Source organism: Chelonia mydas, chromosome 1 (genome assembly GCF_015237465.2).
Source record: "Chelonia mydas isolate rCheMyd1 chromosome 1, rCheMyd1.pri.v2, whole genome shotgun sequence".
Classification (NCBI taxonomy): domain Eukaryota; kingdom Metazoa; phylum Chordata; order Testudines; family Cheloniidae; genus Chelonia; species Chelonia mydas.
Genome location: NC_057849.1, coordinates 80,464,640 through 80,608,818, shown reverse-complemented (window position 1 = coordinate 80,608,818; position 144,179 = coordinate 80,464,640). Strand labels below are relative to the sequence as shown.

At 42.0% G+C, this 144,179-nt stretch overlaps 1 protein-coding gene and 4 long non-coding RNA genes across 8 annotated transcripts in view; 2 read left to right on the top strand and 3 right to left on the bottom strand.

Moving 5' to 3' along the window:
* LOC122462055 overlaps positions 1-7,507 on the bottom strand; it is a 21,126-nt gene extending 13,619 nt beyond the window's left edge. The window contains exons 1-2 of the long non-coding RNA XR_006284389.1: positions 7,492-7,507; positions 6,264-6,265 (exon numbers count right to left, since the gene is read on the bottom strand). This is a non-coding gene — a long non-coding RNA (uncharacterized LOC122462055). The remainder of the gene's footprint in view (positions 1-6,263; positions 6,266-7,491) is intronic.
* Positions 7,508-54,318: 46,811 nt separating this feature from the next.
* LOC122463604 lies at positions 54,319-58,254 on the top strand. Its single transcript, XR_006287116.1, has 3 exons — positions 54,319-54,559; positions 55,839-55,971; positions 57,166-58,254. It is a non-coding gene; the product is annotated as an uncharacterized LOC122463604 (long non-coding RNA).
* Positions 58,255-63,038: 4,784 nt separating this feature from the next.
* LOC122463603 lies at positions 63,039-109,875 on the bottom strand. Of its 2 annotated transcripts, XR_006287115.1 has the most exons (8): positions 109,734-109,875; positions 107,633-107,704; positions 106,263-106,344; positions 82,364-82,855; positions 78,387-78,478; positions 69,240-69,306; positions 64,388-64,493; positions 63,039-63,207 (listed from the first exon to the last, which is right to left on the bottom strand). It is a non-coding gene; the product is annotated as an uncharacterized LOC122463603 (long non-coding RNA). The 2 variants fall into 2 exon arrangements; XR_006287114.1 differs by lacking the exons at positions 63,039-63,207; positions 64,388-64,493; positions 69,240-69,306 and adding an exon at positions 75,340-77,754 and having other exon boundaries at positions 106,263-106,309.
* On the top strand, positions 109,483-132,677 carry EDNRB (endothelin receptor type B). Of its 3 annotated transcripts, none has more exons than XM_037895624.2 (8): positions 109,483-109,887; positions 110,620-111,116; positions 121,410-121,522; positions 121,712-121,916; positions 122,285-122,434; positions 124,164-124,297; positions 126,949-127,057; positions 128,732-132,677. In XM_037895624.2, the coding sequence occupies exons 2-8, from the start codon at positions 110,664-110,666 to the stop codon at positions 128,861-128,863; spliced, it is 1,296 nt and encodes a 431-aa protein (XP_037751552.1). In that variant the 5' UTR covers positions 109,483-109,887; positions 110,620-110,663; the 3' UTR covers positions 128,864-132,677. The 3 variants fall into 3 exon arrangements, with proteins under 3 accessions (XP_037751552.1, XP_043390300.1, XP_043390296.1); XM_043534365.1 differs by lacking the exon at positions 109,483-109,887 and adding an exon at positions 110,086-110,146; XM_043534361.1 differs by lacking the exon at positions 109,483-109,887 and adding an exon at positions 110,199-110,301.
* Positions 132,678-141,883: 9,206 nt separating this feature from the next.
* LOC122463602 overlaps positions 141,884-144,179 on the bottom strand; it is an 11,094-nt gene continuing 8,798 nt past the window's right edge. The window contains exon 3 of the long non-coding RNA XR_006287112.1: positions 141,884-141,903. This is a non-coding gene — a long non-coding RNA (uncharacterized LOC122463602). The remainder of the gene's footprint in view (positions 141,904-144,179) is intronic.

Here is a 144,179-nt window from a genome sequence, read left to right as displayed (position 1 = left end):
CATGATAACCTCGAGTGCAGTAGAACAATCAGCAAGAGATGATAGGTTTCAGAGTAGCAGCCCTGTTAGTCTGTATTCGCAAAAAGAAAAGGAGTACTTGTGGCACCTTAGAGACTAACCAATTTATTTGAGCATAAGCTTTCGTGAGCTATAGCTCACTTCATCGGATGCATACTGTGGAAAGTGTAGAAGATCTTTTTATATACACACAAAGCATGAAAAAATACCTCCTCCCACCCCACTCTCCTGCTGGTAATAGCTTATCTAAAGTGATCACTCTCACACACACACACAAACCCACTCTCCTGCTGGGGGGGGTGGGGGGGTGAGAAAACCTGGATTTGTGCTGGAAATGGCCCAACTTGATTATCATACACATTGTAAGGAGAGTGATCACTTTGGATAAGCTATTACCAGCAGGATAGTGGGGTGGGGGGAGGTATTTTTTCATGCTTTATGTGTATAAAAAGATCTTCTACACTTTCCACAGTATGCATCCAATGAAGTGAGCTGTAGCTCACGAAAGCTTATGCTCAAATAAATTGGTTAGTCTCTAAGGTGCCACAAGTAGTCCTTTTCTTTTAGTCAAGCATTGTAACTCTAAACTTATCCATAGACTATTTGGGACACAAAGCAGTATATGATAAACTGTGTCATTTCAGCATATTCAGGCTCCAAAAAATCTTAATTTAAAACATTGTTATTTTAGTAACCTTGATATTTTTAAAGCAATGAGAATTAAAATCCATTTTTGTTCTTCCAAAAAATGTATCCATGACTGCTGCTATTTGCTGCAATAATTAGCAATGATTTTCAGTACTACATAGATTTGATAAAGGGAGAGTCCAGCATGGATTATTTCTAAATTATAAATACAACTTCTGTTTCTGTGTGCTCATATACCACAAATTCTTTTGAAAGAAAACACATATGGCACGTGTAATATGTGCTGTTCCCTCACAAAGTAATCAGTAATAAGTTTCTGTTTTGGGCAACTCAGTAATTAGATATTAGCCACAGGCCAGCAAAGTTAAATTTAACCTAATAAAAGATAGATATTTAGAACATTCCTTTCTGGGGTCCTTTCAGAGGGTCTATAATTAAAACTCAGTAACAGGGTTTTTTTACCTAGTGCTAAATAAGATATATACTTAAATGGTAGCAGTTTAAAAGTTTACTCAAAAGTGGTTTGTTTTCACCTACACAGAAAGTTTTAGCTACTCTGCAGGTGCCAATGTAGTAAATAAAGCAGGATAAGCAATAATATAAAATGATCAGGCCTGATACAATAGTCATTAATCATGGAAGTAAGGACTGAAGGATAAGAACAAAAATTTAGAACATGGAGCCTTCTTTATTTTTTGAAAGACAATTATTAAAGGATGATTTAGTGGCTGTGTGACAGCCAGGCCAGAAATGCCCCCACACCCTACCTACAAACAGGCACAGTTAGCCATGCAAGCCGGTTATGTGGCTCTGACAAATTTGATTTGAAAGAAGCTTATGAAAGTAGAGGTGCCCTTTCTTTTTTCCTTTTGACCTTATCCAGTGCTCTTTGACCTGGGGAAATCCTGTAGCAAGTGGTCAGTCAAAGATCAGTTCAGGGAGGGCTTTAGGAACATACTTTATGAGCTGAAGCACCTCACCTGTGAAAAATAAATGCTAGTCTCTCTATCGTAGCTTAGGTTACAGGCTGAAAACATATAACTGTCAAACCCAGCAGACTTCAGTCCTTGCCTGATTATGAACAGCAGGGTCTGGCTCTAAATTTTTGCAAATTAACGTGTGTTTCATACAAATTAATTTTTGAAATTTTCACTGTTTAAGCAGAATTTTTTTTAAACGGGGGGTTAGTTGGTGCCATTGAGGCTTACTCCCAACTTGGGGTTAATACTGAGGTGCATTGATATACTAGAATGTGGGGTGATTATTATAAAATACTGTAATCGGGATAAAGGAAATTCACTGTGCATGCAAAAGCAGAGATCATGCACATCGGTATTCTATTGCCAGCAGTACCCCCACCACACACAAACAGCAGAAGCAGATTGTCTATATACCACAAACAAAGAAACTGTATAAGAGATAGATGCATAGAGACTTTACTGTGTCTGAGGATGGATGTGTACATTAATTGTGCACATGTGTCATAAATATAAAGGGAAGGGTAAACCCCTTTGAAATCCCTCCTGGCCAGGGGAAAGCTCCTCTCACCTGTAAAGGGTTAAGAAGCTAAAGGTAACCTCGCTGGCACCTGACCAAAATGACCAATGAGGAGACAAGATACTTTCAAAAGCTGGGAGGAGGGAGAGAAACAAAGGGTCTGTGTGTCTGTCTATATTCTGTCTTTGCCGGGGATAGACCAGGAATGGAGTCTTAGAACTTTTAGTAAGTAATCTAGCTAGGTACGTGTTAGATTATGATTTCTTTAAATGGCTGAGAAAAGAATTGTGCTGAATAGAATAACTATTTCTGTCTGTGTATCTTTTTTGTAACTTAAGGTTTTGCCTAGAGGGGTTCTCTATGTTTTGAATCTAATTACCCTGTAAGGTATCTACCATCCTGATTTTACAGGGGGGATTTCTTTATTTCTATTTACTTCTATTTTTATTAAAAGTCTTCTTGTAAGAAAACTGAATGCTTTTTCATTGTTCTCAGATCCAAGGGTTTGGGTCTGTGGTAACCTATGCAAATTGGTGAGGCTTTTTATCCAACATTTCCCAGGAAAGGGGCGGTGCAAGTGTTGGGAGGATTGTTCATTGTTCTTAAGATCCAAGGGTCTGGGTCTGTAGTCACCTAGGCAAATTGGTGAGGCTTTTTACCAAACCTTGTCCAGGAAGTGGGGTGCAAGGTTTTGGGAAGTATTTTGGGGGGAAAGACGTGTCCAAACAGCTCTTCCCCAGTAACCAGTATTAGTTTGGCGGTGGTAGCGGCCAATCCAAGGACAAAGGGTGGAATATTTTGTACCTTGGGGAAGTTTTGACCTAAGCTGGTAAAGATAAGCTTAGGAGGTTTTTCATGCAGGTCCCCACATCTGTACCCTAGAGTTCAGAGTGGGGGAGGAACCTTGACAACATGCATTTAAACATGTAAAATATGCAGAATATGTCCCTTGACCCAAGAAATACCTCTCTATTGCTCCAGTGTCAGAGGGCATACAGAACAATTTCTTTATAGGTTTTAGGAGGTTCCAGGACAGTGGTGGACGAATTCTGCTACTCACTCCGACTTTTCCAGCTGCTGACTAGACTCCCATTGACTTCAGTAGGCTTTGGATCAAACTCTATGCTCACTGGAAATTGCACCAATATTAATATTTTATAGCCCCCAAAGTAAAGAAATCACTTTTTAAAATAAAGCAAATCCATGCAATTATATACAAAGCTGGTAGCACCGCCTATTATTAAGTTTGCCTAACACCTCCCATCATAAGTCCCTGTTTTCAGTTCCTTATAATTTTGCCAAACTTTAACCATTAGGGCTTGCTTTGCAGATCCATCACCCTACCATTCTGATTTGGCAGTGTTTTTAACCCATTTCACAGATGTAAATGACTACAAAGCTTGTTGAAATCCTTTATTTGGACTCTGCCCAGCATTTGTTTGATTAATGCATTCACTAACATGCCACAGTTTAAAGTGATGGCTATAGCCATCTTCTTTGGGAAGCTCACAGGGCTGCAAAATTGAAATATTTTGTTTCACACAGTTTCACTTGCAATTATTTGTTTTTCATTTCTCACAGTTTTATACATCTTTTTCCATTTCATATTAAATATTTACAAAAATGTCCATCTGCCCACTGAAAACATGAAAAACAGAAATTACCGCATATCTCAAAATAATTGCATTTTCATTAGAATTATTAATATGCCATAGGGACATTTTTTCATAGACTTCTGGAGTTTCTAATGTAATACAAACCACAGTTTTCTGGTAGTTTCACTTTGCCATACAAATTTGAACACTTCTAGAAGCGTACTCTACTTTTCATTCTGCAGAATGAAATCCCTTTAGTATTAGCCTTCACTGACTCTCTAACATTGTGAAGGGGCTAGCTGTCTGTAATAACACTGGTTGGGCCAAACCATGCAGTCTTTATAGTAAACAGAAAAACTTAAATTAAAGGTCAATCGGAAATTTTCCTGAATAAAGATTTAATAACCGCTGCTGACTTCAGCCCACTGAAATGTGTGTACATACCACACCAATCTGGTAAAATTAAATCAACTCACATTTCACAAAAAATGTTGACATTTCAACCTTGTATTCATTTAAACGGGTTCAAAAGTACTTTTTTAAAATAAAATGGTTCTAGAATTTTTCACTTCCCCAAAATCCAGTCAATAAACATTCTGATAATAATTTAAAAAAAAAAATGAAAATGGCATGACATTTTTCCCAACAATTTCAACACAGCAAGACTTTTTCACAAAAAGTTTACTTAAAGTTTTTTTTTAATTTACAAAAAATTGTTCAGAAAACTTCAGCAGTTCTCATCATGGCACTGGAATGTAGAGTATTGGCCATGTCCTATAGCTTCCTTCTGTCTGGCAGTCTGCCCTGGCTCAGCAAGTAAGCTGAAGAATTTTATCTTCCTGTAGCCCACAATGTAGCCTGGAGTCTCAAATAACTTTCCTTAGCTGAACCTTTACATTCAGCATAAAGTTTCACCTTATCATGATACACTCTATGTTAATGTAAACACATCAGCAGTTTCTGGTTGACATTTAACTACTTTTTTTAAAACAAATCCCTGCAGACAAAAATGTTAAGAATAAAATGAGAAATGAAAAGAAAAACAAAACAAATCAAAACAGGAAGCCAAAAAATAATGACACAAATCAGAAAGTGACTTTTTTTACTAGTATTTTAGGAGTACGTGAAATGTGGGGAATGGATTTTCAAGTGATGAGAATAGGGAGCAAACTTCAGCTATCTTGGGAAGTAACTGTAAAAAATGTAAGTAGGCCACACCCATTGCTCAATTTTCTTATTAGCTGTACCTTAGTATATGTGGAAGCAAGTAGAATTAAGTATGCCATTTAGCTCACCTAGAGGAGATGAGGTCTGTGGCCTGCCAGAGTCCTGGTTCTGGTCTCAGTTGCACAAAATGCACATACACAGGGGGAGTCCAGCTACCTAATGAGAAACTTATATGGTTGTCTCATCTAGTGCCCAGCAAATAAACTGAATTTGTGTCTTCTCTGCAAGGCTTTCCTTAAGTTTGTTATATTTCTCATGCTTTTATGATGCCTGATTTATTCAGATGATCTGAAAAATCTCTGCTGAAGGGTTTATCAGTGTAGCAGAATCATCTTCCATAATTAAGCATGGATTTTTAACAATCATTATTCCAATATTTAACCAGTGTAACCAAGGAGCATGTTAATCACATTCCCAGAACTGACTTTTACTACCTATGATGACATTGCAGAAAAATCATTAGCTTTCTACAGCATGCCTCCATCAGGTCAATTCTTTTCATTTTATGCTACAATGTGTGCCATGGTACATAGTTTTCCTCTTTCATCATCCTGTTTTCAAAAGGTTACTTCAACTTCTAGTTTCTGCTGAAACCTTGGAGACTCTTGCTATTTCAGACATGACAATCTACCTCGTTTGAGAAGATCTAGGCATTTTGAAATGGCTGATGAAGTGGTGAGAAGAAAAGCATCCATGTCAGTTCCACTTCAAATGAGACAACGTTTGCATTTGCTCTGTTTGGATTTAGTCATTAAGAACCATAGTTTCAAACACAGGTGCTTAAGTTATGTCTGAAAGCTATATGCACTGGCACGCACAAACAAGTAATTACTCATTCCCACTGCACAGCTGTAGCTCACGAAAGCTTATGCTCAGATAAATTGGTTAGTCTCTAAGGTGCCACAAGTACTCCTTTTCTTTTTGCGAATACAGACTAACACGGCTGTTACTCTGAAACTTATTTTGTTGTGTCGTTACCTGCTAATGCATATGTAAGGATATTTTGCAGATACAACGTAGACACTTAGGCCCAGTCACGTAAGAAGTTACATGCAGGTAGACCTTTATACCTGTGTGGAGTCCCATGGATACAAGGGTTTCCCACACAGAGTTCATTACAAGACTGGGGTCTAGGTTTGAAAATGTAGCCCAAACTATAGATGTGTTTATTTGCTGCATGTGACATTACTCACGGTACAATCTGGACTGATGAACAGCTGTGTCCCCTCAGTTCTCCAACCTGGGGTGCCTTTTACACTGCTTTGCCATGAGAGCCACTACTCCTGGTCTGCTCACACAGCCTCCAGCACGTAAATTACTCCAAGGTATATTGTATGAATGCTATAGCCAGCCACTCTTGAATTACACTGCAGAGCAATACAAGCAAATTCCCAGTCCTGGACTTCCCCCTGAAATATATGTCTTGTACTGTCCAGCTCCCTCCTGGATAATACACGCTCATATAGAGTCCACCATTTTATTAATAGAAAATGATATGCACCAATCCTGTTATCCCAAATTGAGTTTCCCAAACACTTCAGTCCAAACACACGGGTTTAGATAAAACAATAAAACAAGTCTGTTAACTACAGAAAGATAGATTTTAAGTGACTCCAAGTAATGAGGCATAAAAGTCAGAATTGGTCACAAGAAAATAAAAGTAAAATGCAGCTAATTCCTAACTTAAGAAGCTAAGTGAATTCAAAGTAAAGTCTCTAAGTCTCTCTCACCATGTTTCAGCAGTCTTACCGGCTGAATCTCTCTCAGTCAGGATCCCTCCCCCAGCCTAATACTGTTTCCTTTGTTCTTCAAGCGTTGTGGATGCCATGGGTAGACAGAAAGGGAGGAATGACTTGGGACATCTGCTCTCCCTTCTTATAGCTCTCTCTCTTTTTGGAGAATCATCTCTAGCTGAGGTTCAGGAGACAGAAAATCTGTGTGGATGGGAACCCCCAGCTGTTTGTCTGTCAACAGGTACATTTTCCACCACATCCTCTTTCCTGCCAAAGAATGGTCACTTAACAGGTAATGGTCAATTTGATTTTGTTGACACCTGGCTGAGGTATTGGCTAGCCTTTTGTCTCTCAGGAACTGGTTTGTGGCTCCTCCCCCAGACATGGAACATGTCTTAGTAATACCATACAGAGGATTCTTATAACTTTACATACAATGTTGCCATACATATTTTAATAGGACAATAATGATCAGCAAATTATGAGAATTTTAACTGACACCTCGCAAGGCATACTTTGTACAAAAATTATCATAGTCTTGAAAAAGGGGTGAACATAAGGGTACAGACTGTCACAGATGCTTTAAAAGCTATTCTTCGTTCAAGTTGTTACTATTGTTTTTCTTTTTCTTTCCATATTTTCACTGAATTCTGTAGCTCAGACTAAGGAGGAAAATTTGAAAACTTTAGTTGACATCTGGTTAGCAGTGCTCTTTGAAAACTTATATAGCTTTAAAAATAATCAAGATAATTGTATAGGGCTTTTGTTTAAACTATATTTATTTATTTTGAATCAAGATGCTACAGTACATTTGTTCACCAGAGAGCATGTCTTTGGGGAAACAAAAGGGTAGTTTAAGGAATGTATCAAATAAAAAACAGTTGTCTTATTTTTTTTCCAAGAACTTACTGGCATACTATGTATTCCCTTTAAAAATAAAGTATTTCATCTAAAATAAATATCTAATCCCATAGCTGCCTTATTTAGATTTTTGCAGTCATATTCTGAACACTGATTAATATCAGGAATAAGTAAATGTATATGCCAAATAAAGTTTATCTAAACTATACTGTCATCATTGAACAGAAAGTCATAAAAGCTGCTTTTGACGCAATTTTTACAGTTTAAAATAGTGTGGCTGAATACTAGATTTACCAATTAACCATTTCAAGACAAATCTAATTGTACATTAGCAGTAGAACCCAAATATACACCAAACTGAAATCACTTCCTAAATTCTAGATGGAGACACAGTGGAAGTGCATAGACAACTTAGATGTGTAGGTGGGAAATCAGAGTCATAGAGTTTAAGGCCAGAAGGGTCCACCAGATCCTCTAGTCAGACCTCCTGTAGATCACAGGCCACTATCACCCCCAACGCCCATACACTAAGGGCTTGTCTACACTTACAGTGCTGCAGCAGTGCAGCTGTGCCTCTGGAGAGTTTCTCCTGTCACTGTAGTTGCTCCACCTATCCTAGAGGTGGTAGTTATATCAATGGGAGAACCCCTCCCACCAACATAGTGCTGAGGGTTAGGTTGGCATAACTACTTCACTCAGGGGTGTAGATTTTCCACACCCCTGAGCGACGTAGTTATACCGATATAAATTCATAGTATAAACCACGCCTAACCCCAATCATTAAAATGTGATCAAAGTATTACAACCCAAAGGAGACTAGGATAGACTAGACCCACAGGCAGAGAATAGGAGCATTTTATGGACTCTGATTCAAGCCCAAAATCTTAAAACAACTATAAATTAAAAGCACACACAAAACGGTATGAAAGGTCTGCCCATAAATGTAACCATCCCAAATTTCAGCCTCAATATCCTTAGAAAAAAGATAGGCTTTTTAGCACATGTGTGAGGTTAACAAATCTGGGCTGCAGCGGACCCAGGGCATGTCTACACTACAATCCAAGGTGTGATTGCAGCTCAGACAGACAGACCCACCCGAGCTTTACCCCATGCTAGTGTGGCTAAAAATTGCAGTGGTGGGAGCTTCAGTGTGTGCTAGCAACATGAGTAGGTCCCCAGGGTTTTTGGCGTGCTTGTACAGCTTGCACTGAAGCCTGCACCCCCACATCTACAGTGCTATATCTAACCATTCTAACATGGGTGAAGCTACTGCAGGCATGTTTCCTATACTCACACATTGGATTGCAGTATAGATGTACCCCTAGAGGAGAATGAAACCCTCAGTTAAGGAATACTCAGAGATCATTGTTCCAGCATCCCCTTTCTGTGCACTTCTGCTGATCTCCACTGTGACTGTGCAGCATAGGTGATAGCTCAGGGTAACCTGTTCCCAAAGCCTTCGTGCAACTCCACTGAAGAGCACCATTCTACACTAGCTTCAGCATCTGCATGGTCACAAAATGTATCCCCATGTAGAGTGCACTGCAGCCAACTAATCTTTAGGTCATAAAAGCAAGGATACTTGTGGTAAAACTCACACTGAAGAGAAAAGGTTGCACTCTTCTTGTCAGGTATAGATGTCCATTTTGTCACTGATGAGGAGGAGGAGGAGAAGGAAAAAAAGGGAGCTTGCACAGATACATCTATACAAGATGGGAATTTTACCTGAAAGCTGCTATGTAGACATACCCTTAGAGGGCTACCTCCTAAGAATGGTGCAGTGGGAGAATTATCTATAAGAGTACATCCCTAAGAGTTGGGAGGGACCAGAAAGTTGTGAAGGAAGGTGTTTCTGGAGGAAAAGGGCAGGCTGTGTACCACTACTACATCACAGTCAGCAATATTAGGCCATGTCTACACTCCCACTCATGTCAGCAAAATGTATGTTGCTCAGGTGTGTGAAAAAACACCCCCCCAAGGGGCATAAATTTTGCCGGCGTTAAGTGGTAGTGTGCACAGCGCTATGTTGGTGGGAGAGCTTCTCCCGCTGACATAGTTACCGCCACTTGGGGAGGTGGGTTTATTATGTTGACAGGAGAGCTCTCTCCCATCGGCATAGAGCAGCTACACAAGCAACCTTACAGTGGTGCAGCTGCGTTGGTACAGCTGTGCTGCTAAGCTTGCTAGTGTAGACATGGCCTAAGGAAATGCAGAGTACATTCTATTGACTTCCCATGCAGGCTTGTTCAAACATTGGTTCAGGTAATGGGTTTGTGGGATGTGGGTCACTTATTTCCTCACATCTGGAGGCCTCATTGTAACTGGTGTTTGTGTGGATATGCAGAGAGAGAGCCACAAGCCTCCACTACCCTTTCTTCACCCTCCACTGGTGACTGTGACTGTGGCCAGTCACAATCACAGTCTCTCCCTCTGAATCCCCTAAGATTCACCTTGCCCAAAAGGTTGCAGGGAGGGACGGGGTCTTTCTTGCTCTTCCTCTGCTCATGCTCCAGATTAGCCCATGAATGACCCAGGATAAGAGCAGGCTGCAGTTTATGTAGTCCCCTGTACACCTACCAATAGAATGTGATCAGTAGAATGTATATTTTAAGTGTTGGGACATGTGAAAAGATGCCTGCTTGTCTGGCAGGGAGGGAGAACAGCCAGGTGAAAAGCTGAGCCAGCAACCTCATCAGGTGAACAACTGGGTCAGCAGTTCAATCAGGTGAACAGCTTGGTCAGCAACCTGATCAGGTAAACAACTGGGTCAGCAGTTCAATCGGGTGAACAGCTTGGTCAGCAACCTGATCAGGTAAACAACTTGGTCAGCAAACCAATCAGGTAAACACCTGGATTAGCAAACTAATCTTAATGTTAGGCAGAAAAGTGTTTATACAATATATAATGAATAACTTTGTAACCATGTATTTAAGGTGAGCACCTGAATGTGGGTGTGCGCTTGCATTTAACCTTATGTTGTGCCCTGTTTCGGTGGACTGGTCACTCACTGAAGCAGGAAATAAACAATGTACATCTTCAGCTCAAGAGTGTGTCTGTGAACCTGTGTGTTCTGAGTAGCGGGGAAAAGAACCAATCAACATTTTCATTCAGCTCCTTTTGATTGGCATAGAGGGGCTCAGCAATAGCCATCACTCCAACTTGATTTAGATGTATGATGTAAAATTCCAGTTGTTCTTGGCCATTGAGACACATTGCCCTTGTGTAAGCTGTTCCACTACTGGTATTTTTATGAATTACAGAAATATCTGGTGGGGGGACAGGACTGTTTCATTTGTAGTCAAAAGCTTTCCCAAATAGCAAGAAGCATTTTAATTGGCTATGCATTGGTTCTGCATTGCATCATATAATGTAGGAATTAAACTTTGCTCTCCCTGCAGATATCATCTCCTCTGAAGTTTCCACATTAGCTTATGAAAAATACAAGATAAGCAGAGAGGATCTTTCCCTGAAATAAAGCATACCCTAATGGATGTTGAACTGTATCTTTCTTTCAATATTTTTTCAAGTACACTATGTTTCAAACAGAGGGTCACAGCTCTGAAGTAGAGCTCAAATTCTGTGGGCTTGTTTGTGCTTTATGATTGATGATTTAATACAAAACATTTTTGCCAAGAGGTTGTTTTGAAGCAGCTGGGTATCAGAAACTTGACCTTCAACCAAGATCATTAGGCTTGGCTTGTCTGATCAAACAACTATTTTTTTTATTTCCCTAATGATTTAGAATGCTTTCAGTAACTTGCATAGCATTCAGTTTGACATAGGCCATTAAAGCAGTTCATAGAATTTCTTATGGATTTAGAGTGTGTAAAGGGAGAATGCAATCATAATTTTATCCAAAAATGATTAATTATTGTATTAACACACAACCAGGAACAGTTAATAAATTGAAGCTTTCATCGACCACGAAGAGAGGTAGATTGATGAGAAAAAGATTAATACAAATCTGAACACTTTTTAATTATCTTGGAGTTGTTCATTATCTTTGAACTGAAACTGAAATTTTGGTTCAAAAGGGGGCCATGTGTATCTTTCTTCTGAACTTGTTTACCTGATTTGCACCCCACAAATTTTGCTTTAAGACTAATCAAAAAACTCAAAGTGAAACTCAGCCAGAATTGCCAAGCTTTGCTTGGCTTGGGGGCAGAACACAGGTTTTAATGGTTTCCTAAAACCATAAATTAGCCTAAATTCACTTGAAACTTGGCTCCCAGACTTGCTTGAATTTTGCCAAAAGGTTCAGAAGGCTTGGTCTAAAACCCTGTTCCCTAAAATGGTTATAGAATGGATTCTTCCATCCACTTTGGCAAGAAAAGATGTATTATGAGATAGAGCATTCCCTATGTCTGTCCTCAGTTACATGGATATTCACCGATAATAATAAAATAGTTTACTGTGCCGTTCACAGAAACAACTTTGCCGGCACATAATTAAAAAGTGTTGAACATTCCGTTCTGAAATACATCCTTTTGAATATAAATAGGAAGCTGATGGACTAATGGTTATTTTAAATCATTCTTATTCTCTTTTAAGAACTGTATTATGTTGATAAAAAGTATTCTCTTTTCGCTGGTTTCAGAGTAGTAGCCGTGTTAGTCTGTATCTGCAAAAAGAAAAGGAGGACTTGTGGCACCTTAGAGACTAACAGATTTATTTGAGCATAAGCTTTCGTGAGCTACAACCCATCAGCCAGATCTATAGACATTTGCAAGAGATATCTTCACTCTCATTCATTCTTCACTGCCTCCAGCTATAGCTCCTTTAGCCTTCCCCCACTCCAGCCCCCCACCCCGGCACCATATAATCTGCATGTGATTGCCTTGTCTCCTTCCTTTGTAGGTGTCTGATGTTCCCTTCATCCTCTGAATGGTCTGCTCCTCTAGGATCATTCCATGGAGAGAATGTATTCACTTCAGATTTTGGGGCATTGTTTTCCTGGTTCCCATGAGCTGTCGCATTCTAGACTGGAAGACTCCCTGGCTCCAAGCTTCCCATGCCATTAACTGCTGTTTATTTCCTTACCTCTTCTTCTTGCTATCGCAGTGGACTCTTCAGTGAAGAGCGACCCATTAAACTAATGACCCTTACCCAATCTGGCTGTGAATGAACACAAACAGTTGCAAAGCTTTCCACTGAGGCTATTCTGCATAACAACGCCCTACATCTCTGCTAAATTACAAATGTGTACATCTAGCATGAAGAGCTTTGATTATCCAAAGCTAGATGATAAATGGGCCCGCTAAGATCTGACACTGCAAAACAATAGTTCTTTATTTTGTATAGCGTTCTCAGTGTAAGCTGCATATCAAATACGTTACGGATATACCAGAGGGGGAGGAATATGAAGGGCTTGTCTTCTCTTCTCACTTAAGGAGAGCTGGTTGAAACATTTTCAGCTGAAGAGATTGCCCTTGGAAAATGCAGTTTCATTTAAATCATACTTTGGCAGTAACATGTAAATGTTGATGAAATCTTACAGAAGCATCAGCTAACTTGGGGGGTTGGGGGGGAAGAAGGGAGCTGGAGTTAGAAAGGGGAGAGGGTACTCTACCTTCAAGCTACAATCAATTCACAGGAAATAAGGTACATTAGGGCAAATACTAACTCTGTCTTTGGGCCTGTGAATGGGGCTGTGTTAGTAAACATTTGCCAAATCAGTATGACCTAAACCTGAGACAGCTTTTATTAGTTACAGTGGATGAGCTTTTCTTCACTACTGATGGATGACTGTTCCATAAATGAATAATATTAGCCTTTTGTTTCTATGTATTTTATCATTACTTATGAATACACAGAGCCAGGGTGCTTCCTGCTGTTTTAAAAAATTCAAAGGCATATAAACAGAAGCTCTGGCAATTAACAAGGCAATAGACTGGCTAATTGCTACAGTTTTTAACAGGTTTCAGAGTAGCAGCCCTGTTAGTCTGTATCCGCAAAAAGAAAAGGAGGACTCATGGCACCTTAGAGACTAACAAATTTATTAGAGCATAAGCTTTCGTGAGCTAGAGCTCACTTCATCGGATGCAGCAAATTATAAACTAGGATGATTTGGTCACATCATACATACCAAAACCTTTTTTTTTAATTTACAACTTCTTTAAAATGACAAAAGGATGTTATTTTAATGAGACCCTAACATTTGAACATGAAAGGTTATAGTTTAATTCTGCCATAACTTGCATTATCTTTTACAGGATGTCTTGCATTGGATCATCTCAATCTGTGAAATCTCAAAGCCTCCAGATTCCTGAATTCCAGAAGTGAGTTTACTGACCTAAATATTTGCAATTGGAATTTAAAAAAAAAAAAGTCTCCCAAAAAAGGAATAAATCTATCATAGGAGACACAGAAATGAAAATGAGCAATGGAATGAGCATGATTAGATTCATGTGAACTGGATCAGCCTTTACATGTAAAGTTACAGCATCGAGACATATTTTACTGTAAATTAGCTGGAAGTGAATTCACAGCATCACAAACTGCTACTGAATATTTTCAACTTCTTGCCACATAGCATTCCCCAGAATTACAAATCAAGAATTTTAAATATCATATGAGCCATACAAAGCGATATTTACATGGGACAGATAGATCAAATTATATAATCCCATACAGAAAGTACCCATGCTGCTGGGAGAGCTGCCGTATTATCAGCACTTGGAATATGTTGCCAGCATAGTGCAAGATATCACAGTAAGAACCAGCACAGCATACAGTGGAGCTCTTCTTAGGCTTTATCTACATCTACACTACAAAGTTTTGTCACCCCCCACCCTAGTCAGCAAAGTGCCTAGTGTAGACACAATTATACTGACAGAAGAGTGCTTCTAGCAATACTGTATAGCTAATGTCATTTGGGGAGCTAATGTAGCTATACAGAAGAATTCCCTCTGATGACATATACTGCTTCTCCACTAAGGGGCTTTACTGACATAGCTATACCAGCATAGCTATACCAGTAGATGCTCTGTAGTATAGACAAGCCCGAGAAAAGTGTAAATCTGCCTTAACTAATGCCACTAACAGTTGCTGCTGACTGCAGCATATCAACTAGCTAACTGCGAAGTTGGAAATAGCCCCACATACACAGACTGGCGATTTGGCTGGATCTACCATCTAGCACGCTCTGTTTCTTGCATGGAGGGAACCAGCTATCTATACTGTCTTTCTCTTCTTGCACGTCAGGACTGAGCCCATAGAATATTAACAACAATAATTGTTTTAGTACTAACTGGTGGTTGGACATTGAATTGCGAAGAGTTTACCATGGCCATGTAAATTGCAGTTAAATGCTTTGCAAATGGTGGTGAAACATGTTAAAAGTTCATAGAAAAAAAATAAGACAGGTTCACTTTGAGCATACAAACCTCCCCTGCTGCACAGTGAGGATATCATGGCTATATATCACATGAACAAGTGTATACTGATTCTATAATATGTTCATCCCACACACAAGTTTGATGACTGATTGTATTTCCTCTATATACTAACGTCCCTTGTTCTCTTATTATGTACTGTCATTGTAAATTAATGCATTATTTTTTTTAATGAGCATCATCAGCATGGAAGCATGTCCTCTGGAATGGTGGCTGAAGCATGAAGGGGCATACAAATGTTTAGCATATTTGGCATGTAAATACCTTGCAATGCTGGCTACAAAAATGCCATGCGAATGCCTGTTCTCACTTCTTTGTCTTAGCGATTCGCTGAGCTAGAAGTAGGACTGAGTGGATTTATATGCTGTCAAGTTTTACATAGGTTTTTTTTGTACATAATTCTATATTTGTAAGTTCAACTTTCATGATAAAGAGATTGCGCTACCGTACTTGTATTAGGTGAATTGAAAAATACTAGTTCTTTTGTTTCTTTTTTACAGTGCAAATATTTGTAATCAAAAATAAATGTAAAGCGAGCACTGTACACTTTGTATTCTGTGTTGTAATTGAAATCAATATATTTGAAAATGTGGAACCCCCCTCCCCCAAAATTTAAATAAATGGTATTCTATTATTGTTTAACAGAGCGATTAATCACACATTTAATTTTTTTAGTTGCTTGACAGCCCTAAAAATAGCAATTAAAGACACAAAAACCAGATGTTTGCATCCATTGCTCAGCAGTGTAACAAAAGCAACACACAATCTTGCTAAACAATAATCATTTTGATTTAATTTCTTCTAACAGTTTCTCACATCTTTGTACTTTGTTAATTTTATGGATAAAATGTTACCCAAACCAGACATTTACAAGGTTGTTTTATACTGCAGTAATCCCCAAATCATTCTCTTCTTATTTTTAATATTTTCCCCCGTTCAAGGTCTATGTAGCCATTCAAAGTGGCACATAGTTCACATATAAACCATAAAAAAGGCAATTATGAATTAAGAGGCTATAACCGGATCAAGGTGTTTCTGGTCACATCATAAATCATGAGATCAAAGCTTGAGTGGTTTGTGTAATCCTCTGAGATGGAAAGGCCCAGATACATCGGTATGCTCCAGGAATAGCCATAAACCTGCCATAACCAGCGGCTTTAGATGGTTTACATCTGCTTTGCATCTCTGGATCAGTGTGAAAGAGCTGGAGTGTGCCCGTGAATCTGGCCCCAATTATTCCCAATGTATCTTTTATTTATTTTGTTACACTGTTCCCAGTACAGCCTGCACAAATTCCCACCCCTTCCGATGCACAGTAGTGCTGCTCTGTGATTCAGAATCTCCATTGCTACGACCACCTTTTTCCATTCCCCTATTTCTATCCCTTTCCTTGGTCTTTGCTGCTGCTCATCTTTCCCCCCTTCCCCTTCTGTGACCATTTCCTCCTGCCCTCCCCTATTTCTGCTTCCCTCCTCCACGTGGTTCCTGCCAAAAGACCCATTTTACTTTGCTCACTGGCAGCCTGGCTTTCCTTCAGCTCTAGGTGTGCCTCTTCAACAACGTTCTGATCCACATACAATAAGTGAGGGCTCAATCCTGCCCCATTTAAATCAATGACAGTTTTGCCATAGACTTCAATGGGATCTGGATTAGACCCTGAGAGCCTTTCCATTGACTTCACCACCAGGTTTGCCTCAGGCCCAAGCAGAGCAGCTCTGTGAGGAGCCCCAACCAATCAAGGAAAGGTACTGTGGTGACAGCAGCCTTGCAGAAATAATTTAGCAGAGTAGGACTAAGAATAGATAAGGAAAAATGTATTTGAAGAACTACCTTTAAAAATCCTCTCTTGTGCTACTGTTCCAACGGTTAAATGATCCCCCCCCCCACCCCGCCCTTTGCATTGACTCTTCAGACAAATCTGAAATAGAACATCAGTTCTCTTCCTCTCTGCCTCCCCCTTCCAGGGCCCAAATTCATTAATTTTCTTCCCAACTCAATTATTTCAGCAAGGCTGCTGTCACCACAGCACATTTTCCTAGGTTGGTTGGGGGTCCTCACAAACTGTGATATGGGCTGTTCTGTTGGAGTGTGAGGCAAACCCAGTGAAGACAATGGAAAGGCTCTCAGGGTCTAATCCAGCTCTCACTGAAGTCTATGTGAAAACTGTAGACTCCAGTTCTAGAACAAGATCACTGAGCACAATAAAAATCATGGCCTAAATTTTCAAATGTGACCATTGATTCTGAGTGCTCAACCTGAGGCACCTTAAAGGGGCCTGATTTTCAGAGGGTAAGTGCTTCATGCTTTCTGAATAACAGACCCCTTTTGGACATTGCGAGTAGGGCACCCAAAAAACAGAGGCACTCAACATCACTAGTCACTTTTGGAAACTTGGACCCACATATTTAAGTACAGAAACCAAAAATGTGCCCAAAGGAAAAAACATTTTGTTCTGTAAACCACACAAGACACTTCTTGCGCCTTTCATTCTTTTTTTTCAGGAATTATAGTATGTTGCATCTTATTTGTGGTGTCTTGAAGGATTCTCCAAGGTGTCTTGGAGATGGCTGATTTTAATGCATCTGCTCAGCCATTTTACTCACTGGATTTCTTACTCCCCCCCAAAAAAATTGGTTTCCTAAATCAGTGGCTCTCAACCTTTCTAGACTACTGCACCCCTTCCAAGAGTCTGATTTGTCTTGCATACCCCCAAGTTTCACCTCACTTAAAAACTACTTGCTTACAAAATCAGACATAAAAATATAAGTGTCACAGCACACTATTACTGACAAATTGCTGACTTTCTCATTTTTACCATATAATTATAAAATAAATCAATTAGAATATAAATATAGTACTGTCATTTCAGTGTAGAGTATTTAGAGCAGTATAAACAAGTTATTGTCTGTGTGAAAAGTTTAGTGTATACGGACATTGCTAGTGCTTTTTATGTAGTCTGTTGCAAGATTAAGCAAATATCTAAATGAGATGATGTACCCCCTGGAAGACCTCTGCATACCCCCAGGGGTATGCAAACCCCTGGCTGAGAATCACTGTTCTAAAGTACTGTTGCATTGGGGTTGTGACAGTATAGAGGGAAAAAAGAAAACACACCACTAACCAAAACAATTATACAGTTACAAAATCAGTGTGTAGAAGAGGCCTAAGCTGGTTTTATTTACCTCCTGAAAAACTGGTATAAAGTGTAATTTAAACATATACTTTAATTTATCCATTCTTACACCCTATTATTTGCTTTCCTTGTTAACTGCTCTGTTTCGGTCCCTCAGCACGTGAGCTAGGCCATCTGAGACTCTCTTAGACTCAACGGGCCTGTAGACGACTTGACTCACCACAAGCATGCCCACTTGTAGCTGGCTGTGGCAGAGCAACTCTTTCCTCTATAGCACCCCTGCTGATGGTCAGTCTGGTCCCAGGGTAGCCTGCCTCTTCTCATGACTCAGCCCTGTAGCCAGGTCAGATTTTAGTCCCATCCCTTCTTGAGTAACAAAAAGCCCATCAAATAATAGTACCAATCCTTTCATCCAGTCTTTGGCTCCAGCTCTGGCTCCCATGATCCTCGGACCCCTTGGTTCAGAGTTTTCAGTCATCCTTATCTCCTCTTCGGGGATCTCATGCCATCTTCCCCAGGGGCTGGCAGGGGAACCCAGACCCTCCACACCAATCGGTTCCAGCCCGTAGGCGCTATACCCAACAACAGACTCCTTGCAGCTGCCTCCCTGGACTTCTTCCTACCATAGCCTGTCAGCTTGCCTCTCCCACAGTGTCTCTAGGTTCCCCTTCTTTCAGGGCCAGGACTCACAAAATCTGGCAATAAATTCCCAAACTTAAGACAACCTCTGCCCTCCTTGGGCTTGACCTTTCATCTTTCTTAAGTTTCCCTTATTCTGTTCCTCAACTGAATACCTCCCAGGACTCCCTCTCTGGAAGTCCAGATCCTGCCTTATTATCAGAGCTCACAACCAGAGCCTGCTACATGTCTCTCCTAGCTTCCTATCAAACTTTTATAGTCAAGAGAGAATCCCAAGACCAACGCGCCCTCTGGGTTACCTCCTTTACTCTGCCATTTTCTCCACTCTCTCGTGCCAAGAGGAGGCCTGCTGAGCTCTTCCCTCTCTCCTGGGAAAGCCCTTTTGCTCTAGACTTCCTCTCATTTTAGGAACCACACAGCTTCTCCCACAATTGGGCCTGGTCCACCCCCCAAGCGCAAGTAGTGCATTAATTGGTATGTCCTGCTCCAGCTAACTCTTTCAGAACTAGGATGGTGTATACATCCCATCAAAGGCTGATATTTAGAGATCATCATGTAAAGAGGGAGGCAGTATGAACTACATGTTAGTAAACTGATGTAAGTCTAAGGCCTTGATACTGCAATTGGATCCACCTAGATACGTCTCCACTGAAGTCAGTGGATCTCTGCACTGATCCGATTGTAGGATCAGGGCCTAATTAAATCTAGGGTGACTCAAAGTCAGTTTAACATAACATATGGGTGCATAAAGTGAAAGGAAGTATGTGTAAGTTACAGCAACTTAAACTCCATCCATACTCACCTCTGAATTTGATCCTATAAAACTAAATAAGTAATTTTAAGTGGAGATGGATGAAGGTGTAATTTACATCAATATAGACCTCTACACTCCTGTTGTGCTTGGCATGGGGGGACAGATTTAACTACTCATGAGCTCATTTGGACTCTTTCCATTGACTGGGCTGTTTTCTCCTGGAGGTCAACAAACAAAGCACTTTTCATTTCTTTTGCTTTTGTTAGTAATTTATTTTTACTATTTTAACATCATTAGATTGTGAGTTACCTGGACTTGATGTAATTTATTTGAAATCATATGCTATGACAAAACTTTTAAATTCTTGACTATAAAATTGAGGTCCATTACCAGTCATTATCATGTTGAAAATGCTGTGCTTGAAAAAACTGATTTAATTTCATTAATGACTGGTTTGGCACATGTGTTTTCTAGTATAGATATTTCAGGAAAATGCAAAAAATAATCAAGAACTATAACATATGCATGTCCTTTATATTAAAATATATCTAAAAACCTATGTTAGACCAAGGTCTTAAATTTTCTTGAATAAATGCCGTAAGTTGTTTAGTCTGAGCATTTCTATATTTTTGACATATGTCACATTATTTTATATAATCATCTATGTTTTGGTTCATTTGTGGCCAACACAGAAACTCTCTTACTCTACATTTACATGTATGTGTTTCAACATCTCTGCTGTTAATCCTAAACAAATTACTACTCTATTATCTTTAAACAGAATTCCTTCAATTACTGATAAATCTTGAATAAAGTGAAGATATGGCTTTGGTATCATTTTTTATTATATCCTTTTTCAATAATAGGCATCCTTTTAATAAAAAAGTGGCATCCTTTCAAAATTGGAAGTTAAATCCTACTGAGGAAAATAGAAAGGAGCATAAACTCTGGTAAGTCAAGCTTAAAAGTATAATTAGGCAAGCCAAAAAAGAATTTGAAGAGCAACTAGCCAAAAAATCAAAAACTAACAGAAAAAAAAAAAAGTTAAGTACATCAGAAGCAGGAAGCCTGACAATTAGTGGAGCCACTGGATCATCAAGGTACTAAAGGAGCACTCAGGGAAGACCATTGTGGAGAAGCTAAATGAATTATTTGCATCTGTCTTCACTGCAGAGGATGTGAGATTCCCACACCTGAGCCATTCTTTTTCGGTGACAAATATGAGGAACTGTCCCAGATTGAGATGTCAGTAGAGGAGGTTTCAGAACAAATTGATTAATTAAAGAGTAATAAGTCACCAGGACCAGATGTCATTCACCCAATATTGAACGCAGTTCTGGTCACCCTATCTCAAAAAGATATATTGGAATTGGAAACAGTACAGAGAAGGGCAACAAAAATGATTAAGGGTATAAAACAGCTTCCATCTGAGGAGAGATTAAAAAGTCTGGGACATTTCAGCTTGGAAAAGAGATGACTAAGGAGGGATATTGTAGAGTGCTATAAAATGGTGACTGGTGTGGAGAAAGTAAATAAGGAAGTGTTATTTACTCCATCACATAACAAAAGAACCAGGGGTCACCCAATGACATCAATAGGCAGCAGATTTAAAGCAAACAAAAGGAAGTCCTTCTTCACACAATGCATGGTCAACCTGTGGAACTCGTTGTCAGGGGATGTTGTGAAGGCCAAAACTATAACAGGGTTAAAAAAACCCAAAATAGGTTCATGGAGGATAGGTCCATCAATGGCTATTAGCCAAGGAGGTCAGGGATGCAACCCCATGCTCTGGGTGTCCTTAGCCTCTGATTCCCAGAAGCTGGAAGCAGGCAACAGGGAATGGATCACTCAATGATTGTCTATTCTGTTCATTTCTTCTGAAGTAGCTGGCATTGGCCACTGCCAGAAGGCAGTATACTGGGCTAGGCAGACTATTGGTCTGACCCAGTATGGCTGTTCTTATGATTTAATACACTTTAAAATGTATTGCCTTCAAGCCAAACGTGATTAGTCAGAGCAAATCGTAATAGTCTCTGTTGCGTAGTACTATGCAAAATGAAGTGAAAGCTTCTCTGAGAAGTTAACATATTAAATGAGACAATATGTTTGTTAATTAGAGCATTCTGAGCAGTGACATTAATATTTGCTGATCTTCTGCTTAGAAACTGCTAGACACCTCTGTGGTGTTACTAAGGTCTTTACTCCTTCCTATAGTTTAGTTATTTAACTTATCCTGTGGTAGTGAGTGCCAGAGGTTACTACTGAGGTATACAGGCTAGTACTTTTGCAAAAAGACAAGTTTCTTCTGCAGATAAGAAAAGCATCATGAGCTACATTTGATAATATAGGTTTCAGAGTAGCAGATATAAAAATTATAAAAAGCTAGTAATCCTCATTGCTTAGGGCCTAATATTATTATCTCTGTTGAGAAAGAATTTCCAAACTCCCTGTGCCCTCCATGGGAGAGCATTGGGAAATTAAGTGCATTATCGGGATTTTACACCTCTAAGGCATCCAATAATAGACCACTGTAAGTGATAGACTACCAGACTAGATGGATTGTTGCTCTGCTCTGGTACAGCCATCTACGATGACTATTATTCTTCTGTCCCTAAGTATTTGTTTGGAATGACTGACTGAATTTTAAATACAGGAAATAACTTTGCATCACCAATTACTTTGCTCTCCACAAGATTAACTGAGGCAAAAATCTGTGTGTGTCTTTGCTGGTCTCACAAGCCTGATCTTGCTGAAGGCTCAGTCATCAAGCTGCTCAGCATAACAGTTCAGACAAAAGGGTAGAAGGGAAAAGGAATGACAAGAAAAGGAGCCTGTGACTCTCAGGCTTTGGTACACTATGCAGCCTTTAGGGACACAGCTATGCCGCTACAGCCATGCTGCTACAAGGCACATTGTAGCTGCTGTTTGTTGGCAGGAGAAAGTTCTCCTGCCGACCAAAAACTTCCACCCCCCACGAGCGGCAGCGGCTTTGTCGGCAGGAGAGCACCCCTGCTCACAAAGCGTTGTTCACGTGGCACTTTTCATCGGTAAAACTTTTGTCGTTCAGGGAGGTGTTTTTTTAACACCCCTGAATGACAAAAGTTTTGCCGATGAAGTTCCAGTGTAGACGAAGTCTCAGAGAAAGTAGTGGCCTATGTCTTAGTGTTATAGGCTTCCAGTAACTGCTTTCATGTAGTGTTCAAACAGACAGGCAATGACTCTGAGCTGGCATTCATCCTCCATCCACTTTATTTCATTCACAGCTTTGCTCTGTTCATAATGCTTGTTCAATAAATTGTGATTCCTTTCCAGATTGTGGCAACCTCAAGTTACTCTTAGGGGGCCTGAGCCAATTCTCATTGATGTACCGACATGGGGAACAAATATTTGATACGGGGCTCTTCAATCTAGCAGAGAAAGTTACAAAATGATCCAATGGCTGGAAGTTTAGCTGGAAAGATTCAGACTGGAAATAAAGTGTACACTTCTCGCTGTGAGAGTGATTAACCTTTGGAACAATCTACCCAGGGTTGGGGTGGATGCTCCATCACTGGCAATTTTTAAATCAAGATTGGATGTTTCTCTAAAAGCTCTGCTGTAGGAATTATTTCGGATGAAATTCTACAGCCTGTGTCATACAGGAGATCAAACTAGGTGATCACAATGGTCCCTTTTGGTGTTAGAATCTATGTCAGCTGGAAGATTCCCATTTACTTCATTGAGATCTGGATTGGACTCAGGGAGCATGCTGGACAGGTAGAACGTGAATGCCCTTACTAGGTGCTGCAGTCTACCCTTGCTCACAAACCACTTTAAATTGAAAAATATTATTTTTTAAAATGGCAGAGCAATTTGCTTTTTCATGCCTGTACCACAGTCAGACAGAGGTGGCCAGCAGTTTCTAAGCAGAAGATCATGATATATTAACGTCACTGCTCAGTATACTCTGATTACCAAACATATTGTTTCATTTAAAGTTAACTTCTAAAAGTAGGTTTCACTTCATTTTGCAGAACACAATGCAACAGAGACTATTAAGACTTGCTCCGACTAATCATAATGTTTGTCTTGAAGGCAGTACCCTCTTTGCTCACTCTGAATCATCATGAGAATTAAGTGTATTTAATCCTCTTATTGTCAATGTCTATGGCTAAATAGTTTTTAAACAGAGCATTTCTGAACCTAGAAAGTGAGCAAGAGGGAGAGAAAAATATATTGTATGAGTCAAGAGAAACCAACGGGCTGGTTATAGCTATGCCACGAGTGACACTGAGGAGGCCAGCAGGACATATGAGCTTCAATTCAAGGGTCACTGAATCTGAGACCACATGAAAATAGTCTGTTCACTCACTTTCTTTCCCGCTCCCTCACTTTCTCTCGCACATACTTGTATACACAGGAATGTTCAGAATATGAATATTGTATTCATCTTGCATTTGGCCTGGTATATAAAATGGCAGTATAAATTTTGAAACTGAAATTATATGAGACCTCACACACCTAGACTCAAAATAATCTTCCATGAAGGTAGCAGGTATCCAGTTACTGATACATTTGTGCTTCCTTCCATTGATATTACAGTTTCAGCATATTAAATAAGCTGGTGAAGAATTTGTAGACTTGGGTATCTATACTGGACTCTAACCACATGAATAACTTCAGCTCATGTCATTGTGAGTTCAATGGGAGATCTGTCTGTGGCCTGGATTTCCTAATATCCCATAGTGTATATGACAAGAGGTATGAAATATATATGGATGAAGTGTTCAACTTTGTGCCTCCAGAACTGAAGCTGTGCCAATATCTCACAGCATACGCACATCCTGGAGTGCAAAATTATGCATGCAGACACATGGATGTGCAAAATTCTGAGCACAATGTTAGAAGACAGTTTAAAGTCTCTGAAAATTTTATTCCCATTCCACATACTTCACTGCAGCCAACAGGGGTATTTGAAAAGTCAACAGCTATTGTGTGCTAAAGAGCTGTTTGGGGGTGTGTGTGTGTATGTATATATACACACCCCCCAAAGCAAGTGTCAAATTTGAATTTGATGTCTATGAGATTATTTTGTTGTCCACAATTTTTTGAGCATGCATGCCTGCAACTATTTCTTTCTTAACATCACTTCTTTCTCAATGGTGCTGCATGGGTTAGTTATACATTCTTTATACACTCCTGCAATGAGGTAGCTTCATTATAGATGGTTGGCCCAGTTCCAGATATGCCAACAAGGCAGGTTTAATAACTATATTATACAACGGTTTGTGAAGGACACACGCATTTTAGACAATAGTTATATTTCAAGGAATCTCATTTTTGAATAGCATTATTTTAATTACAGAAGTGCTTAGAGGCCCCAAATGAGGTCAGGGTTCACTGAACAGACACCAAGTAAGAGACCAGTCAAGATTTTACAATCTAACTTTCCTTTAATTTTCAAGTCACTTTAGGAGTATTCTGCTAATCCCCACTCTGGAGCCAGAGAAGGCTTTGCCCTGAAATAAAGGAATAATAGTAATTTGAAAAATTAGGGCGATTAACTCCCCCATATTGTGTATCCTTAATAAGATTAGAAAGTCCTGTGTGTGAGAGTTAGCTTGCCATGAAAAGGCGTATTAAGCTCCTTCAGGACACGTGTCAGTATTGAGCTGTGAATATAGTTGATTTATAAGGTAATAGCCTTTATAATTGCTTCTAGCCTAGTCTCATCATATCACATTTAAAGGGGACCACTGCTCTCCTGGCTGTCTCTCAAGGTGAGCCTATCTTCCTACTGTCCTTCATTCCAAGGGATGTCCACTATTTGTGTCCCAAATGTAAGTATGTTCCCCTCATCTTTACTGTTGAAAATTATTCATATCAGAAGTAAAAAAAAATCATGACACTAAGTGTATGTCTACACTGCAATAAAAGGCCTGCAGCATGGTTGGCCTGGGTCAGTTGACATGGGCTTGCCGGGTTTGGGTTGTAGGGCTATACAACTGCTGTGTAGATGTTCAGGCTCCGAGACCCTGTGATGGGGGAGAGTCTCAAAAGCCAGGCTCCAGGCTGAACCCAAACATCTACACTGCAATTTTTAGCCCCACAGCCTGAGCCCCATGAACCCAAATCAGCTGACCCTGGCTCTGAGACTCAGTGCTGCGGGTTTGTTTTTTTTAAAACCACAGGGTAGATTTAGTGTGAGGTTATAGAAAGAATTATTTATACTAAATGAATGAATTCACTGCATTTTAACTTTCCTGACTGAATAATATGTTGTGTCCTTCATTTTGTGCCTTTGTCACATGCTGCATTCTACATTTGGGACATCTAGGAAACTAAAGTTAAATGCAAAGAGGGTGTTTAGTTATAAATGGCTATACAATTATTGTTTACGCTATCCTGCCTCTGTAGCACTATTCAGATATCCATTATGGCATCCACTGCCATCAAATTTGGTTCCATTTTTTTGGTAAAATGTAGCAGCTCTTAAGAAGTACAGTCAAAGTCCCAGATGCAATTGCATTTTAAATTGTTTATATTTGATAGTTTATGTCAGTGGTTCCCAAACATGTTCCGCCGCTTGTGCAGGGAAAGCCCCTGATGGGCCGGGCCGGTTTGTTTACCTGCCGCGTCCGCAGGTTCGGTCGATTGCGGCTCCCAGTGGCCGGGGTTCCCTGCTCCAGGCCAATGGGAGCTGCTGGAAGTGGCGCGGGCCGAGGGACGTACTGGCCACCAATTCCAGCAGCTCCCATTGGCCTGGAGCAGAAAACTGCGGCCACTGGGAACTGTAATTGGCCAAACCTGCAGACGCGGCAGGTAAACAAACCGGCCCAGCCCGCCAGGGGCTTTCCCTGCACAAGCGGCAGAACAAGTCTGGGAACCACTGGTCTACGTTATCTCTAAACTAGGTGAGTTAATCTAAGTTCATGATTCTGCTCCTTGTATCTGATGGCTAGTATGTCTAATCTGCTGCATGCAGTAATTTATATCAAGGATTTTTTGAACCCTATTAGTCAGTATTAAGCTCTAATAAGTTCCTGAAATATTTCTGCACTCAAAGTGCAGTTGATTTTCTACCTTTTTGCTTACATGGATTTGGATATATGTGAAAGTATTAGAATTGAAGTATATGTGAAATGTGCTAATTCACCTCCACCCCATCACGAGGTATTCCAGACTTGCCCAAAGAGGAAAAAAAAATAAAAATAAAAAACAAACATTGAGCTGGGTACACTTTAAGCACTACTTTACCAAAACTGCTGCTCCCAAATTATGATAGACCCTCCCCCCCTCTCCCGTTTTTTCAGACCACTTTAAGCACTGTCCCCAAGCCGCTTTCCAATACAATATAACTTGTTTCTTCTATTCAATAAATACGTTGCAAGATGTACAGAGAGAATTGCCAATTCTGAGATGCAGAAAACCCAGCCTAAGGCCACCCCACTGCCCAGCAACAAAAAAGAAGCCACTGGCCAGCACCCACCACCAACAAAAAGGGTCTTAGTGCCAACGATAGCAACCAATTACTTAATTGTGTCAGAGAACCATTTTACATACAAAAATTATGCAATTTGTGATTTTATCGTTTTTCGTACCTGCTCCTAAAATGCCACTGCAATCCGGACTCCCTGGTTGTGAACTGTAGATGGTCTAACATGTCCCAAGCTGCTCACTGACAGGAACACCCACCTTCCACTGCAGAACCTGTAGGTCTTTACAGGCAGACCAGACACCACCCAATCGGAATAGACTAAAATATTACAACTGTAACATAAGTGAGGCTCAAACTTCATGTCTAATTGTATAGTCACCTTACAGCCGTCACTTATGGCGGGATGCTAACACTTCCGTCTGCAAATATATGGCAGCGAACAAACCTGAGCAGGCTGTGGTTTCACCACTGTGCAACTGGTGCTCAGGGCTTGTATCACTGTGCCCTGAAGAGCAAGTGCCATAGGCACCATAATATTAGTGCTATTAGAATTTGGATCATGGTGCTGCCGTGATCAGAGTTACATTCTAATTGCAATTATATTGAAAAGGTTCCAGTGGGCTTTGCTTCACAGTTGCAATACACTAGGTAGGCACTCTGCAATTTAGCATGCTTTGAATGTTTCATTCTATTTTCAGATTTAGTAAGACTTGTTTTAGAGGAAATGAAGAAACACAGATATCTGTTGAATATTTAACCTTAGTTCCTTTTGGCACATCTCATTCTAAACTTCCTTGGGAAAAGATAATATCCTTACAGACAATTTCTTTGTTCACAAAAAGCATTATAATAAATTACATGACCTGATGCCCTCATGGCTTATTTGGGATAAACAGTAGACTTAGAGATAGCTTTTTATGGAAAACCAGTTTAATAAAAGTAAATAGGTCAAAATGTATAGATAACCTGTTACATAGAGCCAAAAATTCTTAAACAGAACTAAGTATTCAACAGGGTTTCTGCACGGGAAGTTAAGGTGTCCAATCCTGCTGCCACTGATGTCAATGGAAATTTAGTCATTGACAGCACTGGGGGAAGGACTGGGCTCACTGGGCCTGATTCTTCTCTTTCTTTGCCTTCACTTTGTCCCATTAGTCAGGGTCATTGGCTCTTGTCATTTGTCTCCAAGTGTTCCTTTCAAACTGACACCAACCCGCTTCATGTCCTCCTTCAGCATTTCAAACCACCTTTTTCTGGGTCTTTGTTGTGGTCTTTGTCCCACAATTATTAAATCTAGTACTCTGACCAACATATCCCACATATCTTCATCTCACATGACCCAACCATCTCAGTAGATACTACCTCAGTTTTCCCTTGGGGGGGGTGTCACTCTGAACTCTAGGGTACAGATGTGGGGACCAGCATGAAAGACCCCCTAAGCTTATTCTTACCAGCTTAGGTTAAAAAACTTCCCCAAAGTACAAACTTTGCCTTGGCCTTGAACAGTATGCTGCCACCACCAAGTGTTTTAAACAAAGAACAGGGAAAGAGACCACTTGGAGACATCTTTCCCCAAAATATCCCCCCAAGCCCTCCACCCCCTTTCCTGGGGAAGGCTTGATAACAATCCTCACCAATTTGTACAGGTGAACACAGACCCAAACCCTTGGATCTTAAGAACAATGAAAAAAATCAATCAGGTTCTTAAAAGAAGAATTTTAATTAAAGAAAAGGTAAAAGAATCACCTCTGTAAAATCAGGATGGAAAATACTTTACAGGGTATTCAGATCCAAAACACAGAGGATCCCCCTCTGGGCAAAACCTTAAAGTTACAGAAAACAGGAATAAACCTCCCTCTTAACACAGGGAAAATTCACATAAAACAAAAGATAAACTAATCCGCCTTGCCTGGCTTACCGATACTGGTTGCAGTATTGGAGACTTGGATTAGGATGGGTCGGAGAAGATGGATTTCTGTCTGGCCTCTCTCAGTCCCAAGAGAGAACACACACATAAACAAAGAGCACAAACAAAAGCCTTCCCCCCCGACCCCCGCCCCAAGATTTGAAAGTATCTTGTCCCCTTATTGGTCCTTTGGGTCAGCTGCCAGCCAAGTTAGCTGAGCTTCTTAACCCTTTACAGGTGAAAGGGTTTTGCCTCTGGCCAGGAGGGATTTTATAGCACTGTATACAGAAAGGTGGTTACCCTTCCCTTTATATTTATGACAGGGGGCTACTTGTGTCATGGTTTGTGCCATTTCATTGCATAGTCTATCAGCTCTCATCTTCACAGCATCCACCTGAGCATTCACATTTTGGCAGTAGTTATTCTTCTCTTCCTCACTGGCAGGCATTCCTCCCCTCTACATCTAATCATGCTTTTTTTTTTTTTTTTTTAAACTTTGCTCTTTGGTTTACTTGGCATATTCTTATTGCAGACAATTCCCATCCTGTGAATCCTAACATTGGGGGGGCATGGATCAGCATTCACGTCGCACTCCCCGTCAGTACCTGGGCTGGGCCAGGGAAGCAAATGACCCAACCAGTGCACCAAATTAGGTGATGAATCCTGGTCATGTGCCACCTGAAGCACTTTGCATATATGCTAAGAAAAAGACTCCTAACATCCATATCCACATTCCAATCATAGCTCAGCACTGAACCCAGGCATTTGAATTGTTGCAGAGACTTTTACTCTTTACCATCTAGTAGTATTGGCTTCTTTCTGTCCCTCTCAATGCCACACTGCATGATTTCCATCTTTTGTTCGCTGAGTCGTAAACCATTTTCTTCTAATGCAGCCCTCCGTCGTTCTAGATTCCTTTCTGCTTCATATTTAACTTTGCAATATAATATAACATCACCAGTGCAAAGTATGCTCCATGGTCCCCTCTCCCATAATGTCCTGCATCAAGGTGTTCATTACATCACAAATAGGAATGGGCTTACCAATGATCCTCTTTGTCGACCTATCCTCACAGTGAATGGCTCACTGCAGCTGTAGCTGCTTCTCACTACTGTTGTGGTACTCTTGTCACGCCCATGATAGTCTGTACATATTTCTCTGGCAGACTGTGAGCCCACCGGCACCGCCATATCAGTTCTCTAGGGAGTCCGTCATAAGCCTTCTCTAAGGCTACGTCCACACTACGGCGCTTACAGCAGCACACCTGTGCCACTAGAGCTGTGCTGCTCTAAGGTCTCCAGTGTAGCTGCTCTTTGCCATCAGGAGAGAGCTCTCCTGCCGGCATCATTAAAACACCCCTGACAAGCGGCATTAGCTCTGTCAGCAGGAGAGCCTCTCCTTCCGACATAGCGCTGTCCCCACCAGCACTTTTGTTGGTGAAACCTATGTTCGTCAGGGGTGTGGGTTTTTTTACAGCCCGATTGACAAAAGTGGTAGTGTAGACAAAGCCTAAATCTGCATTAAATTCCTTGCACATCTCCCTGTACTTCTCTTGCAATATTTGGGCTGCAAACACTGTGCTCTTCTTCCACTCATCTGGCATTTTTCCAGTTTAGAGAATTAAGTGGAAGAAGCTCATCATCACCACCACTCCCTCTTCTAAACATTCATTTTACACCAGTGTAACTGCACTGACTTCTATATTAACACCAGGGGAAGTGAGAACTGAATCAAGCCCAGTATGTCAACTTTTACTAAAATTGCCATGTTTCCATCCTATTCAGTTATAATGAAACTTACCATGCCTATTGCATAAAACCTAACGGGCTTTGTGCAGAATGAACTAAATGGAGGCGGTGCTGGGCACATAATCTACTACTATCCCAGTGCTAGCCCAAAGCCTCTCCAACTACTACTCCCCAGCCCATGAAATATTGGCCAGGTCCCCTATGCACTCCCTCCCTCTTATTATATTTAGGGTGTCTAACACTTTCTATTATAAAGGACTCTTGCAACCTTTTCTTTCAGAATTATACAGGGAGCTGGTATGAATTTGATTCAGCCCCTTGTGCATATGCACTATGATCTTTAGTTATATGATCACAGCTGTTTTTTCCCCACAAGACCCCTGCCTTTTTCAGTGTACAAGATGGGCATGCAAAAGGGCTGAATTGAGGTTGTACAAGAAATCACAAATCTGACATTTCCTGACTTTTGCGTGCCTGATTTTGCAAACTAAATCACACTCTTAATGTAGGTTTTTGTATGTAATGTAATGTTTATATGGAATGGCAAACAATGACTCCAAACAGAATCAGGAGCAAATTGTGCTAGATGCTGTACAAACACAGGAGGACATAGTCGCTATTCCAAAGGCCTAACAGTTTAGAAAACCAGAAACAGAGAAAGGTCAGGGACAACATACAGGCAAAGTGTCCAGGGTGATAATGGGCTCATATGTTGGGGTAGGAGGGCAGGGATAAATAGAAAATGGTGTGGAAAGCAGGGAGCAGAAAAGGGGCATGGGAGAGGGGGTGTATCTGGGAAATTTGGATGATAAAGGCAGGATGAGGAAAGGGGCGTAGCAGGAAGATTGTGTGTGATTGCAGAAGTGTCCAAGTGTAGGTACTCCAATGTGTTCTCAGAAGATGGAGGGTCTGAAGACTGCTCCTATTGCTGCTGTTGGGATTGGCATCCCAAGGCTGCATCCTTTTATAGGATGCTACAGAAGCTACCTGATCTGGTGCTGGCCATGTGGGTGGGAAGGAGAGAAAGGTTGGGTGCTGCTGGTGCCTCCCAGAGGCTGCTGCTTGTGAATCTAATGTAATGTTCAAAGTCACCCTGGGAGAGATTTTTCACACTGGACCTTGGTTCAAGGATGGTCTTAACATTTTTAAGTGAGTCTGTGAAACACTATTTTTGCCCTACTCTGAAAGAAATAGACTCCTGTGTACTGTGCCCATTCTGCACAGGAGTAGCCCAAGGATTTGCTTGGCAATGTTTAAAGGTGTTACAAGCGAGGTGAGGAGGGGGGGAGAAAGGGGTCTGTCAGGCCTTAACCAGACACTTGATTTTCACGCTTCCAGTGAACATTAGCACTTATTTAACACTTTACAAACAGTAACTGATTACTTGTCACAATGAGAATGCTGGAAGGGAAAAATTACAGATAGGAAAAATCAAGGCACAGAGAGGTTGCATGACATGACTAAGGATTCAGTGATAGTCAGTCGCAGAGCCAGGATTAGAACACATGAGTTCTTTACTTGCCACCTAGTGCTTGGTGAGTACACCAGGGTGGCTCTCACACTATATAACTAGTTTCATGTTGTGGCCAGAAGGCACACTGGTGCTCAACAGCCAGCTAGGAGGAGCTAAAAGTGGCTGCAGCATCATTAACAGCAGTCGTGGGGACACCCTTCCTTTTCTTAGCTACAAATTGGTCTAGACTCTAGGATCTAGACCCTAGAGTCAGAGGACTTGTACCTCTAGGTTTCATGTAGCCCAGAGATCAGCTCTGGGCAGCCATAGGATGGTCTATGAATCACCCATGATCTTGGGGATATCAGTGACAAACTTTCAACCCTCGTGGTAGCCTTTAAAAGGTAAAGCAAGCTCCATAACGAATGCAATTAGAGACTTAACTTTCTTTATAGATAGACAAAGGTAAGATTATCTATCAGTCTCCAAAATATGTGCAACTCCACAAAACTGGGGCTTCCTGTCAGAGTCACCACTGTACCAAAGGAGCAAAATGATCATTTCAAAGCAAGCTGCTAAAGGATAAGCAGCTAATGCAAAATTTATTTTCTGACACAAAATAGCTAATGTTCAACTTCTTTTGTGAGACAATTTAATGAACAGAGCTCATGAACTGTGGGTATTGGACAAAATGATTATCACAAAAAGTTTTAAAATGCATTTTCATGTCAAAAAGGACAAATTATATAGAAATAAAAATTAGAATATTATTGTGATTTATGCAGCTAATTTTGGCAGCTGAAGTGTGGGAACTGTACTTCAGGCAGATGTTCAGCAGAGATTTCTAGCAGCTAGCAGGAATGATGTCAGAACATTGCATAATTTGCCTTGTTTGTAACTGGTTGGAATAAACAGTCACATCTTTAGGTCATTTATTAGTATACAAATTCCATCCAAAGCTGCTGTGTTAGGAGCTGAGCAGTGCTGTATATATTATAGCTCATCTCTGTGACCTTATAAGCATGCAGATTTGGGACATCTGATTTATTTGCATAGACAGTGAAGTGTCTTCACAGTATGTAGGAGACATATGCAGGTAGCAAAGTAATCCATTATCCACATCTGTCTGTGAGGTACCGAACATTACCCACCTACACCCTGACCCTGCAGTCCTTACCGAGGCAGAAGCCCAAACTGCAGCATCAGGCCCAAAGATTTAGTTTCCGACAAAGCTGCACTATTTGGTACCTTGCTATATAGGAGCTATTTCTAGAGCTTACTGGCTACCCTGTTTAATGATGGTACATTCTCACATAACTACTCATTTCTAAATGACAAAAGCACTTAAAAGCTAATGAAAAATGAGAAGGTTTCTATAAAGGCAAACCCCATGCGCTTTTAACAGGGTCCTTAATCCCTCCCCTCCACCTAACACCTCTATCTCCAGCCTCAATGCACTCCATTCCACCTTTGTTGCACAAACCCACAGAGAGCCATGGGTAGTGGTGGAGTAGAAAGGTGGTGTTATCCCTTCTACAAAACATCTGTGTGGCCTAGCAGACCCCAGGGCAAAGGGAGCCTCTAGAGAGAGGAGCTAGTGAACACACACATTATAGAGCATAATCCCCTTATTAAAATTGTGTATGTTATACAGTAAAGGTTGTAGAAAGCTGAAGTTAACACTCAGACAGCAGCTGTGGGATAGCCAGTAAATGACATCTAGCATGACGATGTTATGTTGCCATGAGCCCATGCAATAAAGTAGAGAAGGAGGGGGAGAGAACCAGTCAGATGAGAGCTCATTGGTCACAGCTAGAATTTGCATACTGTAAAAAGGACCACACAACTTCCTGCTGATTGTGAAGTTACTGAGTGTGCATATGCAATCAGAACATTTAGCTCTCTTAAGAAACACAAAGAACTTTTTTTGTTATACTGTCACACCCTCATCTTGTTACACCAATAAAATAAAAGCCAGCAGGATCTTATTAAAGGGGAAAAGGCAAAATGCCACATTGATTGTGACTATAGAAAGAATCATAATAAGCAGTTAGTTGTAGCTATAACATTCCATTCAATTTCATATTTATTCACACATTCATACACACACACACACACAGGTTCTGCAAGGTTGTTATCATATTTACCAGCCTTAGAGTTGCTCATGCCAAGCCACTGGCCAGGTGGCCTGGACATGAGGAGGGAGCAGGACCTTGTCAGATGCTCATCTGATGCTCCTGGAAGTCTGGTTCATACTTTCTGAGTCCATTTTTATAGGAATTTCTTCCTACGCCAGTCTATGGGAATTGCTTCATCATGCTGTTGCTGAATCAATCAGCAGATGGCACATTCCTGACGGCTCCATGCTGCCAGATGTTATCTTGTTCTTTGGTTCTCTCATTCTTGAGGCTGTTGGGTGGATTCCAGTCTGCCCTCCGGGGGTCCTCTGGTTATTTCCACTTGACGCCTTCTTCAGCTGATGGACACTGGATTCTTAGGCTGGCACCTCCCTGATCATTCAGTTATTATCCACACCAAGCATCCATCCACATACATCCTCTATCTCTATTTTAATCACAATTGTTAACAAAGCGAGATGAATACAACAAAAGGGCGGGGAGTTTCTGGGTGCTGTTTCTGTTGTTACAGAGTATTGCTTTGAGTCTCTCTCTGTGTGAGTAGTAGTTGTTACAAAGAATTGCTTTGAGAACAGACTCTGTCTTAGAATGTACTAACATAATTAGCAGCTTGCAAGTTTCACACATAGAGGGAGAGAAACAGTACCAAAAACCAAAAGTCCTCTTAATTAGTAATACCCTGGAATTTAAACTATGGGGAATCAAATTCATTTGTGATTTTAATACAGAACTTCTTTAATATGCTCCAACAATCTTCCCACACAGAAATATGCTGGACAAAGCGGGATTGCTAGGCAAAGACCTGGGGGGGCTGTCTCCAGTCATGTGCTCAATAGGTTGTAAATAAATCATTCTTGTTTCAGTTCTTAAGAAAACCTACTGTTTATTTTAATAACCATCTTCTTATTATGCACGTCTCTACTGTCTTGTCAGCTAATATGCAGAATATGGGCTTGAAGAAACTAAATATGAAATGTGTTGTAGTGACAATGTCCACTCCAAAATTATGCTTGAGGAGCACTTTTGTTAGGCCATTTTTGGATTCCAATACTTTCCCCTTTGCTCTTTGGGCTGAAATTCCTCCTACTTGTTTTCAGCTCAAATTATTCAAGGAGGGTGAAATTCATTCCGGTGCAGAGGTCCAGCACAAGCACTTGGCACCACTTAAGGCCTATTCTGAAGGCTTGAGTGGGATTTAAGTGATGCATGGGCCACGTGCTGAACATCTGCACAGAGAATGATTTCACCCAGCAGGGCTGTGAAGTCTACTACAGTCTGGAAGATGCAGTAACAGCTACAAAGTGGCTCTGCGGCCTGGGAAGGGGAAGATGCTCACCTCCTGTACAGTTACCCAGTAACTGGACTGCATTCTAGACAGGGGTTGCATATGCAAAGTATGCATTGCATGCCCCAGGACCAGCTATGCCATGGGATCATTCCACCTGGTCCCCAAACATGCATGGAGGATGCCATTTTCTAGAACAAAATGGTGTCCTCTGCACAGTGCAACCTCGCACCCAGCATATGTGCAAGGTCACACCTCCTAGAACAAAACAGCATCCACATGTTAGCATTCACACATTCCTGGAATACTGGACATTCTGGTACTTGTGGGCCCATGCCCGCCAGCATGACCCAGCTTCCCTCGGCATGAGGTGCATGTGAAGTCACGCTGCATGGAGGTCTGGCACCATTTTGAGGTGCACACTGCCCTGACCAGTCAGCATGACCTCACACACACAGTGTGTACGAGGTCACGCCAGCAAGGGCAAAGCAGTCCGCTCTTCAATATGTCATCCACCATCCGATACCTGACAAAACCACATCCAGTTTTGTCTTAGTACCAGATGGGGAACAAGCCACGCAAAGAGAGGATTCTCCACTTTATAACAAGATGAATGGCCTCGCTATGCAGTGTACATGCAAGGTTATGCTACATGGAGGACACCATTTTGCATGCAAGTATGGAATTGCATGCCTGACTAAATATGCTATGGTATGCAATTGATGCTAGAAAGAAGGATTTGGGCCTGCATGTTAGATATGTCTCATTGTGTGGGCCTCTTTGTGTGTGAGATACATACATTAAAAATACATGCATATAAATATGTATTTGGTCTCATCAGTCAGAGTGAAACACACACACACACGTCAGCATGCCTGACCACTCTTGCATGGTTTTATCCTTCCTTGAGGTTTTTGTTATTGGTGGTGGTTTGTTTGTTTTTAAATATTGCATTTTGGGTGTTTATTTCAGTGCACAGTCGTTTCAGTCTCACCACCTAGGCATACATCACTTTTGCAGATTAGCATATGTTTCAGTTTTGTTTTTTAATTTAATTGCTTTATTCTTTCGTGCTGCCTAAGTTGTAATTTTATGTAAGATATATAATTCAGCACCGTAAGGGCTTGATCAGAGGCAATTGACATCAATGGAAAGATGTCCATTTACTTCAATGAGCCTTGGATAAGGCCTTTCAACAATAGGTTGTATCAAAGAAACAAATAGTAAGTAATGGACAATGTTATTTATGCTCAAGAGTCCAGAGTTACAGTATCTTCTATTTCCTGACTTTGGGGATTTGCTTCTTCAGAATTACTGAGCATATGCATTGGCCCTTGGCATCAGTTGGAGCTGCAGGGTGCTCAGCACTTCTGAAAATCCTGGCCCTGGGTATAATAGATCAACCATAACATTACACTCAGACACAGTTTTGCCTGTAGTAATGCTTGCTTGGAAGGATCAAATTTTTATCAGTAAATGTCAATTTCACCATACACATGCCAACCAGCAGTTATTTCCATTGACAACCATTGAAATTTGCGGATAGGCAAAGAAAGAAAAATGCTGCTTGATAACTTAGAATTTGATTTAAGGCTATTTAGTTTATATATTTTGACATCTGATATTGACAAATTGTCCTTTTAACAGTTATAAATTTTTAACTTTTTGAATATCAACAACTACTGCCATTAAATAAATTATCTGACCCCCATAATTTTACACAACTGTGAAAATTTTAATCACTCAAAATAAAAAAAAATGCTAAAAAATAAAGGCTATTGTCTGCTGAAATCAAATAAATAAATTCTGCCAAGCCTATTAGTATGCAAGCATAGAAATCCTTTGTATTTCTGTGAATTCATTAGCATTGGTCCAGATCTCTCCTTCCTGCAGCAAAACCTGTGGCCGAAGGAAGAAGAAATGCCACAGCGTTCCCTATTCTGCAGTTTTCCCTACATCATTCTACTGGGAAGACAACAGTTTCCCCCATCGTTCTGTCATGGGACGGCATCCCTCCTTCATCTACATGACAAGCCTACAACAAGCCACAGTTCTGACCCTAAACACTGCAAATCCCCAAGAATTAGCAGGAAGCCAAGACCATTATGCTGGAAAACCAGTATCTCTGTGCTGGCTCTAAAGTCCCAGCTCCAACTCCACTGACTGTGGCTTGCTCAAAAGATCCCCTGCATGGAAGAGGCCCTTGGAAAAGAAAATGTTTGCAAGGTCAGTGAGAGAGGGACAGTGTGCATATCTGTGATCCACCCCCAACCACCACTGACCCACCTGTAATGGGGTGCAACTCACCATGCTAGCGCCTCTTGCAGAACAGCTCCACAGGTCGGTATGCCAACTCTCGGCAGTGTCTCGCCCACCGTCACTTCTGTTCCTGGACCCATGTCGCTCCAAGGACCATGGCATCCTCTTCATGACATAGCTCTCTGGCTGGGCCGCTATCTGTGCTCTCCCCTTCCAGGGGACAGTACCTCAGTCCAATGGTCCAGCCGCTTCCTCAGTAGCAAGTGGGGGTGAGGGGAGACCTGGGCCCACCCACTACTCCAGGTCCCAACCCAGGGATCCTTGCAGCCCCTCTTCTATTGCCTGCTTTCTGCACAGCTTTCCCAGGGCTCCATTAACTCCTTACCAGCCACTGTGGGGCAGATGCCCCATCACACCAGCCATTGCCAGCCACAGGCCTACTAAGCCTCTGTCCTCTCCTACACAGATCATGACCCTATGGAAAGCTCTTCACAGGGTCCCAGAGCAGGGGAGATTGAGGTGGATTCCTTCCCTCCCACCCCCAGTCTCTGCAGAAGAGATGTAATCCACAGGGGACTGAAGGGGGCACAATTTGGCCCATTACTTTTAGTTATTACTGTTACAAGCCCCAAACCTGTGCTAGGACCTCTATTGGACAAATATAATGACATAGGCACCTCTTAATAACTAGCTTGGGCAGGTGCCAACAGAGTGTCAAGGAGCCAACTGCAGCAGGGTCAGCTCCTAGCAACACACTGGACACAACCGATCCTGACAGAGGCTGCCTGCTTCACTGCACTTCCTGACTGGTGGCAGGACCAAGGTAGCTACTATTTCACCCAGCAGTAGCCAAAGCATGTTGGCTGCTCAATGTGTTCCACACCCACAGCTGTGCTTCATCCTGCTGCTGCTCACCTTGCTGTTGTGCCTGCTTCACCTCCTGCCCTTCTCCATCCCTGACACCCCTGTCTGTGATCCCTAGCCCTGCTTCCTGAACACGTCTCCAGCTCAGCCACTGGCTCTGGCATTTGGCTTCTTATCCCTGGCTCTGACCCTCACCTCTGCTCTCAGCTATGCCCTGGGGTGGCCTGTGATCCTTATTCTTCACTTTAGCTCAGCTCCATTCTAACCTTCAGGCCTGGCCACCCCCAGGGCTTTGACCATTAGGCCCCACCACCCATGTCCTAGTCATAGTCCTGACACAGAGAAACAAAAAGCAGGGACGGGATGGGATGAGGACGGTAAAGACAACAGCAACAAGACCATCCGGTTACACAGTGACTATTCTTGGGGACAGCATGCAGTGATTGCATCACCTGAGAGATGAGAGGCTAGGGTATTATTGTTTTTAATCACTTATGCCACTAAATACGTCAATATTTTACCTAGCAATTAGTTCTTGGTTAATCAATGTTCCAAACAAAGTTTAAAAGTTCATTTGTTATATAATACCATTTACAAACAGAACACTTGACATATTGTTCGAACATAAGATCTTGATTTGTGTGAGCCCTTCTTTTGTATAATTCATAATCCCAAGAGCTCCTCAGACCCTCCCACCCTAACAGTAATTCTGAAAGTCATTAGTTCCTGTGATATTTTTATCTGTGGTCTGTCCATGAACTGACTTTTCTTGCAACAAACAGAAAATGGTTTAAGTGATAACCTTTGATCATTCTTCCTGGTTATGACAGTGGGGCAGAGACTTCTTCTGAGCCTTGTAGTCACCAGATTAGTTTGCTAAAATCAATCATTCTCTGAAGACAATAAGAGAGCTTTCCCAAGAAACCACAAACCCCAAGCAAGGTCCGTGGGTAGATCATGGGAAACAGGTAGTGAAGTTATATTTAACCATAACTACACTTCATCTATAATTCCTCTGTTGACAAGTTTAAAACCTGTACAATATACATTGATAAGCTACAGGTCAAGTGTTAGATTTTAAAGGAAAACTGGAAAACAAAAAGGCTACTAATATCCTTTTATTATAAGGACATAACATTTTGGGACAAGCTATTTTGGTGCTTGAAAAGAAATGTCAGGAAAGTGATGTCTTGAGGGGGAAATTTAATTTTAAACTAAAAGTTCACAGTATGTATAGCCATCTTGCTGAACCACTGAAATATCCATCTTCGGCTGCAGCTCTCGTACTTTCAGATGCATTATCTAAATTATAGTTCAGATATGCCAGATGCTGGGACTGGCCAATAGGGGATGGATCACTTGAAAATTGCCCTGTTCTGTTCATTCCCTTTGAAGCATCTGGCATTGGCCACTGTCGGAAGACAGGAGACTGGGCTAGATGGACGATTAGTCTGATCCAGTATAGCCATTCTTATGTTCTTATAGTTGCCACTATAAAATGACCTAAACCTGATGCAATCTGTTTTATAGAGAAGACAATAAAATAAGTAATTCCCCCCCCCCCCCCCCAATCAGAAACAATTAGAACATTTTCATTATTAGATATACCACTCAGAAGAGCATTACTAAGGTTTTAGTCTTTTTTTTACTTGAGGTAAGTATCTATCCCAGTGTCTAAAATCATCTGTATATCAATATACTGGTGAAGCTGTGGTTTAAGGCCTGCGTCTGCCCCTATTCAAGTCAATAACAAAAGTTGCAATGAGTTAAGTGGTGCAGCACCAGGATCTTATTAAGGAATAGCAAGGAACTGGATACTAGAGTCAGCAAGTTGTTTGAAGATGTGGGTTCTGTGGTTGTGCGTTTTTGTGTCAAATTTTCTGCTGGTGTAAACAAGTGTGCAGCTCCACTGTGAAGGTCTCCTTTGCAGTCCCCGTTCCTGCAGGCCTGGAGTGCAGGGCTGGTCACCCAGGCCAGTATAAGTCAGAGAAAGCTGAAAAATGGGGCAGATATGGCAGTCAGGGATTGGTGAAGGAAAGCCCTGGCCACATTCCCTATCATAGAACCTTCTAACTCCATCTCTGTGCCACTAGTGGATCGCACCACACTTGTTATGCCAGTAGTGTGGTGCAGAATGACTGTATGTCTCATGGGACACTAGCCATATAACTCTTTGCCGCTCCTTATATTTCCCCTTTTTTAAATGGCTGCTGTACAATCTCATATTAAATCCCAGGCATGCTACAATAGACAGACTTCCCCCCTTCTTTTAAATGTGCTTACTATAAATACATGAAATAGATGGTTCAACAATTTCTAGTATAAATATTTGGTCTGCAATTTGTCGACGTACAAGCATAACATTAACTAGCATACTTTTTGTGGGTGAATGTATTTACATTAGACACGAGATAATGCCCTTTTTCCATCTCAGTTCCATCGATAGACACATACAAATGGGAAATGACTGCCTAGGAAGGAGTACTGTGGAACGGCATCTGGGGGTCATAATGGACCACAAGCAAAATATGAGTCAACAGTGTAACACTGTTGCAAAAAAAACAAATGTCATTCTGGGATTTATTAGCAGGAGTGTTGTAAGCAAGACATGAGAAGTAATTCTTCCGCTCTACTCCACAATGATTAGGCCTCAACTGGAGTATTGTGTCCAGTTCTGAGCGCCACATTTCAGGAAAGAGGAAGAAATTGGAGAAAGTCCAGAGAAGAGCAACAAAAATGATTAAAGGTCTAAAAAACATGACCTATGACTGAAGATTGAAAAAATTGCGTTTGTTTAGACTGGAAACAAGAAGACTGAGAGGGGACATGAAAACAGTTTTCAAATACATAACAGATTGTTACAAGAAGGTGGGAGAAGAATTGTCCTTGTTAACCTCTGAAGATAGGACAAGAAGCAATGGACTTAAATTGCAGCAAGGAAGATTTAGGTTGGACATTAGGAAAAACTTCCTAACTGTCAGGGTGATTAAGCACTGGAATAAATTGCCTAGGGAGGTTGTGGAATCTCCATCACTGGAGAGTTTTAAGAGCAGGTTAGACAAACACCTATCAGGGATGGTCTAGATAATACTTAGTCCTGCCATGAATGCAGGGGACTGGACTAGATGACCTCTCGAGGTCCCTTCCAGTCCTATGATTCTATAGTAGAGGAGGTTTGGTGAATGTCAAACTAGAATAAATTAAAAGGGACATACATTCCAAACTTCCTCTGAATAAATGCATTGAATACTCCTCAACTGGCCAAAGAGCGGTGTTTAAATCATTCTATATAGCTAATGTATCATCATTATGAGATCACAGACCATATCAAAGAAAACTCAGGTGACCAGCCGCTCATCTAGCACTATCTATTTATTGTGCTCCAATCACCTTGATATCTAGGCGTTAGTACCTTGGGAGGTTAAGGTTAAGCAGTTAAGGTGCTAGTCTGGGAGTCAGAAGACCTTTGTTTAATTTCCTGTTCCATCATAGACTTTGTTTATTTGCTTGGGCAAATCACATAGGGCTCGATCCAAATAGGTACTTAGGCACCCTGCCACTTAGTGGCATTCTCAACCCCAAGATACGCCCAGGCTCCCCAGTCATTGTATGGGGCAAGTTAGGCACCTAAGGAAGGGATCTTCAGAGGCCAGCAAGCTAAGCAGAGAGCTGACTAAGGTAGCAAGGAGTGAAATGTATAAGAAAGGAGGATATTTAGGTCCAGGTCATCAAAGATATTTAGCTGCCTAACTCCCATTGATCTGGGCCTTAGATGTCTGACTGAGGTGCCAGATATAGGCTCCTCCCTCCACACAGGATTCGCAGCTGTGAATCCTTCTCAGGAGTTAGGCACTTAAGCCAGGTCAACCACTTAAGTAGCCCATGCCCTAGCAGCCAAAACCTTCCTTGCAAAATAACCCCCCAAACAACCAGCCCTCCTCTTCTTCCCCCTCCCCCCCCAAAAAACAAACAGAGAGAGAGAGACACCTCCAGGCAAGAGTAACTAGTAGCCCACCACTTAGGTCATTCACCTAGGATGCAAGAAATTTGACTTCAACCCACATCCCAGGCTAATGATCTAACCACTAGGAGACACATACACACAGAAAAATTCCCAATCTGCTTGCCCCTAACTGTCTTTTGCAACAGATGTCAGGTCTGAGGCATACTCAGAGTACACCTACAGGGTCAGGTTCCACTAGAAAGACACACAGGGAATGTTCACTTGGAGAATCACACTTCAGGGAACCGGAGGCTACAGCTTGGGCAGCTCGTTAGATGTGGGGGAGTGTCTGCACTTAGGCAGCTTTGCGAATGCCGTCTAATGGAAACTTAAGCCTCAGGTGACTTAGGCATCTATGAGGCTAGCTGGCAGCTGAGCAGCAGTTCTGAGACTGTCAGTGGCAGCTAAAAAGTGAATTTAGTTGCCCAAGAGGCAGTTAGATATCTAAATACTTTGGGGATCTGTCTCTTAGCCTCTCTCTGCATAGTTCCCCATCCGTAAAATGGGGCTAATAGCATTTCCCTAGCTTGAGGGTGAGGGGTTGTGTTGTGAGGATAAATACACTAAAGAATGTGAGGGGCTTTGGCAATGAGAGCCATAGGAGTATATACCACAGCTAACCACCACATCCTAAAAAATTTTGATGTCCTGGCTCTATCCCTTTTGCACTGCTCAGGTAGTATAAAGAGATGGAAAGCCGCCTTAACAGGTAACTGCTAACAGGAAAACTGTCCTATCAGCTATTCTGCATAAGGCAAGCACTAGGCAGCATAAAGCTGGCATAGTGGGCAGAGCAGGGGTAGGAAAGCATTGTGCTCAAGAAATACTGACTAAAACCAGACCCAGCTGACCCCCTCAGTCAGAGGAAGGGGAAAGTGTGACACAGCAACTCCTTGGCAAAGGATCCACTGTTCTTTGCAAACAACGTTCATCTCAGCCCTGACAAACTCACTACACCAAATACATGTCTTACAGGATATTTTCCATAAATAATAACATGTAAGGTATCTATAGAAAGCTGATCATTTTTCAAGAGTCATAATCATTGTGAGATGTATGCATGTGTAATATTTAAGGAATAATGCAATTATATTGAAAGCATGCTTTACAGATTTAGAGTAAAAATAAATCACAAGGGAATACAATGTCTCAGTGATGGCCCATTCAAGCAGGAGGGAGTTGTCACCTCACCCTGGTTAGCTGCTGATGAAGTGCAAGGCTCAATTATCTAGCCTTGCTCCAAACCAAGACTTTCAGTGGTGACCCATAAAGGATAACTACAAACAATCAAAACCACTTGGAGGTAAAAAAAAGAACATTATAACAGATAGCGATGGCCCTGTCTATGAATAGGGACACATAACTGTTTCAGTAGAACAGAGTTGGGGAAAGGAACTTTGGATCTTTTCACTGAGCAGACATCTTGGGGAACAGGGGTGTTCTCGTGAAAAATTGGATTCTAGTTCCTGTGAAGCCAGCCAGCTCTGCACCATACTGACCTTTTTTTTTTTTTTTTTTTTGGGGTGCGGGGGGATCTGCTTTATTGGATAGGAATGATAACTGTTAAGTTTTGACCCAGGTTCACATTGTATGATTTTGTTTTGTATTGTAGCCACTTGTTTCCACCACTCTCCCTTGTTTCTAGTAGAATCTCTACCCTTTCTTAAATAAACTTTCTTTTATTTTGTTAAAGTGGTGTGAGTTGTACTGGAGTATGAGTTTACAGTAAAACTGGTAAACTGGAGTGTGCATCTCCTTGAGGGGACAGAGGAACTGAAATTTCTGTGAGTAGCCAGTGTCAGGGGCTAGCACAGGGGTGGGCAAACTATGGCCTGCGGAGTGGATCTGGCTCCTCGGGGCTTTGGATCCGGCCCACGGGATTGCCACCGCCGTGGCGCCACGGGCCCTGCACCACTCCAGGAAGCGGCCGGCACCACGTCCCTGTGGCTCCTGGGGCACGGGGCTCCGCACGCTGCTCTTGCCTGCGGGTACCTCCTCCGAAGCTCCCATTGGCTGGGAACGGTGAACCGCAGCCAATGGGAGCTTCGGGGGAGGTTCCCACAGGTAAGAGCAGCATGCAGAGCCCTCTGCCGTCCCCTCCCAGGGGCCACAGGGAAGTGGTGCCGGCTGCTTCCCGGAGCGGTGCAGGGCCGGAGACAAGGCAGGCAGGCAGGCAGGCAGGCAGGGAGCCTGCCCTGGCCCCGGTGCATACTGCTGCCATCCCGGAGCTGCTCCAGATAAGCAGCACCGGCCCGGAACCCGCACCCTGAACCCCTCCTGCACCCCACACCTCAACTCCCTGACCTGAGCCCCCTGCCTGCACCCCAACCCTCTGCCCTGAGCCCCCTGCCGCACTCGCACCCCTCCCTGCACCACTGCCCTGAGCTCCCTCCTGCACTGTGCACCCCCTCCTGCACCCCAACCCCTTGCCCTGAGCCCCTTTCTGCACACTGCACCCCCTCCCACACCCTGCACTCCCTCCCGCACCCCAACCCCCTGCCCCAGCCTTACATTCATGGCCCTGCATGCAATTTCCCCACCCAGATGTGGCCCTCGGGCCAAAAAGTTTGCCCACCCCTGGGCTAGCACCTCTTGTTAACTTGCAAGATAAAGACAGGAGTGCTATAATGCAAAGTACAGTGCTTGAGTGACCGGAAGGTTGGTGCTGTGAGGGAGCTAACACCCAGTTACCATAAGCAAGGCTGAAGGCAGGTGGTAATAAGGTGACTCCTAGTCCTGGATGTATTGAGAACTGTCACACAGGAAAGTGGCAGAAAGCCATCTATCTGCCCTCCCCACCCCTCAGGTGCACAGAATGTTGTTCAAACACACCTAAGAATCTGGCCCATATCTCCTTTTTTGGGGAAAAAAGTCTTTACCAGGGTAACATTTTCTAAAGCACCTAAGTGCCTACATCACTTTTGACACTGGGATTTCGGCTTCTCAGTCATTTATGATCTTTTGAATATGTTCCTCTTCATCTATAAAATGTGGCAAATTTAATTTTCAAAAAAGTTAAATTGCATGGGAAATACTAGATCATTGGGGTTTTAATGATTTTTCCACATCAACTGTGTTCTGATAGGTGAAGTGGTTTTAAAATATGTGATTATTTTTTAATCCATTAAGAAACAATGGGTGCAAGCAGCCTAGTGACATCAGGATAAACACCTCAGGACAAAAAGTTTATGAAAATATCTACCCATATTCCACCTCTGATAAGCAACCCTTTACTAAAGCAGACACAGCAGTATCAATTTTTCCACGATTAAGGGCTGATGAAGTTTGCAGATCATGCAGAATACTTCAAAATAGCAAAAACTAATGAATGTGAGAGATGCAAGGATGCATTGGAAAGCACAAGGGCAAATAGAAATAGAAGCTGGATGAGCGTAAAGTATTACACGTTGGCTAAATAATTTGAACTTCTTACCCGCGCTGCTGAGTTCGAACTTGCAGGTTCCTCTGATGAAAACAAATATAGGGATTAATTTTGGGCAGCTCAGAGCACACAGCAAAAGCTAATGCAGATGGGATGCTTAAAACAGAAAATCTTACAACAATGTTCTGGAAATAATGATACATCCTAACTCTGGAACTGCATGTCCAAATTTGGTCATCTCATCTCAAGACAGATATATTGCATAAAAAAAATTGAAAAGTTCCAGAGAAGACAGTTGAAAATGTGTAACTACTGGTTGGATTTATTATAATGAGCAATGGCAAAAATGGTATTATTTAGCCTGGAAAAGGAGAGGCTTAGAGGAGATTTGACTGAGGTATTCAATGTTCATAAAGGGATAGTTACTACTGTTTCATCTCTCCTTTTTTTCTTGTCACAGTATGAGACCGATGAGATACTTTATAAAATTCGAGTTGGATCCAACTTCCATTGAAATCAACTGAAAGGAGTTGGATCAGAACCGTAAAGATCTAGCACATTAAGAATCAATACAAAGAAATACTTACCCAGGCAGCCCACAGGCCACCTATGAAATTCATTGCCACCGGTATTCATCTGAATACTGTGGATGGATTTTAGAAGTATAGGATCATTTCAGAAGTTTATTATTGCAAGAAAGGATAGTATACAAAGAAAATCTAATCCAGTTAACACAGAGAAACTTTTCAAAAGTATTAAAGTCCACAAGACCTCTTTGAGAAGAACAGTCACAATTCAAACACCTTCTTAAAACCTCTTCCCGCCCCGCAAAAGAAAAACTATCCGAAACAGAGTTCTGACCCCACAAAGGGAAGAGAGCCAGAAACTCAATGAAGTTCACTAGGGATTCCGCTGTTGCTGTTGATTTTACTTGGGAGGCACCAGATTCGATGGTGATGGGCAACCATATAAAACTCTAAGATAGATAACTGGAAACAAGACAATACAAAAATATCAATTATGTAAAGTGATTTTTTTCACAAGATTTTTTTCTCAAGTATGATTGTATATAGTTAGAAAAAGTTAGCTACCTTACCCTTATCAATAAAGGTAGTCAAACAAATGCTGAAAATGAATTCCTTAGATTTCAGACAAAGATTCCTCAGTGTTTTTAAGAGAAGTCATGAATGCTTTTGCATTGTCATAATCAAAATATATACCAGTTGCAGTCTTTAACAAAATAAGTTTCATGGGAGTACAAAAACAGGATAGCTTATAGCAACAAACTCAGATTTAGGAAGTAAACATTTATTCTTATAAGACTGAGTGGGTTTTGGCAGATCAGAAAAAATATATGCTGTAGTGTAGGGTGCTGAGAAGGTATCTTTCCTGAGGTTTCCCCAGAGATTTTTCACATAATAATTGCTCCAACAATTGATGAAGCACATACAGCAGTTAAAAAAAGAAGGAAGAAACATCAGAATACATTTCACAAGGACAGCATTGGGTAATCTAAATATTGTGGATATCTGGAGTAAAGGGCTCAAGGGCCATGTACAGAGGTGAATTCTACCCATGACAAATTTCAAAACAGACATTCATTTACAATTTTTTCCAGGCCTCCACAACACCGGTGTTATCTTTACAGGGCGGCGAGTTATATGGGCCTGTGGTGCCCAGGCTCCAGCAATATTCAGGGCCCATGGGCCCAGCTCCACCAATGTTTGGGACCGGGTCTCTCCCCAGCCCTGCCTGCCACCCCCATGCACCTCCTCTGAGTGGCTCCTGGCCCCCGCTTGCTGCCCCTGTGCGCCTCCCCCAGGTCCAGAAGCATCCCTGCCTCTCCCGTGCAGCTCCATGCTGCCTCTGCTCTGCTGGCTCCCGGCATCAACTGCCGCCAGAGGGTCCTAGCGCCACCCAATCACTAGTGCTGCTGGTGGGGGTGAGGGCTGGGGAGACGGGGAGTCCTCTCTGGCCTGCCTGCACCCAAAACTCCTCATCCCCAACCCCACCCCACCCCAGAGCCTGCACCCACAGTAAAAGCCCTCACCCCTCTGACCCCAACCCTCTGCCCTAGTCCTGAGGCCCTCCCACACCCCAAACCCCTCATCACCAGCCCCACCCCAGAGCCCTCACATTTTTACATTATTTTAAAAAATATATACTGGCTTACAAGGCAGCGGGAGGGGGAGGCAGGACTTGGACCTGTTCTGGACACCACCAAAAATTATACAAACCTGCCGCCCCTGCTTTTGTATAGTTTTCAGCCATCTTTTTTGTTTGATGAAGAAAGATATTGACTTTAATAATGATATATATTTGTAGTAGCAGTTTTAGGAGAGCTATTGTCTTGTCCACAATAACAATTTTCCAAAATTCTCCTCCCATTGCTAGCACCAGCAGAAACACTAGGGTTGACTGACTGCTGCAGTTTTTAATCACTGTCATCTAGCGCTGGGTTAGACAACACAATGGTGGCCCAGGTTTGGGTGCAGATAGATAATACTTTTAAAACCTTTAAAACAATGGGATAGGGATGTTATTTTTATTCTATTTAAATTGGACTATCATGTGTGTTATGGATTTTTATTTTGTGATATTAGATGCTGGAGTGCTTGACCTGTCCATGTATCTAATTATGTTAAATAGCGCATTATATTTTGATTTCTAATAAAGCCATGACCTTGAAATGCAGCTGGGTGTTTCTCCTTAGCTGTAAACTTGGAACAATATTGCAGACTACGAAACTACAGAAGTGTGGGTGTTCAAGGATCAAACAGGTGTTTCCTGTTGGTAGTCCAAGTTCCCATGTGAGACTCCAAAACCCATCTGAGAACAAAACTCATCAGATCTTATTTACTTATAACCAGGGTGCTACAAAAAATTCACATCCCTTCCCTCTCCAAAAAAAAAGTTTAAATAAAGCTCAGGTTGTGATATAAACCAGAAAAAAGCCAGGAAATTCAAAGATCAAGCTGATCTCTATTCTTGAATTGCCTTATTGTATCCAAGCATTGCTAGGGTCAGAGATGAGTAAGAGATAGTTGAGTGCCATGTAAGATAAAAAAACATATGAGCTAATAAGTGAAGTTTCAATTTATACGAATGAAAGTGTGTATGAGCTGCTATAATATTTGAGAATTGCCATCATAACCACAACAGGATGGCCTTTAGGGATGCTAGGGGTGTCACTGAGCTGGAATAGTCTGGAGTGGAGATTGGGTCCTGTTTTCTGGTAGATGGATTAGGGACAGAGGGAGAAACCCCTTCACAGTTTCAGTACTGAACTGATACCAATTCATTCTTCCCCCTACTGCCTCTGTCTTCATATACTTCCCATAACACCTGTTCTGAATTTAGTGCTCTCGTTAATATAGTAATACAGTACCAAGATGAGGGTTCTCAAGAAAGAGGACCTCCAGATAACAGGAACAGCATGGGCAGGGGCCTTACACATTATCCCACATTTCCTCACCAATGTGGCCAAATCTTGAAATGGAAAAACAAATGGAGTTAGAGGGTAGTTAAATCTGCAGTTTAACCCTTATCTTCTCTGCTGAGACTGCCATTAAGGAGTCTGTTTCATGACTGAGGGCTGGTCTGCTCTCGAAGTGCTAGAGCGGTGCAGCTGAACCAACGCAGCCGCGCCACGGTAGCGTGTCTGGTGAAGACGCTGTATGCCAACAGAAGAGAGCTCTCTCATTAGCATAACAAAACCACCCCCGCAAGAGGCAGTAGCTATGTCAGCAGGAGGAGCTCTCCCACAGACATAGCACTGGCCACACTAGCGCTTAGGTTGATGTAACTTATGTCGCTCAGGGGGTGGTTTAGGCCTGGTCTACGCTAGTGGGGGGGGATCGATCTAAGTTACGCAACTTCAGCTATGTGAATAAGTGGCGTATTAATGCCTAGGCCAACAAGGCCTAGGTCTAGGGTGGCAAATTTGCAGGGGCGGCAAATGTATAATAGCAGCCAGAGGCTGCTTCCCCTGGCGCCGGTTCCCGCCCTCTGCCCCCATCCCCGCCCCGACTCCACCCCTTCCCCGCCCCCTCCCTGCCCTTATTGGTCCCCTTCCCCAAATCCCCACCCCAGCCCCATCTCCTCTCCTGAGCGCACCGTGTTCCCCTCTCTTCCCCCCTCCTTCACAAAGCTGTTTCGTGCACAAGCACTGGCAGGGAGCGGGGAGAAGCAGGACCAGGCGGCGCTCAGGGGAAGAAGTGAAGGCAGAGGCGGAGCGGAGGTGAGCTGGGGCGGTGGCGGGGGGAGGGGAAGGAGGTGGCAATTATTTCAGGGCCTAGGGGCGGCAAAATCTTTAATCCGCCACTGCTTACCGCGGTGTCGACGGGAGAGCACGCGGCAGTTTACTTATTGTGTTTAGACTAGATGCAATAAATCGACCCCCGCTGAATCAATCACTGCCCGTCGATCCAGCGGGTAATGTAGACTAGTTTCAGAGTAACAGCCGTGTTAGTCTGTATTCGCAAAAAGAAAAGGAGGACTTGTGGCACCTTAGAGACTAACCAATTTATTTGAGCATGAGCTTTCGTGAGCTACAGCTCACTTCATCGGATGCATACTGTGGAAATTGCAGAAGACATTATATACACAGACACCATGAAACAATACCTCCTCCCACCCCACTCTCCTGCTGGTAATAGCTTATCTAAAGCGATCATCAAGTTGGGCCATTTCCAGCACAAATCCAGGTTTTCTCACCCTCCGCCCCCCCACAGACAAACTCACTCTCTTGTTGGTAATAGCCCATCCAAAGTGACTACTGTCTTCACAATGTGTATGATAATCAAGGTGGGCCATTTCCTGCAGAAATCCAGGTTCTCTCACCCCCTCACCCCCCTCCAAAAACCACACACACAAACTCACTTTCCTGCTGGTAATAGCCTATCCAAAGTGACCACTCTCCTTACAACCTGCATGAAAATCAAAGTGGGCCATTTCCATCCCACCATCAACCTCAGCCTGGTCCAGTCCACACAAGAGATCCACTTCCTGGACACTACCGTGCTAATAAACAATGGTCACATAAACACCACCCTATACCGGAAACCTACTGACCGCTATTCCTACCTACATGCCTCCAGCTTTCACCCTGACCACACCACACGATCCATCGTCTACAGCCAAGCTCTGTGATACAACCGCATTTGCTCCAACCCCTCAGACAGAGACAAACACCTACAAGATCTCTATCAAGCATTCTTACAACTACAATACCCACCTGCGGAAGTGAAGAAACAGATTGATAGAGCCAGAAGAGTTCCCAGAAGTCACCTACTACAGGACAGGCCTAACAAAGAAAATAACAGAACGCCACTAGCCATCACCTTCAGCCCCCAACTAAAACCCCTCCAACGCATTATTAAGGATCTACAACCTATCCTGAAGGATGACCCAACACTCTCACAAATCTTGGGAGACAGGCCAGTCCTTGCCTACAGACAGCCCCCCAACCTGAAGCAAATACTCACCAGCAACCACATACCACACAACAGAACCACTAACCCAGGAACCTATCCTTGCAACAAAGCCCGTTGCCAACTGTGCCCACATATATTCAGGGGACACATCACAGGGCCTAATAACATCAGCCACACTATCAGAGGCTCATTCACCTGCACATCCACCAATGTGATATATGCCATCATGTGCCAGCAATGCCCCTCTGCCATGTACATTGGTCAAACTGGACAGTCTCTACGTAAAAGAATAAATGGACACAAATCAGATGTCAAGAATTATAACATTCATAAACCAGTCGGAGAACACTTCAATCTCTCTGGTCACGCAATCAGAGACATGAAGGTCGCTATCTTACAACAAAAAACTTCAAATCCAGAGTCCAGCGAGAAACTGCTGAATTGGAATTCATTTGCAAATTGGATACTATTAATTTAGGGTTAAATAGAGACTGGGAGTGGCTAAGTCATTATGCAAGGTAGCCTATTTCCCCTTGTTCCCCCCCCCCCCCCCAGACGTTCTGGTTAAACTTGGATTTATGCTGGAAGTGGCCCACCTTGATTGTCATGCACAGTGTGGGGAGAGTGGTCAGTTTGGATGAGCTATTGCCAGCAGGAGAGTGAGTTTGTGTGTGTGTGGTGGGGGGGGGGGGTGAGAAAACCTGGATTTGTGCTGGAAATGGCCCACCTTGATTATCATGCTCATTGTAGGGAGAGTGGTCACTTCAGATGAGCTATTACCAGCAGGAGAGTGAGTTTGTGTGTGTATGGGGGTGGGGGAGTGAGAAAACCTGGATTTGTGCTGGAAATGGCCCACTTTGATTTTCATGCAGGTTGTAAGGAGAGTGGTCACTTTGGATAGGCTATTACCAGCAGGAGAGTGAGTTTGTGTGTGTGGTTTTTGGAGGGGGGTGAGGGGGTGAGAGAACCTGGATTTCTGCAGGAAATGGCCCACCTTGATTATCATACACATTGTGAAGACAGTAGTCACTTTGGATGGGCTATTACCAACAAGAGAGTGAGTTTGTCTGTGGGGGGGCGGAGGGTGAGAAAACCTGGATTTGTGCTGGAAATGGCCCAACTTGATGATCACTTTAGATAAGCTATTACCAGCAGGAGAGTGGGGTGGGAGGAGGTATTGTTTCATGGTGTCTGTGTATATAATGTCTTCTGCAATTTCCACAGTATGCATCCGATGAAGTGAGCTGTAGCTCACGAAAGCTCATGCTCAAATAAATTGGTTAGTCTCTAAGGTGCCACAAATCCTCCTTTTCTTAATGTAGACTAGTTATTCACAGCCCTGAGCGACATAAGTTATACTGACATAAGTAGTAGTATGTAAAAGCCCTAAAATGTCAGGATTTACAGACTCCAAATTTGACTCCCTAAAACGCATTTCTTTAATAAATATTTCCCTGCTTGCACCAAAAAATAAAAAAGCTTCAGTTTGTAATAGTGCTAAAGACTCAGGGTGAATGGTTGCTTGTAGTGATGGTGAGAGTATGATGCGGGCATATATGTGTACATTGCATAATTGATGACCTCTTCCGGAGGCCTGCCACTTCCAACATTCACACGTAACTATTAGGAATAACAAACGTGTGACTCCTATTCCAGACATGTAAGAGGAGCTCCTACACATTCCCATATTCCCACCACCGTCAATGTCACAGTCACCATCATTGCATCACCTCTGAATTTGCCTTAAAATTAACTAAAAATTTAATAGCCATGATGAAGAGACTGGTATCCATGCTGAAAGTGTAAACATCCCACGTATCTGTTCAGAAGGAGTGTGAATTACTTGGTTATCCTTTTATGGTATAGTTTTATTTAGTTCTCAGAATTGTTTGGAATTTCTTCCTAATTGTTTCCACTCTTTTTCCTCAAAGTGTTCATAAAATGATATTTGATACCCTATATTGACTCTCGCTTTACTTTGTTATGTTCTCTCAGCATAAAGAAAACCCTGCTGAATGTTTGTTTACCTTCTCTCAAGAGAGGTTTAGGAGAAGTTTTAAAAGGAAACAGCTGTACAAGCTTACATAATAGTGTAAATTTGCCCATCTTTTCATACAAGGTGCTTTAATCCTCTATATTTACACTTGAAGGAAAACAATATTCTGAACCGTGAGCCTTAATCCCTTATATTGACACTACAAAGAGGGAAAGATCTAGCACAAATGTAGAATGTTTCCTTTGTTATCAGCTACAGTACATTGCACTTTATTTTCTTCTAAATTCCTGGGAAAGAATGCAATAGCCATTCATCCTGAGAATCTGGAAGAACTTTACTCCAGTATCTTTCCATGCTTTATAAGCACTAATTAAGCCTTTTAACTCCCCTGAGAAGCAGATAAGCCATAGTATCTCCACTGTACAATTGGGGAAATCAAGGCACAGAAGGCTTGGTGATTTGCTTAAGATCACACAGCAAGCCCCTGATCATGTAATTTAACAGGAGCAGTCCCTGGGGCTATCCATGTGACTTGTGATTACAGACATGAGTAAGCATGGCAGGATCCAGGGTTGAGTCTGTAACAAACCCAGGATCTCTAGTGATACCTTGATTCAAACTGCTTTGCTGTAATCATTAGCACAAACTCCCATTCTGAAGGCCAATGGTCGGCTGGTTTATTTTTGTATGAGTGGAGACAAAATGAGAGAAAGTCTGCCTTCACGTTAAACACCATTATAAAATATACTTATTTAATTTAACAGGTATTTTCTGAAGTTTTTAAATACATGAGATTGTGATGGGGCAAAGGCCTCAGACAGGCAAATAAAGGGTTAACAGGCAGTCTGAGGCTTCAGTTAGCCCATTCTGAGGCAACTGGAGGGGAGACAGGTAAGTAAGGATTAGACCCAGCTGGGAGGAACCAGACTGGGTGGTTCCTATAGAGGAAGTTCTGCAGTGTCACGAAAGGAGGAGAGCTGAAGCACAGAGCTTATACCATGGGATGGAGCCCTGAAGGGAGAGGGCAGCAAAGGTGAAAGGGTTCTAGGCAGAGAAGCTAAGGAATGCCTAGAGGAAGCTCCTTAGCAACAGACTGGGAAAAGCTATATGAGGAGATGAAACTCCACAGACAGGGGACCAGAGAGCACAGCCCCACAACAGATGCTGCAAGCAGGTAAAGGTAGGAAGCAGTCCCAGGAGCTAGTGAGGGAATCGTAAGAAAGAGACCCTAGCCGCTCATCACAAGGGCCCAGGGCTGGGAACTCAAGGAGAGGATAGGCCTGGATTCCCCTAACACTCCCTCACAAGAGGCGCAGCGTAAGTCTCAGGAAAGGAGCAAGAGCTACTGAGCCCACACCAGGGCTGAAGGCCTTCTTCATGGTCTCTAGGACTTTAGATTTTTGTTTGTATTTCTTTGCTTACCCTGGAAAGGGATTGAACTGAAAGGTGACCTGGCTACAGGGCTAGGACATGGAAGAAAGTGACTGCAGCAGAATGAGAATGGTGGGAATATGAGGCACCAGAGGCAAAGAATCCCTGCAATGCCATTTACAAGATGCTAGGAGCCACAACAGCTGTGGGGACAACAACTGCTTACACAAATCAATACTCAAATACCTCCCTTTATTTTTGGGCACAACACTTGGCCTCTACGGTAGAACTTAAAAGACATTTACCTCTAAAGTTCTCAAAAGATAACTTCTCTGTGCTTTTTAAGTTAAGCTTTTAATACCACATTTAATTTCAATGGAAAGCCTCTAACAAAACCAAACTTATATTACCGTGTGTTGCATATTGAGACAAAGTAGGAATACCATTAGCACACAGAAGTTTTACCTACAGTTTGAACTGTTGAAATCTCTCTCTCCATGTATGGTAAAGATTCAGCAATGCCTTTTCTGTTAATCTCTTCCAAAATGCATAAGTATTCTACGAAGTACAATTGCCTGAACCTGATGACCTTTCAAAAGAGACAAAAGCATGAGGCATAAATGAGAAGATTACCATTTCCCATACAGTTTTACTAAGGTACACTGCAGATGCTTCCTCACTTCAGATGCTGATGAAGTGAGCTGTAGCTCACGAAAGCTTATGCTCAAATAAATTTGTTAGTCTTTAAGGTGCCACAAGTACTTCTTTTCTTTTTGCGAATACAGACTAACACGGCTGCTACTCTGAAACCTGTCGTTTACCACTGTTACTCAAAAAATAGGAGTAAAAAAAATTAACCCTTGACCTGTTGCCATGGTCTTCGCTCATAGAGTGTACTGTCTTGCCTATTGGTTAGGGCTTAGGCCCTTCAACCTGCAGAGAGAATTTGGCCTGCACAGGCCCTCCCACTCCACCAGGCTCTGTCCCAGGGTCCTGTGAGAGCTACCAAAGGTCTGAAAGTCAGGGGCATCTTCAGGCTGCCCTCCCTGGGTCACTTCCTACCACCTGATGATTATCCAAAGCTTGCCACCTGTGACAAGGAGATGTGCATGGAGTCAGCTCACAGCTTGGCACCTCTTCATGGCTGTGCATGGCACGGAACCTACCTCTTTCAGGATGGCAGCTGCATCCCCCTGTGTCTTGGCCCTCAGCCAGGTCAGTTCCAAGTCTCTCCCCTTCAGGGGTAGTCCATGAACAAACTAAGGGGAATTAACACAAATAAACTGAGTCCATATGGGGGGGGGGGGCGGGGGAATGCCTCTCTCTCAGGGTGTACCAGAAGCAGGTCCTCCCTTCCTTCAAAGAGGGACCTTTGAGCAATTGTAGGGAGAGTTCCTTCCTGCAGGTCTTCTCCCAGGAGCTGTGAGTTGCAGATCTATTGAGTTGCAAAACTCTTCCCTGGTCTGCCCCCAAGTGAGCTGCCCTGCTCTCTTTTACCTCCTCCTCCTCCAGCCTGTGCATCTCTTGCAGGCTGGGCCCAGAGCAGCTCCTTAACCCCTTGTTGCCCAGTGTGAGGTTTGTATACCCCATCACACATGGACTGTGACACAAAACATCTTTCATACTGAACATATTAGTACTTCTGATTAGGTTCCCCTCTAATCAGCAAATAATGTGCTCAAATGCTTTGCTGAGTTGAGGGCCACAGTCCCCCCCTAAAAGTGAAATTTTAAAATCCAATCATTCGATTTTAAATGACTCTTAATATAGAGCTTTACAAATTCCAAATGAAAGCATCTTTTGAACATTCTTCATCTCCTTGTAGTCATTCTACACACAGACATTGAACACAGTGAATAGAGTGGAAAATGTTTGACCTTACATTGGCTAGTGAATTAGAGACTCATTGTGTAGCCTACTACCTACTCACACAGAAGTCCACATTCTGAGTAAAATTATTAGAAGATTGCTTGGGGGAAAATTCTCCATCCAATGACATATAGCCACCCCTTTGCTTCAACAAAGAGAATAATTCTCCTCTTCTGTCTCCATTAGTACAAGACTTGATCATGAATAATAGCTTTATGGTTCTCATAAATAGTATTCAGTAAAAGAGGTACAGCTTCTGTTTTCCTTTGCATGAGATCCAGTTCCAACTGGGGGATTGTATGCACAGTGAGTTGATGAGCATGCTAGAAAAATTAAAACGTGTTGTAAAAATTCCTCTTCTCTGACTACAGAATTTTAAATGGAATGAACATATTCGTATCTAGCTCCCCACAAAATCAATGTTGGCACCTTTGTTTAGTAAAAAAAACAAACCCTGGGCAATAGTTGAACAAGGGTATAATGGAGCCTACAGATGCATTATATACTAACAAACATTGTTATTGCTTACATTTTATACAGAATCTTTCAGCTTAAAGGATCTCAGAGTCCTTTAGAAACACATCACAGCAGTGAAATGCAACAGCTCTGGGGAGGAGATAAAAGGAAGATGGACAACTACTGATCTTGTGCAGTCTGGTTTGTCCAAGGAGAGGCAATTTTGGTCAAGCATACTGTGGTAGTTTATAAACAACTCTATCAAGAGTGTTCTGGGATCTTTGGAGCCTGATATTCAAAAATGTGTGCCAAATTACATGTGCAATCTAAGTAATTCTATGTGCAAACTAGGCAAGCAATTCCATAGGGGTTTTTTAAAAAAATCAGACCTTTTTTAATGTACAAGCTGAGCTGACAGAACCAGTTTATGAGGCCTCACCCAAAATAGCCATGCACAATACACTGTCTGGGACTCAACTTATCTACCTCAAAAAGAATAAGGACAGCAAATCTTCAGTTTCAAGAACTATTGCTCCTGATGCTTACACCAGGAAGTCAGCCCATCTCGCAGCGCCAGCCTTTAAAGCCCCAATTTCCTCTTCCTTTAGGTCTTTTTTATATACCAGAAGCAAAGAGAGCAGAGATGCAACTTTTTTCCCACGGTATATCATTTAAACAGGCGCACACACACACGATTTTTCCCTTCTAGTGAATTCAAATCACGTCAATACTTCAGTTTATCCAAAATGTAAAAATCTCTGTGTGTGTGTGTGTGCGCACCTGCGTGCATGTACACGCATTTACTTGGCACTACATCCTATAATATCAGCTGTTCTAATCAGACCAGAAGGAAAGAAGGAAAAGTTAGTTTACAAAATCTTTGCTGATGTTAGCATTAGTATTTTAGCAGTCCGGAGGGGATAAGAAGGAAAGCGTGGAATAGAAAATGTATTTTAGTTATTAGCATTTGTTAAACCTCAGTAGGATCAGTTGACACCTATAATAATGTGACACTGTATTATCAACGTAGTTAAATATGAGGACTTCTACTTCCATTGAAATCAGTGGCAGAACCCACATTGACTTCAGCAGGAGCAATACTGGGCCCATGAGCATGAAACTGATTAATACAGTTAAATCAATCTTGGACAGTGCTAATTTTTAAAATTTCAATGTTGATCCATAATTTATTGATGCGTTTGTAAATAAATAAAGTGACCATCCATAACTTGACCAGTGCCTTAGTACCCTTACTTTGGATAGTAGTTTACTCTTCAGATACCCACACTGATTTACCTACATAAATTTAACTCAGTATTTGAAATATTCAATGAATTTTCAATAGTAAGTACATGAAAGTTCAAGAAAAACTAGACACTAAAGGTTTCAGAGTGTGTGGTGTTTAGATATTGCTTGTAATTATTAGATTTGGGAGCACTAGCTGTTGGGAGTCTGAAAGGACAGGAAACAGGAAGGATGGGGGAGGAGTTGAGAGGCTGGGAGAAAGCTACCGAGGGTGCAGCAGCAGCTTGGTAAAGAGGTTTCCACTTTGAAAATAAAGTCCTGTTGAAGCTTGTTAGTACCTTGCCTGGTTGATACAACAGAGTGGTAGCCATGTTAGTCTGTATCAGCAAAAACAACGAGGAGTCCTTGAAGGTTCAAGTCCTAGAAGGACTCCTAGATATTAAAGGTATCTAAGGTAAAACTGACAATATTTTAAAGAGTGATCACTGTTGGGTCATACATTTAGTATTGTTTCTGACATGTGGATAAAAGAAGATAGAGACTAAACTTGGGCTCTCGAACAGTGGTCAGAAGGGACTGGGAGTGTTGTGGAAGTAAGGATGTGACAGCCATTCTCAGCCTCAGGTTACAGAGTTCATGCTCACAAGCACTCCGTGGAAATGGATTCAGAGCTTCATGACAGTCTAGACTTGTAGGAGACTATCAGCGTCCTCTACATGAGTCAGATGCTTCAAAGCAGTTGCTCTCAGCCTTTCCAGACTACTGCACCCATTTCAGGAGTCTGATTTGTCTTGCGTACCCCAAGTTTCACCTCTCTTAAAAACTGCTTGCTTACAAAATCAGACATAAAAATACTAAAGTGTCACAACACACTATTACTGACAAATTGCTTACTGCCTCATTTTTACCACATCATTATAAAATAAATCAGTTGGAATATAAATATTGTGCTTACATTTCAGTGCATAGTATATAGAGCAGTATAAACAAGTCATTGTCTGTATGAAATTTTAGTTTATACTTACTTCGCTAGTGCTTTTTATGTTGCCTGTTGTAAAACTAGGCAAATATCTAAATGAGCTGATGTACCCCCTGGAACACCTCTGCATACCCCCACCAGTACGCGTACCCCTGGTTGAGAACTACTGCTTCAAAGCAACTGTGGCATCTGCACAGAGGAGCTCAGAATGCATGGGTGGATGAAAGCCTCACAACTCAACCTGCTCAAAGTTATCTTCATTCAGAAATCCCCAGGATGTAATTGCTCAATCATTAGGCATCAACAGGCAATGCCACATTTGAAAGGGGTAAGCCCGGGTTTGATCCTTTGTAGCAAACACAAGAACACAAGCAAATAAACAGTGCAATGTTTTCTGGCATCCTAGTTTTCTTTCTGATCAATAGTCAGTGAAACTGTTACTACCCAAGAGCCCAAAAGAGAAAGAACGGTGAAATCTCATATTGTTTAATATTAATTTTAAACAGTTAAATTAGACTGACTATCTGGAATGAGATTTGGAATAGTGTCTCAAGGGAAGTGGTTCAAGTTTCATTAGTTGAGATATTAATATTTGACTGGATAAAGTATTAAGCAATATACTGTATGAAATAATCCTTCACCATCCCCCCTAGTGATGACCTAATAGCTTTTTTCCATCTCTGTGAATCCTTTATTTACGGAATATATAAGAATCAAGGTTTCTCACTGTGGGTGACTGAGAGAATTTATAATAACTGACCCACTGGGTGCTTGCACACCCAGACTGTATTGAGATTATATTTTAATGCCATGAAAAATTCTGACTGATCAATTTAATATTTGCATTTAAGTGATTTTTTTCAAACCCTATTTAACATGCATGTATTTTAACCAGGGCAGTACTTTTCTTACATAGGAGGATTTAGTTACATCTCTTTTTATTTGGTTGCCCTAACTGTATACACAAAAGCTAAATTGTTTACCACTGACATTTTACATTAATCTAATTAAAGCAAAAATGTATGCTGCCATGCCTTTGAATAACAGAGCAGGAAATCAAACTGTATGGTATCTGGGCTTTGCATTTTCACCAGAAGACTTATATCTGGAGAGACACATCAACAGCTGCAGATTCTGTCCTGTTTCTCAGAAGAGCCTTCAACAGAATAAATTATGAAGCTGCAGCCTGCTCTCTATAGGGTAATGGTTGATCTTTGACCATGCTGACAGCCAGACTTCTTGTCATCCTGCTGAGCAGCAAGTCAAATTGGGCTTTAATTACTGTTCAGAGAACAGTGTGCAATTAAACATGCATGTCACAGAATCTGGTATGGGGGAAAGAAGGGACAAGGGATGTCAAGGAGTCACAAGACAAACCTCTTTTTGATGCTTTTCATTAAAGACAATGTGAGCTCTATATATGAAGTAAAAAAAATAACCTCATAAAGGTTCACAACATTTCATATAATGCCTGGAAAGTGTAATGATTACTAACTGTCTTCCAATAATAAGTAGCTTAAACCATATTTTGATAAAAACTATACTAAATGCTAAGTTAAAGTGGATGATATAGCCCTGACCCAGTCCACCCAATTAAAATCTGTTGTTATTAGCACTCAGTCTACAAAGCACAATTACACTGAAAATTACCCTCTCTCCTAACCTCAGTTTCTGAAAAAAAATTGAAATGAAATGATTTTGTAGATCCTGTTGGCTAAATTTTCAAATATCTTTTTCTCAGTTGTCCCACAATAAATGTTCACACATGAACTATCCTGGGAGAAAACCTATTGGCACATGCAAGCTGGTATTTGTATTTTTGTCTATGCTAATATATAATTTCCACATGCAAATTGTAGGCATAAACAAGGCATCAACCTTGAATAATGTGGACCTGTTATAGAAATGAAGAGTTTTCCAGGAACTCCTAGTATGCACTGTGATTATGTAACCAAACTGTAAAAAGCTGGAAAACTGGAAAATCACAAAATGCCAATCAGCTGTAATTAAGGGACAAAGCAGGCAAATTAATAGTAAGCACAAGGTCAAAGCAAGGTGCCCATTTGTAAACAAGATGCCAAATCCATCTCTGGTGTAACTCCATTGTGAGTAATTGAAGTGGAAAGGAAAGTGCTGCTTCACCAGAAATGGGAGAAACTCAAATTCAGAGATGGTGAAGTCACCTTTCTGTGGGAGAGAGGGCTTAAAATCTGAATAATTCCTAAGTAATCAGCAACTCTCAACCATTCAACAAGTGGCACGCCAATCTCATGATATTCAGGGGGCTACTATTGACTCCCAATACTGCTTCTCCATTCTGAGCCCTGACTGCTGCTAATTTCCTAAAAGAAAAGCCTCTGAAACCCACCGTCCCCACTTTAGCCACTACAGTAGCCGTGAGGTATACCCAGTCACCATGGCCTCCAGGACCTGATATGATATGAGCAACTGGAGGAACTGATCACAGAATGATACACCATGGCCTGACTTGTTAGTCCCCCAAAGGCACATGCATACTTAGAGAAGAGCTGGCTGAAGCTTCTAGTTTCTCAGACATTGTAAGCTATATTTCACCATCATACATTCGTGGTGAGACAATATAAGAGACAGATCTCTTCTGCAGAAGAAAATACTCAAAGTCAAAACAATCATACCTGATACTTCTATAGCGCTTTTCATCCAAAGAAATCAAATAACTTTGCAAGCATTAATTGAGCTTTACAACACTTCCGGGAGGGACAGGGAAGTATTGCTATCCCCATTTCACAGATGGGGAAGTGGAGACAGAGAGAGAAGCAACTTGCCTGAGACACAGCAAGTCAGTGACAGACTGGAACCCAGGACTCCGGACTACTGCTCTTATAGTCTAAGAATGGTCCCTCTTGGAGCATTTCTGAACAGGGGTGTGGCCAGGCCTCGGACTATCCTGCACACTGAGGTCCCAGTGCACAAGCAGTAAGTCTACTCACAGGTGCAAAGATAAGAGCTTGCTGAAGTGCTTTGCTGGATCAGAGCCTGGAAAAGCTGCGCTGGATGGGTCACTGGCTACATCTCCTGTGGTGGTGAAACAAATCCTGCAGTCCACTTTCCTTGCCTCAGCACCCAGCAGTAAGACATAGTGCATCTCTTCCCCTTCTCCAACATCTCATAAAAGACATAAACTGAGCTCTAATTTGGAAGGGATCAGTGGGATGCTCAATGATATTAAACATAGCTTTAAAATTCAACAATAAAAAGAATTAAAAGACAGCCAAGAAGTCAGTTTGATTAGAAAGACACCACCTGAAGTTAAAATGTAGCTGATAAAAAACAGGTTCTGATATCAGAATGCATTAAGGAAAAGTAACTCTCTTTTCAATTAATTAACTTTATAGCCTAAAATTTAGAATATTTACTAAAATGCAATAAAAATTAGACTGATAAATAAGGCTCTGGTAAAACTTGAAGTCAAACATATACATTAATTTTCTGTTCTAAGTCACCACTCAGGCTATGAACATTTGTTTTTATAATGAAGAAAATAAAGTGTTTGTTAATTAAATGCACCACTTAAACTTATTAATGTCTTATAATGCCTTTGAAGATAAAAAATGCTATGTAAGAATTATTTTTACTACTAAAAGATTATATCTCACATTAAGAATTTGATCCCACAAATTCTTACTCCTGGGAGTAGCACTTTTGCAAGCCCAATCAAACACAATGGGATTATTGGCTTAACTAAGGACTATTCATGTACGGATTTGTAAGTTTAAGACTTTATACACTTACTATTTCCTGATCATTTAACAATGAAGCACAACATTTCTAGAATGTTTTTATTTACCTGACTTTTGCCTTGGAGTTTTCAGAGTAATAATACACAAAGTTGATATATGTCAGCCCTATATTTTCCCTCTCCCCTACGGGAAAGATTGAGAGAACAAGACATTAATGCAAATCCTGTGAGGGACCATAATACACCATAGAAAAAATAAATAAATAAAACTGGGTCTGCAAGTCAAACCATTAGAGTGTAGAACAAGTATCCCTTTCAGTCTGATCAAATGCCATCTAAGACTCAAGACAGAGAACAGAGTCACATGATAAAGTGGCTTTTTAGATGAATGCATGAGACATGAAGAAAACTGAATGGATGATGATTAATATTCTCTAAACAATTTGCCAACTTCACAGACATTTGATATTACAGACTAATAATTTTGACCTAAAGGAGAATTCTTAAAAGATCTCTCTAAAGGAATTTTAAAGCTTATGCACACATATAAGATAAAAGTCCGTCTATATAAAAGATTTCATCGACAAATCAATAACTTCCAGAGGTTCTTTTAAAAAAAATGGCACACTAATAATATTAAAATAAATAAAAAACATTATTTAGGCCATTTGCATCATGGATGTCTAATGTTCAATGTTTTAATCAAATGTCAAGTGTTCTCAGGAACTTTGCAAAATCTCTAACTAGTGTAAAGAGATTATAGATTTGGTGAAAAATACATCAATGCAATAGATCCCAGTCTATGCCATAACTCTTTTGCCTCATCAAATTCTGGATATTGCCTCAGAGTCATGTGTTTACCTTATTTAGACTAGAACACACACACAGGAGCCCATTCAATCACAGTGATTCCAGATTCATTGAATATGGTCTTTGTATCTTCACAAGTACAGAATAAGTATGAGTCTATGGGATATAACAGCTGTAGAGGAACAAAATATCACAGCACTAAAGATTGCTTTTGGTGCTAAGCATGTAATAGTCATAACACTTTCCTCCCTTGAAATAAAAACCAAATATCTTTTAAAGGCATATTCTCTGTAATACTTTATTATCATAACCTGAAATACTGCAAAGACAGGGTAAGTTATATGAACGCTGGGACTTAATTTAAAGTATTATTTTGCTTTGTCTCTGCATAAGACCATAATGAATTTAATCCAATTTAATGTTTTTTAATTGTAATTAAAATTGAATTAATTTTAATTGTAATTGAATTTAAATGTAATTTAATGTTATGTACTATCTTGTGGTTCTTGTGGCATTCCCTTTAAATCACCCTCTTAGATTTCCTTTGTGTTTACCTCAGGAGGTGGTCCATTTTCTTTTTTGTTACATGTATGCAGGAGGAAATTAACATCTTCAGAAGAGAGGAGTTTAACAGGTTCTTCATAATGATTCTCTTAAGATCTGAAAAAGGAAGGAAGGGAGGAAGGAGAAAGGAACCAGGGAAGAAAGCTAATCTTCTAGTTAAGACACAGAACTAAGAGTCAGGAAAGCTGGGGACAAATTCATTGATGGACTCAATGATGCTACCATAGGTATGAAATCAACTTCCAGCTTCTATTCTTGGTTCTGACCTCGACTTCCTGAGAGATATTGGACAAGTCACTTAATCTCACTATGCCTCAATTTTCCCAATTGGAAGTGATATTTACCTTACAGGGGTATTGCAAAGCTAATTCCATTGATTAATGCTCATGAGGCACTTTAACAAAAACCCTTGCATGAAGGTACTCTCTAAAGGGAGGAAAAGCAGCTAACCATCTTCCTCCTGGATGTATGATAAAGTAGGCAGGAAGTATCTACCTTATCTTCCACTGTCTTGTCAGCTTTTTCCTTCCATCTTTTCTGCTTGTAAATTACACTCATTTTGCCCACCCACTGAATGCAAAATGAGTGCAAGGTGCTCTACTTTATCACTTCAACACCTGTTTTCTGACCAATTTACAGCTGGGGTGAAATCCTGGCCTTATTCAAGTCAGCGAGACTTTTGCTACTGGTATCACTAGGGTAAGGCTTTCACCCTGGATGCATAATTTATACAAACGTTTACATCACTGCTGAATTTGCCCAAGACATTTCCATGAGAGTTCCATCTGCTTAATCCAGGGTGAATTTACCCCTGTAAATTTCTTTCCCCTTCATATAGTCACAAATTAGTACAGAGTCTTCATCCCTTATTTTCTTCCCAGGAGGTGAAAATTATTTTTTATAGTTACTCAAAACAGGTCTTGTGGCTTCCAGGCTCATAAGTAAACATCTTACCATCAACAGTTCAGCAGACGTACATTTTGTATAACTAAGTATATTTTGTCATTTGATAAGATAGCAGGAAAGAAGCTATTTTCTGTATAACCTTCTATTTTGCCACACGCTGTCTTTTTTCAGTTGTGAAAAGTACAAAACAAACTAGCTGTTTTGTTTTGTCCCTTTTCAGCTGCATTGCAAATATTCAGCCACACTGTTTTATTGAATTATTTTTTCAGAGAAAATAGAAATCAGCCCCTTATTAACTCCTGACTTCACACAAGCTCTGTATATCTATATTAAAGGTTTCAGAATATTAAGCTGTACAAAAGGCATCACAATCCTGATGGATTAGGCTTACACAATGCAATAGAGAATGGCATCTTTTCTATAGAATTTTTATACTAGCCTACAAACTTGGAAGTCCCACTGAAGTTATTAATCTAATAGGAGAAGGGAGAAGTAGTCACTTGTAAAAGTCTATATAAAACAACAAAATAATAATGACAGGGGAACAGGAAACCCTGTAGTTGGATATTGAGTGATGCCTTTATGAGCTTAAAACAGAAGCGCTAGATAAAATTGCCAAATAAATGTAACGAGTAGCAAGAGGAAAACAAAGTCACTATGCTGATCAGATGGGTAGCCGATCACATCAGACTAGATTCTTCAGTGGGTGTTCACTGAAAATCTCAAGACTGTTGGACAGCTTGAAGAATCAGGTCAAAGGGATTCATTCAGCTGTTATAAACTTGTCTTAATTAGGATTAAAAAGTGTGTTGTTAGAACATGTTGAGTTGAAGTCTAATCTCCCCCTCCAGCCTTCAGCCTGACCTTCAACTTGACCAACTTAAAAGTAAACACTGCCTTCTTTACACTAGAGCTTTAGAACATGTGTGTTAGAAACAGCTAGTTAATATATTCCAACACTTTTAAAACCTAGTCAAGACAAAGCTAGTACCCTTAAGCACCAAATAAAGACCAGTTTATGAGAGGGTTATAAAGAAACTGCGACTGTGGAATTTGTAAATCAGGGCCAAGAACCCAGGACTGAAATTGTATAGCAGTTTAGAGGGAAAACACATGCTCAGCCTTATCCTTCTGCTACAGATTTTGAAGACACATTATGCAGGAAATGGTACCACTGTTTTAGATCAGCATTTTACCATAGCAGTTCAGAAACCCAGAGAATCTGGTTTTAAATGTTTTAGTTCCCCTGATGGATCTGAGGCAACATATTATCTCTGTATCAGGCTGAGTCATATCAGGACTGAAATATCATGTAAAACTGGTCCAGAGCTTATTTTTACAGGCAATAAAGGCAAGTCTATGGAGATATTTGGAATAACCCCAAAGTTAATGACAGCGTGTTATTCCTTTTGTTACAATGGTGGAGACCCACGCTTTGGGGCTGAGGGTTCTATCCCTGCTGAGGTCCAAAAAGTCCAACCTTAATCAAGTTCCTTTACCATACTAGTATTTGTATGATGTATGATGAGAAAATGCTCATATAAACTAATGCAGACTATATAAGGTCAATGTGAGAGGTACCGCATATTAAAACACAGCAGACTACAGGTATGCTCATTTTGAACAGGAAGTGCCAAAGGAACTACATGACCCAGCTGCATTGTTCCAACTATCTCTGAAGCCTTCCACTTGGTGCAAGCTGGAGCTTGAAACAACTAACTGACCACATGGTAGAATCTCCACAGTAAAGATGAGGGGGCTAGTTCTCCACTTTGTTACATCAGTATTATGTTGGTGTGACACCTGAAGGCTCAAAGATGGGTTTCAGATATACTGTAGAATTCTACTTTAAATATACTCACAATACTGTATATTAACTTAATAATGAAATCATCTTTGTATTATACTCCATATTCTTGCAATTGTGCTTAATATTTCTTGTCATATTTAGAAATCTACAAAAAAAAACATACTAAAAGATCTCAAGACTCTGCTGCTCAGACAAGGTATAAATGCTAAGATTTTCCTCATAGAATAATGAAAGGTTCAAATGCACATTGCATGAAAAATATAAGCATACATGTTTGCAAGAAATTTTAGAGCTACTCTCCACACATCACAAATCAAAAGGAGAAACCATTTGAAAACTCAGATGTTAGTCAAGACAACATGTATTTAGCAGGCATAATATGTATAGAAAACATCCTCCCTTGAGTAATAAAGGCTTTGGACAAAGACTATATTAGAAGGAAACTTGATATTTATTTGGTTAAGAGAAACGTCAAAGATAGAAATTTCTTTGAAAGTTGACAGCCCTTAAAGTTTACAAATTCTTAATTATAAGAAATTAATCCCATACTATGAACTGTCGAATAGAATAAAGAAAATCTCAAATTAACTACAGTATTGGCTCCAGCAGATACAGGAACAAATAAGAGAAATGTGATTTACTATTCTGCTAATCTGACAGACTATGAAATTGAACCAGACAAGAAAACAAGATTTTTTTTTTCTGTTCATATTTCATTAAAAAGGAGAAGGTAGCTAGCACACACAGCCTATTTACAGGGCCCACAATGGAGATGAGCGAGGAGGTCACTGGATATTGAGAATTTATAGTTTACTCCCAATGCACATTCTTCCTTCTCTGAAACAATTGCAAATCACAATAGGCTAAATTCACTATGCTTTGGGGAAAGTCAGAAAATTCACAAAGAACGTTTACCATGTTCCAATCCTCCAGTTACTTACTTTAGATGCCAACTGAAACACTGTTTGAAACAGTTTTTCATCTTTAATGAAGATTCTCTGTACAGAATGTTAGTAACAGTCTTAGCTCATACACTGTGAAGAACTGATTTCATAACCAAATAGGGGTTTTTCTATGCCTGCTTTTAGTCTGGGAGGCAAACTGTATTATCTGGTTTTTGCTTTACATTACTCTGTTTATATTAATTCATTATCATGGAAGAGTTTAGGAAAATATATTTGTGGACTTCTAAATTATGCTCCGAGAGGATCCCTTCCACGGTGATAAAAATCAAACAGAACGATCACAAATCAGGTGCAAAACAGAACTAAAAGGAGAGGCCAAAGTTGATGGTGCTGATCAGATAGAGCCAAATTGCCATGACTGTTGTTAAAAGCAAAGGGGCCACAATTGGCCTTAGGAGATGCACCTACAGCTCCCAGTGTCTTTCTTTGGAGCTGCACATGTATATCAGAGAACAGAATTTGGCTCAAGATTTGCGGTGACTTAAGATTAAATAAAAACTTGTTCTTCAGCCTTACGCAGCAGTGTCACAAACCACATTATGTAAATATGTAAATCTTTTTTCTCCTTCTCTAGAACACCTCAGAGTGAGCAGTGCTTCCTGTTATACAATTTGTCGAATCCTCAAGCATGTTTCTGGCTGACAATCAGATCAAAACAGAAAAGAAACTCCAGTTTTAAAGAAAGATGAGAGATTAATCAAGTCCAATATATTTATCCTGGAATGGACCTTAATATAGTTGTGTAACATGCATCTCTAGGAGAATTACTTTTAAAACAGGATGATCAGGATCAGTTTCCATGCCAGTCCTAGAAAAGGGACATCCCTGCTCAAAGGTAAATGCAAATGCATCCAGGGCCAGATCCTCAGCAGGCATAAATCAGTGTATATCCATTGAAGTTACCAGCAGAGAATGTGAGGATTGGTCCAGCAAGGTGCTCATCCCATTCTGGAAAAGTGCTTATGTTACTAGCAGGATATTCAGTGACTATTCAGACACTTACAGTTAAGCACTTTACTGGATCGGGGTGAGAGCATTCAGCACTCTTCTGGATTGAGCACCTAGCCACCCACTCTTATTAAGAAGCTGTTTCTCCTTCACCAAACTTCAGAGAAGGGCTGTATCATCTGGCTACAAAAAGGTACAAGAGAAACTCCTTACCTTTGTCCACAACTCAGTGGAATGCTTTGAAATGCCCTCATCCTCCAACTGAAGCAAGTGCACTTTTCTGAGAAAAGCAAACTCAAATAGAATTTAAATAATCATCATCTTTCATTTAAATGAGCCCCAGGTACAGTATGTCATGCTTTAGACTGTGGCCATTATTTCCTGGAAAATACCCACTGACTGGCACAAGGGCTTGTTCTGAGAACATAAGAATGGTCATACTGGCTCAGCCCAATGGTCCAACTAGCCCAGTATCCTGTCTTCTGACAGCGGCCAGTGCCAAATGATTCAAAGGGAATGAACAAAACAGGCAATTATTGCGTAATCCATCCCCTGTTATCCAGTCCCAGCATCTCACAGTCAGAGACCAAGATCATGGGTTTGCATCTCAGACTATCATGGCCAATAGCCACTGATAGACCTTTCATCCTTGAGGCATTGCTTGAAAAGGGAAGATTGTACATGAATAGAAAATACTCCAATTTAATGCATGAGCCAAACAGTCGTAAGTTTGTAGACAGTTTACTTCACAGGATGTTCTGTGTTTTTTATCCTTACAGATATAACTGTTCTGGTCTCTAGCAGGTGAATGACCTAGCCGAAAAATGTCTGGGTCAGTAAATGCCCTTTGATGTTGTTAATTATTAAAAACTGCCAGAACAAATCATCAAAAATTTCTGATAATGCACAACGTACATCTCGTCCAGATAATGTTCTGTCTGCGCACAGTAGTTTAGAATGCGGGAACACTGCCCCTCCTAGTCTCTGCCTGTGGCACATAGTAGTCTGCTTTCCTGTGCGCTGCAGTATTTTAGCTTCATTTCAGTTGTTGGGTTTAGTGAGCGGGTACTGGGCTGTGTTGGTGACCCATGATACACAAGAGGTCAGATTAGATGATTTGGTGGCCTCTTCTGGCTTTAAACGTGGGCTCTTGAGCTCTCTGTATAATTTCCTAATGAGCATGGGTCAGATCAATCTCTTTTGTTGAAAGCCCACAGCAAAGGACAAGGAAGGGCAGGCGGTGTACCTCCTGCTTTCCCTCATGGGAAGACAGTTTTAAAATCTCCTGGGGAATCCCATTTAGTGAAAGATGCTACAAAGCTGCTATGAGTCAGCATGTCCCCCACATACTCCAGCCATGTCCCCTCACCAGCCAGGTTTCTCACTTGTGGCGCAACGAGCCCCAGCAGGGGTTTCTCCTACCAGAGGCCCAGCTCCTATAGTGCAGGCCACATTAACCAAAGACGAATTTAGCCCATTATCTTTTTTACCAGGAGTGAGAGACCTACTAGGAGAAACAGGCTTTCTAGCTGTGAGGTTTGGGTATAATCATGTGGTTCTCTGTACTCTAGTAGAGACTGTACAGAGTAGCTTCCCCTTGCTGGTGGTCTGCAGGGAGCTGGCTGTTCATAAAGTGCTAGCTCCTCCTCCTTGTTTCCAGCAATTCCAGCATTACAAGACAGCAAAAAGCCCACTAAATACTTGCCTAAAATCATATAATAGCCACAGGGACGTTATATAGTTAAAATGGGAGGAGAGCTGGTCTCTGCAATTGTGAGTGAGAGGGCAGACGGACAACCCCCCCCCCCCCCAAAAACGATAGAGGTTTATATCCCAGCAACATGATGAATAGTGGGAAGACAATGAATAATTGTTAGTCTCTTCAGGTTGCCTCACAACTCAGAGCTACCATGCAGATAAACGACCACAAGGTCAGGCGGAGGTATCTAACTGGATAGGGCCAGTAATTGGAACATTATTGTACAGAGCCTGCCTGCACTGTGTCAGTCCTGTAGAAAAATAAAGGTTTCCTGTGTTGTCTTTCTCTGTGGGCTCAATTGTGCCCTGCATGGGGGTAGTGTGGAGCTGTACTGCCCCAGGCAAAGCACTGGGAAGTTCAGAGAAGCAAAAAGACCCCCAGAGTGACCTGGTGTCCACTAAAAGAGCTCCCACTGCTACATACTGCAAAATAATGTGTGCCAGTTCCACTCCTGCTCCCTATCCTAATGCAACGGGGACTAGGGCAATGATCTTGCCCACTCCTCTTCTCTTTGGAAGCATTGGGTGCCCCTGGAGCATCCCCACCTCACTGCACACCCAAGTAAGGACCATGTTTTGTGAGCCTAAACAAAACACACACTATTCAGGATTGTGTTCCACCGTCAAATTCTTGTGCATATGTTGCAAAACAGTTACTGCACCTTCGCATGTAAGTACAGTACTTAGCCAGGGAAATCCACAGAGCTGCAGGCAAGATTAAGCCCAACAGCCAAATTCTGCTCTCAGCTGAGATCAGTGGAATTGTGCACATGTACCCAAATGCATAATTTGCCCCGCACTGTTAGAATGCGAGGGTTATTTACTGTGGGGACTGAGTCTGCTGCCACAGAGACAGAGTTGCACTAATTTAATTAAGGTATGATATTAATCCAATTAAATTAAACCAATTGGGTCAGGCTGCACCAATATATATAGGGTCTAAACCAATGTAAGACTGTCCACACACAAAGAGGCACTGGTTTAAAGTGTTGCCAACAAGCGCAGTTTTGTCAGGAGTCTCACAAAATGTGGAAATTTTCTTAAAGCCCCACCTAGTAGAGTCAAGTGATTTTCTGGGGAATGTCAGTTTTTATTCCAAAAATATGGTAAGTTTCTAGACCTCATGATTGAAGAGCAAAGCTTGAAAATGTGACCCCAGTGTAACCCTAAAGATTCAAACACCTAAAGAAAATTAAAAAGAACCACATTTTACTATTTTGAAAATCATGAGATTTTAAAGTCAAGTCTCATGTTGGGGGAGGGGGTGGCTCATCATTTTTTGAATGCTTGGGGTTGGCAATGCTGGGTTTGGCCCCCGTAAACAGTGTCTTGCAGCATACCTGGCAAGCACAGAAACCTCGTTCTGCCCACCATCTCTCCTGGGACTTGCACTATTCTTGGGGCTTGATCCGATTAACCTTTACTCATCTGAATAATCCTCACACACACAAGCAGTTGCACTGATATCCATGGGATTATCCATGCAAATAGAGATTTGTGGGACTGGTCCTTTACTGTGCAAATTCTGAAGCCCATTTTGGATTTACACCTGGGAAAATCATTGTTCTGTGTGTTTAATGTTCACCTTTTTGCACATCCATCTCTGGATTTGACCCAATGGCTACATAATAAGCTCACGGCAGCAATAATTACAAATCCTGTTTACACTTACTTCACTTGTACTCAACACTGCTCCACCCAGCTTTCTTGGGAACAAAGATTAACCATTTTTCATAACCTACTTGACTCTCAGTAGTTCAGCTGGCAGAGCTCTTTCTACGACAGGCTAGACAGCAATTTACCCTCTGCCTCCCTGTTACAAATTAAATATTTTATTCCCACCAGAAAACCGAAAGAGAGACATTTATAGAAAAATAATTATCTCCTGTTGTCACCAAAAGGCAGAACAGATCTGAGCTGGCTGTAATTGAAGGTGGCTCTACGTTCCCTTATAAAGCTCCATCTTAAAAACAGTTCAGCCATTCACTTCCACTACTCCTGTTGGGATTATATGACAGGGTTGCCTGTGATAGCAGTGGGCTGGACACAGTGTGCCAGGATGTCCCATCCAGTTCTGTGTTTCTATGTTCCCCGTTTTGTTTATAGCTGGTTGACACATTTGGCCTAACTACAAAGTCTTCTAAGGAATGAGACATCTCTCACATGAAAGCACAGAAATCAACAAATACCACAGACAGAGCTGGTCAGGGGGATATGCAGAGAGTACTGTCACATACGTCACTCCTTGATCTGGGTTTCAGCTGCATGTGGAGCCAAAGTACTGGGATTGGGGATGGTGGTAATAAAGTGACTCTTTATCTGTTACACAGGAAGTAGGTGGATGGTGTAAGGGTGATAGAAACTTTATCAATGGATGGGAGGTGAAGGCAGGAGGCAGGAAGGGGTGGGGGAGCTGAAGAAATTGTCCCCATGAGCAGATGTCACACTGCCTTTAAAAATTGTGCAAGAGCAGCATTCCCTGTAGGAGATCTGATCCTGAAAGTTTCTCATACATACAAAGAGAAGGATTAGGAATTTATTGCATTTCATTTCATTTCAGCTGTTTTTCAGCAGAGCATTCTCGAGAGCAGCCATGCTTGGTTGGTGGTCAGTCTGAGCTGGGTGGCCATTTATTTTCACATCTGGATCTGGGCTATGTAAGTTTTATCTCTGAATGGCTTTCTAGCAGAATGACGTTTCATGTATCGGTTACAGGAATCAGTTCTGATTAAGCCCACTGCTACACCACTCTGAAATATTCTAAAGGGTCAGTGAAGATATTTGCTTATTTCCAGAGATCTAGGAATACAGGGTAAAAAAGCACTGGGAGGTTGTATATTTCAAACAATGTTACTATTTAACAAGGAATCTGGTTTTGGACAGTTGCTTCGGTATTCTTTATAGGAAGTGAAGAGAGAAAAACAACATACATTTTTCCTTACAAGTAGAGCTGGTTGAATATTTGTCAAATACAAATTTCAAGTACTTTTGCCTGTTTTTATGAAATAGTCTGACAATTAACTTTTTCAGTATTTAATCATATCTACTTATAAAGTGTCACACAAAGTGAAAGCAAACAAATAAAGTATTTCATTAAATACCATAGTTCGGCGCCAAGATTTAGGATCAAGAGGTGACATCAAGCAAAAGAACTGTAACTTAGTCTGGGCCTGATGCTGCAAGACTGACTCATACAAGTAGTCCTTACTCAAGTAAGGAGTCTTGCTGAATTCCAGGGGAGTGCAAAGGTCCCATTAAGCCTTGTGGATGCTTTCTTACGTCTCTGTGGCCTCAGCTTTCAGCGTTCAGCCATTTTCTCTGGCTCACCTTGAGCCTTACTATTGTTCCACATAGGGCAGCAAAGGAGAAAATACTGGCCAAAGTAAATAGAACAAAGCAAATATTACTAATAATGTATGGACCAGTACCAATGCAAGCCATAAATATATGTGTTTGGCAGCACATGAATGGAACTGCATGATCCAGGTGAACAGAAATGAGCATGTAATCAGGAGGTATTCCCACCCTATTCCTATCACAGTTCACATAGACTAGATATGGTACAATCTTACCCCTTCCTGGGGTTTCCTGTGTTGTTAATGCAGGAAACAAAACAAATTTCAACTTGAGCCTGGCTCCCTGCAGGACCAATCTGTCCCTGCCCCTGATATTCCTTCAAGTAGTAGAAATAAGCTATATTTCAAAACATTCTACAGAGCATAAAGATGCTTTTGATATATGGAGCTATGATACTCAGTTAGCAGTGGCATTTCTGTAACACATTATACTCAAAATGCTTGAAGGATTATCTTAATGGGGGGAGGGGGTTGACAGCATCTGTTGATGTGCGTGCGCATGCACATACACACACATACACACACAATCTAGCAATTAGAAACTCATTGGATCACACATACATACTTCATTTTCTAAAATAATTGGCGTTGGGTAAAAGATTTGTGCACACATATCTTCTCAAAGATGTCAAAGCCACATGAATATTGAAGGCATTATCAAACTGAGATGACAATGACCCCACATCATCCAATTCCCAATGCTGTGGCTCAGTGAAACCTTTTATATCATATGTCAGATATACTTAAGTAATCTGTGGAGCATGATATTGATGACATTCTTTCCTTCTAACACCAGAGCTCCGTTGAGGTAGTGTTGGATTTACTAAGGCTATGCGAGCGGGTAGCTGAGAACGTGGTGCTCAGTGGATTTCACTGTGCCATATCTAGCCTCTGTTTATAAAAGCTTTCATATATTTGTTGCACCCCGGCTATCATTCAAGACGAATGTACATTTAGTATAGCAGATGATAGCAAACAACCATGTGTTGCCAGTGTCCCCAGTATCAATGCAAAATTAGTAGAGGAACTTGTTTTTTAATCAGTGCCAGATGACCACTAGAGAACTAAAATTTGGGATTGCCGTTTAATTTCATAGCCATAGGAATTCTATTAGCAGGCAGCAGTATTTGTTCACTTCCTGTGGCCCCACCAGAATTGCCAAAACAGCAATTAGTAAACAAGAAGAAAAGGGGGGCACATGCACCAGTATACTCTGACTGTTTGGACCATTCAAGATATGCAAAGCAGCCATACATTTCATTTAGTTAGTCAGCCAGTTTACTGCTCTTTCACATCACCAGAGCAGCATCAAGCGGCCAGACGTACCAGGGAATCTAGTCCCAAATAGCATTTGAAATTTTAAGGTGACCATTTCCTTACACAACCAAGCAATAACACTCCAAGACACATGGGGAAGATTTTACATAGCTTTTATTGCTTTTTCAGTATATAGAGGGCCAGATCCACCAGTGCTTTCTAGCTGTTTTGCACTGTTCCAACAAGGCAAAGCGGCATAAACTGAGCTCAGCTGACCGGTTAAACTGGATTGCTGTTTTGAATTGCCAAAGCAGTGCGTACAAGCGGGAATATACTGGTGAATATGGTCAAATGTATCTATTGTTTTTAAAGTTACTTCTGAAACAACTTCCTCTGGAAAATACTGCTTCTAGAATGAAATTCAGCACCTGTAACTCTGGTTTTATTAATGGCACTTACAGGAATTACATCAAATCATGCTTGCAATAGGGTATAATTGGTCAAATGTCTTGGGTCCTTTGTAATAGGGTCATATTTTCTTTTTCATTGTGCATTACAGTGTATCTTTATTCTACTGTTTTACAGGAAAAGCAGAGCAGAAATACACAAGGAATAGCCAAGAAGATAAGGCATAGCATTTTCATGGTGCTAATTAAAATGATAAGTTAAAAGTTAAGAGCAGAGCAGGAAAACAGATGTGCGTAAGATGTGAATATTGGCTAATGAAATACACATCTTTAGCAACAGTCCCATGCAAACAGGGGAACATAGCAGTACTTGTTTATATAATGTCACTTTGAGAGCACATTCCTGGGTGATTATGCTTTGCCTCTGCAGCCAAACTTAAATGAAGTGGCAGTTGCTCATTAATTGTATTTGATAAGAATGTTGCTGTTGTAAGAAGCTTGTTTTCTTTCGTGTTTCAATGTGTTCCCAAAGGAAATCATGACAGTGCGCTACTTGACAAAATTTCTTGAGACACTTGATAAGAACTAGAATTGTTCTGTGTAGAGGTCCATCTTTCTCTAGCGGTGACTGACCCTGAGGATGCAAGGTTTCACTTTTGTTCTTTTTCTTGGCTAGTAAAGCTTAAGACTACACAGAGAGTAGCCACTGTCTAATGCTTTAGCATGTATTCTGTTGCTGTTATTTCTTAGGAATTGTATTAATTGCATCATCATAGTGTTAACTTAATGGCATGAGACTTTTCCACAGACAAGTATGAGGGGGAAAACAATAACATCAGTGGTGAAGGTGGGAGTGGGCGGGATTACAATTTAAGGCCCTGATCTTGCAAAGACCTAAGAACATGTTTAATTTTATGCTAGTAAAGTAGTTTCATTGATTGATTTTAATAAGACTGGGAAGGTATAAGGGATAGTATTCCTCTGGGGTGAGAGGCCTGCAGCTGGCTGGCTAATTAGCCCCACCCACTGCACCTGGGAAAATACCAGCAACTTAACTGGCTGATCCTCAGAAAAAGAGGAGCAGGGTGTCTGCACTATCTGCCAGAGGCTGGAGCAACTGCTGTGAAGAGCAGCTCCAAGAAACAGATGGACAAAAGGGAGACTGGGGAAAGTCCTGTAATATCACAAAAAAGGCTCTGACGTATAAGCCTGGAACTTTTGGGGTGGTGAATTTGTGAGGTGAGGGACAGACTTGAGGGAAATGGACTTAACCTGTACAGACTTTATGGGGAGAGGCTGTGAAGCACTGGTCCTTGTTTACATTAAGAAGGCTTGAAATAAAATACACAGCAATTAATCTGACTGGAATCTACTCTCCCTGGATTCTGTGAGAAGGGCCCAGACAGGATTTTCCCAGGGCGGGAACTGGCTCCACAGGCACAAGCCTGGGTCCAGCCAGAAGAGGGTGATGTAACTTAGGCCCCAATCCTTTACAAGGACTATTTGCATACATAAAGTTAAGCACAGGCATAAATCTTTGCAGTTTCAGGGTCTGAGTCTATAACACCATATAAGTGTCCCTTGATCAGACAAGCAGTCTGTCCTATAAGAATTCCTAAACATTATGAGTCTGATCCTGGATCTTAAGCATTCATATGGCTCAGGCAGTGCTCATGATCAGGCCCATGAGGACAAAGATAGATGATGGATTCCAGTTTAAAACATAGTCTGGTAGTAATTCAGAGGCAATTTCACATCCCTTGAAGGGGTTTTGGCCGACAGAAAGTGGACAACTACTGTGCAGCAAATTTCCTCTGGTACTGCTCTTCCTCATGTCTTCCAAAGTTTTCTTTTTTTAACAGAAAGTATAACTTGGAACAGGCACAACAGTGTCTCAGTTGCTACTTAAAGTTGATGTGTCCCTGACAGGAGGCTTGAAAATAAACCTGCCTGAAAAATAAGACATGTAGAGGAAATATTTTATCCAATATCTGAATTTTCATTGTAGCTCAATAAATCACCATGTTATTTGCAAAGTTTTTTTTTTTTTTAAATGTGCACCTACAGGCATATTACCCATGCAATTACATGTTTATCATTACGTAGTGCAAACTTCGTGCACGACTACCCAATCTGTTTGCACAGCAGAGAACAGAAGTTGGTCCAGGGTGCTCTTTTTCTAAAAAGTTCAATATGTCTATTTTAAATAAAACTACGTAGGGTTCACCATTGCAGGGTGAAGGACTCCCTCTACCACTTCTTCTGGCCAACATGCGGAAGGGTTTGCAGCAAGAGCTTTGGTACCTTTGACAAGGAAGGGTTGGCAAAAGAGTTAAATTATTAGCCACATCTCTCTTCAGAGCTTACCACCATGATTGCACTTGTCTCACATGGCAACCCATATGGCACGTCATTATCCTCCCTCCCTGCAGTTCTCACCTCTCTCCTTCTAGTTATTCCCCTTGCTACATGGGCCAGCTCACTTCATGAAGACAAAACATCCACATGATTTTTGTACAGTAAAGAATATTTTAAAACAGAGATAGTAAAGTTGCAACATGTTGCAAGGAAAAGCCACTTACCTCTGGCCCTGTCGGCATTCTGTGGTGGCTCTAAGGTCATCAGGATAATATATGGCATGACATGTCCTGGAGCAGGAACTGGCAATATGTGACTGGAGATTTAAAATGAAAAAAAAAAGTCACAATCAATTGTGATAGGTACCAAATACCTTTCCCCTTGTTATTTAGGATCTCCCTAACTTGTTAGTTACCTTAAAAAAACTTCTAATCACCTTAAGTTAATTCTTTTGATAGACTTATTACAATTTCTTATCAATACTTAAAATTCACTCCTATACTTCACAAGCTTCAAACCAAGTTATGTTTATTAAAAACAATGTTGTTATGAACTTGACAAGACAGTGGTGTTTAAAACCCACATGTTATTACAGAGTGATACTGTACTCTGGGGGTGTGCACTATTTGGCAGCTGGGTACACTCTGCTTTGTCTACTGTGTTCTCTCTTGCCCTTAGCCTCTGAAAGCACATGCTGGGAGCTTGCCTGCAGATTCCACTTTTGTTCATTTATAGGGTGCACTCCAAGATACACAACAGAATGCAGCTGGAGGCAACCGCCTGGAACAAACTGGAAGTAAAAACACTAATCCTTGGTGCATGTTGTGTCAGCTTAACTGCATCCAAGTAAAACAGTACTCTGAATGGGCAAATCCACTCATCTGCTATGTGGATGCACTAGTGGAGAAGAATATGTAAAGGACTGATGCCTGCCCTTGCTCCTGCCCATCCTAGGCAACAGAATGATAGATTGCAACTTAGGGTTTGTCTACACTGCAATTAGACACCCGCAGCTGGCCTGTGTCGGCTGACTTGGGCTCACAGGGCTCGGGCTGCCAGGCTGTTTAACTGCAGTGTAGACTTATCGGTTCAGGCTGCATCTCACAGAATCCTAGACCCCAGGCTCCAGCCCGAGTCCAGAAGTCTACACTGCAGTTAAACAGCTCACTAGCCCAAGTTCTGCAAGCCTGAGTCAGCTGGCACAGACCAGCCACGGATGTGTAACTGCAGTGTAAGACATCCCTTCGTGTTCCCAGATAGCTAGGCAAGGGAACCAGATGTTGGAAAGCCCTCTGTGCTGGGAGTATTTTCCAGGTAGGCCACATGGATGCTTTGTGCCCACTTTGCACCAACATAGCTGGCATAAAGTGTCCCAGTACCCATGGCAATCATGAACTGGCCACTTAAATACCACATTGGGCCTGATTCACCACTGCTTTGCATCTTTGCTAGTCATTCATACCTGTGTAAAGTCACATACAAGTGTGTGTGTGCGTGTAAATAGTCACCAAATCAGTATGTAATTGACCTTTTACAAGGCTGTGGAGAATCAGGCCCATTGCATCATCTATAGTCTCAAATGTAATAGTTTCAAGGGAGCTCCCACTCTGATTGCAAGACAACTGCAGATGGATTGAGACTAGCTAAGCAAGATAAAAGACATGGACTCACTTGTGCTACATGTAGAAACACATGTTCAGGATGATGAGAGGATAATGATTTCTGAGTGACATGCCAAGTCTGTGTACTTACAACAGGACTGTACTGTTTTGGGAGTGGGATTACAACACAAACTTGTCAGTTGGATGCAGTCTCTGGGAAAAGGAACAGCTAGAAGAGCACTTTGTATGCTGTTTAACAAAAAATGCTCTCTTTTGCTCCGACTTTAGAAGTGAGTGGATATTTGGTGAACTTTGTTGCTGCTTGCACTGTTAATCCATCTTTATTCAGAAGGGTAATGAGCGATACGTGCACTAGGCTAAAACATGAAAATCTTAACACAGTTTTTCCTCAATCCTTACGCAGAACAATTCCATCAACTTTTCCTAGGATCTTTGTTTGAGTTTTGTGTAAAAACTGAGTAAAGGCCTCATGATTTGTACTATTCTTAATAAAAATGGACTAAGAAAGAATACACTGTATCTGAGTCCTTATTTGTCTCCTGTCAGTGAAATAGCCCATGCCAGAAATCCAAGTCCTTCTTGACCGCTTGGAAACCAGGACAATATCTACATAGAAAGAAAACAATAATCTAGCCTCTTAAAGGGAATAACCCTTGAAACAAAGAAATCAAACTGAAATACAATAAGTATAAAAATATATCTGTTACACCATTGCTTGCCTAACACAATACAACTGGCTCAAGCTGAGTTATGTAATCTAAAATAGTTTTGCTTTATTTCCTGTCCTAGGTCTTGAGTTTTGAAGTGCCCTTAATTCCCACTAAAACCAATCGGAGCTGAGGGTGCTCAGGACATGATCAGACCATTAGTTGGCCAATAGTTCTTTTGTTTGTCTGTCCACCCATTGGCTGAGACAGGATAACATGACTATGTGTCCACAAATGTGGCAAGCATCAGCACAAGTTATAACCAAGGATTCGAACCTGCAAGGCGCCTAGCACTTTGACCCCAACCCAGCAAAACACTCATGCGCTCCAACTGAAGTACAGGCTTAAAAATGTGATAAGGGCCAAAGAGCTCAGCACAGGCAAGATAAGCCCTAAAAATGCAGTACAGTTCCAGAGGGAAAACTTTATGTGGCACATGTAAACCTACTCCAGGCTTACTGATGTATCTGGGGCATATCTTGCTCTTCCACTGCTTTCAGGATTCTCAGCCATGCTGTCAGCAAAACAAAAATTGAGGGAAAAGTAGAATGAAAATGAAAGCGCAGTAAAATAAAATACTTTTAAACATTCCCAGAAACAGAAGGTGCCATGGCCAAACAAGGTTAGGCGTAATTACTTTTTTGCCTATGTTGTTGTGTAAATAATCTGGAGGGTGAGCATTAGCTATAAAAAAAAATTTTTTAAAAAAAGTCCTTTAGATAACTGTACGTATCCTGTATCGATCTGTCTAGGCATTTATACTATGTTTTTTGGCATGATATCATAGCACTGTATCTGATGGCTGCTAAAATTATTGGTAGAACTGTGCTCTTAGCAGAAAGGGATGCATGATCCATTAGCTAAAATGGAGGTCTCAGCAGATATGGAAAAAAACCTAGTAGGTCATCTAAATTAATCCCTTGCCATTGTAAGATTTTCTCCCTACATCACATTTATTAGTACTACATACTTTTTTGTGGATTGGTCAACATCCCTTTGGTGCATTATTTCTGCAACTATGAAATAAACTGAGAACTATTAAACTGATTGTAATGTAGATGTGTGGCCTTCTCACCTGCACTCTGCCCACACATCTAAACTTGCTGAGAAGCTAATTCTAACTCCAGTCCTGGCAGCAGATTTCAGATCACCATCATAAAAAAAAAAAATCTTTGAGAGTTGTTTTCCATCTCCTTTCTCTGTTGCAGCCTGGATTCAAGAAGATCCATTTATAGCCAGGACGCAGGAGAATTGTGACGCCAAGGAGGATGTGGGTTGCTTCAGCCCAACCTAGGCCTCTCCTGAGCTTCCTTCAAACTAGCTGGAGAGAGAGCTAAACTCATGCTATTCCCTGAATCTCTTAAGCCAAGAGATGAAACAGGGCCTGTTGAGATAATGAACTTGGAAGGAAAGGTGATGAGGAACTGGGGGAGAGAGGAGAGAGAATGGTTGGGATGAAAAGTAGGTGATTTTGGTGGGTTCCTCATTTCATACTTTAAAGAAAAGACATAACATTTTATAGATCTTTTTAAGTTGTCCAATTCACCCTCTGTTATGCCAGAAGACTCCAAGAAAATTGAGTTACTAGCCTCTCTCCCTGTTCCTGACCATTTTGAATATGGAAGGAGAGAGAAGACAACCCAGCTGGTCTTTCCTTCGGTCAGAGAAGAAGAATCTGGTTCGTATACAGCAAATGTAGGTGAGGGAAAGAGAATGACTTCCTGCCTCAGTTCATTGGTGAGAGGCTGAAGAGATGGACCCAAGGGAGGAGAAAAGAATCCAGACCATTAGTGCTCATATAGTTCCAAATTAAAAACCAAATGCAACCCAAACTCAAGTGTGAAAGAGTGATCACACTTATAAAATATCTACCTGTCAAAGATGTCAGTGGTATTGCCTATTGGATGTACTGGAAATCTCCCTCAAATCAGTGAAAACTTTCAAATCAAAAGATTTCAAGTGTGACCACTTTAGGTCCCTGTAGTGGTGTGATTCACCTCTCACTGTCAGGTACAGCTGCTGTCTCAGTTTCCCTCTTCTTGCGAGGGTAGCTTAGGCTTCTGCCTAAATCAAAGTTACTCCTTCCCCTTCCCAGGTAAATAAAGTTTCAAAAAAGAGTTCAACAAAAATATAAAGCCTTCCTCTCAGTGAAGGGCTCACTCTTTTGGTCCAGGACCAACAAGAAGTTTTTATTGCTGGGCTTCTTTCATGGTCCTTTGGAGGAGATGTATGAGCAGCTCCTGTTCTCTCCAGATTTTCTCCCAAGTCTCTGTCTTTCTTGCCCAAAACACCATTCTTGTGGTACTTTCTTCAGCCCTTTGGCTGTTCTTCTGGGCCTCTTCCTAAGCTCTTCCAAACCCCTTCCTGTGGAGAAGAAGAGAAATTCAACAACACATCAGATTTCTCACTGTTCTGAGGCAAGGCTACCTTTTATATCCCCTTGGCAACCTTCCCATAATTCCTTGCTGTATCTACCATGCCCAGGGTCCCTCTGGACTACAGCCACTAGAATCCCTCTAATCTGGGAACAGTCCAGTAACAGGAATGTGCTGCTGGATTTGGGACGGGCCTTAAAGCATCAACACACTCTGACAGAGTCCCAAATCCAAATTTATTTGACCAAATGACAACTGTTGCAACACAGACACATTGCTAGAAATTGGTTTATTGTTAGTTGGTTAGAATCATGTTACAATGACCTGCAATAGACTTGCCAGTCACATTAAACACTCTAACCTCAAACATGGGAGTCAACCCTGCTGAATATTTAGAGAAGTGTTTTCATAGCAAGTACTTGGCAAACCTCAAAAAGTTCAGCCAAACTACCAGAAGTTTGAATGATTATCCAAGGCTGAACTTGTCCAAAGCTCTTTGTGCTTGACAACTTTGTGACATTAGTCTCTTTCAAGAACTTCCTGGGTTTGGCCAGTGCAAAAATATTGTAAGAATAGCAATTTCTAGTCCCAGCTGAAAGCAATGGCCTGTAACCAATTTTTAAAACAAATAAGCAGATTTGTTTGCTTAACCTTAGAAAAGGTTTGAACTCACTTCCATCTGAGTTTTAAGTGAAGATTCTGGTTGGTTCTCATATGATCCCATCACTTAGTTATATAATAAAGAAGACTATAAGGAGGTGAATCTAAAGAGCAGTTGGGAGCCAAGAATACAGGTGCTTCATGCAAGGGTATGTGTTCAAAAGAATTTATACTATTGTTACATTGAACTTACATCTTTCTGCATATCATAGATAAACATATCAAGAAAAAAAGAGGTAGAATGGGGATGAAGAGAAAGGAATGAGAAAAGACAAAGACACACAAAGAGGGCAGAAAAGAGAGGTCTGAACACTAGGTTCAGTAGTTTGAGCTGTAATCTCCACTCTTTAAGTTATTAACATCTCTGCCTCAGTATCCATCCTTAAAAAGAGGAAGAGATGATCATACCAACTTTCACCACCGGCGCAATGTTAGAGTTAAGTAGCAATTTGTAAGATGGAAAGTAATATTGAGCACTTTATATCTTTGAAAGACTATGCAAATATTGACTAGTTTGTCTAAACTAATTTCAAAGTACTAAGTAGTATGATGATTATTTTAGTAGACCACAAGCTGCCAATAAAAACGTTTCCCCCCATGTGTAGAACATGTCATTTGTATAAAACAGAAACTGCCTGCTATGCTCTTTATGAAAACAACAGCAGTGCTTCAGACAATGCAGCTGAGGGTGGGACTATTAACAGTTATAAATACAACGTTAACAACGTCACTGTATTTCCCTTGACTTCCACACTAGAATCTCTGGGGAAATAAAGGCCCTGTTACTTACTAACTTGAATTCCTGTCATTGTACTTTGGGCATCAATTGCTCTAGACTAAAACCTGCTACATATGCCTGAGGTTATCATCTTTGGGGTCATTCACAAACACTGATGTATAGCTGAAATAAGTGGATTTTTTCCCCAAGAGTTTTGTCATAGATCAGGGTGAACAGCACACTGAGTGGTGGCAGAATGGGAGAGAATTCCCATAGGAATTTGTATTAAATATAACAATTTCACTGCCCTTGGATAATTGTAATTGTTTTCTTAAGTTTCTCAACTAATCCAAAGTGACGACATGTCAAGCTTTACAAAAGTTCCAGCGCTATCATTTCCTTCCCTCTTCCCCACTCACCTATTTTTTTTTTAAAAAAAAAAAGCTGATGAGAGCAAAACCAACAAACTTATACACTAAACTTCCAGTCTAGCTAAGACCAGTGGGTGTTTAAGTCTTAGCATTTGCTAAAAAGTGTCTCTTTATAGACACAGATATATTATTGGGATCATTCTGATATTTTTCCTTCTAGCTTGCCCCTTATTCTGCAAATACCTATTTTTGTTAAGAGAAGGCGACAGATTTGTTTTGGTTGGGTGGATTTTTGTTGCTCATGAAAGTCTATGATTGAAAGCACTAACAACACTTAGACACTCTGTGAGTAAACAAGGGATGGGCAAATCAGTTCAGACAAAATAACGTCACAACACAGCCAAACAATCTTTATGAATCCTTTCTGGAATTCCAAAGTTGTCTCAAGCAGGGACTGTTTCTTCCTCATGATTGTCATTCAAAACATTCTAGCAAACATGCACAAACAAGCTGTGATGCTGGCAGACCAGGTGCCAGCTTATGCCAAGGGCCCTAGGCCTCACTAAACACTTACAACCGCACAGCTGGAAACCAGTCTTGCTTACCTGCATGGTAGTATTATCAGAATAGATATTAGAGTTATAACAATGTGTTTAGACTTTATGGAATGCTTGTAGGGTGTACATGTATTAGTCCTACTTATAATATAGGTAATTTTCATTTCATGCATCTGAAGAAGTGGGGTTTTTACCCACGAAAGCTTATGCTCAAATAAATCTGTTAGTCTTTAAGATGCTCCTTGTTGTTTTTGTGGATACAGACTAATACGGCTACCCTCTGATACTTGACTTATAATATCTGTATCCCATGGTATAAGGTAATGTTAAAATTTTTGCTCCATAGGTATAAAAATGTTTAAGGCTAAATTCCCCCCACTCAGAGGAGAAACATTACCAAGCATGAAATATTAGTTTACCCCATGAGGTGTTATCTCCTGCTCATCAGGAAGGACTATTGAATCCAAATGCGCCAAGCAAAGACTTTGTCGCTAGCTCCCCTACCCACAGAGGAAGAGGTTACATGCAGGAGTTCTCGTCCCATCAGCTGTGATTTTGGGATGAGGGGGATAAAAATCCCTGACAAGGAGAACTGTATCTTTTATGCTGTCAGGCCTCTGAGGGGCAAAGATACCTAAACATAAGCAGGAGAACCCCATCCAGGTCAGGCCTAAACATAAACGGGTAGTGATCAATGGCTCCATGTCTAGTTGGCAGCCGGTGTCAAGTGGAGTGCCCCAGGGGTCGGTCCTGGGGCCGGTTTTGTTCAATATCTTCATAAATGATCTGGAGGATGGTGTGGATTGCACTCTCAGCAAATTTGCGGATGATACTAAACTGGGAGGAGTGGTAGATACGCTGGAGGGGAGGGATAGGATACAGAAGGACCTAGACAAATTGGAGGATTGGGCCAAAAGAAATCTGATGAGGTTCAATAAGGATAAGTGCAGGGTCCTGCACTTAGGACGGAAGAACCCAATGCACCGCTACAGACTAGGGACCGAATGGCTAGGCAGCAGTTCTGCGGAAAAGGACCTAGGGGTGACAGTGGACGAGAAGCTGGATATGAGTCAGCAGTGTGCCCTTGTTGCCAAGAAGGCCAATGGCATTTTGGGATGTATAAGTAGGGGCATAGCGAGCAGATCGAGGGACGTGATCGTTCCCCTCTATTCGACATTGGTGAGGCCTCATCTGGAGTACTGTGTCCAGTTTTGGGCCCCACACTACAAGAAGGATGTGGATAAATTGGAAAGAGTCCAGCGAAGGGCAACAAAAATGATTAGGGGTCTAGAGCACATGACTTATGAGGAGAGGCTGAGGGAGCTGGGATTGTTTAGTCTGCAGAAGAGAAGAATGAGGGGGGATTTGATAGCTGCTTTCAACTACCTGAAAGGGGGTTCCAAAGAGGATGGCTCTAGACTGTTCTCAATGGTAGCAGATGACAGAACGAGGAGTAATGGTCTCAAGTTGCAATGGGGGAGGTTTAGATTGGATATTAGGAAAAACTTTTTCACTAAGAGGGTGGTGAAACACTGGAATGCGTTACCTAGGGAGGTGGTAGAATCTCCTTCCTTAGAGGTTTTTAAGGTCAGGCTTGACAAAGCCCTGGCTGGGATGATTTAACTGGGACTTGGTCCTGCTTTGAGCAGGGGGTTGGACTAGATGACCTTCTGGGGTCCCTTCCAACCCTGATATTCTATGATATAGAGCTGCTTATTATAGAAGCACCAGGGAGTGGGGAAAAGGCTGCCTAATTTACAGAGACTGACTGTGTAGAAGAGTTCCTGTCCACCTTTGAGAGGCTCTGTGGGATCCACAAGGTCCCAGAGGATAAGTGGGCTGCCCATCATCTTGACCAGATTAACTAAGAAGGCAAGACAAGTTTTAAATGATATGGAAGAGGGTGATGCTATGGTATATAAGAAACTTAAAGAAAGTGTACTGAAAGGGTTTAAGGTCACCTCTTAGTCCTATCAATTGAAGTTTAGAAATCTTAAAATGTTTGACAGTATCACTCATCTTGAATATGTGTCTAAAATGTGTAATTTTATGAGAAGATGGATAATGGGGGCAGGGGCTGAAGATGATTATGAAAAACTATTTGATCTGATGGCCCAAGGAGAAATTGTCATAGGTAGTTACAGATGAGGTGACCGTAAGGCAGCCATCTGTGACAAAAAAACCTTCCAAAGTTTTTGAGGCAGAAATTGCTGATGAATATGTTAAGTCAAGGGCTCGTGGTGGGCGTAAATCCCAGGGAAAGAGAAATCCCTCTGGCCCGCAGGGTAAGTGGGAGGAGGGGTCTGGCAATAAACCTACCCCCAACTTTAATAAAAACACCCAAGGAAGCCCAGGTTTTAAAATCCAATTCCCAAGGTAAGGCAGGTAATCTGCCATCACTGTGAGCCTCCCAGCTATATAAAACCAAATTGTCCAAAACTTAAGGTCACATCATAATCCACACACACAACCCTCAATGGGAATGCTGCTACCCTGGACCCTGAGATAGCAGAAGGGGATGTGAAGGACCCAGTGAGCTATTATAGGACTGAGTCTTAGGAAAGAAGTGAAGAATTTATTAAGGATGCTAAGGCTACGTGGCATAGATTGTAAGGGCTAGAGGGACACAGCATCCCAAGTCACTTTGGTCAAGGAAAGTTTGGTAAGGGAAGAAGACAAACTCCCTGGTAAGAGTTTAAATATATTACCTTTGGCTGAATTCTCTGTAACTGTACCTCTGGCTAAGGTCCATCTCCAACTGTAGGATTTTAAGGGAGATGCCATTGTGGGCATCAGAAACCTGCTCCCTGTTGATATTTTAATAGGTAATAATATTTTAACCATGTCTAAGCAGGTTAATGGCATTACCCACAGCCAGAAAGAATATGGCTCTAACTCACCTGCTTTGTCTGTGGAGACCCGGGAGGGCTGCAGGATGGGGAGAATGACTGCAGTCCTTTCTAAGCTGAGAGTAGCAGTTTCTGCTTAGAGGAGGAATATGAATATTCCACTGATTTGCAAGAGCCTGCTTTCAACTTAAGTGGGACTCAGAAGGAGTTTGTTGAGGGTCAACAGGCTGATCTTTCCCTGGGCCAAGAGAGGGTTGCAGCTCAGAATAATACCCCAGCTGGGGAAGGGAAGGGTTGATTTTTTTTTTAAATTTTGTATTTTTTTTTGTAGAAGGAAGTCTGTTGTACAGAGAGGCTCGGGAAAAAGAGATGTCTTGGTGAGGTTTGATGCAAGTGATTGTGCCTGGTAAGTACAAAACAGAATTGCTGCAGCTAGCCAATGATCGCCCATTTGCTGGACACTTAGGAGTGGAGAGAATGTGTGACAGGTTTAAACAGAATTTCTATTGGCCTCATGTTTGAGACAGTAAAAAATTACTATCAGAGGTGTGTCTTATGTCACAAGAGTAAGAGATTAAAGGGACCTTGAAAGGCACCTTTGCAGTCATTGTCCATCATCAAAGAGGTGTTTGCCAAATTGCCTATAGGTATGTAGAACCCCTCACTGGACCTTCCAGGAATGGAAAGAAATATATACTTATGGTGGATTCTGCTAGCAGGTACCCTGAAGCCAAAGCTCTATCTCATATAGAAGCTGAGACTGTGGCTACTGCCCTATTCACCATTTTTAGCAGAGTAGGTTTTTCCCAGGGAAATCTTGTTGGACCATGGTGCAAATTTCATGCCTGTAGTCTTCAAAAAGTTATGGGAGTTGTGTGGAGTGAGGCATGTAAAGGCTGCCCCTATCATCCAGAAACTAATGATGTGGTGGGAAGATTAAATGGTACATTGAAAGCTATGCTGAAGATATATGTTACCAGGTGAGAGAATGACTGGGATGTGTTGCTCCCTTATTTGTTATTCACAAATAGCAGGGTTCCCCAAGAATCTACTGGCTTTGATCCCCCTTTGATCTTCTTTACGGGAGACATGTGAGGGGACCCCTACATTTGACTGGAGGCTCATGGAAGGGTAATACAGAGGAGACAGGACAGCCTCTAGGCAAGTATGAAACTCATTTAAAAGAGAATTTAAAGGCTTTGATGGATTTAGTACCACAAAACAATGAAAGGAGTGAGGTGATCCAAAAGGTTTGGTATGACAGGTATACTGAAGAAAGATCTTTTGACATAGGTGATTTGATGTTAGAGTTTATTCCAGTGCGAAAGAACAAAATGCAAGATTGGTGGGAAGGACCTTTAGAGATGATAGAAAGAGCGAATGAGGTCACATATGATGTAAGGAAGCCCCATGGTTGGGGAGCTATGCAAACGGCACATGTCAACTGATTGAAAGCTTACCATGAAAGAGAGATGGGAGTGAATATGATTTGTTGTGCTGATGAGGGAACTTGTACTGTCCCCTTAACTGATTTGGTCAGCGAGAGTAAGGAAGAAATTTCTCTGGAGAGCATTGAGACGTGAGAGGGTTTAAACCCCACCCAAAAGCAGATGTTAGCCCTTTTGCAGAATCACGGGCAGGTTTTCCAACCAACCAAATTTAACTGACAAGACTGTACATTCCACTGAAACTACAGAGCCCCTCCCTACTCCTAGCAAAGCATATCATACTATCGGAGAAATGCAGAAACAAATTCACAAGGAAGTAGAAAGCATGCTGGATATGGGGGTAATTACTAAATCAAAAAGCCCCCGGGCATCTCCTATTATGATGGTATCTAAAAGGGATAAAACCATGAGGTTTTGTGTAGACTTTAGGAAGTTAAATGCTATCAATCAACCTGACTCATACCCCACACCCTAAATCGATGACTTGCTGAATATATTGGGGGGTACAAAATTCATAAGCACCCTGGATTTGACTCAAGTGTGTTGGCAAATTCCCTTATATACTGATGTCCAGGAAAAATCAGCATTTGTAGTGGAATCTGGCCCATACAAGGTTAAGAATATGCCTTTTCGGATTAATTAATTCAGGGGCTACTTTTCAGAGGCCTGTCAATGAAGTGTTGCAGGGATTACATACCTTTGCCAGGGCTTATGTAGATGACTTGCCTACCTTTTTGACCCCTGGCAAGACCACTTAAACCACATGGGAATTGTGTTACAGAGGCTTAGAGAAGCCAAGCTCACTGTCAGGTGTCCATGTGCAAGATGGGGGCCGCAGACGCATCTTATCTAGGACATAGCATGGGCAGTGGATTTGCTCGCCCTCACCCTTTAAAAGTAGAAGCTACTCAGGGTTGGGTTGCCCCACAAACCAAGAAGCAGGTCTGGCCAATTATTGGTCTGGCCAATTATTACCAAAGGTTTAGTGATATTGTGGCATTCCAGTCTATCTTGCCACCAGTCAAGCTGGACTATTTCATAGATGGTCACTTTACACCAAAAATCACAAGAATATTCAGGTTACTCCCAGTCCCAAAGGAGTCAGGCAAAAGACCAGTCACTTACCCCAGGTCAATTGTACTCAGATCTCAAACCAAAGACAATCCTGCAATAAATTACCGAAGGTTTTATTAACTAAGCAAAGAAATTTATTTACAAGGTTAAAACAGGAAACATACATACACAAATGAGTTACAGTCTTAGATTTAAAAAGGTAATATAAGCTGCTATAATAAGCAGCTCTATATTCCCTTTTGGACGGACCCATGCAAAGGAGCAATTATTCTTGGCCCTGGGGCTCCCTATCCTGTGCCCCTCACCGTATGCCTAAAAAGAGGACAGGCTTCTCTACCGTCACTCCTCAGGCCCCTCCAGACCACAATAGCCCTCAACCTCTTCTGGCTCATAGTCAAGAGGAAGTGGAAAGCACATATGGGTGCCTGCCCGGGTCATTCTGCCAACAGTAACCCCACATGGTTTACTCTCTGGGCGCATGTGTAGGAGCCAGTGGGCATATGGAGTGCACATCTGGTGGAGGAGGAATGTCCGACTGTAGAAGGGAAATAAATACTGGGTAGGCGTAGCAACAAGCACAAGGCAAACAAAGGACTCCATCCTATGGAAGCCTATTCCAGAACTCAACTACCCTAATAGATAGAAAGATTTTTCTAATATCCAACCTGCAGATTAAGCTGATTACTTCTTGGCCCATTTTCAATGGACTTGGAGAACAATTGATCACCATCCTCTTTATAACAGCCCTTAACATATTTGAAAACTGTTATCAGGTCCCCCCTCAGTCTTTTTTTCCTCAAGACTAAACATATCCAGGGTTTTTTTTTAAAAAAATCTTTCCTCACAGGTCAGGCTTTTAAAACCTTTTATCACTTGTGTTGTTGTCCATACTGTCTCCAATTTGTCCACATCTATCCTAAATTGGAGAGTCCAGAGGAAAGCAACAAAATAATGGCCCTGCTGCACCATCTTTTTTCTGGACCCTGTAAACTTAGCTGGGACCCCATATTTTCTTGCCCAACCAGATCCAGGAAATGGAAATTTCACCACAGAATATGTTCATATACCAGATTTGTAATTTAAATTGTAGCCCAAGAGAGGTACAGATGCTACCCCAAATCAAATCCTGGAAATTTGTTCATCAGTAGAAGAGCAATTAGTTCTCACTTGTGTTTACGCATCTCAATCCTGTCCTACAAACACCCTTATTATTTCGCACTGCACTTCTAAACCAAGAATGCCCCTTAAGCTAAATTCATCCAAACTGTAATGTGGATTTGTTATCTTGACAAATGTCCAGTACACTCTAAATCGGTACCAACAATGAATTTCATTTGGGACCTAATCCAGGTCACAGCTTAGCTTTCCAGAACTTATCAGATGTACCCATTTCACTAGCTAGCCCCCAAACATTTATCCAGAAAAATTCTACCACAACCGCCTAACCCATATTTAGGCACCAGAATAAAAGCGAGCTGAGTTTTACAGGTGTTGAGCCCTCACAGCTCCTTCTACAATCAAAGGGAATTGAGAACACTAACTCTGAAAAATCAGAACACTTATTTAAGAAACAATGGCCTTGATTTGCCGATCTCTCTTGTGGGTGAGAAGGTAGGAAGCTGGTTGCAGCTAAATAATTCAGGACCACCTAGCCCCTATATAATTTAGGGCATGTCTATCCTTGCCATTTAAAGTGGAAAAAAGTCCCCTTTTTGCGCAAAAACCATGGGAGCGTCTACAATCGCCAATGACTTTTTCCAGTGAAACAAAAAGAAAACCACCTCCATGAGAGACATACAGCTCTTACCAGTGATGCTTTTGCGTTGATGCGCAAGTGAAGACACGTTCTTCCTGTTTACCCAGCTTTTAGCCTCCGGAGGATATCCCACAGTGCCTAGGTGATCACTCTATCCGGCAGCTTTGCTGCTCTGTTGCCGGGTAAACAGACATCCACCCCTCCCCCTGTAAAGCCCCGGGAACTTTGAAACTCCCCTTCCTGTTTTCTTGACAAGTGCTCACTTATCTGACCAGGTGACAATGCCTGCTCCATGGAGTAAACGATCCCCTGCTTGGAGCAATGCTGAGCTACTGGAGCTGATCAGTGTTTGGGGAGAGGAGGCTGTGCAGGGACCCAGGATGCCCCGCGATCACGCCTCCTCCACTTCCCACAAGACCCATTGTAAAACTGGAGAGAGCTGCACTGTGGAATAGCTGCCCTAGAGCACTGCTGTCATCCGCAATGGAAGTGCTGCTAATGTAAAGAGTCTCTGATGCCTGAGGAGTTAAGTGAGTACACAAACCAGCGCTCTACTTTCACCAGTTCCCGATTACCGGTGAAACTTACAGCGAAAAACCTGTGCAAGTGTAGACATCGCCATTACTTGACATAGCCATTCCTGGGTAACTGCAGTGAAGCCAATGGGGTTAAGCGAAGTAAGGATTTGGCCCACCACATCTAATTTGTGGCCGAGAGAACAACTCAACCACAGGCGTAAGTTGAAGCCAATGGGAATTGCATATACGTACACAAGGGTTGAATTTTGGCCAGTATTACAATTAGCCTGGATAAGAGAAAAAGCAAATACAAATGAAACTGAAACAAGTTCCAACACTGACACTGAAATGAAAATCAATGAGAAGTTCATGAACCAGATCTGAAACTTCATTCAACACCGGCAATGGCACTGTTTATATTTCCAATTCACTATGTCAGCAAGTTTGAGTCAAAACTTGCATTCTTTGATCACAGGGCCAGCAGAGACTATAGATAATTCCTCAGGGAGTAAAGTCTGCTCCCTGTGCTGGGATTACTCTCCCTGGCATACCAGAGTCACAACAGTGAACAAACCTATACAGACTATTAAATACCTGCCTTAAAAAAGGAAAAAGAAAGAAAGAAGTTACTGAACAGCTGCTCTCAAGAGGGAGATCAATGCAAATGAAGATGGATTTTGTGGCTGAAGGGAGCTCAGCACCTTTCCTCTATGAATCTGTCCTGCATAAAATAATAAACTTCACCTCATTCAGAATGAGCTAGATTTCTCTCAGCAGCCTGATTGGCCCAAATTTTTCACTTTTTTACACCGGTGTAACCCCAGTGCTTTCAAAGGGATTTCACCAGTGCATCTGAGAGCAGAATTTGGCCAATTGCCCCCAAAACTGATGTAAATTGTCATGTCTTATATCGTTAACTATGGGCCAAACTGTGACTAGCCACTCTAAGGCAGCTGTGCAAGGGAATAGGAAGTAGTAAGGATTCCCCTCCCTGCCTCACACCATGTTAGACCCACAGTTTAGCTCTATGTGTGGAATGCAGTGCTCCAAATGCTCCTTCTAGGGAGCACTTGGGTGGGGAGTGGTCAAAAGTAGGCTACACAATGGCTCCATCCCACTCCCGACAAGCTGACCAGCAGAACTAGTTGGCCATGCAGCGGAAGACCAAGCTACATACTGAAAACATACTGGTTGCAAAATACACTCTTCCAGTGCAACAAGGGAACAGGCGACACTAGGTGTAGCAGGGTAGCTCTGAATGACACTGCCTCCTGTTGATCCACCCAGGATAGCATGCCTACGCACTGCCCCATACTCAGGGCTGAGCCTATAGGTTCAATCTAGCCTTACTCACATGAATTTAAAAGTTCTTAGGTCAAATCCTGCCCTCAATGCCATTTGTGCATTCCCAGTGAAGGCAGTTTAATAAAGGTCATCAAATTCATTCCACTTCCCTTCAGTGCCAGAGCCAGAACTTGTCTGGATTTAGTGATGGTGGTAGGGTAGCACAGGTGAAACTGTGGGTGGAACTTTCCCCCATGTGTATAATTGTAAATACATCATACATTTGTTACTCGACACAAGCCTATCCAGCAAACATTGGGCCCAAATGTTTCCAGCCTTTGGAAAAGTCCAAATCTGGATCCAAATTTGTGTCTTAGGCCCATCTCTAATTATATATTGTCCCATAATTGTACCAAATAGCTAGAATTATATTTTGGATTTTTGACGTATTATAAAGAAACACGGCTATTAAAACACAAGGGCAAGTGCTACACATATGAAAACAAAAGAAGGGAAAAACTTCCCCAAAGTCCCATTCAAGTCAATCAAGCTTCCTTTGGGTCAAAGTGCATTTTTAAATTTGTAACTGCTTTGCAAACAAACAAAAATATCAGATGTTCGACTTAGTTTCAATATTTTTACATTTCTCAATCTTTGGGGGCGGGGGGTTATTTTTTTGTGGGTGTTCAAAATGCAACTGATGTCTTCAGCATTACTTAAACAACCACAGTCTAGCAAAAGATAACATTACAATTTTTTTTAAGTATTAATGTCTGGCAAAACATCAAAGTTTGTTTCCTTAATCTAGAGAATCCTTTACTTATGAGTTATTTATTATATCTGGCTTTTCTCCAGAAGTTATGTGTCCTACACTGATTTACTTCTTTTAGCGTCACTGTTTTTAACTGTAAGAGAATGGAACTTGGCAAAGCCATTTCATGATTAAGGACCCTATTCCATTCGTCAGGAAGTCAATGTGATGTTCCCATTGACTTCCGGGGGAGCAGAATTGGGCCCTAAATAACCTGAAATCGAAGCCAAGAAAGAGTCGGTTGTTACCACACACATACACAAAATGGAGATCAGAGAAGTGTTTCCTCTTGGTCATGAACTGGGAATATTAACCCATTTGAATAAAAATATCTGTTATATTCTACATCTGATTCAGGAGATGGAACCAGAATTTGGATGTTGAAGGCAGACAAGCAGCCATGGTCTGGAGTCAGTGATCTGAATTCACTGGTGGCTTGAATAGTGGTGCAAGATACACACTGAGTGTTGATTAGATGACAGATGTAGGTGGATGAAAGTGATAAAATAGTGTAACTTGGATGTATCTGGCATCCCATGGGTATGCAAGATTAGTGCAACTTACACACCCAGGGGACAGAAGAAGGTGGGGAGTATCAGGAAAAGTAGCTAGCAAGTGTAAAAAAAAGCTGCTCCCTCTTTAAACTTATGCATGCACTGTCCCAAACACTTTTAAGGGTAAATTCAGTCACAGAGAGTCCCCTTCATGTGTGCAGGGGCTGCCACGGCAGCCCCTCCCCAGCACCGCACAGATGTCCTCCAGCAGGTGTTCCACGACCAAGGAGCTCCGCAGAGTTCTGGCAGCAGAGCCAGAAACGAGGGACTGGAGCCTGAGAATGGACACCTCCCCTACTCAGAGCTATACTAATGTGTGCTGGGTCCCACTAGGTACATGGAAACCCAATCATTGGCAGCATGGGTACTATAGGAGCTCCTATAGACTCAGGCTGCCAGAGGGAGAAGGGCCATTGGAGCAGCAGCGAGACAACCACCCATTTGGAACCCTTGTGAATCTGAGAAGGTCCCCAAGATCTAGAGAGTTTCTTCCCCACTCCACAGTCCCTGAATCTCTCCTACTTGAGAAGGCAACGTACAGGAAATTCCTCAAGGTTCTTGTCCATCTGGCCCTCTCCCATGAGTTTCCTCTACATAAGGGGTAAAAAACAGTACAAACTTGTTTTTATCACTGAGTCAAGCAGCTATGACTCAAAATACACACAGGAAGCAGATCTGCTGGTGAATATGTGCCATTGTTACACAGTCACTCTTCAGAGTAAAACCACACTGTAAATGTGTCTGGCACATGGACAGAGATACAGCAAGTGGTGTTCATTTTGGAGAACCAACCAAAGATCAGGGTACTTTCCTGAGACACCTTGAACCCACTGGGACTGTAGAAGTTCATGACGTGGCATAAGCAGATGCAACTTCTAATGAAGTTGATGAGAGCTGCAGAACAGGTTGAATTGACTCCCACAGTGGTAAGCTACTCTAATTTAGGGAAATTCAATCCTGTGCAGAGGGTGAGCACAAAGCCTATGCACTACTGAAACCCTATTCTCAAGGCTTAAGTGGAACTCAAGAGGTACATAGAAGTTGTGTTGATCCTCTGAAGAGAGGTGAATTTCACCAGTTTTGCACTGAATAAAGAACACACAGCAATCTTGCAAACATAATTTTGTTCTGCTTACAACATCTTGCATCTGCACAGTAGTATTATTTAGAGATGTAGGTGTGCATGGTGCTTAGTTTCCTTCCATGCTACTGAAAATCACCACCTGTCATGGGGGAGGAGGGGAGTAGAACATAAAAATTATGCTTAACCCCACCTACATGAAATCTTCTTAAGAAAACATAACTGTACTCAACAATAGGTACGTGATGGAAACCAGACATTTATGCTCCTACTGAAAAAGTTAGAGGGGGAATCTGGTTTCCTAGCTGCACTGTTCCCATCTGTTCTAAAGGCAAAAAATGTGTGCGTTGGTTTTACGTTTGGATAATTGCATTTGCAAGTCCAAAATCCGAGACGAGATGAAAGCATCATAGTTCTTGGAATAGCCACCGGGTAAGGAATGGCATTAAAGAACTAGACTCTTTTTCTTAAGAGTAAAAGCAAGCACTGGAATAAAATGCTGAGATCAGAATTAGGCCCAATTACACTGGCAAAAATTTAGGAATAACCTCACTGAAGTTAATGGGGCCAGATTCATCGGTGTATTCCGGTGACACTGAGCAGCCATAAACCCATCTTCACTGCTCTGCACCACTTGGAATGCACTGATGACTCTGGCCCTACAAATTTCTGACACCATAAAACTGGTGTAAATGAGATAAGAATTGGGCCCCATGTCCTTAGGCATACATCAACCTGGAGATATTTGGGCAAATTAGCTGTTATTACACAATCACAGCAGAGAAACTTAGAACTACACTCTTAAATATTACGGGGTCATCTCTTATCTTCTTTGGCCTAATTCTCATGGCTTTTATGCCCTTTGGCATAATGCAAGTATGAAAGATATGCACATCCCAGACTGCATTCAAGATATTCACAGGAAGGGTCGCATCAATCTGAAGACACCAGGGATTGTGTCAGAAAGGATATAACTTGCAAACTCCTTCATTTTATTAATTTATTTAAAATGTTTATCCAGGAAATCCCCATTGAAAAAAAGCATTTTGTTTCCATTCTGTAGCCAAGAAAGAGGAAGCAGCAATACATGCTCACGTCATTACAGAAGTCAAACAAACTAATTCATAGGAAGAGAACATGGGTTAATGGGTTATCATTCTTTCACTTTATTTTTAACATATTAGTGACCAGTCAGTTCATACAGATTAATCTGTATGAATGGGGAAAGTGTCTCAGATAAAATGAGATCCTCTCTGACTCTTCACCTCTATTTGAACCAAATCCACATGGAATCTTTCGATTTTAAATTTTTTTATTAATTATTATTATTATTATTTTTCTGTACTGTTTCCAAAAAGAAATGATCAAAGGCTACTATTGTGGCATTTCTATCCTGGCCAAAAGCAGAGTACTGGAAATTTAACAAGACAGCAGCTAATTTTCATGAGCTTCTACGTTTCCAACGGGTTTAAGATGTTTCAGAAAAGTTTCCTAAGCTTTGGTTGCTTACCCAAAATGAACACAACTTTATTAATGTGATTTTACTCTGCAAAGTGACTGTGTAACACTGGCACATACTCTCCAGTAGATCTGCTCCCTGTGTGTATTCTGAATCATACCTGCTGGACGCAGGGACAAAAATAAGGTTGTACTGCTTTTTACTTATGTGAGCATGGCAGAGCCAATTTAGCTGACAGAAAGTGAATTGGATTCTATTCCTTCCCATTCCTGTTCATCTTTCCCAGAATTGTATGCAGTGTAGTTGTAGCCATGTCAGTCTCAGTATATTAGAGAGAAAAGGTGGGTGAGGTAATATATTGTATTGGAGCAGCTTCTGTTGGTAAGAGAGACACGTCTGAACAAGAGCTCTGTGGAGCTCGAAAGCTAGTCTCTATCACCACCAGAAGTTTGTCCAGTAAAAGATATTACCTCACACACCTTGTTTCTCCAGAACTGATTACTAAGCTCCAATCAACAACATCTGGTGTCAGCCTGAGTTCATATTGGCTATTCATATTGGCTGAGTTCATATTCTTGGCTCTGGGAACACTATTATTTAAACTACACTGCAGACATAGAAATGTGACTTCACAGCTTTCTCTGTTACAAAGAGTGCGGCAGAAACTGGGGCTGCTGGTAAATTGAGGCACACCCCACCCAGTTTTTTGAGACTGCAGGAAGATTGGCAAATTGGGGAATGGAAGCTGGATGCCCAGCAGTGGACACAGACTGGGAGTGACAGAAGTGATGTAAGACAGGGGAACCCTAAACTAAAGGTCTTTTCTACTTGCAGAGTTTCTGGGTCCTGTAAGATGACCTGCTCCTTTAAGAACATGGGAAACTCTAGGTACCTTTATGTGGAAAGTCCTGGGGAAATTAATTCCCTGAACAGAGAGTTTGTGGCACAAGGAACTCAACTGGACTGGACCCAGGGTTTAGGATTCTGTTTGATTTTCAGGGTCTTTCGGAAGCTGGAAGTTCCGTCTCTGAAATTAAAGACACAGGACAGCACCCTTGGCTACAGAAGTACAGCCTATCCTGTGTACAGTGACTGAACCCAAGCAAAGCTCTAGGGAGACCCCCACATTTGACAGGGAACTCAAAAGAGGCCTGGCATAAAGCAAAGGGAAAGACAGGGGCAAGGAAGGGCAAGTACGGAGTTGGGGTTTTTGGGGGGGTGGTGGGAAAACAGAACACATTAAAAATCACTACCTAGGAAGAGCCTGGACTCTGGGGAAAAATGAACAAGGGGAAGTCCAGGGTCCCAGCAATAAGCAAATCAGGAAGCAGTCCCTGTGGTCTAGAATTAAAAGTGGGAGGATAGCAGCAAAGTTTGAACTCCCATTTGGCTAGAGTAAAAATCTCAAATCTGCTGTCATCCTAGGAACCCATGAATGCGAGGGACTTGTATAGCCTGGTTACAGATCCCTGTCAGACCCAGAAGCCTGGTTTGGGAGCATATTTCTGAGTTGGATAAATCAAGTGTATTTGGAGCAGCAGGTAGCAGAGATAAAAGGGAAATTGGAGGCTGAGGCCAGCAGGCTCCAGAGATTCATTGGAGAGACAGCAAGGTCACACAACCTGGCAGTGAAAACTAATAGATGGCAACTAGAGGCATCTGAAGGCCCCAGTGCCAAGAATTCTGGCCCAGAACTGAGAAAAGGTATGCGAACAGAGCACAGAAGCATCTGTGGAGCTGTGCACTAAGGTTGTGAAATCAAGACAAGAGCAATTCTGAGATTGGGGTCAGAAGTACCTAGAGACCAACTGGGTCACTGTGTAGATGTTCAAAGAACTGGAAGGCCACCAATGGAGTGGTTATCAGACAAAACAAACACAGATGTTGTATGCGTGGTAGATGTAAGAGTGATGACAGTAGCCCCTACAGCCACCCAACTAACCTCTCCAGTTCTTCACTTGGTTGATCTAGAAAAGAAGGTTGCCAAAGCCTACAGAAACTGGGCTGAAATCCCTCATAACTTAACAATTTACAGAGTCAGTTGACACAGTGCTTCCAGGAGCTGGAAGAAACACACTCCTCAAGGGATTAGGTTTTGGCACAAGCCATACAGACAGAGTAAGAACTGTCCTGCTTCAGAGTAAAGAGAAAGCGTTTACTCTGAAGTTGCAGGCAGATGAGCTGATTAGGTGCCTTTCTGAAATCCTCTTGAGCTCTTTACAGAGAAGAATGTGAAGTTGGAGAGCCTTGAGGATGAGGCAGCTATCTTAAGAAAAACAACTGAGCACTGAGGTACTTCAGAAGACAGGGCCTGTGGTGATCGGCAGACTGACCAACCAAACAGAAGAACCATTGTGTGCATAATAGAGAAGCCCAGGATGATGCACAGAAGAGCTGTGAAGGGAAGAAGCAAGGGCCCCATCTGTAAGCAGGAGTGGGGAGGCTACAAGGCAAAGCCCATCCAGGACACATTTAAGACAGAGATGTCCAGAAAGAAAAATGGGTCTGCCCAAGGATGGGGACTTGCTCAGAATAATTATTCAGGAAGTTGCATGGGTAGAAGAGGAACAGAAGTGGGGTTTGTTACAGGCTACAATGGAAATTGCAAGGATGGGGCTGTGAGTCTTAGTGTTGGGGGAATCCAGGCAATGAAACGGACCTTATAAGGGATATCCTATACCTCAAAGGCTGCAGGCAAAAGAGATAGCACTGCACTAATTTCATTCTGGTGAAAACCCAGTCTTGATGACTGTAGTGTAAATGAATTGGCCATCCCCATGCCTCGTGCCTGAAATGCTTCTGCACTGCCCTGCTCTTTATTCTCCCTCTTCCGGACCTTTTTCACACAGACTCCATACCACCCTTACGGGGGAGGGTTTTTTTTTTTTAACACTACACCCCATATTCTTCATAGTGATATTAATACGAGATAGTTATAGCATAATTTTGATCCATTTTATGCAAGATAAGTCATGTGAGGTTTCATTGGAAAAGTTATGATTTGCTGAATATGACTGTCCTATTTGTATGCATCTATAATTTTTGTATCTGAAGTTACGAATATTGACTATGTATCTGTATTTCAAATGTAGTTACACCTGGGTAATGCCCACTAGACAAGATGCTTTCAGTCTAGATAGCTGGTGGGGAAGGGCCTATTCAGGACAGTGGGTCATTAGAAAGAACAATAGGCCTTAGGAGAAGCTTATCTCCCACCTGGTGAGCCTTCCTGAGAACGTTACAGACAGCCTGTGAGTGATGGCTGCTATGACTCTACAAGGACATGTGACTAGGCCACATGATACTAGACTCCATTTTGAGATGTCAGTATTTTTCCACAAACTGGTCTGGGTACCGAGCTTTGGAACAAAGGATTCCCGCCATATGCAAAAGCTATATAAAGGAGGGAATGACATCATCTGGTGCTCTTCATTCGCCACACAAGAAGACTCCTGGAAACATCTGAGGAACCAAGACTGAACCGAGGGAAGTGCTGGACCCAGGCTAAAGGGATTTCTAGCCTGTGTGAGACACCTTAAGAATCTGCAGCCTGCTTGTATCATCTCTTAAGGTGAGAATCTGCTAATTCATATCCAGTCGATCTAGTATAATAAGCTTAGTTTGTATTTTTTATTTATTTGCTAGGTAATCTGCTTTGATCTTTTGTTATCCCTTAATATCACTTAAAATCTATCTTTTGTAGTTAATAAACTTGTTTTTATTTTAATCTAAACCAGTGAGCTTTGACTGGAGTGCTTCGGGAAAATCTCTGCTTGGTTACCACAAGTGTTCATTGTTCTCTTCACAGCGAGGGAGAGGCGAACTGGGTATTAAACCCATATACCAGCCAGATTTGACCAGGGCAGGACGGTACTGCTCTGGGGGTCCCAGGCTCGGAGCCTGGTGGTTAGAAACCTTGAAAATAACTGCAGCTTGGTTTGTCCCTACCTGTATGAATGCTGGTTAAAGTGCAGGCTGGAAGGCTTTGCAGCTTGTCACAGCAGTACAGTATGAGAGGGAGCTTAATCTGGTGGGTTAGGGAGCAGAGTGGTACCCCAATTCCAGGTGGCACCTTGGGGGGAACTCATCACAGGGTTGATTCAAACAAAATGAACTGAATAGTAAAACAAAGTCCCAGAAGTGTGTCCCAGGGCCTGGCTCTTACTTCAGAGCCTGGAGGAGCAAAAGGGTTCCTTCACAGGCTCTTTTTATCAGTTCTTAGGAGGCGCCCAATTCTGGGGGTCCGCTTGCAGCTGACCTGCTCAAAGCTGGCTCCTTTGCAGACTTCCCAGAGTCAGCTCCCTCCAAGAACTGCTTCAGCTCTCTTATAGGGAGCCAGTTGCTTGGCTCTTTAGCAAGCCTGCTCCAGGCTTCAAGTCTCCTACAGGCAGCTCCCTCCCTCCCTCTGCACTCTCACAATTAGACATTCCTGATGCAGAGCATGTCACTGAGGACTATTAAAGCCTAAATATGGCATGAGTCCAGGACTGAAGATTGGTACCTTCCTTTGGATTTTGATTACCCCAATGGAGATTTAGCCAGAGCACCAAATCATTTTATATAGTCCTATGGTTAAAATGGAGAGAATGCAGTTCACACGCGACTCCCAGATAGATGGCCAGAAGAGAGATCATCCTTCAGAGAGATGGAAGGAAGGAGGGCTGAAAGCACTGAAGGGAAAAGGTAGATGTTTAAACAACATCATGTGTCCTGAGCCTAGGGCCTGAGAAGAACTTGTGCAATTCTTTACTGAACCTTCCTGGGCCAGTGAGAGAACCAGTGGCTCACATTTGTACAAATTGCTTTGAAGGTAATGGTGTTGCGCAGATGTAACTAAAGCCTACTTTTGCCTGCAGAACCTTTTTTACTGATGCACATCAGCGAAAGTGCCCAGCTTGGCAGTAGGATCAGATCCTCAGGCATGCCAAAGCAATATTGGGCACACGTGGCAGAGAAAGTATCAGCCAAGATGGCTTTGACCTATCTTTGTGCTCCCCTGATCCTGTTTGCAGCTGGGGGCCAGTTCTGGCCCCTGATAAAAGTTAGAGCATCCTCAGGGCTGCTCTAGCTTATGCTAGCCTATAATAGCCCCCTACTGCTGGACTTAGCTCTAAACCCGGGGAGGCATGCTGAGGGCAAGTGAGGGTGTGAGCAAACTACACTGGTCTTAAACCACCCTGCAGTCCCCACACACAGAGGGGAATTCCCAGCTGCCTTTAAAGGGGATCTAGTAGAGTAAGGAGCTGCTCCTCAGACTGTATGTTGATTGCAGGGCTAGCAATTAGAGAAAACATCTTTTCACTTGCCTACTGAGAACACTTGCAGTGGAAACAGTGAGACACAATATACATCCCTCTGCCCCTGATGTAGTCTTAAAAACCACATTTCAGAATAGACCCACACTTCTAACATTACAAGGAAAACATGTATCATGTGCCTACTAAATAAATGACAATCATAATAGATGAGGGAACAAAGTAACACTTTTTTTTTTAAATATGACAAAATCCTATCATGTCATAACCACCAAGTAGTAAACAATATTTAGTCTGTACAAAATATATTCTGGTAGAAGTGTTACGTATTTGCAACACAAGCTAATTTTAGAAAAATAATGTAATTCAATATTTTGAAGCCAGAATCATCTTAGTACTGTCAAAAACAAAGTCATGATTTTGAGCCTCTCTCCAGAGGCCATTTTCTATAAAAAGAGCATCTGGAGACAGAATTCCGGTTTCTTTTTGGCTGATAGTATGTCTTCCTTTGGTACTAAATATAGATGTGTGTACAATTCACACATGGAGTTGGAGCCTTTACCATATAAGGGGAGATGTAGGTGTTACTCTATGACCACTTTTTTTTTTAAATTGGTGGAGACCACGTTGTGTTATAAACCTGTCCAACACCAATAAACAGAACATAATTTTGAAAGAACTAAGTACTGGTCACTGCATGCCCCTGATGAGCTCTTTAGAGGATCTGCAGTGACAATAACTCCAGAATGTCTATGCAGAAGTACAAACGTTCAGAGTCTGATCTTTTAGCAGTATCTTAAGAGATGTTGGCTTTTTAGTTCAAGTAACACTCAACAAGGAACTAAATAAATGTGCCGAGTTTGACAAAGAACAAAAGGTAGGGCTCAGTGCAGATCTTAGACCTCCACATACACAGCGTCAAAAAAGTGGGATGGGTCGATGGTCCTGATTCAGCAGAGATTTGGGGTCCTCCTAAGAGGTGCTGAGCAACCTCAACTCCCACTGAAATGGAGCTCAGGAGGTGCTCAGCACTGCATGGGAATGGCTCCTAAAGAGGTGACAGACTATCACCCCCCTCCCCTGAATACTGCCACCTTCCACAGAGTGCATTACGATAGATACAGAATACATGTATATTGCTAATAAGCTCCAAGACAACAACTGACGTGGTTGCAGCATTACACACAGGTTATCTACATACTCCTGACTGAGACTAACATATCAGGAGTGCATTTTTGAGTGCAATATATGTGCTGAGATATACATTGCAGAGGAGCCTCCTCAGATGTCTGATTAATAGGAAACTGACTGCCCACGTGCAATTTTTACATATTTTAGAGACCTAACAAAAAAAATTGAGCACACAGGGACATCATGAAGGTTTGTGACCCTTTCTGGGGTTTTGTGAACCAATGGATGGATTATAATAATCTATGTGAGTAAAAACATGGCGGGTGAGGTTATTGGACCAACTTCTGTTGGTAGATGAGACAAGCTTTCAGGCTTCACACAGAGCTGTTCTTTGGGTTTGGAAAAGGTAACCAGAGTATCACAGCTAAATACAAGGTGGGACAGATTGTTATTTTGCTCTGACACTCTGGTTACCTTTTCCAGACCTGAAGAAGAGCTCTGTGAAGCTGGAGAGCGTGTCTCTTCCTCCAACAGAAATTGGTCCAATAAAAGATTACCTCACCCATCCTGTTTCTCTCATATCCTGGGACCTATACAGCTACAACAACACTGCAAACACCCATCTAGGTAGCATTGTAAACTGTTAAAGTGCATAGTGGGTAATAGCCATTGGGGCAGGGGCGGGCAAACTTTTTGGCCTGAGGGCCACATCGGGTTTCCAAAATTGTATGGAGGGCTGGTTAGGGGAAGCTGTGCCTCCCCAAACAGCCAGGTGTGGCCCGGCCCCAACCCCTATCCAACCCCCCTGCTGCTCGCCCCTTGACAGCCCCCCCAGGACTCCTATCCCATCCAACACCCCCTGCTCCCTGTCCCCTGACTGCCCCCGGACCCCCCCCCGCCTCTGACTGCCCCCCACTGTCCCATCCACCCCCTCCTCTCATTCCTGACTGCCCTCCTGGGACCCCTGCTCCCATTCAAACCCCTGTTTCCCGCCCTGACCCCTATCCACACGCCCAGCCCCTGATCACCCCCTCGAACTCCCCTGCCCTCTATCCAACCCGCCCCCTTACCACACTGCCTGGAGCACGGATGGCTGGCGGCGCTACAGAGCACCGGGTCAGGCCGGGCTCTGCAGCTGCGCTGCCCCAGGAGCTTGCAGCCCCCCCACCCAGAGCATTGCGCCAGCGGCACAGTGAGCTGAGGCTGTGGGGGGGGGAGACAGCCAGGAGCTCAAGGGCCGGGCCGTAGGGTCCCGCAGGTTGGATATGGCCTGCGGGCCGTAGTTTGCTCACCTCTGCATTAAGGTATCCTGTGCAATCCTTTTCACTTAAGGTTAAATCCTGCTAATTTACTTGGGTAAGTAATCCCATTAATTATGCAGATCGATCATTAATTCTCCTTCATGGAGAGGAAAGGCACCAGCCATGAGTAGGATTGCAGCCCTGAGTCTTGAGAAGAGGAGGATATTCCCCATTCATCCCCAACAGACATCCCTAGCAAATAGTCTGGCTACTTGGGATTTGTGCTGCATTCCAGGTTTTGTTTGTCCTTAACTATCTGATTTCACTGGGGTGGAATTTTTCAGGAGAATCATTTCAGCTTTATACACTCACATCTATGCTTTCATCTATATGACAGTTCTGTTCATGTTAGAATAAGCTTTCTACAACGCTTGAGAAAAGCAGGAATAAGTGAATCATGGTAGCTCAGACATAGGATGTCTGCTAGATTTCACCATTACTTGGTAGGCTCTCCTAAAGTGATTTGTAGGTAGTAAAATAAACAATAGATGGTTGGCTATCACATCCCTTGAGCCAGCTCATACTTTTCTCAGTCACAGATACATTCCCAATGGTTCTTTACGACTGACCCTTATCTAGGCTTCCAGGAAGAAGAAGATCCAATCTTATGCTGCATCTGGAATTCAAAAGTAAACATGGTCACCTTCATTTCTGAAACAAAAACAGATTGCATTTCAGGTTTTTCAATTACTTTCCTTCAAAGATTTAAGTGTGTACATCTTCATCCATGTTGTAAATGCAACATTTTAAACAAGACAACTTAAAATTAAAATGTATAAAAGTGTGCTGGCTGCATTGATTTTAAATATCGGGGGGAAAAGAAAAATAAACGTTGTAATGATATATTGAGGGGGGATTGTTCCCCTAGGACAGGGATTGGCAACCTTTGGCATGCGGGATGTGCTGGCTGCCACTTCCCGCAGCCCCCATTGGCCTGGAGCAGCGAGCCACGGCCAGTGGGAGCTGCAATCAGCCGAACCTGTGGATGCGGCTGGTAAACAAACCAGCCTGGGCCGCATGCCACAGGTTGCTGATCCCTGTACTACATAATCATATGATGTTACATGCAGAGACAAAGTATTATTTTTATGCCCACACCCAGTTCATTTAGAACGTTTCTTCTCTTTACCTATTCATTGGCTACCTAAGACTTTGGGGCAACATTATGTCTTTCATATTTTTCTTTTTATTTCCCAAGTTTTCTATCCCCTGTAAAAATAGCCAGGAAGAGGAGCAGGGAGGATTGTCCATTTAACAACTCTTGCTATGTCTATCCTAGGATTTTTTTCACCGAACATTTCCCAACATTGTTGATTGAGCTCCACTAGTGATAACAGCGGAAACCTACTGTAGGCAAGGTGCTGGCGGCCAACAGCATTTTAAGTGCTATGCCATGTAATGATGTAAACCTCCTCTGAGCAGGACAGACCACCTGGTGCTTAAAGTACCAGCAACTGTCTGGAATCCTGGCTGCACTAGCAGATAGGTTGGTAACTTGTTGAACTCCACAAATTTGAGGCACAAATAATGAAGTTTGTTAACTTGCACAATACAGTTAACTTGCAGGGTACAGGACTGCCCAGTGAAAGATGTGGTGTAACTCCATTGATTTCAAAGCTTCTGTAGAGTTAATACAAATTTACACTGGTGTCAATGAGAGTGGAATTTGGCCTGTGGTGTTATAACTGCAAAATACAAAATTGTGATTTGATCCTGAAAACCATTACTTTAGTGAATCCCGTCCAGCTGGGCCATATGCTGCTCTCATTTACACTGGTACAAATCAGAACTGATTCCTGAGACTTTATTTTACAACTGATATAAAAGAGGGGCCGAGCAATCAGTCTGAAGCCAGACTATGGAAAGACTTTAAAAAACTCAGTTTATACAGTGTTTCCCTGACACATCATAATTTACGTGAAAGCCATGAGCCACTTACATAAATTACAGTGTTTCCACACACATGCTGATGACAACAGAATTTGGCCTTCAGTGTGATTTAACTGAGATCCTAGATAAATAAGTACTGATGTTAGAAAAGGTTTTTAAATTGAAGTCTCTTTAACCAAACACAACATTCCTTCTAACTTTCAGAGATTGTTTGTGACTTTTGGAAGAAAACATTGCGTAAATCTATATGCCTCCTAAGCTCTAATAATGAGCCCCGTGACTCCAGCCCCTATTTGAGAACAGTCTCTAAAGCTGCCTAAACTGGCAAAGAGCTAATCAGATTAGCTGGCTGTAACTAGTGTAAATCATAAGAAAATTGCTTTTAATAAGAACATAATACATAACACCCATCATCCCACAAAGCGCTTTAAAAACCTATGGTACTAGCCCTGCACTCCTCTCTCTCAGGCAAACCTCCCATCACTTTAGGCTCTTACTCTTACCAGTAAATACTGCTGGGGCAAGGGGTGTTGGATGTGGGGCATGTGACAGCTATTGTAGCACACAATACTACACAGCAATTTAGAACCAAAAGTAAAGGCTAAAATATTCAACTGAAAAGGCAGAGTGAATATCAGCAGAAACTCAAACTAGAATCTGGGCAAAGCTGGAGTCTAGTGGTAACATGACCCCTTTTCACTAGTCAAAGGTACGAGATGGTTTTTAGTAATAAAGAATCTCATAAAAAAAATTATTATTGGGCTGACAACATGCTCAGGTCATTCCAAGACTCAGATAGGAAGACAGACCAAGAAAGATACATTCAAAGGCCCAGAACAAGGAGTCATTTGATTATTTTGCCCCATAATCTGGTAGACTAGTTGTTACTGTATTTAATCCTTTAATATTAAATATGCATATTTAAGACAGGTTGTCAATATGGTTATGTTAGAACCCAGTTGCAAAAACACAACCTGTTTGGTTTCACCAACAGTGTTTCGCAAATGCAGCAACAGCCTCCTGGGTGGTGATGGGGGAGAGGGGAAAAGCAGTGGCCCCTCCCTCAGGGCCACCAGCAGTGGTTGGGCCCTGCCCCCCCTCTGGAGATACACAAGCTGGAGGAACAGGTAGCCAGTGAATTCCCCACCTTCCCGGGAGCAGTGGGTGGCAGGCTCCAGCCACAGTGCTTCAGGCTCCATCCCCAGGCCCTGTCCCCTGGGCTCCATTCCCTGGCTGCAGGGTGGCAGGCTCTGGGCACGAGCTTCCCCCCTCCCCATCACCCTTGGCTACTGCTGCCTCCCCCAGGACCCCATTGTCCCTGGCCCCAGCTGCCTCTGTAGCCACCTCCCCATCCTGGGCTTAATTTGTCCCTGGGCTTGCCAGGGCTGTGTAAGTCTGCTGTGAAAAGTGATATTTGTATGTTTGTTAATATCACTTTTCACAGCAGACTTAGTAGCTAGCAAGTCTTAAATAAGCAACCAAAAAAGGCAAAAGAAACAAGGAAAAAAAGACAAAAAAATGCAAAGCACCTTATTTGTGTTTCTATTCTATTTAGGGTCAGTAAAGAATAGAGACAACTGTATATTATTTTTATTGTTGAGTTTGCAAAAAAAAAAATCCTACATAAACAAATTACAATGATTTGGGCATGTATATGTGCATATTTATTTGTTTTTCCTAAAGTTAAGTATTTTAAGAAAAATTATCAGACTGGCCACCAGCAAAAGTTGGCCACCAAAAATGTGTTGTAAGAACCTCTGCTCTAGGAACCTAGAAGAACTGAATTAACTTTTTTTTATTTTATTTGTATGTGGCCAGATCATTTTAAAACTCTCTAACCCAATACGAAATCAACCATTTAAGCGGCCCATTTAGCTGGCAGATTTGGCCACAGTTGACCCTTACGTGCCTTTGCTAGCAGGAAACTTTCTGTTGATGCTCTCCAGGCATCTGGGGGAGCCAGAGTCTGGCAAAGGGACAGGACGAAAGTTTGTTGCTCTGTAGGAGGGACTCCGGGTGGAGTCTGGCAGTGATTGATGGGAAAGATGTGACTGAATTTAAAAAAAAAACAAAACGATTCGCCTAATTCACTGGATTTAGGCGCACACCAAGAGCAAGGAGAGGCTGCTTTGCTACCGACATCCACTTACTCGTTTCGCAAGAGCCAGTCCCTCCTGCGGCGGCAGCGCCAAGCTGCTGCTCGCCAGGCAGCGTCCTTCCGAGCGCGGGTGCTGAATCGCAGGCAAGCGCTGGGAAGCAGGAACCAGCCCTTGGCAGCTGCTTTGTGCTGGGAGGATTTGAAAGGTAAATAGATGTTTACAGCAAGCTGAGGACGAGCCACTGGACACGCGTTTTCTTCCCTGGGGGGGAGAAAAGAAACCTTGGGGCTTCTCTTTGAACTGATACAGGATGCGGAGGGGCTGAGAGGAACCCCCCCCCGAGGGACGGGGGTGAGGGCTGCAAGCCTGGGCAGCTAAGGCGGGGGGGCGATGCGGTGGGAATCTCCGCTCCGATTGTTTCTGGGGTTTTCCTCTCGCTAGTTGCAATTGACGTTTCCACGAAGGTCGGTGCCAAGCGGCATTTCACCGCCTGTATTTCGCCGTTTCCAGACCTCGAGCGCGCCCGCCTCGGGCTAAGGGAGGGAGACCGCGGCGTGCTCCCTCTCTGAAAGGGGCATTGGCCGGGACAGGGAAGGAAGCGGGGTTTCCGCGGGGCTCGGTGCGTTTTGTAAGGGGTGGGGGGGCTGGCGCCTCTCCTTTTAAAGCCTCCCCCCGGTTTGGCAGGAGGGACCCCCCTCTGAGCCGCGTTAAATGTTCCTCTCAGTGCGGGGAGAAGGGCTCCCCCCTCGTGACCCGGCGAGGGTCCTACCGGAACGTCTACACTGCACTGCCCCAGCCCCTTCCCCCGAGCCGGACTCAGCCCGGGCCAGCCGCGGGTGTCTCGCTTGCCGTGTAGACAGCCTGTGGCGGCGGGGCTGGCGCTGCGCCCGGAGACCCGCGGCCGGGCTGATCCCCGTCTCCTGTCGCTCTGTTGCAGGGTGACCCGGCGCCGCTCGGCTCTGCCCCGCTCCCGGCAGCGGCATGCACCGACCCGGCCTCTGGCGCCTCCTCGCTCCCGCGCTCCTGCTCAGCTGCTGCGCCGCCTGGGAGGAGAAGGGGTCCCCGCGCCCGGGGGGCGCCCCGCAGCACAGCCCCCTTTCCCCGGGGGCCGCGGTGACCCACACCGCCCGCACGCCCGGCCTCAAGGGCTCGGCCTCCAACGCGTCCGGCTCGGCTGTGCCCGGCGGCGGCCGAGCCCGCTCGCCGTCTCCGCCCATGTGCACCGGGCAGACGGAGGTGAAGGAGACGTTCAAGTACATCAACACGCTGGTGTCCTGCCTGGTGTTCGTGCTGGGCATCATCGGCAACGCCACCCTGCTGCGCATCATCTACAAGAACAAGTGCATGAGGAACGGCCCCAACATCCTGATCGCCAGCCTGGCCCTGGGGGACCTGCTCCACATCACCATCGACATCCCCGTCAACGTGTACAAGGTAAGGGAGCCTGCGCCGGCCTGGTAGACCGGCTCCCCGGCTGAATGGCCGGAGGTGGGCCGCTAGGTAGCTCTCCCCCACCCGGGCAGCTGCGGCTGGCAGGAGTTGTTCCACAACGTGCCAGGCAGGCAGCAACAGCGTTACCACCTCTAGGCCGCACGGTGTCCTAAAACCATACAAAAAATCAAAATAAACACCGGCTGTCTCAAAGGCACACCTACTGCCCTAGATCTAATACAAATCAGTCAAGAAAGGGGCCGCTGATTTTGTTTACACACCCCCCCGTAGAGGAGTAGCAAAAAGAACATGCATTCCTTACATGTGCCTGTTGGTCCTATGCACCGGGGTGAATTTCAGCCGGGGATGAAATGGGGAGGGGGAGGGGGGGTTTCAGGTGCTTAATTTTAAGCAGGTGAATAATCTAATTGGCTTACTTTGCTGATTAGGGATGGGTTTACTCACCTGCTTAAAATTAAGCAACCTGTTAAGTGCTTTGCTGAATGTTGGCTTCCTTCCGGAGAGAAGGGGCAAAGAAAAACTGGCTTAGGCACATAGCAATGGCAGTTGCCCCTAAATACCTGCATGTGGCTCTGGGCCCTGGTTCTCAAATTGGAGGGGGAATGGTCCATCCTTAGCCCTGTAAAGAACGTACCCTGTGCCAAAGCCCAGTGGCCTGGCCTGAAATCTCCTCTGCAGCTTTCTCTTTCCCACCTCTGCCCCAGAGCAGGGAGTGAAAGGCTTGTTCTGAGTGGGACTATTCTACCTGAACGTCAAGTGCTGCTGCCATCCTTATGACTTTTACATAAAGCTGTAATAAAAATAGTAGAGAGTGTAAAAAAATCTTTCTATTCTACCCCAGTCTCTGTAGGGTATGATTATTAATTCATATTACTGGTCCATTCAGAGTCTCCAGTCAAGATCAGGGCACATTGTGCTGGACAGTGATTATACAAAAGATAGTTGCTGTAGTCTAAATATCTGAACACCTTACAGAGGTTACTCAAAGTAAACAAGCAGATGTTTTCTCCACTCCTTTCCCCACCAGCAGGTTAGAAGTTTTGGACTTGGATCTTATTTTAATTTGGGAATGCTATGTTGAAAAGATGGGCTTTTAAGTTAGTCCTTGGTATGATTTGTGCTCACTCTGAGAGGTCGTTGAAGGGAATCCCATAATCTTTACCCTTCTAAACATAGAATCATAGAACTGTAGGACTGGAAATGAAGTCAAGAGGTCAGCTAATCCAGTCCCCTGCACTCATGGCAGGACAAAGTATTATCTAGACTAGACTATCCCTGGCAGGTGTTTGTCTAACCTGCTCTTAAAAATCTCCAATGATGGAGATTCCATAATCTCCCTGGGCAATTTATTCCAGTGCTTAACTACCCTGACAGTTAAAGTTTTCCTAATGTCCAACCTAAACCACCGTTGCTGCCGTTTAAGACCATTGCTTCTTGTCCTGCCCTCAGAGGTTAGTTAAGGAGACCAATTTTTCTCCCTCCTCCTTGTAACAATCTTTCATGTACTTGAAAACTGTTATCATGTCCACCCTCAGTCTTCTCTTCTCGAGACTAAACAAACCCAAATTTTTCAATCTTCCCTCATAGGTCATGCTTTCTAGACATACTGGAGTATTCTTTCAGTGGCTGTTGTAGACTTTAGAGTCAAATTCATTAGAATTATACCAGGGATGAATTTGACTCAGTGTTTTAGACCATCACGGCACTGTATATTTATCGGCCTTTCTACATAAGGGGGTGGTAATTTTCTGGCTGCAGGTGGTATGTGTTAAACAATAGGTGTTTAATTTTTTTTAAAAAACTGCTTTGAAAAGTAAAAACGATGAATGGACAAAATGACAAGTACCCTGTATAAATCCAAGAAAAACTGTCAGTAACATGACTTTTTGGTACAGGAATTTGATGTTCTAGTGACACTGACATTTTCAGAAATGAAAAAACACCTGGCAAGGGCTGTCACAGCTTACCCCACCCCCATCCCCCAAGCAATAATATATTATTCTTATCTTGATTGATTTTTCATGAAATATATTATCGTGTGGGAGGACAGAAGGGTCAGAGAGCATACTAAATTATACCAAGCACTTTGCACATTCAGGACTTGCCATTTCAAAAAGGTCCTACTATTGTCAAGAGCTGCTAACCCATTACTCCATGCTTTGTAAGCAAGTTCCCAAACTGAAGTGATATTTAATTGATATTATTTAAAATTATATTATAAACACATTTACCTGTATTACTAATGACTTTAGAGCATTAACCCCTATGGAGAATTTTTAAAAATCCAGTTTATTCTTCACTATTTTGTGTGTTTGAATGCTTTTTGCTGTCCTCTTTCATCTTGGGCACTGAAGTCAGTTTCCCTTTAAGATTCTTGTGGCCACAGCATTTGCAAACACCTCAGTGTACTATTTATTTGTTTAAAAACAACTGAATCCAATGGAATTTTAAAATGAATGCTAATGGAAACATACATTTCTATTAGCCTGAGATTTGGTAAAAGCTTATTTTACATAATGTAAATTATGTGCCAAATCTGAGTTGACAGTGTCCGTTTACCAACTTCACAATCCTGTTAATTCAGTTGCAGAGATGAGCCCAAAAAGCCTTATAACATTTGAGGCAGATTATAGTGAAATGGCCTGTAATCAAAATCTCCTGTCACTTAGTGGAATGAGAAAAGTAGAGGCTAACAAAGTGTTTCATTTTTGTAAAGGCAGCAAACTCATCAGTTTTAACTCATGATTTGGAGCAATTATAATACCACTGACCCAGACCTTTAGAGTGACATTCAGAGAGGGCACCTATTTGGAAAATAATGTGAAGGAAATTGCTGTGTTCAAAAACCTACCATTGCTAATAGCTTTCTTAACAATGCTTACAGTAGCCAATGTGAAAGTGAAATACCACCCTAGTGCATGAAAAAAGTACCTAGCAGAACTAGACAGATCCACAGTAGATACTTCAGAGTTTGCACAAAGCACAGATTTTGTGTGAGCTGTTCAGCATGATGAATTCAAGATACCTTTTGCAGTGTTGCTGTAGCTATGTTGGTCCCAGGATATAAGAAAGACAAGGTGGGTGATTCTGTGATTCAGTTCTGTGTCTTTTATTGGACCAACTTCTGTTGGTGAAAGAGCTGAGCTTTGGAGCTACACAGAGCTCTTCTTTGTAACCTATTTCCCCTTGCTTTTTCCTATCCCCCCTCCCCCCTCAGACGTTCTTGTTAAACCCTGGATTTGTGCTGGAAATGGCCCACCTTGATTATCATACACATTGTAAGGAGAATGGTCACTTTAGATAAGCTATTACCAGCAGGAGAGTGGGTTTGTGGGGGGGGGGTGAGAAAACCTGGATTTGTGCTGGAAATGGCCCAACTTGATTATCATACACATTGTAAGGAGAAAAGGAGTACTTGTGGCACCTTAGAGACTAACCAATTTATTTGAGCATAAGCTTTTGTGAGCTACAGCTCACTTCATCGGATGCATAAGTTTCCACAGTATGCATCCGATGAAGTGAGCGGTAGCTCACGAAAGCTTATGCTCAAATAAATTGGTTAGTCTCTAAGGTGCCACAAGTACTCCTTTTCTTTTTGCGAATACAGACTAACACGGCTGCTACTCTGAAACCTGTCATTGTAAGGAGAGTGATCACTTTAGATAAGCTATTACCAGCAGGAGAGTGGGATGGGGGGAGGTATCTTTTCATGCTTTGTGTGTATAAAAAGATCTTCTACACTTTCCACAGTATGCATATGATGAAGTGAGCTGTAGCTCACGAAAGCTTATGCTCAAATAAATTGGTTAGTCTCTAAGGGGCCACAAGTACTCCTTTTCTTTTTGCGAATACAGACTAACATGGCTGTTACTCTGAAACCTGCCCAGAGGTGATATTTTGTGTTTTATCATTTCTCTGCGTGAATTCATTCAAGAGTGAGTGATTAGTTGATTTCACCCATGTAGATGTTATGGAGGTATTAGTGCACTGGATGAGGTACACCACATATTGCGATAGGCAGGCGTAGGACCAATGGATCTTCAAAGGTGTGTTGTGGGGGGTGTTGATCATCATAGCAGTGGAGATATGTCTGCAAGTTTTGCATCGGTTGTTATGGTAGGGTCTGGTGCCGCTTTGAATTGGTGTGTCCTGGTTTCTGGGGAGCTTACTTCTGATGATGAGCTTGGTGCGGTTAGGTTGAGATATTCTTGTCTAGTAAGTTCCTAAAAAGCCAAAAAGTTCACAGACACCTGTGCCTGTCTTGAAAATTCAAATCACTTATCCTGAAGCTATCTAAAGATAATCAAATATCAGCTAAGCTATAAGACAAAATAACATGTAATGGGTAAAAAGCACTTATTAATATATTGCACTTGATAATAGAATATTGGCTAAGTTTTTAAAGTGGGGCATTATGAAAAGTGGAAAACGTTGCACAGCTCAAGCAAACAAGAAAATATGCACAAAAAATGCAGACGGGGGATTTGCAGGACCCGGGGAACAGTAAGGCTGTGGTTGCAGATCTACTACCGCAGAGTACAGGGAGGCTACCACTGTCCTATGCAGCAATTTGGCCTTTTGGAACTATGGTGTGCCAACCATATCTCTTTTCCATTTCCAAAGTGCCAGGTGGAGCCCTCTGGAGATGTCCTTCTGCATGGTCCATGAGCATGACAGAAACACAGAAGTTTGGGGAATTACAGGGCCATTTAAAGTGTGGGTCATTGAGTGTTATGAGTTCCCCTCTGTGCTCAATCCACAAAGCATGAGTCTGACAGCTTTCAGCCTAAGAGTGTAGTTGCGGAGGTTCCTAGGCCAGGCCCCAGCATTGGCTATGATGACAGCTATCAGATAAGCACTCTTAGATAAAATTTTTTAAAAGATGCTAAGAGAACATTAAGTGAAAAATGGAACACCCAAAAGTCTACAGATTCCATACTTATAGTTGGATGCACAACGTTAAGTCTACCTCTTGTGTGTATTCATTATGATGTTTAATTACATAGATACCATTTCACAAATACCATAATATAATCTCATACAATTTCTTCTGCAACTTTCAATACACATGTGTTGTAGTTTGTAATATTCATTCTCTTATACTTACATAATATTATTATGTTCCATTTGGTTTTATTGATTTAGTCTTCCGCACAGGGGCCTCTTGTGCAGCTTCCTGGACCTTCACTCTTCACGACTGCTACTTTCCCAGATCACAAGTGGGTGGGTGGGATGGAGCCTTGACTCTGCCCTCCCCAGTCATGCACTGGCTGGCAAAACTGAGCCAACATGGGGCAGGGGGGAAATCTGCACCTGGCAAGGGACTGTCACAGATTACTTCCCCCCAGAACAAATGTGGGGGAAGAGTAGAAAAACAATTGCCACTCTTCAGTCACAAGTACATTCTGGGGCTCTTCCTGGGCAGCAAAGCTAAGGGGCCACAAGGCTTACTACACAAGCCAGTGAGCCAAGGCTCAGTCTGGCCTGGTATATGATAATCCTCTTTTCTGTGATTATTTTAGCACTCAAAAGTTAGGAAACACCATGCTTATAGTTGCCGTGCAACTTTAATTTGGCCCTATGTTCATCCAGTCTGTTCACGGAAAGACACAGGGGTCATATGGAAAATCTAGTATGTGATCACGTAGTCAAAAATCATAATGCATGTACACAAAGAGCCTAAATTAAGATTGCCTGGGCGATAATCAGTTTGGCATTTCTTAACTTCTCCAAGCCAAGGTACTTCTCATTAGTGAGGACTATTACCATTCCAAATTTTAGCTATTAGCCCCCAGTCATTTCAGCTGTAGAAAAAGTTGTCATTTTTTTCTATAATGGGAAATGCACAGTATTTTCACTCTTTGCAGTGTCTGCACCAATTCTGTTGAGATTTTGCAAACCTCAGCTCTAGACAGAGACCAAGCATGGAAAACTTATGCCCCCAAAGACTATAGTTTTATGCTGCTTTCTCTGTAATATAGGTATTTTCATAAGAGCAAATTAAGGGCTTGAAGTGTAGCTGCTCAGCCCCGGGCTTCTTTATGCGCTCATTGGAGGTTTTACCTGTGGCCTGGTCTAGGCGGGGACATTGACCAGAACAGCTATGGTAGAATAAATTATTTTGAAATAGCTATTCTGGAATATTCCCCATATGGACACTCTGTCCCAGAGTAAGGGCTTGTTTACACTACCACTTCAGTGAATGTCAGTTATGTCCCTCAGGAGTCTGAAAAAGACACCTGTCGGTGTGACATAAGTTACTCTCTCCCACTGACATAGCGTCTGAGGTGGAGTAATTACGCTGATGGGAGTGTGCTCTCATGTCAGCATAGCATGACTTCACCAGATGTGCTCCAGCAGCGCAGCTACATCAGTTTAGCTACAACAGATTAGCTGCACTGTAGATTAGCCCTAAGACTGGCTTTAGTCTGGAGTAGTGTATCCACATGGAGAGCTGTTCTTGGACAGCTATTCCAGAATAATTTATTCCACAGTAATTATTCTGGTCAATTTCCCCATGTAGCAAAGGCCTATTTGTGGATGCAAAATTGGGTCCTATGTCTCTAACATATCAGATTTGGGACATTTCTCCATGCAGTGTATATGCCATTTTCCAAGGAACTTAATCTGGGTCATTTATATTTGTAAAATACCATTAGATTTTGTAAATATAGTGTAAAGTTTTTGTCAGCTTATCTGTACACTTATTCACTCATTACATATGTGCCTGTGACCACCACCACCACCAATTCTCATCTCCTGCTTAGCCTTTTGGCTTCTCCTCTTGTGTTTGTGCCTAATGGCAACACAACTCAATGAGAGCCAACACATCCATCCATGCTTCTTGTCCAAGAGTGCCAGGGGAATGTAGGTTCCACAACTGTTTACCTTTCAACACCTCTCCTTAGAGTTTATGGGGTTCTTTTCTCTTTGGGGGTATCTGCATGTAATTACCCTTAGAGTAATAATCTTAACACAAACAAGAATTATAAACAGAGAGAAAATGAAATTAAAACAAAAGAAATGATTTTCTGAACATAACTAGATTTACATTTCTCATCAACTAGACTAAATAAGACACCCTCATCTTGGTTAGAGAAAAAGAAACCCATCTATGTCTAAAAAGCAAGTCCTGGCTCCCAACAGCTAAATAAATCTTAATAAACTTAAAATATTAAACAAGTGCTTCAATTAAATATTGTGTAATTCATCTCAGTCATTAAGAATAGTTTATTGGCAAAATCTATAATTTGAAACACTTGTTCCTATGAAAGACTGAAAAATCCTTTGCCTTCATTGTTTATCTTGGTATTCAGTACATCAGGTGGAAATTCAGATTTATGTATGTACATGGATTGTGAGGTGCAATTTTGTTCATGAATTCGGCACACAGGTGCATGCACTTTTTTGCACATAGCTCTGGGCTTTTGAAGCTTTGAAAAGCAAGTGCTAAATAACTGTTCGTTTGTACCTTTGGCTACCCACCTGTATAAGAGAATAAGAATTCCTGCTATATACAGTCCTGCATGCGCTCATCAGAGCTTGGGTCTAGGTACATAGGAGCAAGCAGGCACTACATATCTGCTTATCATCCTGCCAGAGAAAGAAGACAGGAATAGACGGAGCCTTGGCACCAACCCCCTAATTGCAGGAAAGCACACCTGAGCCAACATACGGGATATTGTAACCAGCAGCAAATTTCTAACATCCTCCTTCCCACACAGAACAAAGAGGATGCGGGGGAGGAGTTATAACTCACAAGCGGGGCTGAGTCACAATTCCTGTTGGGACTCTCCCTGGAGTTGTGCAGTTTACACATTACCCGCCTACTCAGTGCTGTACCTAAATACACAATCTAACCCTTTCCGAATATGTATTTACTATTAATGGTTTAGATACAAATAAGGCATGTTTAAAAGAACGAGGTTTCTTAGGTATGATTTACATCATTCTGTAATGCATACTCTCCTTTTTTTTTTTTGGTATTAATTTATTCTTTAAAAATTATGTGGCAATCAAAATATCACCACATAAGTTGGGTTAATATAAAGTGCTGGCGGAGACCACTTTGGCATGTAATGAATTATTTTTGTTTTCACTTCAGTTTGGCTCATGAAAATATTTAGATACCTGTATTTCTGTTTCTTTCCCATTCCCAGGAATATACTTCCTATATCCAAACTGTTTGTAGAAGAAAATCTCCTTTAGGAAAACAGTCTTCTCTTTTGTAAATATTCCATTTTGAATCTTATTAACATTTTATTTATTACAGTATAAAACTTTTAGTGCAGTAAGTACATAGGGCTCTACTTTACTAAGAATAAATACTGTTATGTACAAACATTATTTTCCTGAATAATGTTTACTCTGGATTTGAGTTAAGAATAATTTGATCCCCCTATTACCACAAAATTTACAAACTAGAATGCTTCATTTATTCCCTGGTTATAAGCCTAATTCTGAAGGAAACATCCCTAACTCTGCAACTCAGTTGAGAGAGAAAAAAATAACGGAGGGATGTAATTCCTTGTTGGCAGTGACTGCTTCGTGTTCCTGAGCTTCTGTATCTTGTAGATCACAATCTACAAGAGGCCCACAAGACATTTGTAGATAGTTATGAATATTAGACCTGTTCAGAAAGGATTCAATAACATGACTACTTACCCAATCTCAAAGAGTCTCTTTTCCTGTACACCCTCTGTCACTATCCTTTCTGGTATTTCCTCTATTGTGGATGGACTTGCTTCAATGAGGATTTGAAAGATTTGGCTCATGCTATGACATAAATCTGGAGCATCAGTCCAGCTTACAGCATAGTATAGTGGTTTTCAATCTGTGGTCCCCAGACCCCTGGGGTCCACAAAAAAGGATCCGCAAAAGTTTGTCATTACCATAGAACAGTGGTTTTTCAACTTGTGGTCCATGGATTCCTGGGGGTCCACAGACTATGTGTAAGATTTCCAAAGGAGCCCACACCTCCATTTGACATTTTTTAGAGGTCCGCAAATGAAAAAAAGGGTGAAAACCACTGATATAGTCGATACATCGGGTCATGTTAAACTAAAGTTGCAGCAAATAGCTCATCAGTTTCAGCTATGTTGAAAACGCTCTCTGAATCCATGAGCTATTTATTCATGTAGTAGGCCTGTTCTTCCCAATGACCCTAAATGTGCCCCTAAGATTTATTATGACTGAAGTATGTAACAAATAATCCTCTCTAATATGACCTGGCAGGAAATTTTAAATATATCAAAGTGTGAGACCCAGGAAAGCTACCAAAACAAAAATCAAAAACCATCTCTGTTATCTTATTCTAAATGTACTCTTGGAGATGGTGTGTTGTATATACAGTCTCACTGGAGAAATGTTCAACAAAAGACCACTTGTATCTGGTGATAGAACTTTCTGAGTTATGATTCATCTCAGATTACTTCCTGCATTTCTACCAAATAGGGATTGGTCCTGATCATTTGCAAGAGGGAAAGCAATGAACACTCAAGCCAAATAAGGAGCAACATCCCATGGTCCTTCTCCACCAGCAGGATGATTACTATTAAAAATGAAGTTGGAGAAGTTAAAACAGAAGGATAATGAGTTGGATCCTTGAGGCTCCAGTAGGTCAGGGCTGAGCCCTCAATGCACATCCCAGTCAGCAGCACCAACATTCTAATTTTCCGGGGGGGGAGGCAGCCCTCCCGCGAGTGCACCCCGCCCCTCCCCCCGCCCCGCTCCTCCGCACTCCCCGCAGCAACTCCTCCATGCTGTGGAGCTGTTCCGCAGCAGATGGGAGGTGCTCGGAGGGCTGGGGAGGTGCTGATCGGTGGGGCCACTGGTGGGCTGGAGATGCTGAGGAGTGCGGGGGGAGCTGGCTGCCGGTGGGGGCTCAGCACCCACCATTTTTTCCCCATGGGTGCTCCAGCCCTGGAGCACCCACAGAGTCGGCACCTGTGATCCCATTCTCCAATGATGATTCATGCTAATTCAAACAGAAGAAGGAGACGCTCAGTTGAGACCAGCTAAGCACAGCTCCTATCAAGACTGCCAAGGGAATGTACCCTTTGGATTGCCTGGTAGAACTGTTGCATAATGATCATACAAATCTTGCTGGTATATTCTAAGGCAGAGATTCCCAAATATATAAGTTCCCTTTCCTAAAGGGCTTCATTGAACGTTAAATACACTAAGAGAAAATCATCCCAGAGAAATGTTCATGTTACATTAGCAATTTCAGTGTTTATAATTACATTAATCATACCTGGTATTTTCTTTTCGCAGCTCCTTGCAAAGGACTGGCCCTTTGGAGTTGAAATGTGCAAACTGGTACCCTTCATTCAAAAGGCATCAGTGGGCATCACTGTGTTAAGTTTGTGTGCCCTCAGTATTGATAGGTGAGACCTGTTTCATTGTTACCAACTCTATATTTTCTTTTAAAGTCATTTAGATAATATGAAATACACCCATACAGCCAACTTCTGCTCTCTGTTCAACTGATATGACAGCATTGACGTGTTTATATCAGTTGAATAGAGGGCATAATTTAGCCCTTAATGTAATAAGTGTCCACTGTTGATATTTAGGTATCGAGCAGTTGCTTCCTGGAGCCGCATCAAAGGAATTGGAGTGCCAAAGTGGACTGCTGTAGAAATTGTATTGATCTGGGTTATGTCAGTAGTCTTAGCTGTTCCTGAAGCTATAGGTTTTGATATGATTGTTATGGACTATAAAGGAAAGCATCTTAGAATCTGTATGCTTCATCCCACACAAAAAACATCCTTTATGCAGGTAAGATATTTTCTCTTTTAAACAAGTCCTTTCTCTTAAACAATATCTGTATCTAGTTTGCTCAACGGTCTAAAAGTACAAAACTTACTAAGTTTTACTTTTATTAATTATTAAATTCAGTGTTTAGTAGCAGGGTGTACAGAAACTCTGTCACTGACTTATTGTGTGGCTTTGGGCAAATTCCTTAATCTCTCTGTTTCCTCATCTGTAAAAAGGGACAATAATACTTATATCTCATTCGTGCTGTTAGAAGGATTAACAGATAGTTAATTCAGCCTTGCAAAATGCTGCACATTGTTCCTGTATAAATGTTCTCTTTACTACACCCCAAACTGAAGGCCTAACACTTCTGATTGTTTCCCCCCTAGTTTTACAAGACAGCTAAAGATTGGTGGCTGTTTAGCTTTTATTTCTGTTTGCCGTTGGCCATCACAGCACTTTTTTACACTCTGATGACCTGCGAGATGTTAAGAAAGAAAAGTGGAATGCAGATTGCTTTAAATGACCACTTAAAACAGGTAAAAATATGCACATGAAAACACTGCTGAGTTTTATATGAGATTACAGTAGAAGCTTCACTAATTCAAGCACCACATAATTAGTGCACACTGAAATTTCAGGCTACACCTTGCTTCTTAGGAGACATTTATGAGTAATATTGCCAACCCCAACTGTTCAAAAATTGTAAATCAGGCCTCAAAAATTATGAGATTGTCTTAAAAATCCTGAGACTTTACTCAATTTTGAGTTGTTTTTGTCTTTTGTAGTTAGGGTCTGTAGGGTTCACATTTTTAAGCTTTTTTCTGCAACCGTGAGGGCTAAAACCTTTTTTATATGAAAGCTGAGATTGCAATGTGTTCACATGACTCCAGAAGTTGGGATTTAAGAAAGACACCAAGTATTGTGGGACTCATGATAAAACTGTGAGAGTTGGCAACATTGCAGTGCTGTAGTCAGGTATCATATTAGCAAAAACCTTCATTCCAAAATATATTACACAATGTTTACTAGCGTACTATGAAGAATTATAAGTAACTAAACCTAAACTACATTTTTAAAATAAAATATATTTGAAATTTTTGCTTTCTTCATTGTTTGTTAGCTTGTACACTAATTTGCAATGTCATTAGTGTAAATAAGAAAGGTTCACCTATATGAATATATTTGTAATTTATGTGTCTTAAGATCTTTAAAAGCAGACCAGAGAGAAAAGCACTAGATAATATACAAGTGAAAAATATCTGTACTTTAAAGGGGGATGGACTGGATAACTAACCTCTTTTCCACCTGTAACTTAAGTGAGTGTATGTATTGACCCCTTGAATTTTCACAGTTGATCCATGAACATGATCAGATATGTTATAGGTATGATTAATTTGTGAACAGCAGCTACAATAGTTAAAGATCTCAAAATTAATTAAAATTTTAAAAAAATTACAATGTTCTAAATGTCACCTAAATTCCCTCTAAGCTGTGCGGCCTCGCAGCTGCCTATTAAGCCCCGCACAGGGGCTTAGGGCTGTGGTGGGGAGAGGTGCCTTTCCCCCAGCACGGACCTACCCCAGTGGGGAGGGGTGTGTCTCCCGCAGGACGTACCTGCAGTGACACGGAGAGGCACCCCTCCCCACCTGCCCCAGCGCAGACCTGCAGCAGCGGGGAGAGGCGCCCCACTCCACCTGCCTCAGCACGGACCAGAGGGTCCTCTCCCCCAGCCTCGAGCTCCTGCGGCAAGAGGACTGGTGGGGAGGGGGTCCTCTCTCCACACCGCAACCCCGGAGCAGCCTGCATCCCAAATCCCTCATCCCTGGCCCCACCCCAGAGCCCGCACCCCCCTGCACCCCCAACCCTCTGCCCCAGTCCTGAGCCTCATCCTACACCCCAAACTCCTCATCCCCAGCCCCACACCAGAGCCTGCACCCAGAGCCCTTATCCCTCCACACCCCCAATCCTCTGCCCCAGCCCTGAGCCCCCTCCCACACCCCGAACCGCTCGGCCCCACCACATGAATTTTGTTATGTGCACCAATATGAAGGTGATGTGTCACACATCACCTCCATATTGGTGCACATAACAAAATTCATTCCGCCCATGGATGTACAAAATTAGAGGGAACACTGAACTTCACCTATGTACCACATTGATATTTATTTTTGCACTTCTATGGTATCGTATATTTTGGTTTTAGAAGCGAATAATAAAAGATCAAGAGAGACACTTTAACCCAGTTCCTTTCAATTTCGTTTCCAGAGACGCGAGGTGGCCAAAAATGTGTTCTGTCTGGTGGTTGTCTTTGCCCTGTGTTGGCTCCCCCTTCACCTAAGTAGGATTTTGAAGCTCACTATATATGATCAAAGAGACCCCAATAGATGTGAACTTTTGAGGTAAGACTGTTATGGCTGAATAAGATAACAGGCTTGTAAGGAAAATACCCACCCAGTATTAACTTTATGTATTCTCCCTAAGCATGCTTTTGTATTTGGTTTTCCTGTTGAAAGGATTTTCTCTCAGTGGCTGAAGATCCCTCTGCTTTACACCCTACACGCTGGACATTTTGACATTACTATTTTTTCCTGGCTTATAAAGACTGGAGGGAGCTCTAGTATTGCTGACCCCAAGGGTTCACATATCATGAGCCAGGCCCTTCAAAGTCATGACTGTCTTAGAAATAAGGGGATTTTATAAACACATGACATTTCCAGTTCTGTTGATTTGTGTTCTGGTTTTTGAACCTTTGAGGCACGCTTGAGTCACATATTCAAGCTTTTCTCCACAACCCTGAAGACTAGAAACTTCCCTTCAAAAAAAAAAAAAATGAAAGCCAAGATTCTTATATATTCACATGACTCCTGGAGCCAGGGTTCTAAGACAAGAGCCAAATATCATGAGACTCACAATAAAATCATGAGCTGTCAACAGTGAGCTTCCTTGAGAGGCCTTACTCATTTCTCTAATAAAGCCAGAGGAGTCACTCATGAGCCACATGAAGCAATCCCTCCTCCCTCAGGGTAACAAAAGACTAGGCCCAGGATTTGAACCTAGGGCTATGGCTACACTAGAGACCTTACAGCAGCACAGCTGTACTGCTGCAGCTGCAAGATCTCCCCTACAGCTGCTCTATGCTGATGGGAGACAGCTCTCCTACCGGCATAATTAAACCACCCCAACAAATGGCAGTAGCTCTGTTGGCAGGAGAGCATCTCCCACTGACATAGAGCTGTCCACACCAACGCTTCTCTTGGTGTACCTTATGTCAGTCAGAGCCATGTTTTTTTCACATCCCTGACCAACAAAAGTTTTAACAGCAAAAGTGCTTGTGTAGACATAGTCTAGGTCTTTCCCATGACCTAAATTCCCTCTAAGCTGTGTGGCCGCGGAGCAGCCTATTAAGCGCTGTGCAGGTGCTCAGGGCTGCGGCAGGGAAAGATGCCTCTCCCCCAGCCCTGAACCTGCCGCAGCGGGAGAGGCATCTCTCCCCACTGGCCCCAGCCCAGCCCTGGACCTGCCAGGGATGAGGCACCTTCCCCCAGCCCCAACCCAACCCAGGCCAGACCTGCCACACCCTGCCGGCCCCAGTCTAGCCCCAGACCTGCTGTAGGCAGGGGAGAGGTGCCTCTCACGCATCCCTAAACCAGCCCTGGCCCAGACCTGCCAGGGGGGAGGTACCTCTCCCGTGGCCCCAACCCTGGAGCTGCCACAGCGGGGAGAGACACGCTCCTTCAGCCTCGGAGCTGCTGTGGCCGGGGGAGAGGTGCCTCTCCCCCTGAGCCCAAGTGATGCTGCAGGGATAGAGAGCTGGGGGCAATCCTCTCCCCGCTGTAGCCCCGGGGCAGCCTGCACCCCAAACCCCTCATCCCTGGCCCCACCCCAGAGCCCACATCCCCAGCTGGAGCCTTCACCCCTCCCCCCTGCACCCCAACCCTCTGCCCTAGGCCTGAGCCCCTCATCCCCGGCCCCACCCCGGAGCCCGCACCCCCAGCCGGAGACCTCACCCTCCCACACTCCGAACCCATCAGCCCCACCCCTGCCACATTAATTTTGTTATGTGCACCAATATGGAGATGATGTGTGACATATCACCTCCATATTGGTGCACATAACAAAATTCATTCTGCAAAATTAGAGGGAACACTGTCCGTGACTGTGCAATGCACTGTTACTAAGCAGCCTGGCCAGCGGCATTAGACGGGCAGGCTCTGGGGGAGGGAGGAGAAGAAATGCTCCAGTGATCTGATGATAAATATAATCCTTTACTTCATAGTTAGAGACTGACCCTGTCATTCTCAGGATCCATATGTGAAGGGGTCTGTCTGCCTCAGTGGCAGCATTCCCCCACCTGCTTCCCCAGGAACCTGCAAAGGGCATTCTGTCAGTCCAGAGATCCATGCAGAGGGACAGGGTAGGCTGGGTTTGGGATCAGGGAGAGGCATATCATCCCCTCATTGCTGCCCTGAGCTACTGGAGGGTGAACTAGTGCAGTCCAAGGCAGAAAGCAGTGCAATTCCCCCTTTCAGGGGAGTCCTCAAAGAGGAGTCCACTTTTTGCAGAAGTTCCCACAGGACAGCTTCACTACAGTTGTGTATTAAGGTTGTGGTGAGGTACGCCAAGGACACAGCGCCTCTACACAGATGGCCCTAACCAGTGGAATCTATATTGTAGGATTTGTGGGCCTTATTACTGATTCTGCAAGGCAAAAACCCTGCCTCCCCTTCTCTTCCCATTAGAACAACTGGAATAAATCTCCATGAAGAAAACCTCATGAAGATTTTCTCCTCCACATCTCCCTCTGACAGGTTGAGGTGATCAGGCCCTTTGTAATCACCATAACAAAGACTGACTCCTCCTATCCAAAACTGTGCTATGAGGCACAATATTTTCCTCTGAATAACCCATTCACATAGTTAGCCAGCATTACTGTTACCATACTTAGTAGGAAATCATACCAGGGTTGAGCCTGATGTTTACAACTGTGACCCTTCAATAAGCATGATCAGGAAGTAGTGTATGAATCACATTTACTTTAATTTTCACACAGCTTTTTTCTTGTATTGGACTACATTGGTATTAACATGGCTTCGCTGAATTCCTGCATTAACCCAATAGCCCTGTATTTGGTGAGCAAAAGATTCAAAAACTGCTTTAAGGTAAGAGGCCGTCTAAGGCTGCTTTTCACCACATTAGAAAAACATGTTCTCTCTGCATGAAATTCATTCCATGCAGAGGGACATGTGCCAGGACTTACCCCTTCAGGGCTAAGCAAGGACTTACCCCTTCAGATTCAAACAGAACTTTAAAAGATGCACAGGCCTGGTACAGGCGTTCTGCATAGGACCTGATCCTGCAAGATGCACCTTGCTCACATGCTGCATTTCACCCTTTGTGAACTATAAATTATGGTCTATTTGCCCTTTTTGAGCTGGAGCAAGAACTCACTCAATAGTTTGATGTGGGTTTCATGCATGGTAAATCATTTTCTTAGGGCAGTTCAGGAGTGTACGCTTTGGTCTTTATTCCTGTCATACAGAATGAGCCTTAAAACTTCATGAGTCCAAAGACAAATTATTAGGGCTGGTCAGAAAACAATTCTGTTTCATGAAAAGTTTCAAGGTTTCGAAAAATGCCAAGGTTTTTAGTCATATGGGGAACAAAACAGAGCCTTTCAAAAACTGTGTGTGAAAGAGAGCAACCCACCTCAGAATAGCCACATGGTTAGGGCATCTCACCTGGAATGTGGGCAACCCAGGTTCAATCCCTGTTCTGCAAGTGAGCACTCTAATTACCAAGCTACTGGGTTTCCCCCATCCCATGTGAGTGCCCTCGTCACCTGGCTATTCTTACATTGTCTCTAGTTCTTTCCCTGTTTTCTTCCCCTTGCCCCTCTCAGACCAAAAAACCTTGTTCATAACATTTTAGTTTGATGAAATTTCATTTGGTCAAACAAATTACAACCCACTCTTGTCTCATTTCCCTCCTCTGATTCAAGAGAATATAATGTCAGATACTCAGTGGTTTGAGCATTGGCCTGCTAAATCCAGGGTTGTGAGTTCAAACCCTGAGGGGGCCATTTAGGGATCTGGGGCGAAAATTGGAGATTTGGTCCTGCTTTGAGCAGGGGGTTGGACTAGATGACCTCCTGAGGTCCCTTCCAACCCTGATATTCTATGATTAACTGTCATTACGTCTTAATGAGATTTTAGTGTCAGACTCCAACTGTCTTGTGGTCCTATCTGTAATGATGGCCCGGTTCTGAAAGCTCTCCCCACAAATGGACCACCCATTGAAATTAGGAGCATGCAGCATCAGAACAGACTTGTAGGATCAGGTCCTAGGTTTGGAAACTGCTGGACAGTGGGAGAGAAAAATTCCATGAGGCAGGGAATTCTTCACGGATTACAAGTTGTCCCCAACTCCCACAGACCAGTCCTGCATTGGCAGAAGGATTGAATGGAATAATTTCTCTTTCCTAGCTTTAGATTGAAATAGAAAGGGGGAAATCACACAATTTTTGGTAAAAATCACAATCAAGTGTGAGAGGTGCACTCAGGTCTTATAACACCCGTAGGTATAAAACTAAAAGAAGGATTACAGGAAGAATGAAAATACAAAATCTCTCACTCCATTTCCAGATACATTAAAAATTGCAGGCCACGTTCAACCCAGGCTTTTAGGGGGCTGCGTATTGTTGTTCCTACTGTACAACAGTTATAATGGCCCCTAAATTCTCAGTCGAGGCTGGGTAATAGCAATAGTTCAATGCATTGTGCAAAAATGTGCATAACAGAAAGATGTAAAATGATGATTCTTTTTATTTAAAACAGTCATGTTTGTGTTGCTGGTGCCAATCCAAAGACATGCTGTCCCTGGAGGAAAAACAATCCTGCTTTAAGTTCAAAGCTGATGATCATGGATATGATCATTTCCGCTCCAGTAATAAGTACAGTTCATCATAAAAAAGTGTATCCTGTGAAATTAATTTCAGTGCCTTTATTTGAGTCTGAGTGACAATTGCTGTTATAGATTAAGATAGTAGAACTTTTGAAAAATCCAGTTTTCTGTTTGCACAAAAAGTAAATAAAAAATTGATTCCCCACAGTTACATAACATTCATAATTATGCATGGTATCATTAGCCACTTGCAAAACACGAAGAACAGCAGCAGAAACAACAACTAATTCTTAAAGCACTTAAATTCTTTGGAGTCAGCAATTCCAGACCATCCTCACTTCCGGTATATCAGTCATTTGTGTTCATTATAAACTCCTTAGGAACTGGAGTCACAATTCTTAGTAAATAGCAAACCATATCTTTTGTTGGATCAAAGCCAATATTGTATATAACTCAATGTATTATCTATGTAAAGCAGATTGAGTGTCTAAATTGTTTTTTAAAAAATCAAATCCAAACTACTTCATAGCACCGTTCAAACAAAAAAAAAAAAGTACTTTTATCAGGAGTGTTACACTACTAGCTGAGAACAATACTAATGGGATACAGTCAAGTTAAAAATCACACTTCTGTCTAAATACTTTTACCTACTACAAGTAACATTTAAGGTTACGACAAATCTTGTTCTCCCGTATCAGTTTGCTTATATCTTGAATTTGTGGCAGCACTTTTAATAGTCCATTTCACTGTTTGCCCAGTTATCTGATATAGTGTTTCACATACTAGAGGAGAAAAACATCTTTAAATGGAGGAAAATAAGATTGCAGAACCACAGAAATTCTGCATAGTAGCTGAAATTAATGATTTTTTAAATTGATTAGATCTCAAGTTTACAGCACCCCTTTTAAATAATGGGCCTTTAAGTAACTGACTGTAGTTTAGCCAAGTTTACTTTTCTAGAGATTACAAATGAAATTGATTTGTCATGGGAAAAATCAGAAGCAATCTAAATGATGGTTGGGGAAAAGAACCCTTAATATAGCAGATAGTACAAAATATAGCAGAGGTAGACAGAGCATTTTGGGTTCTAATTGTATTTAGTTCTGCTAGGTCTTTAAGAAAATATTCACAAACTGTACTTAAAAGGCTAGTACTACATCATACAGTAATTCTTGACATTGTTATAAAATGATTTTTCTTTCCATGTGTTAATAACATGTGTGATTAGTTTCTACGTCTGTAAATATTTTAGTGAAGTATAATTAAATGTAAAATATTAAAATATGGGCAGGACCCTACAAGAATATAGAGATAAAGATGCCTGTGGTAAACAAGATGTGTATTGCCAGGAGCAGTTCACATTTTGTGTATGCATAGCAGACTAATGCTTGTCTTTTAAAATATTTTAATCCAAGCAACTCATGCGTTAAATCTTTTGCTAGTACAAGTTACCAATATTAGGCTTAGAAAAAGCATTACTCTTTGGCTTTGCATCTCCAATTGATTTGTCACAGATTCCCCAAAAAAACTTATTAACACATTTCAAGCAGCAAATCATGAGCGTTTCCTACAAATATCAACAGAAAGCATTTTGAAAGTGAGAAATGTTTTCAGCACACACCATACTTTATTATAATAGAGTATTTGTCAAACTCAGGAATTTTCCTACCTTCAAGTGTAAGAATTCCTTGTACACCTTGTCCACAAAGTGCCTTAAATCTTCTCAGGATAAAAACAGTTTGGATCAGATCTTCAACCTGTGTAAATTGGTGTTGCTCCACTGGAAACTACTGGAGTTATGCCTATTTACACCAGCTGAGGATCTGGGGGGTGAGTGGGTGGGGTGTGTTTTCCATCATTAGGTAGCTGTTTTCATCACCCTTTGCCCATAAACCCAACTACCATAAATTAATGGAATGAACTACATGGGGGGTTATTTCTTTAAACAGAAACAGAAGTCATTCAAGATGTGTTCTGCCAATTCCTAAAGTAGAAAAATAGGTTTTTTTAAAGTAAAAATAATTCCTTTTCTTGTGCACAAGAAGTCAATAATTTGACTAGTATACCATGTAAATATTATGAATGTTCAACACACTGTTTATTTTATCAATTTTCACATTGAGACGTGAATTAATGCAAATGAAAAACAATTATTTCTGTGAAATGCATTTCATATATTAAAAATGGGTAACCAACTAAATCCTAAATTTGATACTGGTCAGTGTTATTTTCATAAAGTTATATCATTACAATATTGTACATGTATATTATTTTTATTTCTGTGTGAAATGTAGCTGTTGTATTCTACAACTGTGTAACATGGGTTTTTTTTGTTTTTCCTGGACTAGTTCCTAGTTAAATTGAACCCTCATAGGCCCAGACATTTAGGTATTGTAGACAAAGGGCATGTGCACTGCCTACTTTTCAGAAAATAATATATACTTAATAGAAAACTTTTTGTAACTTCCAGTATTTACAAAGCAGTATTTTTTCCAGCAACTATATTTTCCCTGTAATAACAAAACCTGCTGCTTACATGGGTTAAAAAAAATACAAGGGAAAACACAAGAGAATCTGTTCTAGCTAGAAACCAAGATACGAAGGATGGGATTTTCAAGAGTGCTCAGTGTTGGCAAGTCAATGGAAGTTTAACTATTGGCTTCGGTAAGAGCAGTTAGGCCACCACTTGGAGCTTTTAAAATATCCATCTGCAATTTGCTACCTGTCCTATCATCCTTGAATAAATAGTAAATGCAAATTTTGTTTTCAAGCATGAAGAGTTATCTATATTAGTGATGAGGTGAAAGGAAGTGAGGTTAGCTCTGGTGTAAACATCTAGGCTGGCAGAAATCTCATGTATCCTCTATCAGCCATATGGGGCACCTGTACACCATTAGGTACCATGGAAAAGGTCTGTGCACTATCCCGGCACAGCCTGGCATAGCAGGCCAACATGACAGGGAGCCAGAGAAAGGATCCCACATCCCTCAGCCCTGGTATCCTGTGCAATGTCCACAGAGGGACTTAAAACTCTATTTCAATCCCTAGGCTAGATTAACAGCCTCATGGGTGGCAGGTGAACCCCGCTTCAGGGAGGCTAAGCCACCAGCCCTACCCCTTCTGCCCGCAGCACCCCCTCCCTACAGCTAGAGACCCGAAGCCCTCCCACCCCCAGTGGCTGGAGGAGCCCTACCCCCGCCACCCCGAGCCCCAGGCCACTGGCCAGCCCCAGCGCTGGGCCAAGCCACTGGCCTGAGCACCGGCCACCGGCAAGCCCAAGCTCCAGGCCGCCGCTAGAGCTGAGCCGTCACCGGCTTCAGGGGAGAGGGGGAGAAAGGCAGGGCCTCACGGTGGAACATGGGTAGGGCCATGGCCTGGGGATGGGGAAGCTTAGCCTGCCCTGGCCTTTGATACCAACCACCCATGGGAGCTACGCAGGAGCTTTGTGCTTTGGCCATGAGTTAGCGGTTGGATTTCACCTCCTCATCTTCTCTGCACTCCATCCACATCGTGCCTTATGTGAGTGAAGTGGGTTTCATGCTGGGTCAATTGCACTGATACACTGGTACTGCATTCAGGAAAAATCAAATGCAAATACAGTGTTAGTACATAGTCTCCATTGTATGTTGTTGGTATTTCACTATCCCAAACAGCTTTTAATAGACATGTACTGGTTATACCAAGACACAGATGGTTAGCAGTGGAATGTTGTGTGTACCTGCATGAAAATGTAAAATCATTTTTTTTCTTTATTGCCGTGTTTAACCATGTAAAATAAATTATATATTTTGCTTTTTGTGGTCACTAAAATAGCAACTTTTGTGGTTGTTACAGTGTAAACAATCTGAATTACCAATAAAAATATTTTAATTGCTTCACTGACGTTCTTTGATCTTTCTTTCTCTACAAACACTCATTTATCAAGCTGGCTTACAATGAAATTGATGTCAAAAGAATCAAGCATTTCAGAGTTAAAAATCAGTGATCTCTAAGGAAGGGTGAGGTTATTCCACTAAATCAGTGGTTCCCAAACTGGGGTTCATGAACCCCTTTTACCGGGGGTTCGCCAGAAAAAAATTCACTCATGGCGGCCAGAGGACCCCAGGCTTTGGAGGCAACAGGTGGTTTTTGCTCAAAAATGTCAATTGCAATCTCTTACCACACACTCATACATAGTAATAAACTTGTCCTGTGTTAGGAACATATCCAGGTTGAAACTATAAAAGAAGGAAAGTTTTACTTCGTTATCCTCGATGGTGCAGCATTCAAGGTGGAAATACAGCATGCATTTATACGATGGTGGTGTAATATTTTTCATAGTTTTAAATGTTCCACGGGTTTACTCATGTTTATAAATTCCTATGCTCACCACTCCTATACTCCCCAAATCGATTCTTTTTTTATTTTTATGCAAACAATTTGGTTCCCCTGTGTTTAAAGGGCTGCCTATTCCATTAATATAGGTCCTCCCTTCTCCATGTTCCCAGGACTTTCATGTCCCCTATGCATGGAACAGAGAGCACTTCCAGAGGCTATCTTAGAGACCCCTCGAACTTAAACTGTCCACGGCAGTGATCATCAGATGGCAGTGGTTCAGGAGCCAAATTAGAGATCAACATTACCCAAAAGAGCCACAGTCGTGTGAATTTGTTGTTTCATTTACTGTAGTACTATGTATTCATATTTAAACAGTATGACAGGGGAAATACTTAGTTTATATTATTCTCACAGCAAAATGACTAATTTTAAGTATTATTATATCAATTACAGCTGGTTAATAACATAGGGAAAGCATCCTGATTGGTTAATAATTAAATCACAGTGTTTTAATATCATGTGTGGCAAAGGCACAAATTAAATGTAAGATCATTAGTGCTATTTTATCCTCACCATTTTTTTCAATATATGTCAACACAATGTTGACTAGTTCTGAATTACACAATGTGGTTTATTGGTCCAGTAAAACATTACCTCACCACCTTCTCTCTCTAGATCTGAATTCCTGGCTCTGTTAAATAGTTTTATAAATATGTTCTTTAAGACGACTTTCGGTTTCAGTTTGTGTGTATCTTTCATTTGTAGAGCTTGAAAGATTTGTTATGACCTAAAGACATCAAATAAAACTAAAGAGTTTGGATAGCCTTTAAACTATTTAAATTGAATGTACCTTCTACTCAGAGGCTACACCTGAATATTTTATTGACTTAATGACTAAAACACTAACCCACAATGTCAAATTATAATAAAGGACAGTAAAAATATCAGATGGTATTTTAAGTTTTTTCCCATTCCCACAAAGTGTGAATAATTAAACATTTTATCGCAAATAACGGAATATAAATAGTTTACAAAAAAGTTGAGTATTTTGATATTCATAAATGAAAAATCTAACTGATATTATGTCCGCCTCTACTTTAAAAAGCTAAATTAATCAACAACATAAAAATGTGCTCTGGGTTATTAATGATCAAGAAAATATTGTAGATGTTCAAAGAAAGATACTGCGAAAGAAAAATAGATATAACAATTGTCAGAACAGACTCTCCGAGATCTTACATTGCCAAAACAATCAGTTGGTATATTTGGATTTCAACTTGACTTTAATTGCAAATGAAAGACTTGAAAACCAGTATGTTCATCCTGATGCAACAGATGCAAACAAGTATAATTGTATTCCAAATCTTTCAGCTCATGCCAAAAAAAAAAATCACAAAATTATTACTTAAAGAATAATTAAATCCTTAATTGGATTTATTTAACATAATTTGGTATATTATAGTTTTAGGGCCAACCTCAGCACAATTACAGCTGCTGTAAAGGTTGTGGATTGATGGACAACTACAACTGATAATTAGGGCTCCGTCACAGATTTCTTGACTTTCCGTGACCTCCGTGACTTCTGCAGCAGCCAGTATGGCTGACCCCAGGGACACCCAAACAGTTGGCTCCAGGGCCAGCTGCTCAGGCTGCCCCGGGGATAGCCACACCAGCCCTGCTAGAGCAGCCCCGCAGCCAGACACTCGGGCAGCCCCACAGCCAGCCACACCGGCCACTGCTGGAGAGGCCCCAGAGCCGGCTGCTGCTGGGGCAGCCGGCCCTAGAGGGCCACCCAAGCAGTGGTCCCCAGGGGCAGCCGAAGCAGCCACTGCTCGGTGGCCCCTGCAGCTGGTGCCGCTGGCCCCGGGGCCCCCCCAGCAGCAGCCCCCTGGGGTGCCTCGCCCTGCAGCAGCACCCCCCCCCACCCCCAAGATTTAGTCAGGGATATTTATAGTATACATTATGGATAGGTCACGGGCTGTGACTTTTTATTTGTTGCCCGTGACCTGTCCATGACGTTTACTAAAAATACCCGTGACTAATTGTAGCCTTACTGATAATACACTAAAACTATACAGAACAATACTCCTCTGGCAACCAGATTTAAGTCATGACTATTTCTATCAGCTTCCCTGACTTTTCTTTCCTTTGGTCTTGGGGCAAGATCCTCACCCTGGCTCTGGTCCCTTTACACTGGTAAGAGGGGCAGAGTAGTGTAAAGGAGACCTAAAACCTCCAAAGCTAGCTGGGTGAGGATTCCTCCACTACAGGTAGAAGACATCCATAAAGCTGTCCTCTGAGGATAACTTCACAAGCCCTGGCATAACAGGGCACAGCCACAGCAAACAGCACTGTGGAGATTCTGGGAAGCACTGCAGCTCATACGGCATTTTAAGGTGTCTGCTGTAACGGCTGTCTAAGTTATGCCAGGGGCCTACCTAACTCTCAGAGCAGTCCAGGAGCTGGTGGCTGCAAAGATGGGTTAAAGCCATCATAGACTACTCAGGCTGTGCGTTCTGTGCTGCACCTCTTAATGTCACAGGACAGAATCTCATCTTTATTCAGATCCTTTTCAGCAGTGTTTGTGTAACGCTGACAGACCCTGGTTGTCGTCGGTCGGGATCAAACCTGGGACTTCTGGAGCTTAATACATGAGCTTCTACGGCAGGAGAAAACACACGTCACTTAGCCCAGGCTGTATCAGGCTCATCAATCGCTAGCTAGTATACGTGCCACTAGAGGGGGACAGAGTGCCACGCCAAACAGGCATGGGTTCCATTTGCTCAGCCATTTTCTACACTGCCCCTGATAGTTTCTTTATTTTCCTCTCTTCAGTATGTGCTCAGTGCATTTGGAGCCCATTGCAGGCTGCTGCCCCCAAAGTTTTCCCCCCAATAAGAGCTGTCACATGAAGACATGGAGGCAGGGTTGTCAAGTATTGTAAATCAATGAAGCACCACTGTGTTTATTGAGCTCCACAAACTAAGAATTTGGCAGGCATTAATGGGATGATGTAAAGCTTCAATCTCATTTTTTCTTGATGACTGACTTCTCGAGAGCTGTACACTGGCATCCCTAAACTAAAGCTGAGATGCTCAAGATATTAGAAATACTGATCCTGTTCATCACCTCACAGGAAATGCTCAGCATTTCGCAGGATCACTCCTCTGTCCTGGTAATGTTCTGTAATTGGTAGAACTGATCAAAAAAAAAATTTGGCCAAGTAGTTTTCTGTCAGAAAATTCAGTTTTGTCAAAGTCTAAATGTTTCATGGGAAAGTGTCAATTTTAACAAAACTTTAGATGTGAAAAGTTTAAATGATTCTTTTTTTACTTTCTAGTTTAATTTCATTCATGTTGAAATGTTTTGTTTTGATAACATCGAAGCTGTCCTGATTTTATTATTGATTTTGTTTTAACTTTGATAGTATTTTAAAATATTGATTTTAGGTTTATTTCATATTTAATGATAAATATAATCTTTAATACTTTAATGTAAAAGTCAAAACAAAATTAATTGAAATTATCCAAACAAAATGTCAATGGTTCTGAACAAAAAAAAAAATTCACAATTTGTCTTCCATAGGAAAATTTTGGCTTATTTGTTCCAATTCAGAAGAATTTTTTTTCAAAATTTTGGAATTTCCTGTGGAAAGGAAATTCTGGTTTCCAACCAATTATAGTATGGCGTTAAGGACTCTGATGAGATGGGCTTGTACTATCACCTTTAGTTGCTTGACAGAGTCTGGAAGGGTGGTTATGTGTAAAAGGATTTTAAGATACTCAATTATTTTATCTATATCTAAACTATATTTAACTTTCTAAACTGTCTAGATCAGCATGAGCATATGTTTCCTGCATCCTCATATCTGTACTGGCTGCATGTTGTTTCCAGGTGGAGTTTGTGGTGTTGGGTTAGACACTTTTAAAGCCCTAAATGCTGAGCATCTACAACTCCCAACAGAAGTCAGTGGGAAATGAAAATTAGAGCTAAAGTGTCTGAAGCTGGTACCCCAAAACTGAGGCAACCAAAATTAGTGCCCATGTTGGAAAATGTGGCTCTATATCACTTAGGATCTTTCCTACGTAAAAGACTAACTTGCTCCTGTGTGACACTAGTACAGCTGAAATCAGTGGAGGGGCTTGAAGAGTCTTTTTGGTGTGCAGAAGAAGGAGTCACTGACAAAGGGTTTATTTTTGTAAAGATCCTTCATGTTTGTACTTTTGTGCAGGTCACTAGGGAAGTTGAGCTGTGGGAGACTTGAGGATTTTGTGAGAGATGAGGTGGAACTGGGAAAGTTTAGTTATATTTTTGCTGACTGTCTTTTGTGTGCCTGTTGGCTATTGTGCTGCAAATTGTTTTTGCTACAGATACTGCTTTTAATGACATCTCAAAACCTTGAGTAGACTTTTTAAAATGTTTAAATAAATAGACAAAGCCATCATCTTCTGTTTCTGGGAAGCTTTATCTGTTGCTTCCGATCTATCCTACCACCCGTAAGAAAATCCCCCTGGATTTATGCTTATTACCTACTGATGATGTTAGTACACAGATAAGTATAGAACAGGGATTGGCAACCTTTGGCACGCAGCTCATCAGCGTCCGCAGGTTCGGACGATCACAGGTTCCACTGGCCCCGGTTCACCATTCCAGGCCAGTGGGGGCTGCAATCGGCTGAACCTGCGGACACTGCAGGTAAACAAACTGTCCCGGCCCACCAGCGGATGTCCCTGATGGGACGCGTGCCAAAGGTTGCCAATCCCTGGTATAGAGAGATAATTTAATAAGATTTCATTTATCAAAGGATTTTTTCTGTAATTTAACTTAAATAACATGAACAGAGAAGATATATACTCATAAGGGGGAAAACTAGCAAAATAATACATTTGGAAGCAATGTTAACCCTCATCTAATAAAGAGATGCAGGCATTTACAGGGACCTTCAAATAGTAATTCGAGTGTTTGTAATCCTTTGATTTTACCATACTTCATGAAAAGCAGGACGGCAGCTCTGAGACACATGGTTATACCTACAGATGTCAAAAACAATTAATGGAGATAAGGAAACACATTCTTTACCATCAATTATACAGGTGGAGGGAACAAGTTGTCCATTTTAATTAAGGACTTCCACCTGAAAGCCTCCCTACCTGACAAGTGATATCAATTCCTTCCCCTTCAATGTAGCAGAACTTTTTAACCATGTCCCTACACATAAGCCACATAGGAAACAACACCAGCACTCTGTGTGTGTAGACTGGCAGTTCAAGATCCTTTAAAAGAGGCACATGAATTATTCTGTGGTGTTTGTTTTTATACACACAAATCATGAAAAAATGGGTGTTTATCACTACAAAAGGTTTTCTCTCCCCCCACCCCACTCTCCTGCTGGTAATAGCTTATGTAAAGTGATCACTCTCCTTACAATGTGTATGATAATCAAGGTGGGCCATTTCCAGCACCAATCCAGGTTTTCTCCATGGATGTAGACAATGCTACACCAATATTCCACACAAAGAGGGACTACAAGCCGTCAAGAACACTATCCCCGATAATGTCACGGCTAACCTGGTGGCTGAACTTTGTGACTTTGTCCTTACCCATAACTATTTTACATTTGGGGACAATGTATACCTTCAGATCAGCGGCACTGCTATGGGTACCCGCATGGCCCCACAGTATGCCAACATTTTTATGGCTGACTTAGAACAAAGCTTCCTCAGCTCTCGTCCCCTAACGCCCCTACTCTACTTGCGCTATATTGATGACATCTTCATCATCTGGACCCATGAAAAAGAAGCCCTTGAGGAATTCCACCATGATTTCAACAATTTCCATCCCACCATCAACCTCAGCCTGGTCCAGTCCACACAAGAGATCCACTTCCTGGATACTACAGTGCTAATAAACGATGGTCACATAAACACCACCCTATACCGGAAACCTACTGACCGCTATTCCTACCTACATGCCTCCAGCTTTCACCCTGACCACACCACACGATCCATTGTCTACAGCCAAGCTCTGCGATACAACCGCATTTGCTCCAATCCCTCAGACAGAGACAAACACCTACAAGATCTCTATCAAGCATTCTTACAACTACAATACCCACCTGCGGAAGTGAAGAAATAAATTGATAGAGCCAGAAGAGTTCCCAGAAGTCACCTACTACAGGACAGACCTAACAAAGAAAATAACAGAACGCCACTAGCCGTCACCTTCAGCCCCCGACTAAAACCCCTCCAACACATTATCAAGGATCTAAAAGCTATCCTGAAGGATGACCCAACACTCTCACAAATCTTGGGAGACAGGCCAGTCCTTGCCTACTGACAGCCCCCCAACCTGAAGCAAATACTCACCAGCAACCACATACCACACAACAAAACCACTAACCCAGGAACCTATCCTTGCAACAAAGCCCGTTGCCAATTGTGCCCACATATCTATTCAGGGGACAACATCACAGAGCCTAATCAGCCACACTATCAGAGGCTCGTTCACCTGCACATCTACCAATGTGATATATGCCATCATGTGCCAGCAATGCCCGTCTGCCATGTACATTGGTCAAACTGGACAGTCTCTACGTAAAAGAATAAATGGACACAAATCAGATGTCAAGAATTATAACATTCATAAACCAGTCGGAGAACACTTCAATCTCTCTGGTCACGCAATTACAGACATGAAAATTGCGATATTACAACAGAAAAACTTCAAATCCAGACTCCAGCGAGAGACTGCTGAATTGGAATTCATTTGCAAATTGGATACAATTAACTTAGGCTTGAATAGAGACTGGGAGTGGCTAAGTCGTTATGCAAGGTAACCTATTTCCCCTTGTTTTCCTAACCCCCGCCCCGCCCCTTCCTCAGACGTTCTTGTTAAACCCTGGATTTGTGCTGGAAATGGCCCACCTTGATTATCATACACATTGTAAGGAGAGTGATCACTTTACATAAGCTATTACCAGCAGGAGAGTGGGGTGGGGGGAGAGAAAATCTTTTGTAGTGATAAACACCCATTTTTTCATGATTTGTGTGTATAAAAACAAACATCTTCTGTATTTTCCACAGTATGCATCCGATGAAGTGAGCTGTAGCTCACAAAAGCTTATGCTCAAATAAATTGGTTAGTCTCTAAAGTGCCACAAGTACTCCTTTTCTTTATTCTGTGGTAGTTGTCATCTGTTTGTCTACACAGAGTGCCTAACAGTCAATACATTATTTGAACACAGTGTAACCCAGGAATTCTCAAAGCTGAGTTCTGTAATACCCAGGCAATCATTATCTGTAATTTTAATTATGAGTTTTCATTTTATTTTTATATACTACTTTTTATGTGGTCCATGTGACTATAACATCTGGAAACCCTGGTTGGGGCAGGCAGAATAAAGTAAGATGAAACCAGAGCATTAGAGCTGGAAAATTCCAAGGAAACCAAAGATACTTAGCAGGATGAGATTCCCATCCTGTAAACAATTCCTTTTATGTTATCCAACTGTGAAGTGGACACAATCAGCTGCTGAAAGGGAATGAGAGAAATATCCTGGTGCACTCTCTTATCTACAGATGTTTGCTACAGACAACAAATGTGCAAAGGATTTTGTTTTTTTAAACCGTTACTCGCAAAAGAGTTGGCCATTTACATGACAGTTATTTCCTCTAGAATACAAGTGATGTGGCCCCATCAGCTGCAGTCTCTCTTCAAGTATTTCTCCTAAACTAATACTTCCTGGAAGTAGGAATATCACATTTATCAGAGCCCAAGTGCAATATTCAGCTAAGAAAATTAGAGATAATATATCAAAATGTAGCTGATGTACGAAGGGAACAATATATACTCTACTGTTTAAGCTTTCACAAAGCATTAGATACATAAATCACTTCAAAATGCTAAAAGTCAAAATACAGCAACGAAAATACAGCATCTCAGCAAGGATGAGATTCTCCTTTCCTTAGAAGGATCAAGCACTTTGTGGAGTGTCCAATTTATTTTAGAACAAGCAAAAGGCACCTGCACATGATCTACAGTGAATTGTACATTTGACAATCAATGATAAACTGCAGTGTTTGCACCCAAATAAAACAGAGAAAGCCATGCTACATTTCAAGGGTCATGACTCTCAGATGCATCAGACATTCTGCCAGTTTCATGATTCTGAAGATGAATGTGCTTTTGCTCAGCCCAATGGGGGCTGAGAAACTGAAAATATCATCCACTGTTACTCTGCATAGAAAGGGAAAGCAATGAAAAGAAACGTCATTGTCACTAAGCAACATATCGCACATGCTCTAAACCAGGGGCTCCCCTAACAAATTTTTTGGTGGCCTCAGAGTGCAACCACCAATTCTTGCTGGTGGCCACTCTAACAGTTTTTCCAAGCTGGAGTCTCACTGCCCTGGGCTGAAGCCTGGAGCCCCGTAGCTGGAGCCAGGGTGGGAGGAAGATGAAGCCCAGAACCCCAGGGCTGAAACTGGAGAGGAAGGGGCTCTGAAGCCAGAAGCCCAACCCAGAAGCCCCTCCACCCTCTGGAAGGTGGGCCAGGAACTCACCTGCTGCCTGCAGAGCTGAGGGTTCCTCCCTCACTGAGCACATACCCTGGCCTCACATGTCTGCAGATGTGCTACCTGGACCCCACAGTGGGCTGCGTGGTGAATGGTGCCGATCCCCTGCTGATGGTGCCAGCAAACATCAAGGCAGCGCATCCAGGAGCAACGGCTGGATGCGGCAGGGAGGGGCCGCTGCTTTGTCATGGTGGCCGCATTTGAGAAACACTGCTCTAAACAGCCAAAAACTTATGTGAATGCACTGCTAACAATGAGAAATTAAGCCCACAAAAACCCTGGCATTCAAGAGTTAAATTTCTAAATCACCATTAACTAAACAATGTAACACCTATATAGATTAATTTTGTACCTGTTAAAGAAAGGTATATGGGTACCTTAATATATTGTTCAATAATATATCATTTGTGCAGCATGGATGAGTAATCATCGCTGTAAGAAACTTTGGCTTGGGGTGCTTAGTTTCTCAGATCTGATGTTTGATTAAAAAATTTTTTACTCCATTTTCCTAAGTAGCTATGAAGAAATTTGTAAGAAAAGAAGAACAAAATAGGAAACCCTTTTGCACCGAAAGACTCTTAACTATTTTGTGTTTCAGAGTAACAGCCGTGTTAGTCTGTATTCGTAAAAAGAAAAGGAGTACTTGTGGCACCTTAGAGACGAACCAGTTTATTTGAGCATGAGCTTTCGTGAGCTACAGCTCACTTCATCGGATGCATCCGATGAAGTGAGCTGTAGCTCACGAAAGCTCATGCTCAAATAAACTGGTTCGTCTCTAAGGTGCCACAAGTACTCCTTTTCTTTTTAACTATTTTGTGGTGGCCATAAAATGTTGCAGCCTAAAAGAAATGAATAATAAATCTTCTGTTGTAAATGAGCAGACTCATAGGGCCAGAATCTGACATCAGTAACATCACCATCAATCTAGAATAACCCCATTTATTTAAATAGCTTTACTCCTGATTTACACTGGTGTAAATGAGATCTGATGCTAACCCATGATTTCATAATGGTAAAACACAAAATTGATTTTCTTAAATTGTGGCTGGATTTTCATCTCTCAGTGAGGACTATAGTTGTGCTTTGTTCAAAGGTTAGAGCTTCAGCAGCTGCGATTTATTCTAAGTCTAAAAGATTTATTTTTGAGAAAGAGATGAGGACACATATATATACTTTTTCAAGTCTTAGAATACAGTACCTTTAGTAATAAGTGCTACTATTAAGGTAATTGGGCAACTAGCTGATGAGAAAGAGGGGTAAGAGTCAAATTAACATAAAAGCTTGCTCGCCTCCAAACAGTTCAGTTGCAGAAAGCTCAAGAAACCTGGAGAGGAGAGGAGGGGGTGTCAGGCCAGTGCCTTCACCATATTATCATCTTCTCCCTGCAACTGAAACCACCACGGATCTCAGCAGGAACAGTCATGGCACTAATTTAAAGCAGTGGCAGCCTTGGGTTTCTGTCCTGAGATCCAGTTTGGGTCCCTCCTCTGAACATCTCATGTATCCAACTGACTGACAACTGCGTTGTGTCCTGGCTAATAGCCATTGCAATGGGGCACTTCTGTAACACCTCCCTTCTGTTGTCAGAGGCCTTCAGAGCTTGTCATGAAAATTCCTCCACTAAGCCTGGGAGGACGGTTAATATCATTGTTTCATTGCTGTCATACTACTTTTATTGTATATATTTTAAAATATTGTGCACAGCTTTTACAAGTCATCCATAATTTCCACTTCTTCTGTCTTCCTTGTATCTCTATGAACAGACTACATAAATTTGCACTTTTATCCTCCTACAATGGGTCTTTGTTGTACTAAGGGTTCTGTTTATCTGCTGAATTGGGAGCTCATTGGACCTGACAACACACACACCTGCCTATTTTCAAACTGACTCGGCAGGTATTGTGACAATTGTATTCAATACAGAAGGATTTCAATGTAAAACATGTGTCTGAGAAAGTTTAGAGAATGAAATCAGTCAGTGCTGGAATCTCTCATTGTGGACTTGATAAGGAGACGAATTGTGTGTTATTTGAAATATTTTTGTACTCCTTCCCCTCTTTCAAAAGGGATGAATGTTATTGATACAGGTGACTGGGGACTAAGCAGGGCTTAAAGTCTCCAGATTTCCTTTTGTAAACGAATATACAAAAATCAGAAGTGGCATATTTTTAATAAGAAAGGAATGTATTGCCTGTTATTTTTAAACTTTGTCTTGAAGAGAAAATTTGCCTTCATAAGACTGACCCTTTAAACTGCCCCCAGATACAGCTGAAACATACAAATAGTGTTTTATATGGGAGCAAGATGTCTATGGAAAAACTTCCTTTAGCCTCCGTCAGTTTTTTCTATCAGTCCTACTAACTGCTTTATCTACAATACCTTTAACTTATACTCAGAGATCTTGAACATACATCTATAATATGTTGTGAACTAACTGACTTCTAACACTCCCCACAAACATCTTTTCCCACTCTATAATTCTTGTCACTGA

Excerpts from the sequence above, each read along its gene's own strand:
- EDNRB (XM_037895624.2), top strand. The coding sequence starts at position 110,664 with ATGCACCGACCCGGCCTCTGGCGCCTCCTCGCTCCCGCGCTCCTGCTC. Across the intron at positions 122,435-124,163 it reads TAAATGACCACTTAAAACAG|AGACGCGAGGTGGCCAAAAA; the intron begins GTAAAAATATGC and ends TTTCGTTTCCAG. Across the intron at positions 124,298-126,948 it reads AATAGATGTGAACTTTTGAG|CTTTTTTCTTGTATTGGACT; the intron begins GTAAGACTGTTA and ends ATTTTCACACAG.